This window comes from Rhinopithecus roxellana, chromosome 8 (genome assembly GCF_007565055.1).
Source record: "Rhinopithecus roxellana isolate Shanxi Qingling chromosome 8, ASM756505v1, whole genome shotgun sequence".
NCBI classification, from domain to species: Eukaryota; Metazoa; Chordata; class Mammalia; order Primates; family Cercopithecidae; genus Rhinopithecus; species Rhinopithecus roxellana.
Window position 1 is genome coordinate 58,051,072 of NC_044556.1, and position 144,179 is coordinate 58,195,250.

General features: G+C 37.6%; 5 protein-coding genes across 5 annotated transcripts in view; 4 read left to right on the forward strand and 1 right to left on the reverse strand.

The window, feature by feature from the left end:
• The first annotated feature begins 2,832 nt into the window (after positions 1 to 2,832).
• On the forward strand, positions 2,833 to 79,888 carry SPTA1 (spectrin alpha, erythrocytic 1). The gene is given in 53 exon segments (XM_010356736.2): positions 2,833 to 2,944; positions 4,098 to 4,337; positions 5,959 to 6,084; positions 7,787 to 7,927; positions 8,726 to 8,872; positions 10,926 to 11,059; positions 11,628 to 11,772; positions 13,166 to 13,320; positions 14,787 to 14,922; positions 15,024 to 15,125; positions 17,225 to 17,362; positions 17,966 to 18,076; positions 19,630 to 19,707; positions 19,853 to 20,008; positions 21,342 to 21,546; positions 22,914 to 23,095; positions 24,415 to 24,658; positions 25,966 to 26,088; positions 29,375 to 29,592; positions 30,466 to 30,558; positions 32,386 to 32,523; positions 33,711 to 33,862; positions 34,481 to 34,667; positions 35,763 to 35,864; positions 37,283 to 37,374; positions 38,597 to 38,741; positions 39,525 to 39,706; positions 41,644 to 41,743; positions 41,853 to 42,050; positions 42,839 to 42,982; positions 43,820 to 43,923; positions 44,261 to 44,423; positions 44,678 to 44,809; positions 45,332 to 45,469; positions 45,653 to 45,757; positions 47,088 to 47,296; positions 48,435 to 48,555; positions 49,163 to 49,284; positions 50,516 to 50,648; positions 61,107 to 61,205; positions 61,921 to 62,089; positions 63,045 to 63,121; positions 67,788 to 67,997; positions 70,360 to 70,656; positions 71,484 to 71,596; positions 72,768 to 72,785; positions 73,236 to 73,287; positions 75,685 to 75,872; positions 76,817 to 76,870; positions 77,258 to 77,404; positions 78,154 to 78,298; positions 79,729 to 79,791; positions 79,793 to 79,888. Coding segments are annotated over 53 exon segments (7,293 nt in total). The 5' UTR covers positions 2,833 to 2,920.
• A 3,836-nt stretch (positions 79,889 to 83,724) lies between these two features.
• On the reverse strand, positions 83,725 to 84,666 carry LOC104657024 (olfactory receptor 10Z1). Its single transcript, XM_010356735.1, has one exon. It carries the CDS (start codon positions 84,664 to 84,666, stop codon positions 83,725 to 83,727), a length of 942 nt encoding a protein of 313 aa, XP_010355037.1.
• Positions 84,667 to 109,590: 24,924 nt separating this feature from the next.
• LOC115898993 (olfactory receptor 10X1) lies at positions 109,591 to 115,866 on the forward strand. The gene is given in 3 exon segments (XM_030934928.1): positions 109,591 to 109,663; positions 111,876 to 111,976; positions 114,832 to 115,866. Coding segments are annotated over 3 exon segments (1,209 nt in total).
• Positions 115,867 to 131,746: 15,880 nt separating this feature from the next.
• LOC104657387 (olfactory receptor 6P1) lies at positions 131,747 to 132,700 on the forward strand. The gene has a single exon (XM_010357170.2). The coding sequence runs from the start codon at positions 131,747 to 131,749 to the stop codon at positions 132,698 to 132,700; it is 954 nt and encodes a 317-aa protein (XP_010355472.2).
• A 10,418-nt stretch (positions 132,701 to 143,118) lies between these two features.
• The window catches only part of LOC115899258 (ADP/ATP translocase 2), a 1,224-nt gene continuing 163 nt past the window's right edge, over positions 143,119 to 144,179 (forward strand). Inside the window, exon 1 of the mRNA XM_030936995.1 lies at positions 143,119 to 144,179. This exon is cut by the window's right edge and continues 163 nt beyond it. Coding sequence (XP_030792855.1) covers positions 143,195 to 144,091 — 897 coding nt within the window. The 5' untranslated portion in view covers positions 143,119 to 143,194 and the 3' untranslated portion in view covers positions 144,092 to 144,179.

Here is a 144,179-nt window from a genome sequence, read left to right on the forward strand (position 1 = left end):
AGAAGATGTTTAGTTTCATGTAGCCCAATTTGTCTATTTTTGCTTTTGTTGCCTTTGTTTCTGGTACCATATCCAAGAAGTTACTGGCAAGACCAAACAGATTACTTTGCTCTCGTGCCTGAGCAGAGGCTGAGGCAAGATGTTCAGTGCTGATTAAACTACTATGCAAAGTACAAACCCTCCCTGAGGTGATAACCATGGCCAGATACAACAGCCCTCCAAATTATCCCCACCCTTTTAAAATTGTGTAAAATACTAAATATATAATTCTCATTATATATGATAAAAGTCATGAAGCTTTTTCCTTGTGTTTTTTTCCAGCAGTTTTACAGTTTCAGGTTGTAAATTAAGTCTTTAATCCCATTTGAATTGATTTTTGTACGTAGCTTAAAGGGTCCAATTTCTTTTTTTTATGTGAATATGCAATTTTTGCAACACATATGTTGAAAAGACATTTTTATTTCCTTATGATCAGTTCTGCTGAGTGGGCCACGCTATTTCTTTTATAAAAAAATAAACTTTATAGAATTAGTAAGCATTTTTATTTCCTTTTTATTATTATGATTATATTTTAGTTCTGGGACACATATGCAGAACGTGCAGGTTTGTTACATAGATATACACACGCCATGGTGATTTGTTGCACCCATCAACCCGTCATCTACATTAGGTATTTCATCTAATACTATCCCTCCCCTAGCCCACCCCCACCCCCCAAGAGGCTTCAGTGTGTGATATTCCCCTCCCTCTGTCCATGTGTGCTCATTGTTCAACTCCCACTTATGAGTGAGAACATGTGGTATTTGGTTTTCTGTCCTTATGATAGTTTGCTGAGAATGATGGTTTCCAGCTTCATCCATATCCCTGCAAAGGATGTAAACTCTCCTTTTTTATGGCTGCATAGTATTCCATGGTGTATATGTGCCAAATTATCTTAATCCACTCTATCATTGATAGGTGCTTGGGTTGGTTGCAAAGGGCTAATATCCAGAATCTACAAGGAAATTAAACAAATTTACAAGAAAAAAACACAAACGACCCCATCAAAAAGTGAGCAAAGGATATGAATAGACATTTCTCAAAAGAAGACATTTATGCAGCCAGCAAACATATGAAAAAAGCTCATCATCACTGGTCGTTAGAGAAATGCAAATCAAAACTACAACGAGATACCATCTCATGCCAGTTAGAATGGCAATCATTAAAAAGTCAGGAAACAACAGATGCTGGAGACAATGTGGAGAAATAGGAATGCCTTTACATTGTTGGTGGGAGTGTAAGTTAGTTCAACCATTGTGGAAGACAGTGTGGCAATTCCTCAAAGATCTAGAACCAGAAATACCATTTGACCCAGCAATCCCATTACTGGGTATATACCCAAAGGATTATAAATCATTCTACTATAAAGACACATGCACACGTATGTTTATTACAGCACTGTTCACAATGGGCCATACTATTTCTTTGGTCACAAGGTTATCACATATTTGGCATTCTTGGTAAGGTGATTCTGGAACAGGGAAACAGAATAAATAATGTTGATGGATGAAGAGAAGATTGACTAAAAAAATGAGGAGCAGAGTGCCATGATAGTCATATTGATATGGATTTGACTATTTAAATACTTTCAAACCAAATAACCACAGAATGAAACTTTGTTTTTTAGGGACTATTTTCCCATATAAAAATGGGTATGACAATACCTGCATCATAAAATTTTTAATGATTAGAAATTAATGTAAATTGATCATGTTAATATGTAAATATTTCATAGATGTTGGCTCTTTTCTCTTAAAGATAAAATAATTTCCTCTCTTTATCCCAACTTCAGGCAAATGTTCCTCAGTGCATGTGTTATAGTGCAGTCTCTAAAATTATGTTCCTGCTTTTACTACTAAATTTGACTTGAATATAATGAAACTATATGGAAAAGTAAAGTAATCCAGACTTTCAAGAGGAGAATGTAAAGGACTCTCAGTTTTTCTATGTGAGATCCAAGAACAGGGGAAACCACAAATGTAGAATCAAAATCTTCTCTTGTGGATCATGGAAGTTAGATTATTCAAGTTGTATTTACACTGGAATGAAGTTTGGCATGGATAGCCCCACTGGCTTGTAGAGAGGTCTAAGAGCACCCCACTATTTTCTTTTTCCTTGTTTGTTTCACTGTTGTAAATTAGTCTAAAATAACTATGCCTATGGAAAAATGTCTGCCTCGTTTTGTTCTCCATTAAAATTAGTACGTAAAATAGGATGATTTGTACCATATATATTAGAAGTCAGCCATATTTTCAACTTTTTTGTGACATTGTCAGTTTTCAAATAAGGCATCCTAACTTTTGTTTTACAAAATATTAATGAACACATCGTATAACTTTTTTTGTTCCTTCCATTTAAATGATTAAGGGTACAACTAAATCAGATTTTTAAATACCAAGTTGATGAGGTTAGGAATAAAATCTTATTTTGTGAAAGACTCTATAGAAAAAGCCAGGATAATTCATTGACCTAAGGTTGTCAAAAATCTGCAGTTGAGTTGGATGAAGTTGTTGAACTGTATTTCCAGCAATATACGGGGTTTTTCCCCTAAGTTTTCATCCAAAAACCTTACTTTCATTTTTTAAGTCTTATTGAGTAACTTTGAGAGCCAGAGCCTCCCAAAACTGCTGAGTCACCCAGTATCTGTAAAAGTTAGCAGTTGCCTCAGCTGCATATGTCTTCGAAAGATAATGTTGATTGTATGTGGCTCGTGGGATTCTAGGACCAAGCAAGAGGTGTTCCCCCCGCCCCCCACATACTTAACGTTTCTGTATTTCTATTTGAATTCAACCAGACAGTTCCATTTGAATTATTTCTCTCATTCTCTCTCTCTCTCTCTCTGACACATTTTATCGTGCCAGGTTCTAAACCTTTTGATAAAATGGAGCAATTTCCAAAGGAAACCGTGAGTACATATTTCTCTTCCATGCAATTAGTCACTAATATTATTAGGAAAGGTGTCTCCTTTAAACTTTCTATGCTGTCTTTTCCAAGAACATTAATCATTACTTTTGCTTTTAACAAGTAGATAATTTTAATTTTAACTATTTTTTGTGAACAATAACCTTGAGCTTATGTCTGTGCAGCACCAAGACCCAGTAATGACTTAAGTCTGTTCCCATAGAGAATAAGTAGGAAACTTGAAGCAAAATAACACCCGGTAACAATGTGAGTCTCCATGGAATGATCTAATTCTATAGCCATGCCAGTAATGGCAATTCGCAGAGTAGCAATTAGGAGGAATAACGGGAGATTAAAATTCAAACTCTACATTAAACATTTTGGCTGAGGTAAGCTAGGGAAAATGGTATCCATATCCAGATGAATGAAGGTGAACCCTATGGTGATTTTGCTGGATATTGTCACAAACAGATTGGCTCCCTCTCTGGGAAAAGGATACTTATATATTATTTTAGTTTTTTATTTTAGAGTAAAAGGTTGTATATTTCAAAAATCAATTGCAGACATGCTAATAATTTGAAATTTGTGATAATTGGGTAGAAGATGGCTGAAATTTTGATTTACAGTGTTTGTGAGTAAAGCAAGTAAAGAGTAAACAATATATGAGCTTTATTTTTAAGTATGAAGAAAACATTTTCAAACTGTTGCATATATCATTAACTAAATTAATTGCAAGTCATTCTTAATTATTTACTAAATTAAGTTAAAAATAATAAGCATTTCTCAACATCTTTTTAACCCTTGAAAGCAATAACATTATATTTCTTTTTATCTATCTGAAATTCTGTGATTTTGCTAATTTAAACTTGCTCCATGATCAGTTCAATTTAATTCTATCTATAGAACTTAAATGCTAGCACAAATTTATGTAAGAAATGGGGAGAATCTTCTGGATAATCAAGAATTTTTAACCTAAACAGTAGCTATATCTGGCTAAAAGTTACGTAAATATACTACAGCTCTTCTAGCACCAGTCCCTACAGACTTCAGGATATCTGGATGTAGGTCCAACATGAGAAATGCCTTGGCACATATAAGCGGGGCAACACGTTAAATATTTGAGAACTGGCAATTAACAGAATCTTTTTAACTTGCAGGTTGTGGAGAGCAGTGGGCCAAAGGTTTTGGAAACAGCAGAAGAGATCCAGGAGAGGCGTCAGGAAGTGTTGACTCGGTATCAAAGGTTCAAGGAGCGGGTCGCTGAGAGGGGTCAGAAGCTTGAGGATTCCTATCACTTACAAGTTTTCAAGCGAGATGCTGATGATCTGGGGAAGTGGATCATGGAGAAAGTCAAAATTTTAGATGATGAGAGCTATGGAGACCCAACTAATATACAGGTCACTCACTCCTCTTGATTGCCCCAGAGCAGACCCTAAGATCTCTAGAGAAGGAAATAGGTTTTTCTTTATGTTAATGTTAATGGGTATGTGTGGGTACAATTAGATTCCATTTAGAAACAAAAATAAGTCAGTGGAGTGGGAAGTTAACGAATTGAATTAAGAGAAAATCTAAAAGTGCATTTTCCCTTATGAAGTTGGAGAGGTGAGACAGAGAAAATAAGAATCAAACAAAAAGCGGCAGTTTTTCAGTTATTGAAAGCACAGAACAGTTTCTTACAATGAACTTCCATTCAGAATATACATTTTTTAAATCATTAACCAAGGATATTGTTTATTGATAAGGGCATAGGATACTTTACATATTTTCATGGTGAAGCATTCATCAATGCCAAAAGTAAAAAATTACATCATTTTTTTATTCAGATCCAGCACAAACATTATGGTAATGTAAGTGTGTATCTGGTTAACTGTAGCAGAAGTGATGTAACAGAAAAATTAGGCTATCTGTTAGACACAGTAATTCTGCCTCTAAATAGTCTATGTCTTCAACTTCATAAACATCGGGTGTTATTTGCAAAGGAGATTTATTCTATATAGAATTTGATGGTTATAATACTCATCCAAAATTGATCTACAGGCAAAACAGCAACTGCTAATTCAAGAAATTTCTGACAAACCATGTGATTTTTTATAATTTGGGACGTTAAGAAGGGAAATATGGTGAAGAGTCATCAGTGCTTCTGAAGCAACTGTTCTCCACTCTTCTCAGAAAGACAAGAGTTGGCCAGGTTAACTAAAATCTAATTTAGTTACCCTGGTTAACTCAATTGCTATTCATGGCTCCTAAATATTTCCTAAAATGTTATTCATGGGTCTCAAGTTCTAATGACAGGTTTCAGTAGAAGTTTGGTGAAAGCTCCTACCCGTTTCTGATCACCTAAAATTATAGCATGTGGTACCTGTTCTCCACTCCTCTCAGAAAGATGAGTTAACCAGAGTTCCCCCCCCACCCCCAATTGCTATTCGTGGTTCTTAACTTCAAACGAGAGGTTTCAGTAGAAGAAATTTGGTGAAAGCGCCTACCCCTTTCTGTTCACCTAAAATTATAGCATGTGACATTGTCATAATCAAAAACAATTGATTTTGGACAGGAAACACCTAGAACAAGAGCAAAATAATGTGCTATATTGAATGGATCAATTTATAGATTACAAGAACAGGCACAGCATGCAAAAAAAAAAAAAAAAAACTCTCGATTTTTTTTAAAAAAAAACATTATTATAACTACCATCTTTCTCGTTGTGCTCTACTTCGAAAAAAAATCAGTTATTCCTCTTTCCTGATGAGGAAGGACACTGTGTGTAACACTCTTTTATTCCTATGGCAGTCTATTGAGCCTTTAAAATAAGGCTCAGCATAGGTCATAAGGCTCAACATAGCTCAGGATAGTATTTACTGAAAACTTCTTAAAGACAGTGGGGACAGGAAAACACTCTTTATGGCCTCTAACTGAGTCTGGGACCCTTTGAGAACCTGTGTTCAGTGGCTATATATAGAGTGAACATTTCCCGTGAAGACTGTGCTTCATTAGCCAAAAACTCTGATTTCTAAACTTTAGGGGAAATATCAGAAGCATCAATCCTTTGAAGCAGAGGTGCAAACAAAATCAAGAGTCATGTCTGAACTGGAAAAAACAAGGGAAGAACGATTTACTATGGGTCATTCTGCCCATGAAGAAACGAAGGTATATGTATGGGCCCTTGAAGAAGTTTCCAATTAGTGATTATGTTATCAGGGTTTTAATTGATTATATGAGATACAAACCTTGATGTGACTGGCTTGAACCCAGGACTCCTGCCTCTTATCTTCCCTTGAGGTTGAGGCAGAAAAAATGATGGGATATCTTTGTGTTTCTTGGGGTGAAGAGAGCTGTGATATGAAAGCTGTCATTAAAGGGCATAAAATTACTCCTATAACATTGCAGGATAATTTGGCTCAAGATCAAGCCCGCTTAAACCTATTCCACATTGCCCAGATCAATTAGTTTCTTCCAATGTTCTTTCTAATTATTTCTTCTAACCTCAATGTCCTTGTCTCTTAACTTCTCCAAACAAGGAATACTCTCTCATTTGAATGTTTTCCAAAATATTTTTCCTTTGGCTATGGTGCCTCTTTCTTTTCATACCCCATACCCTGTGACTACTATTGCATCTCTCCAAACTGTCCCTTCTTATTACTTCTAAAAACTCCTAAAATGTCATGTATTCAGAAAATTTCCTCTGAACATCTAGAACTGAAGATCATCACTATTTCAATAAGCATTCACACTCTGTAACCTATTATTAATGTAACAGCTATTTTTGGACTTAATCTATGAACTCTTCCAAATGTTGGTGCTAATATCGTCAATTCAGTTTTTTTTGTGTGTGAGTGAACATTTTACTGTTTATGTATTTTTTAAATTGCGAAAACAAATTTGCATTATATATCTTAAAATTGGGTGTGACTTTCCTATATATAGCATAACAATTCTAGCCCATTCTATCATCAAAATATGGTCAAGGAACACAGATTTTAGCCAGAGTAGAATCTTATTTTAAAGAAGAACCCATAAAAGGAAAATTTCAAAAGTTGTTTATTTGTATATAGTAGAACTAACTTGTGTATTATGCACAGTTTTGCATGTAACCAGCATCTACATTAGTTAAAATATTTGAGAAATGTTTGAAACATCTTCATTTTTGTCAGAATCACTGGGGCTATAGCAAATGGTACCATTGTAGGGTTTAAAGACATATGTGGTCCACATGCTACCCAGAGCAATGGAGTAGTTGAAAAATATAAGATTCTTGAAGATATGACATAGGCAGCAATTTCAGTTATATAAGACAGCTAATACATAAAGTTCTGAGTTAATCTGGCATTCAAAGACCTCTGTAGAGTCTCAAACTGTATAGTCCCAAAACACTCTTACTGCTTTGGTGCCAATGATTTCCTTATAACTTATAAAAATTATCTCTCTCACACTTTCTGGCAGACAATTCATGCTAAGCTTCTCCTATGCCTTTGCCATTGCTGTGGCTCTTCTTAGAACATGCTATGCTTATTATTGACCTGTCGAAAATCTTTCTGCTCCACAAGGCTCAGTTCAAATGATCACTTTTCCATGCTTTCTTCCTCCTTCCCATCTTATTGTTTGTAATTATTCCATCCTTTAAAATTGCAAAGCATTTTTACAAAATGTTCTTATGTAAGATCACATTTGGCTTGGCTTATTAGCTATTTCCATATATCTATCCTATTTCCTCTTTTAAATATATGTTGAGCAACTAATGCATGAATAACTGAGAGAATAATTTTTATCCAGTCTCTTTCTGCACAAGTCTCTGAGTGTTTCCCTGCTCACAGTGTCTGTGGCTGAGTGGTTCTGCCCCTCTTTACTACAGGCCCATATAGAGGAACTACGCCGCCTGTGGGACCTGCTGTTAGAGCTGACGCTGGAGAAGGGTGCCCTGTTGCTGCGGGCCCTGAAGTTCCAGCAGTACATACAGGAGTGTGCTGACATCTTAGAGTGGATTGGAGACAAGGTATAGAGCTTAAAACACCAATCATATAGGGCCTCCCACTCCTCTATCCCAGGTACCCCATAGCACATTACCACAGACTACTCACAAGGAAGTCAGGATGTCTGTTCCTGGCCTTTGTTCTTTGGAACAAGAGGAAATTGAGGCCAAAATTTAGGGGTATCTGGAGGTTAACATTGTGTGGAAGTAAGCCTGAACATATGGATCTGAATATGAAAAAGGCAAGACTTACACAAAGACCATACAATGAAAGATAATGAAGCTCATCCCTTTTCCACTTCCATGATTTTTAACTACTTCTCCTATATTTCTGCTCTGACTCTGGGGTCTGGCCTAGAGTATTGACAACTCTTTCTCTAATCCTTTGTGTCTCAGTGCCTGGAATGATGGATGGTTTCATTTTTCTGAATACTTAAGGAATAATTTAATAGTTAGGACTAAAGATTTAGATAAGCAAATCCTAACAAAATATTTTCGCAGATACTGAGTATGTTGAATTGAGTAGAAACAGGATGCATTTATCCCTCATGTTTCTAAACACAAAAGGATACTTTCAGGGTCTCTTGCCAATAATGCCACAAACTCGCTAAAGAACTGCCCGAAAGAGCACTTTCCCTTGTGCCAAGGTGCTACCTTAACACATACACTTCTGCTGCTGGCCTTTCCCAGGAGAGCTTCTCCCAGTCTCCCCCAGTATCTCCATTTGAGTTATCCTGGGAATGCAAGCAGGGGTTTTGAGTTTTTTACCTACAGAAACTCCTAAATGTTTGCTGGCAACTCAGTAAACGTATGTGTCTACAGGAGGCTATAGTGACATCAGTGGAGCTAGGTGAAGACTGGGAGCGCACAGAAGTTCTGCAAAAGAAATTTGAAGACTTCCAAGTGGACCTGGTAGCTAAAGAAGGGAGAGTTGATGACGTGAACCAATATGCCAATGAGTGTGCCGAGGTGAGGTGGGAGAAAAATATTCACTCCATGGAAAGGGTTCTGATCCTTAAGAATAACTTCTGGACATCAGTAGATGGGATATGGGCGAGATGGGGCATTGTGAGAAAACAGAGACTGGCATGTCCCTGGAGTAACATACTCTGAGCAGTTTCCTCTCCCCTCTGGACCCACCCCTTAGAAGTCTATTGAAATGGAAGCTTGAGAGAGAAAGTTAGAGTGTGTTTTTGTGTGTTTGGAGGAATTAAATACACAACGGGCAGCAAAGCTATTGCCATTTAAATAGCTCCTGTACCATGCAGTACACTGATTATTCATGTTAATGGGGCACTGTTTCTTCATGAAAAAAGCACAAAAATAAAGTAGCAGAGCATATAAAATAATGTTGAGCTATCATTATTTATACATATATGTACAAATGTAATATCATTATGCAAGATTATTTGGGAGAATTGAGGAAGGAAAGGAAGCAGTTTTACTTTTATTTACTTAAGAAAATACTTGAGTTTGTGATGTGTGTGTGTGTATATATATATATATAAGTTTACATGTATATGTAAGTATATATATGTAAAATAAATAAACTCTAACTGTTGTCTACATTTTGCTTTTCCATTTATAGTTTCATTATGATTGCAGCTCTATGGTGAGAATGATTGTCCTGACTTAATAAAAAGAAGACTTTAGAATGAATGAGTACTGGAGTAGGAAAAATAACCTATATTTTCCTATTTTTCTTTCAGGCCGTATTTCCAGTAGTTTCTAAATTTTCTACCTCCATCACTTTTCTCTTGCTGTGGAAGTTTTTCATTTCTCTATTACTGTCTAACTAATCAAGAAACTTAACATCTTACTTGTTCATGACTCTGTGAGTCAGATGATTGAGCTGCTCTGCTGGGCTGTTTTCCTGATCTTACCTGGCATTTTTATGTGTCTGAAGTTATTGGGGGGCTCAGCTGGGGTGAAGGATCTAAAGTGGCCTCAATCCCATGTCTGGGGCCCTGCTGAGGATGATTTGGGAGGATTGTGGAGATCTCTGGGTGACCTCTCATCATGCAGTAGACCATGCTTCTTATATACCAGTGTTACAAGAGTGTGAGAATAGAAAATGAAAGTTTTCTTGAGGCCTAGGTGCTGGAAGTCATAGAAAGTTACTTCTCTATCAGTAAGCAAGTTAAAGAGCATCCAAGATCCAAGACTTGAGGAAGCATACTCGACCTTTTGAAGGGATGAACAGCAAAACAGCATGCCATTTTTTCCAATCTATCACAGAAGGAATAAATCCAGCACAGCTAGATTATATTCTGTGCTCTTGAGTGGGGTCTACACTGCTGTAATAGAAAGAACCATGTACTTGAGAAGGAGAATGTGGAAAATTCTGTCTGGAGAGACTTGGGAATGGGAATGAAAATGGAGAGAAACAGGGAAAAAAAGAGCAAGGAGACTTAAGAATACGGGAATGCCTCAAAATTACAAAGTATCAAAACAGACTGATGCTTCTAGCTTAATCTAGTACTCACAGATCTCACTACTTTGGATGGCTTGCAAAAATGCCTGAAATTTTCTGCAAAATCATACGTGAAAGCATGGATCTATAATTCTGGGAAGAGAAAAATAGCTTTTATTGGATTCTCAAAGGTGTGAGGACCACAAAAAAGTTAAGACCCACAGTACTAGTCTTTGAGAAAATAAAGTCATATTTCATAAAAAGGAATTTCCTGTTCTTTTCCTTGGTTTCCAGGATCTTAGGGAGATTTCAAGCATTGACAAGGTGGAGCTCTCAAAATAACATCAGGGCTGGGCAACCTGTGCTAACAGGCTAGTACACTGCTGTGGGCACAGAGGCAACATCTGGCAGGTTGTTTTTCTGGGTTTTGGTGATATACATCAAGTTGGAGCGAGGGAGCAGGGCTATGATGAAGTTCAGTGCCTAGCTACAATGGTCAGTTTTCACTTCTGAAAAAGCACGAACCAGCGTAAAATGAAAAGTGTTTGAATAATTTTTTAAAATATAATCTCTTCTCTGTATAACTCCGGTGTTGTTTTCCTTTAACAGGAAAAGCATCCTGAACTACCCTTAATTCAGTCTAAGCAAGATGAGGTGAAAGCTGCCTGGGAGCGCCTTCGTGGTCTGGCTCTCCAGAGACAGAAAGCTCTGTCCAGTGCTGCAGACTTACAGCGATTCAAAAGGTATGGATCTGGCCACTGCTTTATAGAAAACTTTGAAGTGCTTTATAAAAACTGTGTCATTTGTATTAGGCTCTTTCTACTTCTGCTAGCAATTAGTGGTGTCAACACTTCAAACAAAAGCGGATCATGTACTTGCCTTTGAGACAGCAAAGGAGAGGGTAAAGAAATCTGTGACCCACTCTACGGCCAAGGATGTAGAGACTGGAGATCAAAATAACTAAAAAAGTAGCACTGGTGATTTAGGAATGGAAGCCCTGCAGAAGGAAGGGAAACCGGTTAATAATTAAATGGAAAGTGGAGTTAGGAAGAAGAAAAGCATTCCTAAAGAGCTGACCCAGATATGGAGCATATCTCTAGAGGCTCAGCTGTCAAGAAGCCCAAGACCTTAACATCTCAATAGAAATAACCATTAAGCAAGAACATTTTATATTACTTTTTGCTAATACATAGGAAGAAAGGGTAATTGCTCCTAGGTCAACTAGGATGGTCCTTGCTGTGAGTTCTGTTGGACCGTTGCCCTGCAATGCCTGCTATCTTCTTTGGTTGAAGCTCTTGTTAATGTCTGTAGGGATATGACTGACGCCATCCAGTGGATCAAGGAGAAGGAACCTGTACTCACCTCTGAGGACTATGGCAAAGACCTTGTTGCCTCTGAAGGACTGTTTCACAGTCACAAGGGACTTGAGAGAAATCTTGCAGTCATGAGTGACAAGGTAAGGTGCTGTTAGAGAAATGGCTAGCCCCTTGAGCTGGAAGAGGCAATTGTTATCTTGCCTATTGCCATGCCTCCAGAGGGCACAGTAAGTTCACTGTTTTCAATGAAGAAGAAATTGCGTGCACTTGGATATGCTTCTTCATTCTAGTTCATAACTCGTACATGGATACTAGATATAGCTTATTTTCATTTGAATTATTTTTATTTAAATATACATATATGTTTTATATTCTCTTGTGTTTTCCTAACTTATTTCACAATTTAAAACCAAATATATATATACCTCCAAGGTTGATTCCTAATCTCACCGAGTAAAATACACCGTGGTCAAACTCTACCCTTTCATCTAACCACACTTTGTTCTGTTGCAGCTGAATCCTGATTCTTTTTATACTCAGCAGATCTGAAAACATTTTCTTCCCCTTTTAAAATAAACTTCAAGACACTTAATGCTAAACCTACTTTTAGGTTTCCTTTTAAAACCTGGAAAACCTCAGGTATACTAGAAATTAGAACAAGCCTATTTTCTTAAATGATTTCCATCCTTTACTTCTTCCCCTCACAAATGTAGCCAGAATGTAAACCAATTGCTACTGAGAGAGCACAGGGGAGTCAACCTCCAGAAAGATCCACATTTGCTGTAATTTAATTTTAAGCCTATCCCTGTGCCCAGTTTCTGCAGACTTCCACCATTCTACTTTCTCTTTCATTCTTCCACTTTGTTGTTGTTATTTTTGGTCTTTTCCCCTAATAATGAATAATAAAACCCATAATTTGACAAATAGTAGTATTGAAATTCCAATCCCTAGACATCATCTGATTATAGTTGAGTATAATGAAAGGGCTAATAACATGTGAAAAGCCACCCACACCCACATTTTGCCCTAGTAACCCTGCTCCTCAGAAGTTGTCCTGAAAATGATCCAGCAATTACTGAAATTTTCTTGACCTTCTGGACAGAAATATCTTTCTGCCTCCACAGTAATATTTAGGGAAATGGTATAGAGGAGTGGGAAAGGAAAAACTTAGCTTGGAAGCTTGCTCCTGACATTTTCTAGCTGAATGATCTTAAGCAAATAAAATACTTTATCTCTCAGTTTTCACAAAAACGAAAAATAAAAATAAGAATAATTGCTACTTCATGGTATTATTAAATGAATAATATAAAATGAGAACATTCATGTAAAGTACTTAGCATAATGAAAGATTGAAAAGTACTTAGTGAATCGTAATTATCGATATAGTACATTAGTATATTAATAGAAATCTATTTGTATGTCTATTGCTAAGTTATTATTATTCATATGATTTTTTATACCTCTCCCACAAAGCTTTGCCAAGGGGAGTCAAAGTACTAGGATTTCCTACTAGGTTTCTTTTTCATCCCAAAGGTGAAGGAGTTATGTGCGAAAGCAGAGAAGCTGACACTTTCCCATCCTTCAGATGCACCTCAGATCCAGGAGATGAGAGAAGATCTGGTCGCCAACTGGGAGCACATTCGTGCCCTGGCCACCAGCAGATATGAAAAACTGCAGGCAACTTATTGGTGGGAAATCCCTCCCCTTTATTGCTTTACCTATCTCTACAGGGCCCAGATGTAATCACAAGAGCAGAAATAAGAGTAAAGGGGTTCAAATAGCGAGAGAATCAGCTCTCCTGCCTACTCAGTAGAGAAAAAAGATTTAAGTTGCCAGAGGAAGTCCTTTGTGACTGATAAAATATAGTAGTACCCCCTTATCTGTGGTTTCAGTTACCACCAGTCAACCACAGTTTGAAAATGTTAAATGGAAAATTCCAGTAATAAATAACTTAAAAGTTTTAAATGGCTTATTATTCTAAGAGGCATGATAAAATTTCTGGCTGGTCCACTTTGTCCCACTGGAAGATGAATCATTCCTGTGTCCAGCATATCCGTGCTGTATATCTACTCACTCGTTAGTCACTTAGTAGCAGTCTAAGTTATGGATTGACTGTCCTAGTATCACAGTGCTTATGTTTAAGTAATTCTTATTTTATTTAATTGTTCTATTTTTATCATTAGTTATTGTTGTTAATCTCTTGCTGTACCTAATTTATAAATCAAACTCTATTATAGGCATATAGGTATAAGAAAAAACGTAGTGTATATAGTGTTTGGTACTATCTGCAGTTTCTGGCACCTGCTAGGCATATTGAAATGTATCTCTCACAAATAAAGGGAGACTACTGTCATCAGCATCCCACCTCCACTCATCTGCAAATTTCCATCTTCCCCTGCTTGTATTATTGTGGGATGCTATGAAGTGGCTCAAAAAGCTGGAAAAGCAACTGAAGAAACATTTCAAAATTCTGGCTCTAGATAGGGAACTGAAAGACATGCAATACAAGCTGAAGAACATCAAAATAACTTCAGTATTATTTTCTGAATGTTGATTACAAGCTTACAAAAACCCCTAATAACCAGGCATCATTTCAGTATTAATTCTTATGGTTAATCCTTAAATAATCAGAGGACAGTGCTTCTCATATGGTTATGATTTCAAAACAAATGATGAGCATTTAACTTTTTAAAATAAGTAACTGTTTTACAGCTCTTGTTTCTTATTAACAGGGTTAAAGATGGGCTAGATGCACGAGGAATCCTAACGCTAATTCTAGTTCCTCCTTCCCACAAGAGGCTTCTTATTTATACAACAACATGTATTGTTTATTGGCTACATTGTGAGCACCTTCCTCCATTTTAAGTACCTCTAGGGTAGGTGTGACCTTGAGGTGGTGGAGGTGTGATGCTCATGGGTCACATCCCACAGTGACACACCTACCCTAGAAACATACAACCTGGGGTGAAGGACTTACAACCTGCACCACTAATCTCTGACTGAAAATAACAGGAAATATATCAGGAAAAAGGGAACCTAGGATTAGAGTAAGGAGCATCTCATATATCGTACCTCACCCCAAACCTAACTCTTTGTTCAATGTCCTTTCATATTTGGTTTCTCCTTCCTGTCTTTTACCTCACTTTTCCAACAGGTACCATCGATTCTCATCTGACTTTGATGAACTCTCAGGCTGGATGAAGGAAAAGACTGCTGCGATCAATGCTGATGAGCTACCAACAGATGTGGCTGGTGGGGAAGTTCTGCTGGACAGGCATCAGCAGCATAAGGTAGAGAAGAAAGGCTCTCCAGTAGGAGGAGGGGGCAGGCTGAATGCCAGAAATGCCAGGTTTCTTGCTGCGTTTTGAGACATTTTGTTTTGTGGCCACAGCATGAGATTGACTCTTACGATGACCGATTTCAATCTGCTGATGAGACTGGTCAAGACCTCCTGGATGCCAATCATGAAGCCTCCGATGAAGTTCGGGAAAAGGTAATCTAGTTTAATAGAGTTTCTCAAGTTCCAATTATATATGTAGTCATTACATAATCTCACAATAATATGATAATCTCTGAATGGGAAAAGGATAGAAGACATTTAAATGTGTTAATAACATGAATCAAACTTTTACACTGTTTCCTTTCATACACAATTGTCACTTATTATCCATGGGGCATTGGTTCCAGGACCTCCCTCAGGTGCCAAAATCTGCAGATGCTCAAGAAATGGCATAATATTTGCATACAATGCATGTACATTCTCCTATACAGTTTAAATTATCTTCAGATTACTTGTAATACTTCATACAATGTAAATGCTATGTAAATAATTGTTATACTGTATTGTTTAGGGAAAAAGCAAAAAGTCTGCACATGTTTAGTACAGATGGAATTTTTAGAAAATATTTTATATCCATGGTTGGTTAAATCTACAGGTGTGGAACCTACAGATATAGAGAGTTAACTCTACTGTTTTGCTAAATTTAGTCACTTGAAATTTTCAAGACACGATGTGTGCTTCCTCATCTCTGAGCCTTTATTTCATCAACCCTCTGACTTCTACCTAATTTGAAACCTTCATTGCATTTTGCCTCCTGACATATGCCCGGTTTCATGACCTTCCCATGCTCATCGCTGGACTGTAAACTCCAGGAGGGCTGCACCTTATTCATCTCTGAGTCCCCCACAGTGCCTAGTACAGTGTCTGACATGGCTGACATCTGTGTTTGTACTTCTTTCCCCTATACAATCTCAAATTAAGCTGACATTCCTGCATCTGTGACTTTCAAATTTACATTAAATAACAGGACAATCTTAAACAGCCAGAATTCCACTGAATGAAGAAATCAGTTTTACCATCATCCTAACCTCCTGCATCACAGGGCTTCACCTCTGCACCTTGACCCAGAGAGATTTTGCACCAGTGGCAGAGTCTAGGCATACCTTGGAATGGTAGTTACAGTAAGATCTGCATGCGTCTTTGCATCTCACTAGATGCCAAGCACAGCGTCTAGCGCTGGGCAGTGGATGAGGTTGAGATAACCAAGTTTTGAATTCTCCCAGAGCTCTGTGGGGAGATTATAATATAGTTTTGTTTTGTTTTGTTTCATTTTTTAAACAAGACTCTGTCAAAGAAAGAGCAGAACTCAAAGTCCTTAAAAACCTAACAGTTATCCTGCAATCTGATAATTTATTCTGCTTTTTTGTTGTTGACAGAGTATCAGTCTGTCACACAGGCTGGGGTGCAGTGGCCAATCTCAGCTCACTGCAGCCTCTGCCTCCCGAGTTCCAGTGATTCTCCTGCCTCAGCCTCCTGAGTAGCTGGGACTAGAGGTGCGCACCACCACATCCGGCTAATTTTTGTATTTTTATTTTATTTTACTTTTTTCTTTTTGTAGCAACTGGGTTTTACCATGTTGGCCAGGCTGGTTTTCAACTCCTGACCTCAAGTGATCCACCCACCTTGGCCTCCCAAAGTGCTGGTATTACAGGCATGAGTCACAGCACCTGGCCCTATTCTGCTTTTTTGATGGAGATAATACAGCTGCAGGTGTAATAAGCTGGAAATTCTTGGGCATATGCTTGACCAGAAACAAAGGCTTTTTCGTGTGTTTGAGAATATCTCTTCTCTCCCTAATGGTTTTTATTTGTTTTGGGAATAAAATACAAACGTCTCAGTGTGATGTTTTATGTGCTCTATGAACTTGGATTTCATCGACTGTCTACACTTTTTTAGACACTGCACTTTTCTCTAGCTCACATTACATTATCTAACAATTATTTGCAGTTCATTTGCTTATGGCGTTAAGTCCTGATACCCATTCCCTACCTTTTAAATCTTCTACTTCCTGGCTCTCTTAATTAGAATTAGTCTTTTTCATTTCCTTATACATATAATGTTTTACCTCTTTTATGGAATTTATCCCATTTTTCCTATAGTACAATCATTTGCTTAAATGTTGGAATCTTAAAAACCCATTTCCTGTTTATTTTTGTATCCTTCAAATGGCTTTGCATTTATTATATGCTCAATAAATATATAATAAAATAAATAAGTTATCTTCCATATACATTATCTTCTTCTTTCCAAAGATGAAAATACTTGCCAGCAACCAGGCTGCCCTGCTGAAACTGTGGGACGAGCGTCATCGTCAGTATGAGCAGTGCTTGGACTTCCATCTCTTCTACCGAGACAGTGAGCAAGTGGACAGTTGGATGAGTCGACAAGAGGTAACGGGAGGGGTCCATACCATCTCTAGAAGTCATTTCTCTCACCCTTCATTTGCCACCATGACTGCTGTGAGTTCTCTCACAACCACTCCTGTGAGTCAAAGCTTGTCTTGGGAACTACAGGGTGATCCACAAGAAAAAGAAAAGATGGGCCCTTTCTATAAGGCTCCTACAATTCCCTTATCAACAAAAGCATATATACTTAAATATGTAGCAGAGAGACTTTAACTACAGTTGAAATAAGGCAAAATAAATATCAAATTGGTAAAGAGTCAAGAAGAGAAAACTGATGAGTCAGGCAGGGTACATCAGAGCGGAGGTGAGTAGGCCACTTGAGGCAGTTTTGAGAGCTCAGAATAATGTCTAGACTGGTTGGGGAATTCCATGTGGACAGACCCAGAAACATAGGTGAGAAAATTGTATGAGTATCAGCAAGGAGGCCTGGAGCTCCTGCTGTTTAAAGTTAATCTCTACCCATTATCATAATGTGTGCTGATTCCCACCTTGTTCCCTCCTGCCTTAGTCCTTGTCTCAGAGATATGCCAAGAGGAATGTTTCTTACCATTCAGGCACAGCTTAGGTGTGTCTTTCTGTCTTCTACAGGCCTTCCTGGAAAATGAGGATCTGGGAAACTCACTGGGCAGTGCAGAAGCCCTTCTTCAGAAGCATAATGACTTTGAGGAAGCCTTTACTGCCCAGGAAGAGAAGATCACAGTAAGAAATGGCCGCTAGTTTGGGCATTGGCTCCCTATTTGTATACATAATTTTACACAATATCTGTCCCTAGACTGCACTGGTCCTGTTAACTACCAGATATAGTCTGAGGATTATCCATAATCAATTTGCATCTCTTCTTTTGTTGTCGGTGTGTTTATTTGTGTGTTTTTCAAACTCTTTAATTTTATGAACATAAAATGTTTATATAGTGAGAAAGCAAAAACTTAATACTAATCTTTAGAAAAAAAGTGAAAATAGCCAGAAAAATACTCATACTAATTTTTGTCACACAATTCTTATTCTACAAAGCATATTTGGAAAGTTTTTCGAGATGGTAGGCCACTTTTTTTTTTCTGATGAAGTGTATGATTTTGTTTTATATTTTCTGCAGTGTAAATAAAAATTATTGAATTCTTATTAAATATAGAATCATTACTCAGAAATTTTAATTTTTTTGTTTCTTCCCCTCTAGCAATACCTTAATATAATTTTCTCTTCCTTAGTAACATCTAGATATCTAAGTACTATCTACTCTTTTCCTTTACAGCATATTTTTCCTTTATAGTATATCTTTATCGCTCTGTTTTTCATCAAATGCGACTACAGAGATTTCCTGTGAGCCTTAAGTAACAATGTTCCAGAAAGCTGGTGAATGTAAAGGCAGGACTCAGAGAAGTGAAAGGAAGACTTCATGGGTCCAATACATTGTATGTCTCTGACTGTTCCTAGGATGATGCTGACTTTAACACCACCCTTGCCACATACACATACATACCACTACCTCCACCAGCAGCAACAGCAACAACAAAAATAACAAGCAAATTCCTAGTCTTCTCTGTTAATCTTAAATCAATATGGTGAAGAGGTGGAAGTCCAATTAATATCAAGTCCCTCATTAATTGATACGTGTGTCCTTTCTGTTGATTCTCATTTGTCAAAGCTAACAGTGTAAAATAATTTATTGTTTATAAAGTATTATCATTTATTTTAGATCATTTTCCGATTCCAATCAATTAATTCTGAGCTCTAGTAATTTGGGAGATTTCTGGTTAAACAAGGGTAAAAACTTACCTCTACAATTTCTGACTCTTCTCCCATGTAACTGGAGATAGAGATAGAGATATAGCTAGAGTTAGAGATAGAAAGAGATAGAGATAGAGGTGGAGATGAGACAGAAATAGAGATATATTTGAGAGATGAATACATGGACAGATAGATGGATGGACAGACTGGCTATGGACATGGCTGTATCATTGGTAGTGCTTCCTCTTGAAGACAAGAATAAATCAATCATAGCAACATCTGCATTCATTTACTGTAACCTGTATTTAAAAAATAGTGTGGCACAGAGAATGTAATTGACATGCCCTGAGGTATATATTTTGAAATGCAATTTATAACAGAAACCTGAATGAGGACTTACATCTGCTGGCCTTCAAACTTCTCCTCCCACATTGCTATGCTACATCTTTAAACAGCTACCCAAACTGTGGCCACTTACTCAGTGGTCACTGAGGGCATAGCATTCATTTTTATTTTTTTTTTTTCAGACCGTAGACAAGACTGCAACCAAATTGATTGATGATGACCATTATGATTCAAAGAACATCGCTGCTATCCGTGACGGGGTATGTCAAAGGGCCTAGAGCTTCTGTGTGCCTACGCACCAGAATCAGGAAGAGTGTTGGTGGGCATGGTGACCAGGGTGGTCAGCAGATCTCATGTGTCCATATTTGGTTTTGCTGACAGTAAGTTTACTCATGGTTTTTGCAGTTGTTAGCCCGGCGGGATACCCTACGTGAAAGGGCTGCCACTAGACGTAGATTGCTGAAGGATTCATTGCTTCTGCAAAAACTGTATCAGGACTCAGATGACCTAAAGAACTGGATCAACAAGAAGAAAAAGTTGGCAGATGATGAAGATTACAAGGTAGGCAGAGTTTTCAGGAGCTGGATGTACTTATTAGGAGTTCGTTTCATTGGAAGTACAGTCTTAGAGTAAAATGAACTTTAGCATTCAGCTGGTGATCCTCATTTTATAGATGACAAAACAGAGGCTCAGAAAAGGGTAATGACTCCCTGAAGGCTATTTTATACAATTAAATATCAAGGATCTAGATTTTGGTTTTCTTGTACTCTGATGTTCTTCACCTCTTTCCTTTGGCACAATTTCTGGTGATGCTTAGCCAAATGGGGGAAGGTTGGGATGTTCCTTATTGAGCTGCTTGTTGCCCCTTTCTCACCTTTTCTGCTCCCCTCTGCATCCCTACAGTAGGAAAATATTGTGTCTAATCCCACCAATACATTTAAAGTTTGTGAAAACTACTAGGGACTCAAAAGTAACCTAAATATTTGGTATAATATAAACTCATAAAATTTTGTAGCTGAAGGAGAAAGCCCCTTATTTTATAGATAAAGAAACCAGGATCTAAGTTGGGAAGTAAGTTACCCAAAGTTATCCAGTTATTTAGAAGGTGGTTTAACAAAAAGTTAGAAGCATGAACTCTGGACCAGTAAACCTGGGCTTGAATTTTTGCTTTAGTTTATGGAAATTCCTGAATTATCTCTGAGCCATTGATTCCTCTTCCTTATGGTTATACTAACACATATTTTGCACTCAAAAATGTTACATAATATAAACTATTATGTACACACATGTATATTTACAAACCTTTACATTTACCATCAGGGCGAGAATTAGGCTTTTGATTTCTAGGGCAGTATCTATTGAAAGCATTTATTTTCCTGATATTATTTAGTCTTAAATGTATACTTCTGATCCTTTTGTTCTTTTATCTTGATAGAGCTATGAACATCTTATCCTTGCATTTCATTTTATGAAGCTTGTTAGTAAGTGTTTGCATTCACTAGATGAGTTGTGGCTCCAGTATATGTTTAATAAACAGATCTCTGTATGGGTCAAATGGATGGAAGGTTCATGTATGAGGTGAAGAATGGAAGATAATTTTCACCTTTCATGATAACTCTGATTGTTAGTGTTTGAATGGGGTGTTGTATTCAAAATGATCTTCAAGCCATATCTAAGTCCAGGAAAAAAATTGCCAGATTAGTTTGTCATGTCTGCCACATGTAGAAAGAGGGATTGGTTGCATGAGTTTCTCAAACGTTGGACTAGGAAAGTTCTCCCTTTTATCTTCTTGTTAGCATCGTTAGATTTATAGTGAGAAGTAACCTCTTATTCTCAAAATTTCTGTCCCTCATTCTTCAAGTAATGGTTCTTTTTTTGTTTCATCTTATCTCAGGACACACAGAACTTGAAGAGCAGGGTTCAAAAGCAACAAGTCTTTACAGAGGAATTGGCAGTTAATGAGATCCTGCTGGAAAACATACAGAAAACTGGCCAAGAGATGATTGATAGTGGTCACTACGCCTCTGACAATGTGACCACTCGTCTGAGTGAAGTTGCCAGCCTCTGGGAGGAGTTGCTGGAGGCTACAAAACAGAAAGGTAAAAAGCAGAGGTTTTGGTGAAAGGTCATTTTCTAAATTCTGAAATCTACTGCATTCATCTTTACCACTGTAAATTTATCTGGTGACCTCTATGAGAAGGTATACTACTCATTTGCTTCCATGTGTCTTTCTTTTATTGGTAAAATTTTAAAAATCCAACCTGAATTTATAACACTGTATATTAACACAATTTTATGTTTTTTTCAAGTGTGTGGGGTTTAGAAAAAATTTTTTTGGTAGAGGCAGGTGAGTTGAAATTACTTTTGTTTTCCTCACTTTTTTCCTACTTTGTTGTTTTTCTTTCCCTTGAACAAGTATTTTTGAACCATGAGTTTTACATATTTTGGTTCTGTAATCTAGCCAAGATATTATGACCCAGGTTATTACATTAGACATTAAAAGATCGTTGATGTCACATGTGATTTTCCTACATTTTATTCTTTTAGTGCCTGATGACTTGCTGATCTTTTTAAACCTATTTGAAAGTGTTTAGGTTCTGCTATAAGCTCTTAAAACAATCCTACATGTCTTCTTGGAGAGTCTTCACTTACATTTTACCCCTTACTTTGGAAAATTAATCAATTTTTAGTAATTAACACAAATAATGAGTTTTCTATTAGTGTGCCCTTTGTTATAAACATCATCTATAAACATAACTTTTCCTTTATTACATAATAAATATGTCATAGTAATTTTTTTTGGATGCCATCCTTATTTTTGGTTTAGAAAGACAAAATCAAACTTGCCTATGACAATATATCACTGCTACTCTTCACCATCGGGAGATACGGCAATTGCTTTGCAGAAATAATGCAAATAATTGCAATAAGATCATAGTACAGAATCGATCTGAGCAGAGTGCAAATAAAGACATTTTCTGGAAGATAAAATAGTGGGGAACAATTGGTAATGAAAGACAGGCACTAAAGGGGGAAAGTAAAGTTCAGTGAAATAATTTTGTAAAAAGAAGCTTACCAATTTAAAACTGAACCAAACCCTTATGCTTCTCCTAGAAAATAGAGTGTTTGGATTTGAATTTCCTTGAAAAGGAAGTCTGGATAGAGAGTAAAAATCACATAAGGAAACACCTAAGATGGTTAAAATCTGACACAGCAAAACTATACCTTATCAGGCAATATAACTTCTTATTTATTTTTCTTTTGAGAACATTACTATATTCAGAAACAAATATTATCAGAATTCTACAAGTTTAAGATGACTTTTTGTGAGCCATGTGAGACAGTTATATTTTCCTCTTTGCAATATTAAAATATTATATTGATCCTTTAATTGGAGGAAGGTATATTATAGTGTAAGAGGAATAGTTATAGTACCTAATGTCTTCTACCTGATGTCTTCTCCCAGTGACCCAGTTGGATGAGGCCAACCAGCAGTTGCAATTTGAAAATAATGCAGAAGATTTGCAGCGCTGGCTGGAGGATGTAGAGTGGCAAGTCACCTCTGAGGATTATGGGAAAGGCCTGGCCGACGTGCAGAATCGACTCAGGAAACATGGCCTCCTGGAGTCGGCTGTGGCTGCTCGTCAGGTTTGTTGTTAGCTCTTTGGTCAGCCATAAGCAATGGGTGTATATGCTCTGAGCACACTCATTATTAAGTAATAAGTAATTATTATTATTCAGAGAGCAAAAGAGCAAAGAACCCAAGGTAAAAATTCAAAATTTTTAGTAAACCAACTGCCTTTTCCCCAAAGCTCCTCCAGTCTAGCCAGGGGTGCTGGGTGCTCCGTGTCTTTGGTTAGAACCTCATGGTTGATGTAAGGCTTTATTGACTTTTCTAAACATAAACTCTTCTCTCAATTGAGAAATCTGGGTTGCGTATACATTCTTGTGGCTTACTAGTTATGTGATTTCTGATAGGTCATTTCACTTTTTGCATCTCAGTATCCTCACTATCCTCACCTATAAAATAAGGTTTAGGATAAAGTTGTCTTTTCCTGTCCGGGTATTCTGTGATTCAAAGCTTAAAAATATTTTAGATCCTACTTTTTTTTTTTAAATAAGGAAAATTGGAACCCATAGAAGTGAAGCGACTTTCCCAATGTTACAGCAAAAATTAACAACAGAATCAGGACTATGAACTTGCATATGTGCCACTCTTATACCCAATGAACAAACGAGAAAAACAAGCAAATAAATATCCTGGTACTGTGTCTGCCAGGCCACGTATAGTTTACCTCACTAATAAAAATGTAATGTACCTATTGTATCTATTTCACCATATAGGTATACAACTAAAATTTTATTTCTGGGAAGAGACTTCAAAATCCTGTTTCTGTATCCCTCCTTTCTCAGATATGGCTCAAACGAGGACAACTAGCTGGTGGCAAGGCAATCCGTTAAATTTATCTTTCTGAACTTCTGAGAATTTTTTATAATATCACATTTCATCTCATAGGTAATCTTTCTGCTATGCAACAAACTTAAGTCTGAGAAATTTCCATTTATTTGCAGTTATAGATCATTTTAAAGAGAGAGAAAGAATACAGAAGGTGAACTGAGATAGAAAAACACTTCCAGCTTTTTTCCTTGGGGCCCAGTTTATCAATACTCTTAAACACTCAAACTCTGCAGTTCTAATTTTTCTAATTTCCTTGAAGCATTCTATAAAGATTTTGAAGTTTCTAAAATATGTTTTGAGAACTACTTTCCTATGAATAGCCCTCACCTGATGTGGTGGTCCTCAATGTAGCAACCCCTCCAACTCCATTTCACTGATTTAATTAGAGATCAGAACACAGTGCCTATGGGAACTGATTTTCCAATGTCCCCGTTTCCACCATGACAACCTCCTATCACTTCCTACTAAATGATGGGATTTCTTGGGATTCATTCTATTTCTCCCTTAGGATCAGGTGAATACCCTTACAGAACTGGCTGCATATTTTGAAAAAATAGGCCATCCTGATTCTAAGGACATAAAGGCAAGGCAAGAGTCCTTGGTATGCCAATTTGAAGCTCTGAAAGAGCCACTGGCCACCCGAAAGAAGAAGCTCTTAGACCTCCTCCATCTGCAGCTGATTTGTAGAGACACAGAGGATGAGGAGGCCTGGATCCAGGAGACTGAACCCTCAGCTACTTCCACCTACCTTGGTTAGTACAGCCTGAGCAGGCTTAGCCATTAGGAAAGGACCACGGTCTATAGATTGAGAGATCTGAGGTACAGTAGTTGGAGCCTAAAAAACTTGCTCTTAGCTGTTTCTTCTCACACTCATGAAAATTTGTCCAGTCCTTCATAAAAAGATTTTTTAAAATTATATTAAAAAATACACCTCCTAAAACTAGACATGAGCAAAGCCATGAATTTAGGGCCCCTGGGAAGAGCCAGAGTGCTCAGCATTTTGTTGCTTGCTCTAAAACTGTGAAGGTCTTTGAACAGTCATGGTTAATGTCTGAGATACTAAGTGTTTGTGTTTAGGTTGTAGTTGGCCCCTTCTTATAAATTGTATGAGCTTTTTATTCTGACAATAGCAGAATAAAAATAACAAAATTTTAAAAAGTAGCAAATAAAGCACATATTGTCCTTTCTTTCAGAAGCTGCTAGTTCACCAGTATCAAAGCCAGTACACTTGTAATGAGGCACAGAAAAATGTGTGGGCAAATACAGTGCAACTTAGTATGAATATTTTGGAAACATCTATGAAAGGCTAGACAACGAGGATAATGAAAGGGTTAGTCTGGGAAAACTTCTTGGAAGAAAAAAGCCTGAGGCTTATTGGAAAGGCATAGAAAGTTTCTTGAGAGTATATTTTGAATGGGAAGTAGTAAGAAAGAAAGTTTAGAGGAGAAAGAGACAAAGCATGGTTAGGATACAGGGAGGATAAAGCAGACAGCAGGATTTTGGGATCTTAGAAGATGAAGGAAATTCATAGTAAGTAGTATTTATTGTTTGCTTGTTAATGCTATGCAATCAATGAGGCACTTTTTGTAAGTTATTTCTAGTGATTAAAAATAGATCTTCAAACCAGTTACACTGTGCCTTTTTCATGATGAGAAAACTTACGCATAGAAGATTTAAAAACTTTCTGATGTCCATAGAAATTAGCAAGTAGAAGTTCCTTCCTTGTACATCACAATGTGCTGAAAGACAATTGCGTGCATAATATTGGACATTTGAACTAAGAAGTTACTTGCCTTCCTACCTATCTTTCAACAAAAATAGTGATGTTTTCATTATCTGTGATATAATAGTGAATTGAAGTTTATTAATAAAAAGAGGTTAGGGTAAGAACAAAGATAAGTGGAGTGAATTCAGACAGATGATAAAAATTTAAAGAATCTTACTCAATGGTTAGAACTTCAAACGGAAGAACTGTGGGTCCAAGAGTTCTAAAAGAGTGAGGTATGCTACTTCCACACACCAGGATAATCCCAAACTTTGAAATTCCTTTCTTCTGCAGGAAAGGACTTGATTGCTTCCAAAAAGCTTCTGAATAGGCACAAAGTCATCCTGGAGAACATTGCCAGCCATGAACCACGCATTCAAGTGATAACAGAAAGGGGAAACAAAATGGTAGAGGAAGGTATGTATGATTGAGATTCAGTTGGCCAAAACATCACCAGACCAGACCTCTGGGAAGAAGTTTGTACTCTCTTAGGGTTTCAAGGGAATTTAAAAATATCTGACCCATTCTCCCATTTAATTCTCTTTTGGCATTTCTGACAAATGGGCATATGGTTTTGTTTGTATATTTCAATAACAGGAATATTCTAATCCTGTGAACCACTATTTGTTTGTAAAACAAAAATTATTAAAGTAAAATGTCTTTACCCTAATCATTAATAGACTTCTCTGTAGAAGTTCCAGAATTCAGAATCTAATTTACAAAGCACTGTGAATTAAATCAGGTCTCTTTTCCATATAGGAGCTTCCAGATCTGTGAAGGCAGATCTTAGTTATGCAGTGCTGACCTATTTTTATAGTAAACTGTTCCATTTCTTTAGTTTCTCACTTCATATAGTTTCAATGCCTCTGTTCATTCTTTTCATTCAATTCAGAAATTCCTGGTGCTTAAGTATGATGTTCAGTTCTGAACCTCATAAGCCAGATATGGTATAAGCAATGCAGATTACGTTGGGATTTTCCCTCTGTTGATTGAAGAATCAACTGATGCCAATCAATATCTAGTTTTCAAAAGTCTAGGTTAAAATTCAGTTTGCTGAGCAAAACTTCAGATCCCAACTGAGTGATTCAAACCAACAAATTTTTGCTTGGAATATCTGTGTTACTATAGAAATTCGCCTGTTTTTTAAATCTTCAACTATACTTGTGGATTTTGTTTTCTTCTCTTTTTGGTTCTATCAGGTTTTGTTTCATATATTTTGAAGCTCTGTTATTACATGCATATACATTTAGGATTGTTATATCTTTTCAATGAAGTTAAATCTTCACATTATGAAATATCAATCTTTATCCATGGTGAAATTCTTTGTTCTGAAGCCTACCTACTGTGACTTTAATGAAAGCCACATACGCTATCTTTTGATAAGTTTTTGCATGGTGCATATTTCTCCATCTTTTTGCTTGTACTCTGTTTCTTATATTTAAAGTGGGATTCTTACAAATAGCATATAATCAGGCCTTGTTTTTATTCTATTCAATCTGGTAATTTTTCTTTTTTAATTGTGATATTTAGACAGTTTACACTTAGTGCAATTATCAGTATGGTTTATTTTAAATCTGGCATGTTGCTATATTTTTTTTCTTTTTATCTATCACTGTATGTCTCCTTTAGATCAATTTTGTATTTATTGTGATTCCATCTTATCTTCAGATTGGCCTATTAGCTACAATTGCTGTTTTGTGTTTGTGTGTGTATGTTTTTATAGTGCAGCGATTTTGCCATTGTGATTTGGAGTCCTTTTGGGGTCTCTGACACACTTTTAGTGGGTTCACAAAGTTAATATATTTTCATAATAGTGCTAAGACTATTATTTCCTTTTACAGACTTATCCTTTTATAAGCATAGAATGGAGTTTTCCAGAGCCTACAGATGGGTGATGATGTCACTCTTCTGTCTAATGAAGTATATACTTCTACATTCTTTTTTTTCAAAGCTTCTTGTTTTGATTTCTGATATGGGAACTATTAATGAGTCTAACTAAATAAGCAAAAGACTTTTTGCATCCTTAATAATTTTTAAAATTGTAAAGGGCTCCCAAAAGCACAAATTTGAGAGCCACTATTCCAGGAATTAAAATATAGATTTTTAATCTATCATAGTCTAATTTCAAATAATATTATGCATTTCATGTTTAATATAAGATTCTTAAATGGATACTTTCCTTTATTTTCACCCTTGTGCTATTGGTGTCACATATTTTTACACGTTATAAACTCTATAATTCAATGTCATTATTTTTGCTTTGATAGTCAACTGGTTTTGAATGAGATTATTAAATGAGAAAAACTCACCCTCATATTTCCCATTTCCAGTGTTCTTTATTTCTTTATTTAGGTTAATATTTTCATTTGTATTATTTTTCTTCTACTTGAAGAACTTCCTCTAACATTCCTTATACTGCAGGTCTTCTATCCATAAATTCTCTAGACTTCTGTTCATCTAAAAGTCTTTATTCTACCTTCCTTTTTGAAATATATTTTCACTACATATAAAATTCTCAGTTGACAATTTCTTTCTTCCAGTATTTTAAAGACGTGCTGCCTTGTCTTCTGACTTTGCAAGCTTCTGATAAGATGTCTGCTGTCATCATGATCTTTGCTCCTCTGTATGTAATATGTCTTTTTTCCCCCCTCTACCTGTTTTAAAGCTTTTCTCTTTATCATTGGTATTAAATAATTTGATTATGTGATTATTCGATAGGGTTTTCCTTGTTTCTTCAGCTCAGTGATTGTTGAGCTTCTTGGATCTGTTTTGTTATGGTACTCCTGCGGCAGCCTTTATTCAGGGACTGATTTAGAGATGAGCATAATATTGATATGTTACTCTTCTGAGGACCCTATATCATGTATTACAATATTTTTTCCACTTTGATAGGTGGTAATGTTAACTATTTTCATTCTTAATTGAGGCCTAGAAGTTATTTGGCCACTGCTTTTAAGTCACTCTTTTCTCACCGTCCAGGATTTCCTTATACATATGTGCGTGTGAGTAATCAGACAAATACTCTAGGGAACTTCTCTGATAAGTTCTATCTGTCTGTAACACCCTTCTCTTTAACACTCAACCTCACAAATTCTAGTTCTCTTGTCTTTCCCAAACGTTGATCTCTGTGGCCTCAATTCAGTGTGACTGGTGGTTCTATTTGGTTTAGCTCCCCAGGCCTAAAGCCCAGAAACCTCCCAAGGCATAAGCTTGGCAATTATAGAACATATCTCATTTATTTCCCTTCTCTCAGGAATCACAGTCCTCTATCCATTATCTGAAAATCATTTTATCTTACAGCTTTTCCTGTTTTCTAGTTGTTTAGGGTGGAAGAACAATTCTCATAATAATAACTCCTTTATGGAAAGAAATGGAAATCAGCTGATTTTTCTGCTTCATCTAAAGAAGGCATGATTTTGAAACTCTGAGCATCACCCATACATTAGTATTCTGTTTTCAAGTCTGTATTTGTCAGACAATACCAACCCATTCACCACCAGATGCATATCTCCCATTAGTAACTTCTGTTACTTAATCTCACTCAGAATATTTCAATTCCCAGGTAACTCGAGAAAAATATAATGTTGACTACATAAGGTACCATTTTTATCACTTCCTTTCTCTTTTCCAAGGTACCAAAAGAATTAGAGAATGGTAAACACTCCTGAGGATCATACTCACCTTTTCTATAACTACTCCATAGGACACTTTGCTGCAGAAGATGTGGCCTCTAGGGTCAAGAGTTTGAATCAGAATATGGAGTCTCTCCGTGCTCGAGCTGCTAGGCGACAAAATGATCTTGAAGCCAATGTCCAGTTCCAGCAGTACCTGGCTGACCTGCATGAAGCAGAAACATGGATCAGAGAGAAGGAGCCTATCGTAGACAATACTAACTATGGGGCTGATGAAGAAGCGGCTGGGGTAAGGTGGGGGTGGGTTTAACATTGTGAATCCTCAACAAATGCAACCAAATTGTCAATTTAGAGTTTGCTTAGGTTGTGGGACAGCTACAGATTCTGCCAGATTATTTGGGGTTTCCAGAGTGATCGCCTTTGGCCTTCATCTGCTGAGACTCCCTCAGATTTGACAGGAATCACCAAAGATATGCTACATTTTTCTCATCTCACAGAGATTCATACATTCTTTAGAGATTATCTAAATCAAAAAAGTGTGATCAGAGTCATAGTCAGAATCCCATCCTAAACTTTCTAGAGGAACCTTGAGCATTTATAGATTAATCATGGTTTTAAGACATAGACACCTTAATTACTTTATTAAAATAAATTTGGACAGATACATTGAGATATACTGGGGCAAGAAGAACCTCAAAGGTTATAATCACACTTTTTATCCATTTATTTGTTTTGCTCATTGTCTTATAGGAAGCTGGGATACTATTTCACAAACTTTTGGCACTAGAAGTAATTGGTATGCACATTTTAAGTTACGCTCATCTTTATCTTGTAAAGTAACAATATCAACAGCATCCTTTTTCAGCTATAAAAATACTTGATTGATACTTGTCAATTCAGCTTTAAAAATACTTGTCTTGATAAAAATACTTTTGCAAGTTTGAGTTAATTTTGATTTTAGTAAACATATTGAAATTACAATTTATTTATTAACTCCTATTTCCTTAATGCTTGCAAATTTAGGGTTAAAAATGACTTTATAATAGATGGAAAGTAGCTTTTACCAGGATTTAAGACGAAAAGCATAACCCAAAATAATAGTAGTTGAAATAATAGTGTTCCTCCTGTATTCATTCTGATGATCTTCCATCAATGAATCCAGGCTCTCCTAAAGAAGCATGAGGCCTTTCTATTGGATCTCAATTCATTTGGAGACAGTATGAAAGCTCTACAGAATCAGGCAGATGCCTGCCAGGTAAGACTAACTCAGTGATGACAGGAATCACACTTCCAACCACAGAGAAAAAGAAATTGTCTTTATTGCTGATTTTTTACTTTCTACAACCCAAAAACAATGACAAAGAAAACATTAAGTTCTATGACTCTGGTATGCAGGAACTGTAGCATCTACAATTTAATCCAAAGGAGACTTCATCCAAAAGAACTTTTTGATAAATGATATCATGTCTTCACTGATGTATTTTTGGCTTTCCTCTTTCCTTCCTTTTATATTTCTACCCTCTTTCTTTCTTACTTTTCTTCATTTATATCTCTCCTTCTTACCTTTCTTCTTTATTCCCTTCTTTTGTTTCTTAATTTTTAATGCCAAACCGTATTAAATGTCTATTATATGCAAGTATGAATAAAACATCCTGATTTGCAGGAAAATTACAGCCTATTAGGAGGCCAGACATTTAACAGTAAGTGCATATAACGGATGTATGAACAGGACAAAAAGTCTCAAAGAAAGGACTCTTGTGTTCTCTTGAAATAACAGTACTGGAAAATAGGAAAATGTTCATAACTGAGGGAAACCACCTGATCTGAATTATTAAGGAAAAACAGATGGGTGGTTTACTGTGCAGAGAAAGAGGATAAGAGGTTTTCTAGTCAACCATGACAGCAAATGTACTGAGGCACAAAATAATCAAGTTTTGTGGAAAATGCAGTTGGTTAAGAACGTGAGAATGGAAGATGCAATTGGTTGAGAATATGAAATGGCTCAGGTACAAGGTAAAATGGGGTGTCATGAAGATTCATTGAACTGGAATCAAATTAATGTTGTAACAATGTCTCCTGTAGGTAGTGGTAGAAAAAAAAAAAGACACACTTCTTACCTTCAAGGAATTCTTTCTAATGAGAGGTTGTTAACCCACACATTCAGAGTAAACAAAAGACATAGGCTCAGTCTGTCAAATCAGTGTATATTTACACACCTCCTATGCTGTGCCTTCACCAGGCTCTGCACAGTGGGTGCCTAAACAAAAACAGATGGATTTATACATTGTGTGGTATGAGGAAACACGTCACCTAAAGGAGATGAAATCAGAGGGCTCTGTCGGCGGAGGTGCATATTCAACTCCAACTTGAGGAAGGGGTGGGTCATTCCTTAGGAAGAGGGTTTATGTTTTGCTTGATTTCTCAGAGACATGAAATTGGCAGAAAGTAAAAGTCAGAGAAAATTCTACCTTAGAATGCAGACTGCTTACTAAACAGAGACACAGCATATTTTTAATGATCTCAGTTAATGTTCTCAATTTTTAAAGTTCTGTGGCCTTCCCTGTGGTATTGACCACTCATCTCTCAAACAGAAGGTCCAGAGCTCTTGACATAGTAACTTAAAGGCCAGAAGAAACGGGAAGAATTGTCAGTGGAGGCACAGGGAAAGGTGTAGCTCCTTTCCCTGTAGGGGAAAGACAGATAACGGGTCTCTCACTTCCTCAAATAATTTTCTGAAAAGTTCATGTGTATAATCCTTTTGGGCCTTCTTAAGGGAGTATACTTCTTAAAATGTATTCCTCCCATTTTAAGTACTGTTGGCTTAGAGCATTTAATATGTTTCTGACAAATCATGTATTTGCTTCCTTGCTTTGGGTTTATAGTTCCCAACCTGTCTGTCCCCTGACAAGTGTCAGAATGGAACAGTCTGAAGACCACATACGTTAATCTCTGCAGCCATGTAAGAGGTTCCAGCCAGAGGCTCTTTTCTCCTGGGAAGCCCAAAGGACTGCTCACCCCTGGTAGGCTGTACAGGGAGATATTTCCAGTGTGTGACTGACACCTGCTTCCTGTTTTTGTTCAGCAACAACAGGCTGCACCAGTGGAGGGAGCTGCTGGAGAACAAAGGGTCATGGCTTTATATGACTTCCAGGCCCGCAGCCCCCGAGAGGTCACCATGAAGAAAGGTGATGTCTTAACGCTGCTCAGTTCCATCAATAAGGTGACTTTTCCTTCTAATGTTTCCATCAAAAAGTGGTTCTTTCAGAACCATCTCTCCCAATCTTGCCAGATATTCAAATTTTTACCATCCACTGTTTATTTTATTATTTTATTTCTTGAATAACTATAACTGATTAAGTAGTATTTTTCCTGTAGATATTTTGCAGGATCCTACACATTTCTTTTGGAATTAAAATCCCAGTGTGACAGTTAAAATCATAAAGAGTTGAAGTTATATAATCAGCCCAAAGATATAGAAAGTATGAGTGAAAATTCTGTAATATATTTAAAGGGCTAAGCTGTCCCTTTCTTTTTTCCTCTTTGCTTGTTCCTCTTCTGTGCCAGTATTTCTAGTGATAAAATAACAATGTCTGGGGTTAGATGGAGCCTACTGAAAGATGAGTCTTTTGTCAACTTGATTTTCTTTGGATCTTGTGCCTTGGAGAACAATAATAAAATACTGGTTGAGATTTTTAAATATATTTTTCATAAAAACTGAAGTAATTTTTTTATACTCTGATACCTAATTAACCTACAAAAATTCTTAAGAAGAAAAGAAAATAGTTTGGGTTATAGTTATTACAAAGACAAGTAAATTTTTGGAGCAGCAGATGTTTCCTTATCAAATAATGCGTGCTAGTCCCTTTTTTCTTTGTCTAGGCCTCTTCATTATTTTTTGACGAAATTAACCTCAGAGTTTTGGTAGATGTAGCAACAGTTCAAAAATAAAAAAATAAAATAACACTCAGGTATATGAATGTCAGAGCAATTCACATTTTTCAGACCTCTGCAAGAAGAATAGGGGAGAAGAAACTTTTGTGCAATATCCCCTTACACAGACGCTCCACTGCCAAGAAGTCCAGCTAGAACCTGGATCCATGTGTTTTTTGTAAATTCCTCATGAACAAAGTGCCCCATCATTAAAAGAGCTGTCCTGAGTGTTTGAAAACCTCTCCAAGTTAAGGGTCTAACATTATGTATCAAATTACTTGATTTCAGGGGCTTGTCTATGCAGTTCTTCATTTCATTTCTTGGTCATATATGAAAATTATGTGCTACCCATTAGACATGGTTAGCTTATCTTTGCTATTAACCTGTGCCTGGGCCAAGAGACTTAGTATTGAAGTCTCTCCCATTTGTTGCTTTTCCAATAATTAATGAAGGAGTGGGGATCTGCTCTCCCTTCAGGACTGGTGGAAGGTGGAAGCTGATGATCATCAGGGCTTTGTCCCAGCTGTCTATGTCAGAAGACTGGCCCACGATGAGTTCCCGATGCTCCCACAGCGGCGACAAGAAGAGCCAGGCAACATCGCCCAGCGCCAGGAGCAAATTGAGAACCTGTAAGTTCTGGAGCCTGGAGAACTGGAGTACTTGGCCAGACATTTTTGGCCAAAGACATTTCTTCTCATGACCCTGCATCTGTTAGATTCGAGATGCCACAGAAAATTCGAAGATTTTAAGAATTGAAAGTAAACCTAGAATCCTTTAAATGTTTCAGTTTCTTTTTGAGGAAAGGCCAGCCCAGAATCATTCTATCAATTTCCTGAGGTCAGACACTTCACAGAGCTCTTCTGATTCCCTGCTCCACATTCTTTCAAGGTTGTTAAACTCTCCTGACATCTACATGAACTTCGTTTACTACGCCAGGTTTTTCATATCCAATTGTCAGTTACCATGTAAAAATGTCACTTTTATGAAATGGGGAAGGAATGCTACCAGTCATACAATTGGGTCACTGGCATTTTTACTATTCTTAAATGCAATACTATGTGTTTATCTTTTTGTCCCCAAGGCTGTTTTCCTTCTATCTTTATTTCCTCCTCTCTTCTACTGTTCTTTTGCTTTTGATTTGTTTTCCCTTTCATTTTTGTTCCTTGTTTCTCTCTGTTTGTCACTCAGCCTCTACTCTTCAGTATTTTCTCCTTCTTTTATTCCACTTTTCCCACTTCTCCATCCAGATACCACTCCCTCCTGGATCGGGCAGAAGAACGCAGACGTCGTCTATTGCAACGTTACAATGAATTTTTATTGGCCTATGAGGCAGGAGACATGCTGGAATGGATTCAAGAGAAAAAGGCAGAAAACACTGGGGTGGAACTAGATGATGTTTGGGAGCTGCAGAAAAAGTTTGATGAGTTCCAAAAGGTGAGAAACAGGAACCTTCTCCAGACACCTTTTTGAAGGTAGACATCATTTCCTTTGATTCCACAGCTTATCCTACATGATCTTTTAATTTATTTCGTACTGGTTATGTATTCTCCCCAAAGCTATTGGCAGCTCTGTGGCTCAGATCTCCCTCTAGGTATTGTAGTTGTTAATAATTGGAAGGGAAATGCAGAGAAAACTAGTTACCCTAACTGCAGCCTTCAGTGCCTGCCACTCTAAAATCCTCCCTGGAATGCTGGTCTTCCTGAATTCTTCACAACTTGCCCTATACTATACTTTGTTTCCAATGCCCAGGTTGGGATAAGGTATTGTTGTACCATGTGTAAAGTTTAATTACGGGGCAGAGTTTGGGGTGGAAAAAGGAAGAACCTGACCTGACAAATGATTTCTAATTTTTTGCCTACCTAAAACCCTTTCAGCATTCTTTCTTCCATTTGGATATTGTTCCATTATCTTAACTAGCAGTGAGTGTACATTCCTTCTTTTCTTTCTTTTTCTTTTGATATCTTCCACATGGGATTTAACACATACACACACATGCACACACACAGACACACACACGGGACGAGGGAGGAGAGAGAGCACACACACACACACACACGGGGGGGGGGGAGAGAGAGAGAGAGAGAGAGAGAGAGAGAGAGAGAGAGAGAGCGCACTCCCTAGAGCTGTTTCTTGCAAATATCTCATAATACAGGCAGATAGTGACTCAGTTAAAGAAATTCTATAAAGCTGGAGTTTGTACTGGTAGAAAAGGATGTTACACAGCTTGGGTATCAATCCCTCTAATGGCATAACTTAACCCAGGGGAGATTTTAAGAAATCTATAAAAATGGCTATACTTCATACTGCAGATAAATAATAGTTTAACAAGTTTTGGATAGCCACTAGGTGTCAAGATCTTTAAGGATACTCTTCTCAGTGGCGGATTGGAGGAGAGGAGCTTGGTGTGTATTACAGGTGATGTTAGCAATGTTTTGCTATTTACCCAAGTAGGGGCAGAGATGGACAGGTAAGTATGGTAGATTCTTGATGAGGGGATTTATACTGCTTTGGATGAATTTTCCCATTCAGGATTTGAAGACCAATGAGCCTCGGCTAAGGGATATCAACAAGGTAGCTGATGATCTACTATTTGAAGGACTTCTCACACCAGAAGGAGCTCAAATCCGGCAGGTAACTAAGGCTCCCTCCATTCCTCCTCACTACCAGGTTGGGCTTTGGGAGTCCTCATTTCACTTCAGCATGGAACTTTATATTCTGCAGATCCACTAGATCATGCAGAAGGTAACAGCAGTATGGCATTGGCTGTAGGAAAGGCCAAAGACAATAGCCCAAAAAGTCCCTGTATTTTTGTTGTCTAAATTAACTTAATTGAAGCAGGCTCATTTGTTAACATATATTGAGTGTCCTCCATGCCTTCACATTTGTCATTTCATGGAGAGAGTGGGAAAGGAGACAAAAGTATTGGTAGCGTAAATTAAGATGTAGCTTTAAGAGGCAGTATTAGGAGGTTTAGGTAATATTACACTGGACATTAGTTAAATTAGGTTTACATCATAGCTCTATTCTTGTCTGACTCTGTCCTCAGACAAGTATCTTCATTTCTAAAAACCTCAGTTTCTATACCTGAAAAGCAAATATTGGATAGCACAATATCCAAATTATGATATCCAAACCTCCTTTTAATCTTCTGTACCAGGCTATATCAAATTAAACATAAAGTTTTTTTCTTACATGTCCACCCAATAATATAATTGAATTTGTATTGCAATTTTAGAATATGTACATTCGAACTGACCTAAAATTCTTAAATTACAACACGTACTCACCTCCGTTTCACTGTCACACACACAAGAGATACTCAATTACATGAATGCAAAGAAAATGCAGATAAAGAAGCTATGATAGTGGGAAGAGGTTGATTAAGAAGATTTACTGGAAGACACAGGTTCTGATCAATGTGCTGAAGAAGGAAAATATAGGTCAGTAGAGATAGAGGAGAGGCCATTCTTGACCTGATTCAAGTCTGGATCTGTGATTCTATAAAAGATCTAATGAACATTAATAAATGTTCAGTTAGTTCTCTGGATTGCCATAAGTCAGTGGGGATGAGTTTTCTGCCTGTTTTTATAGTGGTTGTTATGGGATATGAGGGAGAAGAAATACGAAGGGGAGCAATGTACTTACCCCCTATAGAAAGTAGGGCTTTAAGAGGCTACCTGGTTTATTCAATTCAGGATACAGATTTCTTTGTCTTAGAGAAATGTGATCACTTCTAACTACCAAGGCAACACTTTCCACTCATGTTTTTGGAGTTTATTGTGTTGTCTTTGTAACAGCAAGCACTGATTACTACTCCAGAGTTGATGGTTTCACCCTCTAACATCAGCTTCAGAAGAAATCACTTTCTCTGAGGCACTGGCAAAAATGAGACCCAAGCTCAAGCTGTCCAAGAAAGGAGCAAAGCTATGCAATTTCTGAAGAAAATAACATTAGAACAATTATGATTGAAATCTTGTCTTATCTTCAGACACCACTGAGCCATGTGAGTTAGTTCTCCGTCTCAAGTCTGATGTTTTTGCCTCTTTTAGGAACTGAATGCCCGCTGGGGTTCCTTGCAGAGGCTTGCAGATGAACAGCGGCAGCTGCTGGGCAGTGCCCATGCTGTTGAGGTGTTTCACAGGTAAGAATTTTAACTCTAAAAAGCAGTGCTGCTTTACAACCCACTCACAAAACTTCTAAGTCTATTACTATGGTGGAACCGTAGATATTAATATAATCTTTCTTCCTGAGATGGAGATAATGTGCCAGTAGAAAATTAGGCTTTTTAGTAGTATAATTCTCACTTCGCAAACGGGATACTCCCAGACAACCAACTTCAATTTTGTAATGCCTAGGCTTGGGCCTTGGAACACAATTAGTAGTCCGTATATGTTTCCATGAAAATGAATAAAACTTAGGCTGAGTGCAATGGCTCATAGCTGTAATCCCAGCACTTTGGGTGGCTGAGGCAGGAGGATTGCTTTAGGCTGAGAGTTGTAGACCAACCTGAGCAACAAAGCAAGACATTGTCTCTACAAAAAAATAAAAAATGAAAAATTAGCCCAGTGTGGTGCCACAGGCCTGCAGTCCCAGCTACTTGGGAGGTTGAGCTGGGAGGATCACTTGAGCCCAGGAGGCTGAGGCTGCAGTGAGCCTGGAACACACCATTGCACTCCAGACTATTGCAACAGAGTGAGATCCCTGTCTTTAAAATCAAAACAGAAAGAAAGAAACCTGAAGTTGAAACAAGAAGTTTAAGTAATTACATTTCTGAACTAGAAGCCAATAGTAGAGGACAACAGACATCACATTGACTTACAGCTCATTCAACATTTTTCTTATTTGATTTTCAAACTAAGAAACACAAAGGCACATACAAACAAGTAAACAAACAAACAAAACAGAAACCAAACACCTTCATTGTGTATAAATGTATTTTTGATGATGCAGGGAAGGAAAAACAGACTCAGACAGGTCTGTGTGTTCAGAACGCTTAAGATAGAAAGCTATGCAATATGATAGTTAAGCATGTGACTGCCGTCAGATGGCCTGGTTCAAGCTTAGGCTCCGCCATTCAGCAGTGATATAATCTTGAGAAAATACTTATCCTCTTTAGTCCTCAGTTTTCTGATCTATATAATGGGAATGGTAATAGTAACTATGCTTCTTGGAGTTGTGAAGATTAAACGAGCCTAAGTTTCTAGCACATAAAAAAGAATGATGATAATTGGTAGGGGTTGGGAGTAGGGGATGGGGCATGTGAGGGTGGTAAGTGGAAGTGATGATAACTTTCTTGTGAGCCCCACTAGCCTGCCTCTGGTACATATCCTTACTTTTGAACTCTCTACTCTCTTGTATACCAGAGAAGCAGATGACACAAAGGAGCAAATTGAGAAGAAGTTCCAGGCCCTCAGTGCTGCAGACCCTGGCTCAGATCTGTTCAGTGTTCAGGCTCTTCAGCGACGGCATGAGGGCTTTGAAAGGGACCTCGTACCCCTGGGAGATAAGGTGAGAGAGGTCCTTCAAAGCTTTTCCAACACTTTCCACTTTATATTTAGCCCTATACCGATGCCCTCTTCTTTGGTTCTCTTTCTCAGTCTCTTATTCTTATATTTCTCTTTGTTTCATATTTGTGTTTGTACACTGTCCCTAAGGCAAGACCATGAAAAGGGTATGCCCCATGACCATTAACATGGGGAAAAACTTGTTCAACTCTTGCTGTCTGAGTGAGCACCCTATATCCCCTTGCCTCTTTGGTAGGTTACAAGTGACCAGATCTTGGGTGAGCTAGGTAGAGGCAAGTAGCTCAGGAGAAATAGCAAACGTCCATATCCAGGATGATCAGGCCAATGCCTGAGCATGGTGCATGTTTTCCTTAGCAAGGAATTGAATGAGTTGTTTAATTCTGTTTCAACCCAAAAGTGTACTCTGAAGCTTGACAGATATACTCAGAGGCTTGGCATTATCATGCAGAGCAAAAAGAAGCTCCTCGCATGAAGAATCAAGACCCTTGGGTTTCCTAATTGAGGTTGCCACTAACCAGCAGAGTCACTTAACCACTCTTCCCCCACAACCCTCTTATTTTTAAAAAGAAGTATGGTAATGCTGATTGTAACTACCTTAGGGAGTTATGTGGACTAAAAGGTTGATATTATTTTATAAAGTATTAAGACATACTTGTACATCTCTGATGTCTATTTGAGAAGCTGAATACTGGGACCTAGGAGTCTCCTTTTGCTAAGATTCAGGTGTGTCTCTAGGCTGATTATCAGAGCTATTGTACCTCCCCAGGTGACCATATTGGGGGAGACAGCAGAGCGGCTCAGTGAGTCCCATCCAGATGCCACTGAGGACCTGCAGAGACAGAAAATGGAGTTGAATGAGGCCTGGGAAGACCTGCAGGGGCGCACAAAGGATCGTAAGGAGAGCCTAAATGAGGCCCAGAAATTCTACCTGTTCCTCAGCAAGGCCAGGTAGAGTGGGGTGGGTAATGTCCATGTCTGGCCTCTAAGTAGACTGTCTAGGAGTGGTCTGGGTGCAGATGCTGTTTACTGCTGAGTTTGGAGGGCACCACTACGTTCAAGTCTTACCTCTTGCAAGGTGTAAAAATTTCAGGTTTGAAACTTGAAGCAATAAAATACAAAGTTTGAAAGAATCTGAAGCCATCTAGGCCAATTCAGTAAGCTTCTGTAAATGTATACTGTATATAAAGTACTATGTTGTGGGGTTTTAGAGTTTTGTTCTACTGAGGAGAGAGTAGTATTCAGTCTTCTACTGTATTCAGTATTCTGTTGAATACAAATAACTATGATAGAACATAATGAAGCCCAAAACACACATTGTAACAAACAGCAGTGGGAATTCAGAGTTGGGTAGAAGAGATGATGCACTGCAGATAACATAACATTTTATTATACCTTATCAATCAAAATTTTAACAGAAGAGAAAACAAATCATGTAGACTGAATTGTGCAAACAAAGACATAATCATAAGAAAAGAAGAATAAGAATAAGAACATGTTTGGGTGGTAGGAGAAGTAGTAAGAGATAAACTTAAAACTACTGGGACCAAATTCCAGAGAATTGTGAATATCTTACTGAAGTGTAGACATTATCACAATCCAAAATTCACCTCACAAACATATAGTTTGTGGAACAGTTCCCACGTTCGGCTCCATCACATCAGTTCGCTGGGAGGAGCATTAGAGTTGAGGGTCCAGGAAGCTGTAGCTCTCAATGCAATGCTTTTCAAGAAAAAAGGAGGCAAATTTTGGCAAATGAATGTAGTTCCTCTTGGAAATCCCCTCCTCAGTTCAGCACTGGAAAGCTATAGTTTTTGACACAGTTTAAATACATAGCACTCACACCCATTCCAATGGTGCTTCCTTCCCTTTGTGAAGCTGTACTCCTCAGTATTTCAAAGTAGTGTTCCCAGCCCCTGAACAACATTAATATCTTATTTTACCCCATATGACACTTTTGCTTTCAGTTTTGTTTTTTAATTGCTATTAGTGCTTATGCTCAGTTTTTTGTTTTTGTTTTTGTTTTCCGTTCTTAACCTAAAGTGTGAATTCCTAGAAGGCACAGATACACCTTTCTCACAATGTTTGGTACTTACTAAGCACCCAATAAAACTTAGTTGCTTGAATAAATGAATTTACAAAAGAAGAGACCTCTCTTTTCCTAGAGCTAAGGGTTCCTATTGAGCAAACAAGAGTAATGACGTTCTTTATGAAATGCTTAATTTATCCATTATATATGCTTTAAAGTTAATGCATGGTTAAAATTTGCCTTTTAAGAAGATAGACCTTAGTTTTACTTGTCTAATTTCCTGACTACTAAAAGGGTAGGGAAATAGACCTTGATTTAATCAGCACTGTGGAGGCCTGTGTGTGTATGTGTATGTTGGCCAAAATATGTGCTAGATCTTCTTGAGAATAAAAGTAAGAGGAAAGACATAATTTCTTTCAGACTCTATAATAAGATGTATCTTCAAACCCTAGAAACCACTTAAAAGGAACAGTAACCAACAGAAGTAATGAAATATATAACAGTCCAGGATTCCAGAGGTCTGGGTTCTATTGAAGAGGTCTGCTTTTAGTTATATCACATGGGCAAATTAATTATCTTTTCTAAGCTGACTTCTTTATCTCCATAATGAAAACAAAAAATTCCCAGAATCTCTGCAGGATTACTGCAAGAATTGATAAAAGTAATAAAAGTGAAGAGGCTTTCAAATACAAGGGATTGTTATCATTAAGTGATACAATAAAAACAGCAAACCATATAAAGCCAGATAAAAAAATGTTATTCTGGAAATGTTTTCTGGAGAATGGAAAACTATAGGACAAACAGCACTGTAGCAAGTTGCAAGGTTTTCTTGTCGATTCCAATGTGTCTATTTATCTAGGGATCTGCAGAATTGGATCAGCAGCATTGGTGGCATGGTATCATCACAGGACCTGGCCGAAGACTTAACTGGCGTAGAGATCTTGCTGGAGAAACATCAGGTATAACTACAAAAGCCATAGCCACTGATCACTTCACCTGAAACCTCTACTAATTTTAAAATTTCCAACGGAGTTGGCCTCACTGATTTCTTCCCCCTTTTGCCCACAGGAGCACCGTGCTGACATGGAGGCAGAGGCTCCCACCTTCCAGGCCTTAGAGGACTTTGGTGCAGAACTTATAGACAGTGGGCACCGTGCTAGCCCTGAAATTGAAAAAAAGCTTCAAGCTGTCAGGCTAGAGAGAGATGATTTGGAGAAGGCTTGGGAACAACGCAAGAAGATCCTAGACCAGTGCCTGGAGTTGCAGGTACAGCAAATTTCCCAATTGTTAAGCGGGTTCAGTAGTCTTTTCTTCTATGCAATTTTATATGGTCATTACAGGCTCAGTTCACTAGACTTTCCACATTATAAACACAAAGGGAGCTCATCTCTTAAATACCTAGCATTGTACTATGCTTTCAGTACTGATCATTGTCATATTCTCCGCTCTTTTCTGTTAGAAGAGTCAAATAAAATGGTGATCAGTCCTGAACATGAGGTGAGTTGATTATCATTTGTTGATTGGTTGAAGAATTGGTTGTCTGATTTTTGTTGAGATTCTATCCTGTGGAGGCTCGGAGTGCCACAAAGATTAGTAAGATAGTTTCCCATTTCTTAAATAGTGAAATTAGACATATAGACAGATTTTACTAGTGCGGTGAGATGATTATTAATAAAACAAAATGTTTGAGTGCTTTGAGGCTAAAGAACAAGAAGTGATTAAAGCTTTTGGGGGAAATGAGCGGTTGTGTCACAGGCTACCCTGAAGGATAACATTTCACAGAGTCTTAAGGAAATGATCAGACAGTATTAACAAGGTTTAAGAACTAGGAAACAGCACCCCAGGAATTGGAGGTAGCTTATACATAAACATAAAGTGTATGTTTGGGAAAGAGGAAAAGTTCCAGTACAGCTAAGATTTGTCACATGAGTGTGTCTTGGAAGATGCTAAGTACTCCTTGCAAAACCCTTTGTGTCACAATCATGAAAGGTGTAACATCATTTCCTTCACACCACCTGGACGACACCATACCCCTCTCATTTAATTCCTCGTAGATGTTCCAAGGGAACTGTGATCAAGCTGAGAGCTGGATGGTGGCACGTGAGAATGCCCTGAGGTCAGATGACAAAGATTCCTTAAACAGTCTGGAGGCCTTGAAGAAGAAACAGGATGATTTGCACAAAGCAATCACTGCCCAGGTAATAATGACTAGTAAAGGAGTTAATATAATAATCCATAGTAGTAATAACAGAAATCCTATACATTTGTCTGGTTTTATAATTTACAAACATTTTGATTTGCATTTTTTTTTTTTTTGAGATGGAGTCTCATTCTGTCACCCAGGATGGAGTGCAGTGGTGTGATCTTGGCTGACTGCAACCTCTGCCTTCCAGGTTCAAGTGATTCTCCTGCCTCAGCCTCCTGAATAGCTGGGATTACAGACACCCACCACCATGCCCAGCTAATTTTTGTACTTTTAGCAGAGACAGGGTTTCACCAGTTAGCCAGGCTGGTCTCGAACTCCTGACGTCAAGTGATCTACACACCTCGGCCTCCCAAAGTGCTGAGATTACAGGTGTGAGCCACCATGCCCTGCCCTGATTCCTGTTTGCTTCTTACAGAAAAACTGAGGCAGGCAGGGCAGCCCGACACTTGACATTGTTTCACCCAAGTCACATGCAGCAAGTGGACTCTCTTACTTTAAATCCAGCATTCTAAACTCTGACTTTTAGGATTAAAAATGACTTTATATAGTATTTCAGCATCTCACTCAATACAGGATCCACCCTCTACAATGGTCATGAGAAGTGTCTGTTCTTTAGGGAACTCAGTACCACACAAGTAGAAACATTATTAGATGTTTCTCTGCCTGTTAAGTTGAAACCCACCTCCCTGTAAGGCATTTATTGTTTGACCCTGAGTATATCTTCTGAATCCACAAAGGATAATACCTTTATTCTTTTCTAGGAGGAAGTCTGGGATTGCACCAAGGGCCTAATCTCCAGGCATCTGGGCTCTTTCCTTTTCCTTTTTAGGAAGGGAAGATCACTGACCTAGAACATTTTGCTGAGCGCCTCATTGCTGATGAACACTATGCCAAAGAAGAGATTGCTACTCGGCTCCAACGTGTACTAGACAGGTCAGGCCTGAGTGATTGTTTTATGTACTACAGGAAGATGTAGCAAACTGACCTCTTTGCTAGCACTGAGATGGGGGAATGCTCTGACTTCCTGTCATTTCTAGGTGCCTAAAACTACCTTGACACCTATGCAGACTTTCTGACTTAGATTTATGGAATGAAATACATGAAAGATACCTTAGAAATTAACTGGCTTTACCACTGCATTATATCTGAAAATAATAAGACTGTGTGAGAAGAAAAGAGGCATGTTGGCAAATGGGAAGATTTATGGATATGGAATCAGAGCATGGGAAGGGTGGAGGAGGGCATAGAGTGATTTGGCTCCATCCTCTAGATGGAAGGCTCTCAAAGCACAACTGACTGCTGAGCAGACAAAGCTTGGAGACCAAGCCGACCTAAAACAATTCTACCGTGATCTTGAGGAGCTGGAAGAATGGATCAGTGAGATGCTGCCCACAGCCTGTGATGAATCCTACAAAGACCCCACTAACATTCAGGCAAGTTCAAAATAGGAATCTTGGAAAATTTCACCATTCTGAGCTTTTTGGTTGGATAGTCATCACCCTTTCTGACTGTTGAGGTTACCATGCCTGCTCTCAGAGACTTCAGAGTCTGATTTGGAGCAGGTTCCTCAGAAGTCACCATCACCTCAGTTGTGATAGAAATATTAGCCCTTCCTTTTAAATATAATTCACCTTATCTTGTCTCCATAAATAAAAATATAATATAATGTCTGTTCGTTTCCCTTCAGAGGAAATACCTGAAGCACCAGGCCTTTGCAAATGAAGTCTATGGCCGAGCTGACCAGGTGGATGCCACCGTCAACCTGGGGCGCTCCCTGATTGAGCGTAGCACGTGTGATTGCGATGAAGAGGCCATGAAGGTAAAGCTCAGGATGAGTTTTGAGCTACAAAGGCACATGAGAAGGAATCATTTACTCTTTCAATGTTCCATGAGTAGAGATACAAAATATGTTCTGTGACCATATCACGGAAAAACAATCTTCCCTCTGATTGTTGCACAAAGAAGGAGAAAAGGAGTGATGCCCAGACCTTGTCACTCCCATCATACTCAGTACCTGGAACTCTAAGAAAGCTCTAGGCTTAATTCCAAAGTCTTATCATGCTTGTTTTACATTTTCTATCCCTTCTGTCAATAGATTTTTGGCATTTGTGTGTCAGTCTCTTTACTCAACACAGGACCCTTTTTTCGAACTTTCTGTTTTGTCCAACAACTCCTATTGTTTTCCCAGATTAAGTATAACTGGTTTGAAATGTATGATATTCAAGTGTCAGCAAATTTTGGCTAGTTCCTGCCTTCACAACCTTCCTACATTATTCTCTCAAGTAGTCACAAGGCCCAGGATCCTAAAGATGGTAATGACTCCTCACTGTCCTTGGGTTAGGAGCAACTGGAACAGCTGAAGGAACATTGGAATTATCTGCTTGAGAAAACAAATGACAAAGGGCAGAAGCTCAATGAGGCCAGTCGTCAACAGAGGTTCAACACAAGCATCCAGGACTTTGAGTTCTGGCTCTCAGAGGTAATTGCACCTGGAAACAGTAGAGGCAAAAGAGTTTAACACGTACTTGTCAGACAAATGAATATCTACATGGGCAATTTCCTTGACCTTTCCTGGGAAAAGTTTGGAGACATAGCTGCTGATCTTATTTTCCTTAAAGGCAGTTTCACCTGGCAGCTTTATTGCTTATTTCTCTATTTCCAGGCAGAGACATTGCTGGCCATGAAAGATCAGGCCAGGGACTTGGCTTCAGCAGGAAACCTACTCAAGAAGCATCAGCTATTGGAGACAGAGATGTTGGCTCGAGAGGTAAGTAGTGCTGGCATACCATTCCTCTGGGCAGAATAGAAATATTTCTGGCTTTTCTCCCTCCCATCTTAGGAGACCATTTGAAAACACAGCCTTGAAAAATTGTTCTTAGTGTTCTCAACCAGCAGTCATTTTAACGAGGTAAAATTAATGGGCTGTGAAGCCATTAAAACTGTCACTGATAATCAATTATCACTAAACTATAGACTCTAAGATTCCAGAAAGCGGACCCTAAAAACTACCTTTTTTTATCTTTTACTGATGCATACATATAAGCCAATTATCTTTCCAGCTATATATTTGATCTGGTCTTCGAAAGAAAGTGGAAGTTTATAGAATTACAAACAAAAAATTAGACGGGGGCATGTGAAATGAAGTTGAACTACACATACACTCTGGAAATCCTGTCAAGGATTCCAGTTGCATCCTAACAGCAACCAAAAATTTGTCCTGAGAGCAGTGATAAAAATACTGACAGTTGTTAATTTTATACTAAAGAATTTTATAATTATCGGTTTTACTTGATAATACAGATACAGAAAAGCAAGGAGGTCAAAGGCCTTTGGACTTGGTGGTGTCTCCTATGACATCACTAGGGGGCTGGGTTAGAATAGGAGGAGACACAGAAGAGGTAGGTGTGTTCAATGGGCAGCTAAGAATGTTGCCCATAGAGTAGCTCCTGCTGAATATTGAATCGATCAATCTGTGGCTGCCAAAGTTGGTACTGTCAAATCAATCAATCTGTGGCTGTCAAAGTCAGCATAAGACAGTCTTGTATGGGAACAAATGATTGCCTGCCAAGATTTTCCTTTTTTTTTTTTTTTTTGGTACCAGTTCAAGCAATTCTCCTGCCTCAGCCTCCCGAGTAGCAGGGATTACAGGCATGCGCCAGCATGCTCAGCTAATTTTTGTATTTTTAGTAGGGACGGGGTTTCACCATGTTGGCCATGCTGGTCTTGAACTCCTGACCTCTTGATCCACCTGCCTTGGCCTCCCAAAGTGCTGGGATTACAGGCATGAGCCACCGCACACAGCCGATTTTCTTTTTTAGTTGGGGAGAGAAGGCAAATACTGAAAACATCAGAAGGACAAACAAGACACAGGCTAAATATACAGTTTGAGTAATGTAGTAATGCTAACTCTATTGCTCTCACATATGGCCCTTCTCCAACCTGAACATATGCTAACATGTATAACACATAATCAAATTCCATATCTTTAAAAGTTATCCATTTGGCCCAATCTTTGAGCCAGACCAGCTATTGTTAAATTGTAGGATCTGAGTAATGCCTGTACTATACTATTCACTGAGTATCCTGAGACTTTCTAGGATGCACTCAAGGACCTGAATACGTTGGCTGAAGATTTGCTCTCCAGTGGGACTTTCAACGTTGATCAGATTACGGAGAAAAAAGATAGTGTCAACAAGCGTTTCCTGAATGTCCAAGACTTGGCAGCTGCACACCATGAAAAACTGAAAGAGGCCTATGCCTTGTTCCAGTTCTTCCAGGATCTAGATGATGAGGAATCCTGGATAGAGTATGTGCCACCAGCTCAAAATGTGTGCATAATCCAAACAAGTAGATAATCCACCAAACTTGTTCCAATTTATGCTGAAATGAAATGTATAATTGTTTCTTGGAGATAGTATTACTTCATGTTTGCCTCAGTTTACAGTTAACATTGGTTTTATTTTTCCCAAATTCCCCTACTGGATGCAAGCCAGAGAATGACAGGTGTGGAGGAAGTGAGGAGCAGTTAACATACTTGACAGGAACAAAACTAAGAAGCCATCTGCATTTGCTCTGTAGTTCATAGAATGATGTACAATACTCACAGAGACACCTGGGCATTTACACAGCTGATCAGATCCTTGTCATTCTATATCCAGTATATCTTATATGATGCTGAGTTGGACACCCAAAAGAGAATATTACAAAGTATCTGCCATGATTTCATTACTCATCCTATTTTTGTCGTAAAATATGATGGGAAAATCTTAGCAAATCACAATATTTTGCCTACTTCCAATTTAACCTGCCTCATCATGCTTCTCTTCTACAAAGCTGCTAATTCTTATGAGTAATCAATAAATTAGAGGAAAGCACAGTGCATAGGGCAACAAACAACGTGTTTTCAAATCGTTTTTGGGTAAGACCATAAGATAGAATAATCTTGTCCATGTAGTCTTCGACTGTGCTTCATGATGACGCTCAAACATTTTATACTTGGAAGCATCCCAACTGCCATGACTCCTATGAAATCAGCTCTTTATACCATTCTAGCTGAATTTACTATTGACATTAATAAATGAAAATAACAAAATCCATGGAGGTCATTTATAACTTTCACATTTTTCTGAAATAGGAAACATTAATGTATATTCTTGAGCAAACAACAGAGGATACACAGGTGGACAGGCAAAGAGACTAATGGAAAGGTTATTACAGTTGTGCCTATGGTGGAGATCAGTATGTTACTTTAATTTGTATTGGCTAAGTCAGAAGTTTTGCTGCCAGCCTCTTCCACTAATTATATTTTCAGTCATTGGCAACAGGGTATTACAGAATTTACAACCACCCTCACCACCAGTCACACATACTCTTAGAAAGCTATTGCTGTAGGATGACCTTGGATGTCTAGACTCCAAACTTTCTGTTTTCTTCCTTGATTTTAGGGAGAAGTTGTTACGAGTGAGCTCCCAGGACTATGGGAGAGATCTTCAGGGTGTTCAGAACTTGCTGAAGAAGCACAGACGCCTAGAGGGGGAGCTGGTGGCACATGAGCCTGCCATCCAGGTAGAAATAGAATACCAGACCTGAAAATATAGAAATCATCTTATAGCAACCTGTCATGTTACAGATAAATAAGAGGGTGCTATAAAATGTGAAAGTAGGATGTCAAGGTCAGAGAGAATTAGTCAAAGAGTTTACAAATATTCTTTTCTCTTCCACATTTAGTCTTCTATAAGTAGAAGAGTTCTGAACAAGAACCCGTGCTCTTCCCTGGAAGGAGCACTTCTAACACTCCTGGGGAGTGATTGACAATTGGGAGCAGATTGGGACATCTGGGAAAACTATACTTGAGCCAACTGAGAAGAAGGCAACTCTGGGTCTGACTTGGCAGCAGGATCACTCTGTGACCATGAATAGACCAAAAAGCAGATTATGGAGAGTAGCCTAGTGCAAGTATTGATATATTTGCCAAAATACTTGGGAATGTTTAGCATAGTAAATCTTGTTGCAGTTTTCATCATTCTCCCTGGACTTTCAGGACCCTCACAAAGTCCCGTGGAGTTTATAAATAATCTGGAGGGTAGGATGGGCTAGATACTTTGATAAGGGACTATGGCTAAATGGGGAGAGATTGTGAGGTAATGGAACATGAATCGGAATTATTCTTCAGAATGTGCTGGATATGGCAGAGAAGCTGAAAGACAAGGCTGCTGTGGGGCAAGAGGAGATCCAGTTGCGGCTGGCTCAGTTTGTTGAACATTGGGAGAAACTCAAAGAGTTGGCCAAGGCCCGGTGAGTGGGATATAGAAGGCCCAATTCGCTTCCTGGATTTTGGATGTTAGGAGGATACTTACGTGCCTGCTCAGCATTGTCTGCTCTCCCCAACTACCCATCTATCTCCTTAAGTCCTTTCTCAAATGCCAAGTCTACCACAAAACTTTCCTCCATATACCCCAGGCAATATGATCACTGCCTCTGTTCTAAATCTACCTCTCCTTCTGCATTTACCTGCAGCCGTCTTTTACTATTGTTTTCCTACATGTGTTATCCTTCATATCAGGTTACTAGCCACACATCTGTTTTGCTTTATCTCCCAGTTTTCATATTATATGCAGCCCTTAGTAATGTAAGGATGAAGAATTATTTTCCCCTATAGCCATATAGCCAATTTGAACCACATACACAATGTATTAGTCCGTTCTCACATTGATGTAAAGAACTACCTGAGACTGGGCAATTTATGAAGAAAAGAGGTTTAATCCACTCACAGTTTCATAGACTGTACAGGAAGTATGATTGGGAGGCCTCAGGAAACTTACAGTCATGGCAGAAGGCAAAGTGGAAAGCAGCACATCCTACCAAGGCAGAGTAGGGAGCGTGCGTGGGCGCAGGGAGTGCTAAACACTTTTAAACCATCAGATCTTGCAAGAACTCACTCGCTATCATGAAAAATGCAAGGAAGAAATCTGCCCCCATGATCCAATCGCCTCCCACCAGGCCCCTCCACTGACACATAGGGATTACAGTTCAAGATGAGATTTGGGTGGTGAAACGGAGTCAAACCACATCACACATATAGCCAAGTATAACAATTTCTGTCTGTAATTCCATTTTTCCTGGGGGGCTAAAAGGGAGATTCTGGCACTTTGTGGTGCCTTCATCATATACGAAAGAAGGCAGTGCTCAGAGTAGAAAGAGACATTGTGTCACTGCTGATACTCTCCAACACTGAAGTCATCATTTCCCTTTTTTGGCTAGGGTGGGTTTCCTCCCTCCAACAAAGTTTCTTAGACAGTAGAAGGTGCCACAAAATGAACTTCTAGGAAAGGAGTCTCCTCCATTTCACAGCAGATCTTCACCACTGACTAGTAGGCACATATCATATTGTGTTGAGGCCCAGTTCAACTGTGGCTACCTTGTGAGAATAAGCTGGTCTGCCTGAATGAGATTGTGCCACCCCACTGTACTCCCACTGCTTACCAGTTTGTTCTTATCCTCACTGGGGCTTGTCACCTTGTTTTAGAGGACTTCAGTTGGAAGAATCCCTTGAATACTTGCAATTCATGCAGAATGCTGAGGAAGAGGAAGCTTGGATCAATGAAAAGAATGCTATGGCTGTCCGAGGAGATTCTGGAGATACATTAGCTGCTACTCAGGTGAGGAATGGGAAGAATGAATCAATTTTCTTCTCTTCAATTTGGTTATTTTCTTGGGTAGTCAGTGTTTTTGCCTGTAATATTAGGACATTTTTCTGGTGAAAGAAGATGAAGGAAATATGAATAATCCTGACAGTATTAAATATGAAAAATTAAAGTCCAAGCATGTAGGTGACTTGCCCAAGATTAAGGAATCAATCAGGTGTGAAGGCAGAACTCAAATCTTAGTTCCATAATCTATGATCTTCTATGAGTCAAAGAAATAATGGTTAAAGACCTTTCCTTACAAGTCAGATTCCTTGTAGATTATAGCTTTTGTAAGGATTCCCTTAAATTTTCATGTTAAATTGATTTGGAAAAATATCTTCTTATGTCTGGACATTGGCTGCAGTTTCAACAAAATATAATTTTAGGAAGAAGGTCTTACTGGACAAAATAGTTCCACAATTTATAGACATCCTTTTAAATGCAGGATTAGGTTTCCCTATAAAGAAATGAACAAGTAATCAGTGTGATCTCTTGTTAATGTAAATTTTGACAGCTTTTGAGAGTGATTACAAACAATAATGTATTAGGAGTTTGGAAACTATGCCTAGTAACCCTAAAAATTGGGAATTTACCAAGAACTCTTTGTAGAGATTAATTCACTTTAATGTGATGACATAAGGAAAGGCTTAGATTTGCAAAAGATAGCTTAAACCTATACAACATATAATTCAAATTATCAGCTCCTCTTATTTGTAAGTCTTTTGGATCATGTGTGTGCACCCCACTGCACATGTTCAAGCATTTTAAGGCTTCCTATCAAATGCTTTCAAAGGCTTCCCTTTCTTTAAAACAGAACTTTTTTTTGTTTGTTTCATTTTGTTTTGTTTTTGAGATGGAGTCTTGCTCTGTCTTCCAGCCTGGAGTGCAGTGGTGCAATCTCAGCTCACTGCAAGCTCTGCCTCCCAGGTTCACGCCATTCTCCTGCCTCAGCCTCCCAAGTAGCTGGGACTACAGGTGCCTGTCACCATGCCAGGCTAATTTTTTTTGTATTTTTATTAGAGAAGGGGTTTCACCATGTTATCCACGATGGTTTCGATCTCCTGACCTCATGATTCACCCACCTCGGCCTCCCAAAGTGCTGGGATTACAGGCATTAAAACAGAACTTTTTAGTTTGAGAATTATAGATTCACATGCAGTTATAAGAAATAATACCGACAGAATCTCGTGTCCTTTACCAAGTTTTCTCTAATGGAAACATCCAGAAAAGCAGTATATCATAAATGGGATATTGACATTATCAAGATTCAGTTAAGATTCAGAAGGCTACCATCATTTCTCCTTCACTGATGAAACTTAGTTTGGCTGGATATGAAATTCTGGGTTTAAAATTCTTTTCTTTAAGAACGTTGAATATTGGCCCCCACTCTCTTCTGGCTTGTAGAGTTTCTGCCGAGAGATCTGCTGTTAGTCTGATGGGCTTCCCTTTGTGGGTAACCCGACCTTTCTCTCTGGCTGCCCTTAAGATTTTTTCCTTCATTTCAACTTTGGTGAATCTGGCAATTATGTGTCTTGGAGTTGCTCTTCTGGAGGAGTATCTTTGTGGCGTTCTCTGTATTTCCTGAATTTGAATGTTGGCCTGCCCTACTAGGTTGGGGAAGTTCTCCTGGATGATATCCTGAAGAGTGTTTTCCAACTTGGTTCCATTTCCCCCCTCACTTTCAGGCGCCCCAATCAGACGTAGATTTGGTCTTTTTATGTAATCCCATACTTCTTGCAGGCTTTGTTCATTTCTTTTTCTTCTTTTTTCTTTTGGTTTCTCTTCTCACTTCATTTCATTCATTTGATCTTCAATCGCTGATACTCTTTCTTCCAGTTGATCGAGTCGGTTACTGAAGCTTGTGCATTTGTCACGTATTTCTCGTGTCATGGTTTTCATCTCTGTCATTTCGTTTATGATCTTCTCTGCATTAATTAGTCTAGCTGTCAATTCTTCCACTCTTTTTTCAAGATTTTTAGTTTCTTTGCGTTGGGTACGTAATTCCTCCTTTAGCTCTGATAAGTTTGATGGACTGAAGCCTTCTTCTCTCCTCTCGTCAAAGTCATTCTCTGACCAGCTTTGATCCGTTGCTGGCGATGGGCTGCGCTCCTTTGCAGGGGGAGATGCGCTCTTATTTTTTGAATTTCCAGCTTTTCTGCCCTGCTTCTTCCCCATCTTTGTGGTTTTATCTGTCTCTGGTCTTTGATGATGGTGACGTACTGATGGGGTTTTGGTATAGGTGTCCTTCCTGTTTGATAGTTTTCCTTCTGACAGTCAGAAGGACTGTCTGTTGGTCTGTTGGAGATTGCTTGAGGTCCACTCCAGACCCTGTTTGCCTGGGTATCAGCAGCAGAGGTTGCCGAAGATAGAATATTGCTGAACAGCGAGTGTACCTGTCTGATTCTTCCTTTGGAAGTTTCCTCTCAGGGGTGTACTCCACCCTGTGAGGTGTGGGGTGTCAGACTGCCCCTAGTGGGGAATTTCTCCCAGCTAGGCTACTCAGGGGTCAGGGACCCACCTGAGCAGGCAGTCTGTCCGTTCTCAGATCTCAACCTCCGAGTTGGGAGATCCACGGCTCTCCCCAAAGCTGTCAGACAGAGTCGTTCGCGTCTGCACTGGCCCCCGCTGTTTCCCCTGTTGGTCTTGAGCTGTGCGCTGTCCCCAGAGGTGGAGTCTACAGAGACAGTCAGGCTTCCTTGAGCTGCTGTGAGCCCCACCCAATTTCAGCTTCCCAGCGGCTTTGTTTACCTACTTAAGCCTCAGCAATGGCGGGCGCCCCTCCCCCAGCCTGGCTGCTGACTTGCCGATAGATCGCCGCAGACTGCTGTGTTAGCAGTGAGGGAGGCTCCGTGGGCGTGGGACCCTCCCGGCCAGGTGTGGGATATATTCTCCTGGTGTGCCTCTTTGCTTAAAGCGCCGTATTGGGGTGGGAGTTACCCGATTTTCCAGGTGTTGTGTGTCTCAGTTCCCCTGGCTAGGAAAAGGGATTCCCTTCCCCCTTGCACTTCCAGGTGAGGCGATGCCTCGCCCTGCTTCAGCTCTCGCTGGTCAGGCTGCAGCAGCTGACCAGCACCGATTGTCCGGCACTCCCTAGTGAGATGACCCCAGTACCTCAGTTGAAAATGCAGAAATCACCGGTCTTCTGTGTCGCTCGCGCTGGGAGTTGGAGACTGGAGCTGTTCCTATTCGGCCATCTTGCCTGAATCAGAAGGCTACCATCATTACAAGGATTGCTGATGTTGCTTTTTTACAGCCACCTCCTCTTTCTGCCTCTTTAAACTGTGGCAACCACGAGTCTGTTCTACATTTCTATAAGTTTCTCATTTCCATGCTGCTATACAAATGAACTCACATAGTATGATGTAACTTTTGAAGATCGACCTTTTCACTCAGCACCATACTCTGGTGATTAATTTTGGTTATTGTGTGTAACAATAGTTCATTCCTTCTTATTGCTGAGCAGTGTCATGGTAAATGTATATCACAGTTGAACCACTCACCTGGTGAGGGGTGTCTGGACTGTTTCTACTTTTTGATGACTATGAGAAAAGCCGCTATAAATATTCATGCACAAATTTTAATGCAAACATAAGTCTATTTCTCTGGGATAAATGTACAGAACCCCAATCACTGAACCATATGGTAACTGCCTATTTAGTTTTGGACCAAAAAAAAAAAAAGCCAAGTTGCTTTCCTGTTTGTATGGCTATAACATTTTACACTCTTAACAACAATGCATAAATGATGTAGTTTCTCTATATCTCTGCTCGCATTCTGTGTTGTCACTACTTTTATTTTAGCCATTCAAATAGATATATAATGATATTTCGTTGTAGTTTATATGTGCATTTCCTTAATGGATAATGATGTTTTACATGTTTGTCATGTGTTTATTTGAAATCTGTATATTTTCTTCAATGAAATGTCTCTTTGTCCACTTTCTAATTGAATTGTTAGTTTGTTCATTTTGATTTGCTTTATTGTGACAAGAACACTGAACATGAGATCTACTCTCTTAATACATTTATACTTGTATAACATATTATTGTTGACTGTAGGTACAATGTTGTAGGCTGTATAGAAACGTTCTCAAGTGTTTTCATCTTGCTTGACAATGTCAATATCCCGTTTATGGTGAAACCCTTTCTCTACTAAAAATATATTATGCCTTATGATTAGTAAAACTTCAATTTTTTTCTCAGCCTCTGGTAATTAACATTCCACTCTTTGATTTTATAAATTTGTCTACCTCATGTAGGTGGAATCATGTAGCACGTGTCTTTCTATAATTGGCTTATTTTGCTTAGCGTAATGTCCTCAAGGTTCATCTATGTTGTCATATATTGCATAACTTTCTTATTTTTTAAGACTAAACAGTATTTTGTTGTATGAATATGCCACATTTTTTTTCATCCATTCATCTGTTGATGGACATTTAGGTTGTGTCCATATCTTGGCTATTGTTAATAATGCTGCAGTGAACATAAGCATGCTAATATCTTATTGAAATCATTATTTCCTTGTCCTTTTGGATAAATATCCAGAAATAGAATTGCTGGACCATAGGTAGTTTTATTTTAAATGTTTTGAAGAATATTCATATTATTTTCCATAACAGCTGTGCCATTTTGCATTCCCACTAACATTGTGAAAGGGTTTCAACTTCTGCATATCCTCAGTAACACTGGTCTTTTATTTTTTTGTTAATAGCCATCCCGACAGGTGTGAACTGATATCTCATTGTGGTTTACTTTGCATTTTCCTAATAGTTAATAATGTGAAGCATCTTTTCATATACCTGAGGGGCATTTACATGCCTTTTTAGGGAAATTTCTATCAAACTTCTTAGCTCATTTTTATTATTTTTAAATTTATTTCTTTCAATAGTTTTTTTAGGTACAGGTGGTTTTGGTTATATGGATAAGTTCTTTAGTGGTGATATCTAAATTTCTGGTACACCTATCATTCAAGCAGTGTACACTATATCCAATATGTAGTCTTTTATCCCTGACCCATTTCCCACCCTTTCCCTAAATTCCTCTAAGTCCATTATATCATTTTAATGCCTTTTCATCCTCATAGCTTAGCTCCTATTTATAAGTGAGGACATAAGACATTTGCTTTTCCATTCCTGAGTTACTTCACTTAGAGTGGCCCCCCAACTCCATCCAGGTCACTGCAAACACCATTATTTTGCTTCGTTTCATGGCTGAGTACTATTCCATTATATATATATTACCACATTTTCTTTATCCATTCATTAATTGGGCAGTAAGTTGGTTGGTTATTTTTGTAATTGCGAATTGTACTGCTATAAACACAAGTATGCATGTGTCTTTTTCATAAATGACTTCTTTTCCTTTGGGTAGGTACCCAGCAGTGGGATTGCTTAATTGAATGGTAGTTCTACTTTTAGTTCTTTAAGGAATGTCCATACTGTTTTTTTATAGTGGTTATGCTAGCTTACATTTTCACCAGCAGTGTGAGAGTGTTCCCTGTTTACCACATCCACACCAGCATCTATTATTTTTTGACTTTTTATTATCGCCATTATTTCAGGAGTAAGGTGATATCCCATTGTGGTTTTAATTTGCATGTCTCTGATAATTAGTGATATTGAACATTTTTTTCATGTTTGTTTTTAGCCCAATTTTAAAATCAAGTTAGTAGGGATTTTTTTACTTTTATTTTTATTTTTTATTTACTTTTTAGTATTGAGTTATATTCATTCCTTATGTATTTTAGAGATTAGCCCCTTATTAGAAAAGTCATTTATAAGTATTAACTCTCATTCTGTGGGTTGCCTTTCCACTCTGTTGATTGTTTCCTTTGCTGTGCAGAAGTTTTAGCTTTATATACTCCCACTTGATTATTTTTTCTTTTTGTTGCCTGTGCTTTTAGTGTCATATCTATGTAATCATTGCCAACAGCAATATCGTGAAGATTTCACCCTATGTTTTCTTTCAGGAGTTCTACAGTTTCAAGACTTACATTTAAGTCTTTAAACAATTTTCAGTTGATTCCTGGTTATGGTATAAGGGTCTTATTTCATTATTCTGCAAATGAAAAGCAGTTTTCCCAGCACTGTTTGTTAAAGAAGCTGTCTATTCTCCATTGTATATTTTTAGCACCTTTATCAAAGACCAGTTAACTACATATACATGGGTTTATTTCTGGACTCTCTATTCTGTTTCATTCATCTATGTCTGTTTTTATACCAGTACCATACTCTTAATTATTGCAGCTTTTTAATGCATTTTAAAGTCAGGAAGTGTGATTCCTTCAGCTTTGTTCTTCTTTGTCAAGATTGATTTGACTATTTGTGGCCTTTTCTGATTCCATATAAATTTTACTGATTTTTCTATTTCTGTAAAAAATGTCATTGGGATTTTAATAGGGATTTCATTGACTTTGTACATCACTTTGGGTAGTATTCACATTTTTTAACAATATTAAATCTTCTAATCCATGAACACAGAAAGTTTTTCCATTTGTTTGTGGCTTCTTTAATTTCTTTTATCAATGTTTTATAGTTTTCAGTGTATGAGCTTTTCACCTCCTTGGTTACATTTATTTTTATATATTTTATTCTTTTTGATGTGATTGTAAAAGGAATTATTTTCTTAATTTCTTTTTCAGATAGTTTATTGTTTACAATTTCTAAACCGACTTTTATGTTTTGAGTTTTATTCTGTAACTTTGCTGATTTGTTTACTAGTTCTAACAGTTTTTTATGGAGTGTTCAGAGTTGTCTGTATTTAAGATGATGTAACTTGCAAACAAAGACAATTTTACTTCTTCCTTTCTTATTTAGATGCCTTTCACGAGGACTTCTAGTACTGTGTTGAATAGAAATAGTGAGAGTGAGCATCTTTGCCTTGTTCATAAACTTAAAGGAAAAGCTTTTAGTTTCACCATTAAATATGATTTTTTTTTTTTTTAGACAACAGACATTTATTATCTCATAGTTTCCCTAGGTCAGGAGTACAAAAACAGCTTAGCTAGTTACTATGTTTAGGGTTTCACGATGTTGCTATCATGGTGTTGATTGGGCTGCATTACAATCTGGGGTTTCAACTGAGGAAGAATCCATTTCCAAGCTGACTCAAATTGCTATCAGAATTTATTTTTGTGGCTGTGGTACTAGGGGCTTCAGGTTCTTGCTGGCTGTTGGCTGGAGGCTTCCCTGATATTCTAGAGCTCACAATTCCTAGAGGTGATCCATTATTTATTGAGACCTCTTGCAGTTTCTTGCCACATGAGCTTTCCCAGTGTGGCCATTTGCTTCATTAAGCCAGAAAGGAGAGCCACTAGAGTTAGTCTGGTAGCAAGATGAAGTCTTACGTGACATAACAAAGAATAACGTAACATAACATAACACAACGAGTGAAATCCCATCATATTTGTCATATTCTATTAGTTATAAATAAGTCACAGGTCCTGTCCACACTCCGGGGGAGGGTATTTTACAAGGACTGAACAGCAAGGAGTGGGTACCATGGGGGCTTCTCCAGTGTCTGTCTGTCACAAGACAGTTCCCAGAAACAATAGCACTGTACTTCCTCTATAATCCATTGGCTAGAGCTGAGCCATACATTGTTGGAAAATGTAGTCGTTCTTTCTGCATGGTTATGTGTCTGTTACAGATGCTTTTATTGTAGAGGAAGGGGAGACTAAATATTGAAAGACAACTAGCAGACTGCCTTTCAATCAGAGATCTTCCAAGCAGAAATTTTGTTTAACAATTAGGTGAGATGAACACAACAGCCTCTGGCAATCTCAGAGGTGGTCAAAAGATGTCCTATGATTATAGCTACTAAATTTATTACTATATTTAGTATTATTAATAGAATAGAAACTAAATTTCCTTAAAAAAGAGAAGGGTTTGAATAGAAAATTATGTTCATTTCATTTTTACACTAAAATGTCTTAGGTAACTCAATTATATCTTATAGTTAATACTTTTATTCTTATAAACATGACCAATCTGATAATCCCATATTTTAAAAAATATCACTTACCTACATATCTCTCTGCAAATTTCATAGCATTTTCTCACGTTTTATTCTCAATTCATTCCTCTGAAGTGTCCATTGTTCTCATTTACTAGGTGAGGTGAAGCAATCAGCCCAAAGTTAAGTAACTGGTAGTGGCATAACCAAAGCTGGGTCCCAGGTCATGCAACTCTACACAGATTCTACTAAAGTATACTGTCGAGAAATTGATTTCATTGAAGAACAAAAATATGAATATATTAAGCATTTGGACAAATATTTGATGTTGGTCACACTCCAGAAATGAGGCAATATCCAGATAATTGATGACTTTCCATTTTGTCTCTCTCTGTTTGCTGTGCTTAATGTAGTCCCAACCAAAAAAAAAAAAAAAACTGTTGCCCCCCTAGGATAGATAGGTATAAATAAAAAATAATTATATTACCACCCCAAATCCTTTAACCCAGTTTACATTTGTTTCCTTCTGCTGTAAGTACAAAGCTATTACAAGTTTTAGAACTCTAGAGCGTCTCTGCTAGCCTTAGCAGATTGTTGTAGGGCTCTACCCTGATCAACAATAGAATCTAAATTCATAATTTATATATAATAAAGTCTAAATGTGGGCTTTTCATACATGTGCTTTATCACTTTGGAGGAATATCCTTCTGTTCTTCGTTTGTTGATGGTTTTTATCATGGAAGAGTGCTGAATTCTGTCCATTTCCTTTCAGAATCTGTTGAGATGATTATTTGGTTCTATCTTTTATTGTGTCAATGTGTTGTATCACATTTATTGATCTGCATATGTTGGACCATCCTTGCATCCCAGGGATAAACTTTGCTTGTTTGTGGTATATAATCATTTTAATGTGCTGCTGGATTCAATATGCTAGTATGTTGTTGAGGAGTTTTGCATGTATATTCAATAAGGATATTAAGGATATTAGCTCCTCTATATATATTCAGATAGATAGATAGATAGATAGAGATATAGTTTGTCTCTCTTGATAGATAGACATATCTATCTATCTATCTATCGAGAGAATTATTGCCTGGCTTTGGTATCAGGGTAACACTGACTTTGTGAAGGTGTTTAGAAATGTTCCCTCCTCTTAAATTTTTGAGACAGTTTGAGAAGAATTGGTATTAATTATTTAAATATTTGATTTAATTCATCAGTGAAGCCATCTGGTCTTGGGATTTTCTTTGTTGAGAGGTTTATTTCTTATTCAGTCTCCATACTAGTTATAAGTCTGTTTGGACTTTCTTCATGATTTAGTCTTGGTAAGTTGTCTGTTTCTAGGGATTTATCTATTTTCTCTAGATATTCTAGTTTGTTGGCATATAATTGTTTGTAACCATTTGTCTTGATCTCTTTTATTTCTTTGACATCAGTTCTAATGTTTCTTCTTTTATTTTTGCATTTATTATTTGAAAATAGATGGTGAAGATGTTGAAGAGACTTTACTTCATGCAGTATATATATATATAAACATGATTCATTCAGGCATTCACTCATACAAAGTCAATCACCTTTCCAATATTCATTTACAGTTTCTTCAAAAACTGAAATGTAATACAGTCATAATATACAATGTAGTCCATCTTGCTTTACAATGAGTAACCATCTTATTTTAGTGCCTCAACACAATGAACTGAAAGTTCTTTTATTTTCAAGAGGGATTTTGAAAAAGTATAATATTCATAGAAATTCTGTTTCTTCCTTTAGCCTGAGTTACTATGTTGCACAGTAAAAAAAAAAAAAAAAAAAAAAATGGACAGAGTGCTGTTATGACAAGAAGGAGGTGAAGGCAGTAGTGGGAGCAGTGGTGGGTGGTCCTGGTGGTAGTGATTATGGATTTATTTAGATATTTCTCTGGAAAGTACAACAGAAGACAAAGTACCACTCTTCGTGCTTCAGCCACACTCCTCTTTTCATTCTGCCAGCTACACAGACATCATGTTTCCAGAAAGCAATCAGAGAACTTTTAGAGTAATAGTCAATGGAAGCTCCATGTTCCCCTTGACTTCTCTCTCGGATCAGGGATTAGTTTAGGATGTTCTTTCTATTAATTTTTTTTTCTGCTAGACACATTGTTTCACTGAATTAGATAAATCTCAATATGGAGGAATCTTTATATATGACCTCAGTCAAAACCCTTATTCCAAAATCAAAATAAGATTACAGTCACGTAAAAAATTAGAAAGAGTGTCACTTGTATATCTTTGACTCTTTTTTCAAGTAAGTTGCACTCATTGACAAGTGAGACTTTGAGAAAGCAATTGAGTATAGTTGTTCCAGAAAAAGTGGGCATTCACCTAGTCTGCCAATGTCATTGAATCAACCCTAGGGAATAGTATCACAGAGAGTCTGAATATGAGTGAAAATAGATTTTCCAGCTTTGGATATCTTGATTCTTACTGACTCATTTATGCAGAGCTTGCTAATGAAGCATGAAGCTTTGGAAAACGACTTTGCTGTCCATGAGACCCGAGTTCAAAATGTGTGTGCACAAGGAGAAGACATCCTAAATAAGGTGAGCTAGTTCAGGAATTCCAGCTCAAACTTCCATTCTCCAAAAGGGACTGGCCTAAATATAGAAATGCTAAGATTATATGCAGAAAGCAGTGATAAGATCATATGCAGAACTTTAACAATCTCTTCTAAACTGCCTTTTGTTGTGTCGTGGTTAGCAAATAATTATCTACTCAATTGCTGTAATTTTTTTTTCAAATTCTTATACATACATATTTCAGTTTTCCTTAAATCTTTTGTTGACATTTTGTTGTCCCATGCAGAACATGGTGTTTATAAAAGTCTTATCACTATCTTTGGCCATAGAATATTATAATAATTTGAAGAAATTGCTTTCTAAGCCTCGAGGAAAACAACACTGAGACCTCTTTTAAATTTGAGAATCGTTTCTTTGTTTAAATGTAGTTTTTAATAAATCTTCATTGATCTAACTGCTACAAAAAGACCATTAAACAGAGGTGACTCCCTACCTCCTAGAAACTTACACTAACTAAGAAGGTCACACTTACACAGACAAACATGAGAAGATCATCCAAATGTTGGAAATGGAAATGACCTTCTTGGACATGAATGAATAATAAAATAATTACACTAGACCAGAGAACTGTGGTTATATATTTGAAATGAGAGAGATGAGTGCTTTCTATTGGTACTAAAGGATTCACATTCCTAGCCCTGCACATTCATAAATATATTTGTCTCTCCCCTTCTCACAGGTGTTGCAGGACGAAAGTCAGAACAAAGAGATTTCTTCCAAGATGGAGGCTTTGAATGAAAAGACCCCTTCTCTGGCCAAGGCAATAGCTGCTTGGAAGTTGCAATTGAAAAATGATTATGACTTTCAGGAATTCAACTGGAAGGCTGATGTGGTAGAGGCTTGGATAGGTATGATGTGTCAGGTCCAGAGTCGTTGGGTTTGAGAATTCCTAATAAATCCCATGTGCAGAACGGTCTCTGGGACTTTTACCGTATGAAAGGAGGTGTTTCCATCACTACTCACTCCTATCCTTTCTGGACAGAATTACACTCACATTTGTGCACACACATACACACACACACACAAATTGAGAAAGAGATAGATATGATGATGCAGTAATTATGTACCATAATCCGGAGAACACGTTTTTGGGGAAAGGGAGATTTTGTGTGTGATATTCAGAAAGGGAAAGCCATAGCAAAATGTTCTAAGAAATAATCTAAAATGTTTGTTTGATTTACTTACAATTCATATCTAATCTATGATTTTTCTCTCTCTCTTGTTTTTCTGTGAAGTACTCAAAAGCTCTCATGACCCTAGCTCTGTTTCATTAAGTTTTATCCTGCCTAAGTAGAAAAACGATCCATTGGTCCCACTTCTCACATATTCCAATGAATCATCAACTTTGAGAGTCAAGAAGCTTTCTTTTTTTTTTTTTTTTTTTTTTTTTTTTTTTTTTTTTTTTTTTTTTTTTTTTTTTGAGATGGAGTCTTGCTCTGCCGCCCAGGCTGGAGTGCAGTGGCCGGCTCTCAGCTCACTGCAAGCTCCGCCTCCCGGGTTCACGCCATTCTCCTGTCTCAGCCTCCCGAGTAGCTGGGACTACAGGCGCCCGCCTCGTCGCCCGGCTAGTTTTTTGTATTTTTTAGTAGAGACGGGGTTTCACCGTATTAGCCAGGATGGTCTCGATCTCCTGACCTCGTGATCCACCCGTCTCGGCCTCCCAAAGTGCTGGGATTACAGGCTTGAGCCACCGCGCCCGGCCAAGAAGCTTTCTTGTTGTGTATTGTAAATATTCCTTTTCTGCTTACAAGGACTCAAACAAGACCAAATGTCTTTCTCTTATTAATTATTTTTGCCTTTTAGCTGATAAGGAAACAAGCCTAAAGACCAATGGTAATGGTGCAGACCTTGGTGACTTCCTCACTCTCCTGGCAAAACAGGTGAGACTGATAGATGTTAGGTAAGCCTAAGACCTGTTTCACACAGAAGCTCATCATCCATGATTATTTGTGAATTGTGGGATTTTATTGTCTGTAGCCTCTGTAAGATTTTCCCTTCTTAATATTTATAATTTCCTAATTATTATTTTTTCCCCTCTCTCTCATGAATCATGCTACTGGGTTTTCATCATTTTTGTTTTTTAGAGAACCAACATTCAGCTTTTTAATTTTTCTCTGGGTTTGTGTGTGTGTGTGTGTGTGTGTGTATTCTATTCCATTAAAAGCTTTTCATATTATTATCTTTTTTTACTTTATTTGGAATTACTTTAATGTTTTCTTTTAATTTCTTGAGATGTAAAATTAGATTATCAAAATTTTAGCCTTTCATCTTTTCTAACATATCAATTTTAAATATATGTTTTTCCCAAAGCAAAGTTTTAGTCACATTCTGCAAATTTTGTTATTTATTTAATCATTCAGTTAATTTTTTTGAAGTTTCTTATTTGGTTTATTCTATTATCTATTTATTATTTGGTAGTGTATTATTTAATTTCAAATATTTGGGACTTTTCTCTTTATATTTTTGACATTTATATCTAGTTTGATTCCACTGTATTTTAAAAATATATTCTATATTTTTCAGAAACTTGATTTATATCTAGTAACAGTCTATTTTGTTGTATATTGTACGTACGTTTGAAAGGAATGTGTATTTTGCAGTGGTTTATATTACCAACCAGATTTTCATTTTTATTCATGTTGTTTAAATACTTTATTATTTTTATAAATTTTGAGGATAGGCTAAAAGTTGTGTTGACATTTTGAAATGTGAAATCATCTTGACGAACTGATACTTTTAATTATAAAATCTTCCTCTTTATCTTGAATTACATTTCTTGATTTAAAGTCTACTTTTTCAGGTACCAGTATACTGCACCAACTTTTTTTTTTTTTTTTTTTTTTAGTGTCTGCAGAAATATTTATTTCCACATTTTAGGGCTTTTTAAAACATTTTTGTCTCCATATTTTGTATGTGTCTTTTGTAAATATTATATAGTTGGCTATTGCTTTACCTAATTTGATAATTTTATGGAAAAAGTGAGTCTGTTTACATTTAAAGTATTATAATTAACTCATGAACTTTGGTTTAAAGCTTTAACTAAACACCCTCTGCCATCCAACCCCCTACTTTTTAGTCAGGGATTGAAATGATCCAGGACACAGTTTCGGTCTCTTTGAAGACTCACTTTTTTTTTTCACTTTGCCCCTGTAGCCTTTCAGGCATTTCAGTGGAAGCCCTTTAACCAGGGCTGCTCCTGCCTGATGGGTCCTGAAGTAAGCCCTGTTTCACTACTGAAAATTCTAGTTAGGATTTTACAATTTTAGCTACCATTTCTGCTTGGCTTCTAGACTTGTGTCCTATACAGTTTTGGCATCTAAAATGCTTTGAGGGGAAAAGACAACAGAATGTTGACTACTTTTCTGCAGTTTCCTTATTATAGTCCCTCAAATTCTGGATGTCACAGCTCCTCATTATGCCAAGTTATGTCTCTTTAACGCCATGAGATTTTCAAATGCTCTGAGCAATGCTTAGCACTCCTCACCCTCTAATACTTCAATGTATAAGAACTTGTCCAGCTTATACTTTAAAAGGAAATGTAGAGAGACTTATTTTAACTTCAGTGATGTTCCCTTCTGTCTGGAATTTTAGTCCCTTGAGTTGTAGTTACCTATGTTTCATTCTGATTCATTTCAAGCAACTGATTTTTGTACCTTTATCTAGCCATTAATAAAGTTGCCCAATTAGACAAATACAAGCCACTGTATCAAAACTGAAAGGGAAACTTCCCGAATTTTGTGTGATTTTGATATGAATGTTTCTGCAAAAAATGTATTTGTATAATTGGCACATCTAGGAGGTCTTTTGTTAGTGTACTTCCAAGGTCCCTACTAGTGCACTGCTACTAATTAGAACAAAGAATATAATAAGTAATATAAGAAAGTTTCGGAAAGGTGTGTGCTGTAGGAAAGATTGTTTTCATTGTGAAAATTTAGAATGTCATATCATACTCCAGTATTTCCTTGTATTAATGTATCAGTCCATTCTCATGCTGCTGATGAAGAGGTACCCAAGACTGGGTAATTTATAAAGAATAGAGGTTTAATTGACTCACAGTTCAGAATGGCTGGAGAGGCCTCAGGAAAATTACAATCATGGCAGAAGGGGAAACAAACACTTCCTTCTTCACATGGTGGTAGGAAGGAGCAATGCCAACCCAAAGGTGGAAAAGCACATTATAAAACCATCAGATCTCTTGAGAACTCACTCTCTACCATAAGAAAAGCATGCGGGTAACTGCCCTCATGATTAAGTTATCTTCCACTGAGTTCCTCCCATGACATGTGGGGACTATGGGAACTACAATTCAAGATGAGATTTAGGTGGGGACACAGCCAAACCGTATCATTCCACCCCGGCCCCTCCCAAATCTCATGTCATCACATTTAAAAACACAATTAGACCATTCCAACAGTCTACCAAAGTCTTAACTCATTCCAGAATTAACTCAAAAGTATAAGTCCAAAGTCTCATCTGAAATAAGGTAAGTCCCTCTGTCCATGAGTCTGTAAAATCAAAAACAAGTTAGTTACTTCCTAAAAACAATGAGAGTACAGGCTTTGAGTAAATACACTAATTCCAAATGGGATAAATTGGCCATAACAAAGGGCTACAGGCCTCATACAAGTCTGAAATCCAGTAGGACAGTCATTAAACCTTAAAGTTCCAAAATGATCTCTTTTGATTCCATGTCCCACATCCAGGGCACACTGATGCAAAGGGTGGGCTCCCATGGCCTTGGGCAGCTCCACGCCTGTGGCTTTGCAGGGTACAGCCTCCCTCATAGGTACTTTCATGGGCTGGCATTGAGTGTGTACAGCTTTTCCAGGTCCATGTTGCAAGCTGTTGGTGGATCTACCATTTTGGAGTCCGGAAGACACTAGGCAGTACCCCAGTGAGGACTCTGTGTGGGGTGAGGGACCTCCAATCCCACTTTTCCCTTTTGTGCTGCCCTAGCAGAGGTTCTTCATGAGAACCCTGCCCCTGCAGCAGACTTCTGCCTGGACATGTAAGTGTTTCCATACATCCTCTGAAATCTACAAAGCTCCAAAACCTCAATTCTTGACTTCTGTGTACATGGAGGCTCAATGCCACATGGAAGCTGCCAAGGCTTGGGGCTTGCACCCTCTGAAGCCATGGTCTGAGTTGTACCTTGGCACCTTTTAGCTACGGCTAGAACAGCTGAATGCAGAGCACCAAATAACTAGGCTGCACAAATCAGGGAGCCCTGGGCCTGGCCCGGGAAATGATTTTTCCCTACTTAGCCTTCCAGCCTGTGATGGGAGGGGTTACCATGAAGGTCTCTGACGTGCCCTGAAGACATTCCTCCCCCCCCCCCCCCCCCCCCCCCCCCGCCACCCTTTGTCTTGATGATTAACATTCAGTTACTTGTTACCTATGCAAATCTCTGCAGCTGGCTCGAATTTCTCCCCAGTAAATGGGCTTTGCTTTTCTATTGCATCATCAGGCTGCAAAATTTCCAAACTTTTAGGTTCTGCTTCCTCTTGCATGCTTTGCTCTTAGAAATTTCTTCTGCCAGATATGCTAAATAATCTCTCTCAAGTTCAAAGTTCCACAGATCTCTAGGGCAGGGATCAAATGCTTCCAGTCTCTTTGCTAAAGCCTAGCAGGAAAGGCCTTTTTTCCAGTTCCCAACAAGTTCCTCATCTCCATCTGAGACCACCACAGCCTGAACTTCATCGTTCATATCACTATCAGCAATTTGGTCAAAGCCATTCAACAAGTCTCCAGGAAGTCCCAAATTTTCCCGCATCTTCCTATCTTCTGAGCCCTCCACATATCTAGGAAGTTCCAAACCTTCACACGTTTCTGTCTTTCTCTGAGCCGGCCAAACTCTTCCAACCTCTACCTGTTACCCAGTTCCAAAGTCACTTCCACATGTTCAGGTATCTTTACAGTAGCACCCCACTCTCTGCTGTACCAATGTACTGCATTAGTCTGTTCTCACACTGCTAATAAAGATATACCCAAGACTGGGTAATTTATAAAGAATAGAGGTTTAACTGACACATTTTATCATGGCTGGGGAGGCCTCAGGAAACTTATAATCATGACAGAGGGGGAAACAAACACATCCTTCTTCATAAGGCAGCGGAAAGAAGTGTTGAGCAAAAGGGGAAAAAAACCCTTATAAAACCATCAGATCATGTGAGAACTCACTCACTATCACAAGAACAGCATGAGAGTAACTGCCCGCATGATTCAATTACCTCCCACTGGCTCCCCCCCACGACATGTCGGGACTATGGGAACTACAATTCAAGATGAGATTTGGGTGGGGAAACAGTCAAACCAAACCATATCAATTAATTTTATATCTAGCATAAAATCTAACTGTAAAATATACATAAACTGGAGCTTTCAGCCCCAAATGTTTGCTTACATCTCTAAGTTATATTTCCTTTTTCTTAATCATCATCTTAATTCTTGCCTAACCTTATCTATGATTAAAATCTGGTGGAACCCAGATGTGAATGATCCTTACACCATTTTCCTGTTCATGGCCTCTCTCCTGATGTTTCTCAGGACACTCTGGATGCCAGTTTGCAGAGTTTCCAGCAAGAGAGACTTCCCGAGATCACTGACCTGAAGGACCAATTGATTGCTGCTCAACACAGCCAGTCTAAAGCCATTGAAGAGCGTTATGCCGCCCTGCTGAAGCGCTGGGAGCAGTTGCTGGAAGCCTCGGCAGTCCACAGACAGAAATTGCTGGAGAAACAGCTGCCTCTAGAGAAGGTTTAAAAAAATTATGAAGCATGATCAGTTCTCTGTTACCTGTATATTAGCTATGAAATTCAGAAATAGACATTGGAAACTCTGTTTGGATAATACATAAACCTTTTATTGCATTGAAAGATGTCAGGAAGACATTCTTACTGAGCAAAAAGTAGATTGAAAAGAAGCTTTAAAAAAATTTTTTTAGCATGACTGATTAGTTGCATCACTAACTTGAGATGGAAGCCAAGCAAATATAGTGGAAGAGGTAGATGGAACAAGAGGATGGGAGGGCTTTGTATAAGGTAGAATTAAAACTGTCAGGCAAAAGTCAAGTTTGTCCCTGTGCTTTTCCTAACCCAAATAAAAGGAGCACTGGACAAGTTGTCATAAAACATGTTCTCACCTTATATCAAGCTTTCCTAGGTTGAAGACCTTGTAAGAGTCACTTAATATCCCTAAACCTTGATATCCCCGTTTAGAAAATAGAGTAGTATCACCATTCTATTCTGCCTTTCTGTTATTACTATTAAAAAAGATAATGAATCAAAAGTGCAGTATAGACCCCTAAGTTCCATATAAATATGTAATCAAAATGTTCCTTCAAATGTTGGCTGCTAAGGCATTGGATATTGATCATAAAAATATCAATACTAGAAGGAGGCCAGGCATGGTGGCTCACACCTATAATCCCAGAACTTTGAGAGGCTGAGGAGAGCAGATCACGAGGTCAGGAGATTGAGATCATCCTGGCTAACACCATGAAACCCCGTCTCTACTAAAAATACAAAAAATTAGCCAGGCATGGTGGCAGGTGCCTGTAGTCCCAGCTACTCAGGAGGCTGAGGTAGGAGAATAGTGTGAACCCAGGAGATGGAGCTTGCAGTGAGCCCAGATTGCGGCCACTATACTCCAGCCTGGGCGACAGAGCAAGACTCCATCTGAAAAAATAAATAAATGAAAGGAAATCAGAATGGTCAGTGGAATTACTGAGCACTCCTAGACCCTAAGAATCATTATACTTGGTAGTGAATTAAGTCAAGGAGTTAAGAAATTTAGGAAATAACACAAGAGTAAAAGTCAAGTTAGATTCTTAGTTAATTTCTACACTTTTGAAAAACGCAGGCCTACATCAAATAAATCATCAAATAAATCTTAGGTGAAAAATTAAATCAATTAAGTGGGCAATTTTACACATATATGTGCATTCTGCATAGGAAGCTCCTTCACATTTTTAATCTTTTTAAAAAAATTTTTTCAAACTACAAGGAGTTTTATTTTCTGATTACAAAGTATTTATAAAGTATTCACTCAATCTATAATATTATGAAAATGATATGAAATACTTTATAGGTTTCTGTGTCCTTTCCGTGTAGAGGTCATGTTAATTTTCTCTGTATTGATCTATTTTGGCATATAGATTGCTGAAATGAGTACAGGATCAGATGTAATGGTTTAATAACTTTGAAATCCTCCCTCCATTTGGGCCAGTTTTCTTCTTTTTAATTCTTGTATTTGGGAAGGAAAAATTTATTTTCATGTTTGCTCAAGACAAACCTCTTTAGCAGTACAATCTGCTGACCCAAAATCTGTGATGTATTTGAAGTATAAAAGTATTTTTGATCACTTGCTGTTTGAAAAAAACATGCTTTTTCTGTCATTCAGTAATACAGAAAATTCGGAGCTATTCAGAGCATTTGGATAATGCCAGACAGTAATACAATGATGCATATATTTGTGCTAAGGATTCAGGTTAGAGGGTAGAAAATGAGTTCAAGCAGTGGTTTGAAAAGTTTCGGGCATGAAATGAGGCCTGAACAAGGTTTAAAAGGAAGGTAGGAGAATGACCTAGGCTTGTCAAAGAGAAGTCAGCTCAGTGTGGTCTATAGAAGCTTGTAGGATAAAAAGATAAAGTAGATAAAGGAGATAACAGATTTTCTTGATTTGTTTATTCAATCATTATTTCATCCATTCATTCAATGCCTTTTTTTTTTTTTTTTTTCTTTTCATGTTTACTTCCTGCCAGGCAGAACTGGAGCATAGACTTTAGAATAAGAAATCATATAATTGGAAACTACCTTTGCTACTTTTGGAATTTTACAACTGAAATAATTTCAGAAATCATTCGACCTCCCTCATTTGCAAATGATGGAAGATTTAAACAGTTTCACACAATGAGAAAACGCCAGAACCAAGGCTCGTTCTGCTAACTCACAGGTTCAACCATCAAAGTACACAGTCCCTATTGGTTTTAGCTCTGCCCTTTTAGATTGCTGGCCCTGCAGATATTTAAAGACAGGCATTATTTTTATCCTCAATCTTCTCTTCTGCTGAGAGGCTTTATCAGGAAAGATGGTAGTGTCTTTTTTTTTGCTCTCTGCAGGCTGAGGACCTGTTCATGGAATTTGCACATAAGGCTTCAGCTTTCAACAACTGGTGTGAAAAGGCAGAAGAAAACTTGTCAGAGCCTGTGCACTGTGTCTCCCTGAATGAAATTCGGCAGCTGCAGAAAGACCATGAGGACTTCTTAGCCTCCTTGGCTGGGGCTCAAGCAGACTTTAAATGTTTGCTGGAGATAGACCAGCAGATTAAGGCCTTAGGTGTGCCTTCTAGCCCTTATACCTGGTTAACAGTGGAGGTGCTGGAAAGGACCTGGAAACATCTATCTGACATCATTGAGGTAACCTGGAACACGCCAGAAACTTCCTTTGGCTACAGTGAACATAACCACTTTATTATCCAAGTAGAGACTTTTGAGATAGAAGGAGTACTATTAATAATTATACTGGGACAGCAAGCATGAAACATGACAGTCTAAGAAAAACTGGAAAATATGTTTACAGTAGGTATACCCCATGCCCCATAATTTGGTTTCCTGCTTCTGAGTGTTGAACAATGATTCTGAGAAGCAAACAGATGCCCCGAGACATGGTTCTAATGATGAGCTATGAAAAGTTCATGAGGCTTGTACATGTATTCAGAGTTGACATATCCCCCTCATTCAAGGCATTTTCTTTTTTAGATACACCTCCAAAAGTGCCTTGCTACATATGTATTTTTAACTTTTGTCTGTGTATAATAATGTTCATTACTAAAACTATGAAACATAAAATATATAATAGAAAACTAACCATAATGTCACCATTTTTAGATAGTAACTGTTGTTTCTAAGTGTAGCAAGCCCTTAAGGCTGCTTTTGTGTTCATTTAAATTAAATTTCCCCAAAAAAATTACAAAGAGGGGAGGTTTGCCTTTATTACTAGCATACTTATTACAGGACTTGGCCTTAGAGGAGCCTGCAAGTACTTTTGGGAAATACATGAGCTATCTTTACATTTTAGAGGTAACAGGTGGACTGCATAAAATATGAGCACACAGGCACATATCTCTGGAAGACATGTTAGATTTGAGAGAGGAAAGATATGCACCTGAGCCTACAAACCAATTCTCTTATGGCAAATAAAGGCCTTCAGTGTCAGTCACGTTGTCTGTGATTTGGGGTTTTAGGAACGGGAGCAGGAGCTGCAAAAGGAAGAGGCAAGACAGGTCAAGAACTTTGAGATGTGTCAGGAGTTTGAACAGAATGCCAGTGCCTTCCTTCAATGGATCCTAGAAACCAGGTGTGCTGTGCTACATCCCAAACCATGACCCTTACACCACCTCCATTTGCCTTAGGGATGAAATATGTGTTTGAAGGGAAGAGGAGAGACTCTGACAGCATGTATTCTGCCCTAAAATCACCATATCTTGCCTATGCTTTATATTTGGAGTTGACTGTTTTCTGAATCAATCCTTGGTAAAACAAGAAATGACAATTTCATCCTTCTGCTTATTTTGTACACTTCTGTATTCTCTCCTTGATACTCTCACCTTTCTTTCTGTTGCCTGTAATTTCAGTCCAAAATAATAACAATTTCTTATGTTTGCATGCCACACTGCACTTTACAGAGTACTTCCATATCCATTACCTCACCTAACTGTCAGAGCAACCTTGAAAAGCGTACAGAGCAGATCTTATTAGCTCTGTTTCCAAGTGTGGAAAGTTCAAGTAGATAAATTTACTTGCTCAAGGTCACATATGTATTTACTGGCACAACCAGAAGCAGAACCTTCTATGAATACCTCCTATGAAGCCATGCTGTTGTGTACCTACTAAAGTTCTAATGAGAATCAAGTGAGATAATTTATGTTAATTGTGCTTATTAGTAGCAAACTGTTCTGCACCTGAAGATAACGTACGTCACATCTTCTGGGGTAAATGATCTAGGAAAAGGAGACTTAGAAGATGTAATATGTTAGAATACATGGTCAAAATTGGTAGATGGTATGCAGTAGGTGGGTCAAAACTGTGGTCTTCTGAGAGTTAATGTGGTGGTTTAGACAATTCATGATATGCACTTTTCTACATACTCACTGACAACGACGAATGAACAAAAAGAAATCCTATACCATGTCTAAACCATCTGACAGAAGGCAGAGAAGACACAGAACACCCTTCTCTTACTCTTTTCTGGGTGACTTCATCACATCCTAGCTGTGTGTGTCCAATACCAAGCATATTCCTTGACATTGGTGCTCATTGTCCTGAAGCAAAGAGCTTTATGGGAGACTGTTCTTCTCAGAGTGGGAGAGGCCTTGGGAACCAGTGGGTGGACAGGTTCATGTTTTGTGGCAACAAAAGATTTAAAATGTTTCATAAATCTGAGGAAATGAGATAGTTAAAGTAATCCATTTTAACATATCATCTCCTTTTTCTCTCATGTGATTCCTGTTCCGGACCTCCATGTCCAGGGCTTACTTTCTGGATGGGTCAGTATTTTATGTTATCATCATGTTTGTTTTATTATATTATTCTGGAAGAATTCATTAAAAAGGACTTAGTGCTGAGGCATCTTCATTCCATTGTAATCTGGTAGTATGGAAATAAATATGTGGAGTGAGAAGGGAAAACTCATTATATTTCATTCTACCCTTATACTTCACTAGATGGAATCTTGCCTACATTGCTTAAGTGCATATTTAAGAAGAATAATTAAGAGGGGTACATGAAAGCCTTCTCCTAGTCAGAGAACAACTAGGGAACGTCTTCCCTTCTCATCAGTCTGGCAAGGTTGTGAAAATTTGGCTCTGTGAAACTTTGCTTCATGGAAGCCACATAACCTTGGAGAAGTTGAAACAGAGGAGCTTTGAGTTGGTATGCATGTATGAAATATTGACCTGTGATATGATACATATTGTTTTCCTTTGGTTCTTAACTAGATCATTGCTCAAGGAAACAGGAACTCTGGAATCCCAGCTGGAAGCAAATAAAGTAAGTATTGTTTTTCGTTAGCTGAAGATATTGTCAAAATTATAAAGAGTGTAAAAATAATCACTTAAGGGCAGCCCAGGAGATACTTTTAGGTATGTATCACCTGAAGTCCATTTTAACCATAGGCCACCACATCATGAATATAAACCTCAGTCTACTTAAATCTCTGAATTTCAATTTCTGCATCCACACAATAGAGTTAGTACCCATTGTAGACTCACTGTTTGCCCTGAAGAAATAATTTCATGGGAGACTCTGATCTGCCCAGAGTGGGAGAGGCTTTGGGAACAGTAACTGGGTGGGTTCATGTTTTGTGGCTACAAAGGATTTAGAACATAATGATGAAGTGAAGGAGCAAATGTAAAAGTGCCTAACACTGGCAAATTTCTGATATTATATGATGTAGTAAGATGATACAATTGAATCTAATCATCTCTTGACAATTGAGCGAAGTAATGGGTTAGAGCAGTATTTCTCAATTTTTTTTTTTACTATCATTCTTGCAGCAGAAAAAAAAACTAATTATATTTAATTATTTTTCTAACAAAAAAATGAAATACTAAAGAATACGATGTCAGGTAGTTTTGACCGTCATCTCACCTGAGTTAAAGTGAGTTTGTCGAGATATGATTGATAAAGAATTGCACCTTTAATGTGGACAGTTTGATGAGTTTAGACAATTGGATGAGTTTGTGCAAAATTATACCATCATGTATGTGACCCTTTGTAATCTGGTTTCTGCTTAATTGTTTTCCCTTTCACTTCCTGTTACCATCTTCCTACTTTATGCATTAGGTATTAGGAAAATATGTTTTTTCAAGTTCCTTTGCACACACACTTGCCTTTCCCTGAAACACTTAGGCTTTCCTTTGGTCACTTGATGAGTTCCTTCTTTTTTTTATCAAAAAGACAAGGAATAATGGATGCTGGTGAAGATGTAGAGAAAGTGGAAATAGTACAGCCACTACGGAAAACAGTATGGAAATTCCTCAAAAAATTAAAAAGAGAAAGACCATATGATTCAACAATACCATTATTGGGTATATATCTAAAAGAAGGGAAATTAATATATCAAAGAAATATCTGCACTCCCATGTTTATGACAGGAGATAACAGGGAGACTATTCACAATAGCCAAGATATGGAATCAACCTAACTGCCCATCAATGGATTAACTGATAAAGAAAACATGATATACACAATGGAATATTATTTGTCCATTAAAAAATGAAATTCTGATATTTTCAGTAACATGGAAGGAAATGAATGTCATTATATTAAGTGAAATAAGCCAAGCACAGTGAGACAAATATTGCATGTTCTCACTCATAAGTGGGAGCTAAATAAAATGGATCTCATGAAGAGGGTATATTGGAGGTTACTAGAGGATAGGAATGGTAGGGGGACATAGAGGAATGAAGAGAGGTTGATTATTGGGTATAAATATACAGTTTGATAGAAGAAATAAGACTAGTAATTGACAGATCAGTAGGGTGACCATAGTTTACAATAATATCTTGTATATTTTAAAATAGCTAGAAGAAAATAATTTGAATGTTTCTAGCATAAAGAAAAGACAAATGTTTAAGGTAATAGACATCCAACATATACTGATTTGAGCTTTACAAATTATATGAACGTATTAAATTGTCATGTATACTCTGAAATATGTACATCTATTATATATAATTCAAACTTAAAAAAAGATGTCAGGCAAATTTGACCTTTGAAGAGCTATAAGCTTTGTCATATCCCAGATTGTTTTCACTGCACTCCACAATCATCAGAACCAATTCACACTTGCACTCTGTGGGGAGCAATATTCCCTCATTGAGAAAGCATGGGCAAGATCCAGAAATTTGGCATATAACATGTCTGCATGGCAGGAGCAGCCCACGAACATCATTCCAAGTTGATGAAGGCAGCCCAGGAGTGAACACTGTGGAGCTTAAGTGAGTCTGAGAGCTCAGCCACAATCAGTGTTACAGATAAGTTCCAGTGCAGATCCCTGTGAGCCAGTGATAATGTATGGACTCTGGAAATTTTATTTTTCTTTATTGGCTCTCTTGATAGATGACAGATGATTGACAGATAAAGAGAGAGAGAGAGATGATAGAGTATATAGATACAGATGTATGTGTGTATATGTATAACTACTAACTCTTAGATTTATATATTACAGAATACCAGAATGACAAGTTTTATTCACTTAAACTTCCCATTATTTTATAAATGAGGGCTACAGAAGTGAAGTGGTTTTCCTGAGTAGTTCATTTTTTCACAGACAACAAGAAGATCCCTGAAAATAAAATCAGCCAGTTATCTCCTCTTTCACCTTTAGGTTTTGAGCTGGTAACCTGGACGACTGACTGTCTCTCTTCTCTGTCATTTTTCCAGAGAAAACAGAAGGAGATCCAGGCAATGAAGCGTCAACTAACCAAGATTGAGGACTTGGGGGACAACATGGAAGATGCTCTGATCCTTGATATCAAATACAGCACCATTGGATTGGCCCAGCAGTGGGACCAGCTGTACCAGTTTGGGTTGCGGATGCAACACAACCTGGAGCAACAGATCCAGGCCAAGTATTGAGGGAATGTGCCAGAGCAGGGAGGGGTGCAGGTGGTGTTAGGTGTTAGGACCTTAACTAAGGGCTAGAGTTTGGTGCACCAGATAAAAGAGTTGCTTCAGAGAACCAACGTTCTGGGTCTTTACTGCCCCACGGAATGACTATTTCTCTTTATACTGAAATCCATCATGAAATAAAAGACAGTGCTCTCTATCCACCTGAGCCTACTCATCACCCATTTGGACAACAACTGACTTTTATACCCAATTTCTCAGAGCTCTTTCACCATCTCTTAGGAAAGAGATCACCTAAGATCTCTTAGGAAACCATTCCCTTTCATAGAATTTTATCTAAAATGTAATGTCTAAAATAACAGAAACATTTAAAGCATGGCCAAATAGAGCAGAAGGGCAGAAACTCATTATTTTCTAGATAAATTTGTCATATCAAAGCAGCTACAGGTCTCAATAGCATTTTGGCAACATTTTTATCTAGATAAGGATTGGCAAACTTTTTCTGTAAATGGCCTGATAATAAATAATTTAGACTCTGTGAGGCTCATGTATTTTCTGCTGTAACTCCTTGACTCTGCTGTTACAGTGAAAAAAGCATCTATGATAAGTGAATGACCATGGCCATGTTCCAATAAAGCTTTGTATATGGACATTGAAATTTAAATTTTATGTAATTTTCATGTTTCAAAAAATTTTATTCTTTTGATTATCTTCAACCATACGACAATATAAAAACTACTCTTGGCTCCTGGACTGTACAAAAACAGGTGGCAGCCCAGATTTCACCCATGGACTATAGTTTGCCAACTCTTGAACTAGATGACTCAAATAGCAAATTGTCCATTAAAATTTCTCTCTCTTCCATGTGGCTTTTGTTCTTCTGCCCTGTGTTCCTGTGTTTTATATACAGAGTAAATACATGTTGTTTTTTTTTTTTCTCTTTCAGGGACACCAAAGGTGTGAGTGAAGAGACTCTGAAGGAGTTTAGCACAATCTATAAGTGAGTATAATTTCATAGTTAACTGCTTCTTTGTTTTTCAGACTATTTAGAATGAGTCTACAAATAATGTTTCTCTCACTCTATGAGGCTTGGTGGAATCTTAAATGAAGATCTAAATATGCTCATTTTCTCCAGTCATGGCTTTCTGTGAGATTTTCAGACTTCAAAAAATATGTTTCTTCATTCTCAATGTTTTATGCTTTTCTTTCTATCCATTAGGTTAAAAAAAATGTACAGGACACAGACAAGCTTTCTATTCAGTCCTCTGATAGCTTTATGACAGATTAATAAAGCTTCAGCTGACACAATAAGACATATTCCTTTCTATTCTCACTTGGTTTTTCTATTGAGCTTGGTAAAAAAAATTTTTCTCTTTTTATTCTTTAGACACTTTGATGAGAATTTGACAGGGCGCTTGACTCACAAAGAGTTCCGGTCCTGCCTGAGAGGGCTCAATTACTATTTGCCCATGGTGGAGGAGGATGAACATGAACCCAAGTTTGAGAAGTTCCTGGATGCTGTGGATCCAGGGAGGTAGGAACAAGACTAGGGGTCAGACCACAGCAGGGATGGGGGTTTGGAGGGAGAAGCACAGAGAGTAAAATGATCCATAAAACATGAAATTAACTCATCTGAAAATCAGAAGAAATAGGCAACCATAAATGAATTAGGCAGCTCTTGGTGCCCTTTCAAGATTAGTTCAGCAGTAAACTGTGCTAACTTTAACTCAAGAACTAGCTTTACAATTTCTCCAATTCATGATTTAGATTCAATCTATGAATTTCAGCTGCTTATAAGGATGAGACTAGAGAGAAGAATCCCTTCATGTATGTGAGATTTTAAGGAGACATAGATGATTCAGAGACCAACACATGGAGTTGGGGTTGTTATGTGCTTATGGGAGTGTGTTAGATCATCAAGAGATCAGGTTACTGTTAGGACTAATTCTTGCTAATACTAAAAACCAAAGAAGACCAGAAATTATTTGAGGTACCTGAGGGCTGGTGCTGATGGAAAATTTCAAAATTCACCGAGAATCAGGCTGAATGACCCATGTTGAAACAGAGTCTGGAGCTTAGTAAAAAGTGTATATTTGGCTGTAAAAGGGTGATGAAGGGGAGCCAAAATGGAGAGCATAACCCATCTCATCCCAGAAAGCTTAGCTGGAAGAGGCACTTGGAGAATCTGGCTTTCCTCTGTTTCCACAACACTGAGTAGGATATAAAAGGGGCCTTCCTTCTCTACCTTGAGAAGGCTCAGCTCCTGATCCATTTCTCCCACAGGAAGGGCTACGTCTCACTGGAGGACTATACGGCTTTCCTGATTGACAAGGAGTCAGAAAACATCAAGTCCAGTGATGAAATAGAGAATGCCTTCCAAGCCCTGGCGGAGGGCAAGTCATATATTACCAAAGAAGACATGAAGCAGGTCCGATTCTGGTTGCTTCCACTATTACGCTGTCATCCTAATTTGAATTTTGGTCATCTCAGACCCGGTGGCCTACTTTGAAAAAACCCACCCACTTTTATTTTTTTTTTTTTCAGACCTCCCCTTGCACAAGATGTCATTTGCTTTGGTCACCACTTCATTTTGTCTTGACCCAACTCAAAAACATACTGTGGTTCTCTATTGAATGTGAGAGTCCATTCAAAATCTGTAACTCGGTTTTCAAGGATATTTCTCTTTTTTTCTCATTAATTCAAAGAGCATTTATTGAATGCTTACTATGTTCCAGGCACAAGGAGAGCAAAGTTTAGTAAGACACAGTCCCTAGACTCAGGTGTGGTGGGGAAGACAGAACTTTACAAGTTAAAAACACAGTGACAGAAGCAAACACATCTGTCATGGGAACAAAGATGTGGGGGATTTCATTACAACCAGAAGTAATCTCTCTTCTCTCTGATTCCAAGAGCTTTCTTCATTCTTCTCCTTAAAATACTTGCATCAGGGAAGGTATCATCTATGATTAACACAGGGTGAGTGTTGAAGGACATGCAGGAACTCATCAAGTGACCAAAGGAAAGCTTAAGTGTTTCAGGCAAAGGCAAGTGTGTGTGCAAAGGAACTTGAAAAAACATATTTTCCTAATACCTAAAGTAGGAAGACGGTAACAGGAAGTGAAAGGGAAAACAAATTAAGCAGAAACCAGATTGCAAAGGGTCACATACATGATGGTATCATTTTGCACAAACTCATCCAATTGTCTAAACTCATCAAACTGTCCACATTAAAGGTGCAATTCTTTATCAATCATACCTCTACAAAGCTGTTACAAAAAGAAAATGATGTGGTCTTCCAGACAATATCTGGAACCCACCATCCACCCACCCACGTGCTAACTCATTGGAATCTTTAGGGATCCACTTGGTAGTCAAACAGCACAGCCAATAGAGGAACTCTTTGGCATAAGAGGATCATAGGTTCAAGTCCCAGCTCTGCCACTTTCTAGCAGTGTGACCACTGGTGAGTTATTCTACCTTCTTGAGTATTTTACCTTACTCATAAAACATGCTAGTCCCCACATCTCAAAGCAGCCAGGAGGATGAAATAGATCAAGTGGTCAACAAATGTTGTTAGGCATATAACTCCCTCTATTTAATAAAACAACTTTAGGGAATGAGATTTACAGAATGATCAAAGTGAGTAAGCTCTTTTTCAAGAAAGGGCTGAGATTAAAAGTTAAGTTACTCATTAGAAATTATACATTTATGAGAAAAAAAATTGTGTGTAATAGAAACAGGGCTTGCATCTTCCAGAGATGTTCCATCTCCTGCATTTAGGGCATAATATGGGAAGCCCCAAGGAACCAGCTATTTTGAATCCCTATAACTGTATTTTTCTCTTTTTATACTTTTCAGGCCCTTACCCCAGAGCAAGTGTCATTCTGTGCCACACATATGCAACAATATATGGACCCACGGGGTCGAAGCCATCTCTCTGGCTATGACTACGTTGGCTTCACCAATTCCTACTTTGGCAACTCAAAAGCAGCTCCTCATGGATCATAGAAAATCTTAGTGTTGTGAGAAATTTACTGGGGGGTGAAGAGTACAGGCAAATGTGGAAGATAAAGATGGCCTCATGTGTGTGTGCTTGTGTTTGTGTGCATATTGCATTTATTGCAGGATCTTAAAAAATCTCAAGGGTGGGAGATAGAAAGGTTAATAGAGTTGGAGGAGTGGAAGCTATTTTGTATGCAACTAGTCACTGCTGAGGGGTGTCAAAGTTTCTATTTTCATTTGTTCTGTTTTGCATGTCTTTATCATTATGCCTTTTCCTATTATAAAGTAATTCTTTTTAAAAATATTTTTGGGGCAAAGTTAAGTGAAATGTTGAGCTTCTATATTTCTGAGAACTGTACTCATATAAGAGTGGGCAGCTAATTTTACTGTAAAGAAGGGCCATGGTATAGTAAATAAATAAAATCCAAGGCAATTTGCAAACAATTTTCTTAAACTTTGGAGTGTGTTTAAATTTAAATTTGAAAATAAAGATATTTGATATTCTGGAGAAAATGAATATTTTAGTTTGTGCAATGAAACAACACACAGATCAGCATAACACCTGTTTTCTTCTTAACTTTTTTTTCCATGATTCAAAATTATGGTGGCTGTTCTCACTCTCAGAATGACAAAATTCCAGCAGAGCAGGGCTTTCTCTTGTCCTCCAAGCACCCGCATTTTCTCCTAAGTTTTAATGTAGTAAAAATAATACTTCCATATCCAATTGAAGTAACAGTTAATAGAATTATTTATAAAATTAAGAATTAGTTTAAAAAAAGAAGAGGTGATACTATCTTCATAAATTTTCAGGCCAAGTTTAGTCTGAACAGGTTTACATGCCAACATTCTGATTTGATTTATAAAAGGTAATGGTGTCATTAGCTGGTGAGAATTCTTAGATCACTTATTTGCTGTGTATAAAACTGCTAGCATTCTGAACAAATAGTCCCCACTTACCAATCCATTAATGTTGCCCCTTGATTACCATCTTAAGTGTCAGTCCCTTTCTCTGCATAGAAATGAATCTGTGCAGGACAAATCCTGTCATAAGAGCCTTTTTTAAACAAAAAAATCATTAAAGCTAAGAAGTTATTATTAATACTAACAACATACAGGTATTTTAGTGATTCTTTTCTTAAATTGTCAAATACTATGGAATATAACAAGCAGAAAGTATTTTCAAAATTAATGTTCACAAATGTCTAAATTGTCTAATTATGAGTTACCAAAAATAGTACAGTTGGAAAAGATATAGGCCATCAAAAATTAGCATTGTTTAATATCACACTTACCATGTATGGATAGTCTAAACCTATTTGTGCTGAAAATAATCACAAGCAAAAGTGGATGTGGTTCCATTCCCCCAATGCTAACCCTGCCAAAAAATTTTCAAGACCTAGATCAAATTATTAGTCATTTTAGTGGGTCAAATGTGTGTACCCGAAAGAAGAGTTTGCCCTTTTTAAGCACATAGTCACATACTTAATCAAGGGAGGAAATTTGAATCACCAAATGAGATTTTGAAGACTATTATGTTTTCCCTATCCCAGATCAATTGTTTCAAGGTAGAAACAAATAGAGATAGAGTCCAGAAACACCTATTTGGATTTTATACCCTTCCAGGTGATTTTATACCCTTCCATACTTAAGACTACTACATGTGGAAGTTAGACCATTAAGTATTACTTAGCAATACTTGAAACATCCTTACTTACTAACCTTTGGTCATATGCAGTTAGGCAATGTTATGCTGGGCAGACTGAATGAATTGGTGAAAATGAATTTGCTCACATGGCCTCAGTGCAATGAGAGATTACTTCTCCCTATATGGAGAACTCTAGAGTAGATGACCTTCTCCCTGATGAGGCCCTTTTGGCTATCTGACTAACTCATCTACTTGTCTTCATCCTGTTCTCTGAGATCTAGCTTCCTTCCTCTCAAATTCAGTTTTCATCAAATTCCAACTAGAGGATGTGTTTCTTTCCTGAGAGCATAGAAAAATATGGATTGCTGTCTGAAAAATATCTTCTCAGCCTAAGTTCTTTCCTCGTCTCTCAAGCCATGCCCCACTTCTATCTCACTGCCAAATCCTATGAATTCTACCTTCTCAAAATCTCATGTTTGTGATTTCCTTCAGTCTCTGAGTGTCACTATCCATATTCAAGCCTCTTTGCCTTTCTTTAAGCTGATATCCATGGATTTCTTGCTGATCTCTTTGCCTCTGGTTTCTCTCTGCTGAAATCTATCATCCCCTCTGCTGCTAGATTAATCTTCCTAAATCCCTTCCCAGATCCACTCTCTGTTCAACGTTTTATTGCGCCTTATCTCCTATAGAGAAAAGGACCATGTCTGAAGCAAGGTATTCAAATTCTTTCAACAAGTAAGTCTTGACTCAAACTAACTTCTCAGCATCATTTGTGAGTTGTTTCCAGCCTGTCTGAATAACTCACACACTCTGAAACAGGCCTATATTGTCTTACCATCAAGCCGTTGGCTTTTATGTTCTCTCTTCCGATAATGTACTTTCCCCCCAGTCAGTGCATTTAAAGCTCATCCATCCTTTAGGAACATGTTCAAATACTATTTATGACATGAAGTCTTCTCTGATCCTCTACCTAGAGTAAACTCTACCTGAACTAAAAGACAGTATCTTTTTCCTTCACACATTTTAATAATAGCAACTGGAATTTATTGGAAGATCACTATGATCCAAGGGTTGTGCTAAATTCTTTGTATGCATGATCCTGTTTAGCCACCAACACAAAACTGAAGTTATAACCATTTTAAAGATAAGAACTCTGAAGCTGAAAAATGTTAAATGACTTACCTAGAGTCACACAGCTAGTAAGTTGAAGAGTTTGGAATCAAACTCCTGCTTGACGGTCTTGTGAATTCATTACACTTTCTCTAATCATGTCTGCCACTATATATAACCATATTATATGTGGAAAGTGAAACAGGCAGAATAGATAGTTCTGCAATAGATTCAAAAGAACAGTATCCAGTTTGGTGAGTGACCCAAATGAGAAGCGTCTTTAACATGCAAGATTCTGAAGCTATCAGAGAGCATTAACAATTATCAAAAAAAAAAGGAAGTAAATATATTTTCTGAAATAGAATCCACCCATCTTGGAAAATCAATTAAAACAAAAAGGGCAAAGTAATAGAGTCAGAGATAGGGAGGACAACTATATAAAAAGATGATTCCACGTTTTTGCTACTGTCAATAGCACAATGATGAACCTATAAGCACATGTGCCCCACTGTATATGAAATAAAAGTTGGAATTAAAAAAATAGTAAAAGCATAAAAAGATGAAAGACACCCAGTGGGAGTAAAAATGACCCACCAGTTCATTTAACAAAGCTTTAAACTAACTGTCAAGCTGATATTCACCAGGTTTCCAATCTTGGAAGAACATTACAGGTCAAAAAGTCTAATTATGTAATGATTTTAGAAATCTCTACAGTATCCCTGATAGGCTCCTACCAGCCCTGCCTTGAACTTGAACACTCCAAACTTTTGTTCAGCTTAATTAAAAAATTCTTGATTATCTTAATTAAATTTTTAAATTCTTAATGGGTTTCAGTAACTAGGGGTGGCATCTAGGAGGCTGAAAGTTAAAATTCAGATTTTGGGCTCATTTTGAGTTGTGCACAGTAAACAGAGCAGGAAGCACCGCCTTTACATTTCCAAGCAGTGGGGGGGAAGGGCAAGAGGCAGGATAAGGCTTTTCCAGATGATTGGGGGTAGGACAGCTTTGGCCTGAGGCCTTGAATACCTGGTCCTTTGGCTTGGGTTCTTGGTCTATGCCCAGCCTACACAGAAGAAAGTGTCCTATTGGTGTAACCTTCATCTTTTACCCAGCAATCTCCCTCTGAAAGCATTCCTCAGAGCAGTCTGTACAGTCCTATTCCTTAGACTATAAACAATGGGGTTAAGGAGTGGGGTCACTACAGTATAGGTCATGGCAATAAGCTGATCTCTCTCAAGAGAGTAGCTGGCTTTGGGCCTCAAGTACATGAAGGAGGCACAGCCGTAGTGAATAATGACCACTGTGAGGTGCGAGGCACAAATGGAGAAGGCCTTCTTCTGCCCCCCAGCAGAGGGGATCTTCAGTATTGCTGCCAAGATGTAGGCGTAGGAGATGGTGATGAAGAAGAAGGAGACCAAGAGGACCAGAAGACTGAGGACAAGGATCCCCAGCTCACTCAGGCCTGTATCCCCACAGGCTAAGCTCAGCACTGGCGGCATGTCACAAAAAAAGTGCTGGATTTCATGGGAGCTGCAGAATGAGAGGTGGAAAATAACTAGTGTCATTCCCAGTCCAAAGAGGTATCCAATCAGGAAGGAAGTAACAACCAGCTGGGCACAGAGGGTAGGATTCATGCGGCTGGCATAGTGCAGTGGGGCACAGATGGCCACATATCTGTCAAAGCCCATGGCAGCCAGAAGGAAGCAGTTAGTACAGGCCCATGAGGCAGAAAAGAACAACTGCGCAGCACAGCCCACATAGGAGATAGCCTGGTATCCCATAGCCAGGCCAAAGAGCATCCTAGGGATGATGCCCAAAGTGTAGCAGGTCTCGGAGAAGGATAGGAAGACAAGGAAGAGGTACATGGGGGTGTGCAGATGGCTATCCAGCCAAATGGCTATGATAATGAAGACATTGCTGGTCAGAGTGACGAAATACAGAGAGAGGAACAAGGCAAAGAGAAGGTGTTGCAACTCCCCAGAATCAGAGAAGCCCAGGAAGACAAAATCCCTCCAGGAGGTTATATTGGTTTGCCCCATTCTGAGAGATATATCCCTGATAGATTTGATGATTTCTTCCACCTTGCTAGTAGGTACCTGGCTTCTTTAAAAGGTGGATGATATGGATTCTTTTTCTCTTGTTCCTGTTGTAACTTAAAAAGGAAGCTCTGATTTAGACTCTACTCAAACTTCAAAAAAGTGTTCGTTAGGCACAAATGTATGGGTCCATTCTCACATGACTGTATGTACATGTACATATACACAGATACACAATCACAGACATTCATATGCACATACTTGTACACAAACATACATATGACTACATACATGCAGGTGTATATATGCTTTATAGCATTTACACATAATTATGCATATTTTACACATTCAAAACTATAAATTATACATTTGATATTAATGGCCATATCCACAAATATATCAGGCATGCACATACATTACAAATACATATGTATTTAGAGTGTGCAAATTCATAGATACACACATCACATGTAAAGATATACACACCACATATACATTTATATTGTCTTTATACATACATTGTCATGTGAAAATACACATATGGACACACCCATATTGCTTGTTAGAACTTTGTGGGGAGGTGGGGAGACTTGATCTTGATGGATTTTGTTTTATAGATCAGGCACAAAGACTAAGAGAGGTGAAGTGACTTTCTTGAAGTCACACAGAACCAGGATTAGAAAACAGGTATGGTGAGTCTTAACCTATCCTTATTTTCCCCATGCAATGATGACTCTCTTTAGAGACTATGGAACACACACTAATATGAACATAAAATAAGAAATAGCTTGTTCAACAATCATCTATACAACCCCTCTTCCAAGCCATTTTACCCTTTCCAAATTCCTTGGGCAGAGTAGGGCAGGCTCCTTTTACCTGTGAATCTATGTTGAGCACTGAAGAAAAAGCCAGGACTCGAGGCAGGTTGTGCAGCAGGCATCTCTCAGCCCAAAATCAGGTACTGCTGCCTCCAAAAACTCTACTCTAAACCAAAGCATAAGTCAAGGGAGGATTCTCCCCTTGCCTGAACAGGCTCACACTGACCTGAAGAGGCTCACAAAGCAAGTCCTGCCTTTTAGTTCCCATGCACTAGACTGCCTCCCAGGAGGCTAGCCCACAGGAGAAAGACCTGAGATGCATTTTGGAATCTCCTATTCTGAGCAGTGTGATGTCTCCAAATGATACCAAGAAACCTTCTTCCACACCCCTAGTTCCAGGTGGTAAATAATATCTTCTTCCATCCAAACAGCTTCTTTCTCGGAGGACTCCCTAGTCCCAGTGGGTGCTGTCTCAGGAAGCACATCTAATTGTGTTTTTGTGTCATTAGTTGGGAATATCCTTTTGGGGAAAGCAGAAAGGGGAATGTGAACAAGAGATACTAGGATCATGATTTAAATAATAAACATGGTACTATGTGCTAAATATTACATTTTTTTCACAAGATAAATCTCTTTTAAAATTTACAGCAGCCCAGTGAGATAGTGTTAATAGTTACACTTTATAGAAGTATAACTGAGCTTAATAGACTTTAAATAACTGGTCCAAAATTATAGAACTAAGGACTTATGCTTATAAATTTATACCATAAGATGTATAATTTAAAAATGAAACAAGAATTCAGCTGTTCCCCACTGTTGTCTCAAGAACTTGATATAACTACTTTGGATATGTGTCTGGTTTTGAAGTCATTCTGAAGAAAATTCTGATCTCTTTCAGGGTCAATCTATTCCCGCATCCTCATTTGTCTATTCCATTTTTTTCTCAGATGCATCATTTTAAAAGCCACTTAACCTTATTTTCATCCTCTTCCTTTGTTTCAACTATGCTGCAATATCTGCATCCAGACATGTGATATATGTGATATAATCTGATATAATCTTCATAATCTGAAGGTGATATTTCTACCTTCAGATTGTTCTGAAACCTTAAAATGTCCCAAAAGTCTACCTACAACTAGGTTAATCTGACTTGTCACTCTTAAAATGCATGTTTCTCTGGTATACTAATGGTGTAACTAGTTGTGCCTTCAACATACATCTTCACTCATTGACTGATTTAATAGAAACAACAATGGTAATTGGCAACATGTATTCATCACCAGATATCGACTAATTTCATTATATAAATTTAATAAAATATATAAGTATTATTATTATTCCTATTTTTCCGATAAGAAAACTGAGGCATGAAAAATATTGAATAACTTACCAAAGATAACACAGCCAGTTGGTGATGCAGCGACAAGTAGACTTAAGAAGCCTTTCTTTTGTTTACCATACTATTCCCAGGATCCTGCTGTGGGGTTAGGAAGATCCAAAAGATGAGTTAGATGTTGGAATAAAATAACAATTGATTTTATAACTATTTTTCTTGCAATGTTGTTTTAGTTGTTGGTCTAGGAATTACAGCATGTATTTTTAACATAATCTACTTAACATTGAATTATTTCCAGTTAAATGTAGAAAATTTGCAATGTTTTAGTCCCAATTGTGTAAACTTACTGACACGTTGTCGTAATTTTTGAGCAGGCATATGCTATCATAAAGATATTAAGAGAAAATTACGTTTGTGCGTAATCTTTTATATTTAACCAATGTTTATCATTTTCAGTGCTCTTCATTCTTTCTCGTATAATCAGATTTTAAGTTCCTTCACCCTTAAGGATTCATCTTAGTATTTCTTATGGTGTAGCTTTGCTAGCAATATATTATCTACATTTTTATTTATTTGAAAATATCTTCACTTTTTCTTTATTTGTAAAATGTACTTTTGCTGGATATGAAATTACTGGTCATCGGGGTTTTTTTCTTTCGTCTTTCTATGCCATTTTCAATGTCTCTGTCTTCAAAAGTTTCTGTTGAGAATGCTATCATTAACTGTATCATTTTTCCACTCTTATGTAATGTGTCATTTTTCTCTTTTTGCTTTAATATTTTCTCTTTACGAAATTTAACTAAAATGTACTTGAATGTACCTTATGTAAGAGAATGCTTCTCTTACTTGTGGCTTATTGAATACCTTGAACTAGTATATTAATATTTTCCACCAAATTTGGGAAGTTTTCTGCTATTATTTCTTCAATATTTTTCTTTATCTTTTTCTTTTTTGTTTGTACAAATGTATAGGGTACATGAGATATTTTGTTACATGTATATAATGGATAGTAATCAAGTCAGGGTATTCAGAGCTTCTGTCACCCAAGCACAATACATTTTTGTTAAGCATAGTCACCCTATTCTGATATCAAACATTGAATTTACTCCATCTCACTGTGTATTTGTACTGGGTGATGGTTATTATTGTGTCAACTTGATTGGATTGAAAGACGCAAAGTGTTGTTCCTGGGTGTCTCTGTGAGGGAGTTGCCAAAGGAGATTAACGTTTGAGTCAGTGGACTAGAAGAGGCCGACCCACCCTCCATGTGGATGGGCACAATCTAATCAGATGCCAGTGTAGCTAGGATAAAAGGCAGAGGGGTGTGGAAGAATAGACTGGCTGTCTTCTGGCCTCCATCGTTCTCCTGTGCTGGATGCTTTCTGACCTCGAACATCGCGCTCCAAGTTCTCCAACTTTTGGATTCCTGGGCCTGCACCATTAGTTTGCCAGGGGCTCTCAGGCCTTCAGCCACAGACCGAAAGCTGCACTGTTAGCTTCCCTACTTTTGAGGTTTTGGGACTCGGACTGGCTTCCTTGCTCCTCAGCTTGCAGATGACCTATTGTGGGTCTCCACCTTGTGATTGTTTGAGTCAATACTTCTTAATAAACTCCCTTTCATATATACATCTATTCGTCCTGTACCCCTAGAAAACCCTGACTAATGCTATTTAACAAAATTATCTTCATGCAATCTTCCTCCTGACCCTTCCCAGTATTTTTAATTTATCTTTCCAGTATCTACTTCCATGGGATCAAATTTTTTTAGCTCCCACATAGAAGTGAGAACATGCAGTATTTACTTTTTGTGTGTCTGGTTTATTTTACTTAATAATCACCTTCAGTTCCATCCATGTCGTAATTTCATCCATTTATGCCTGAATATTGTTTCAGTATGTATATCTATTGCATTTTTGTTTTTTATGCATTCATCCATCTATGCACACTTAGCTTGATTGCATATCTTTGCTATTGTAAAGAGTACTACAATAAACATGTGAGTGTAGTAGTTATCCCTTTGATATATCCATTTCTTTTCCTTTATATAGATATCTAGTAGTGAGATCGCTGGATAAAATAGCTGAGAACTCTCCATACTGTTTTCATAGTGACTGTACTTGTTTACATTCCCACTAGCAAATATGTGAAAATTTCTCCATATCCTCACCAGCATGTTGTTTTTAATGACAGCTGTTCTGACTGAGGTAAGATGATAGCTCATTGTGGTTTTGATTTGCATTTGTCTGATGATTTTTCATGTTGACCATTTTTTCATATACTTGTTAGCCATTTGAATACCTTCTTTTGAAAAATGTTTATTAATGTTCTTTGCCCACTTTTTAATGGGATTATTTGGGGTTTTTTTCCTGCTGAGTTGAGTTGCTTGTATATTCTGGATATAATTTCCCTGCAAGATAAATAGTGTGGAAATATGTTCTCCCATTCAAAAGATTGCTCTCTGGTTTGTTGATTGTTTCCTTTACTATGCAGAAGCTTTTTAGTTTAATGTGGTCCCTTTTTTGTTGTTGTTGTTGTCGCCTGTTCTTCTGATGTCCTAGTCATAAATTATTTGCCTAAACCAATGTCCAGGAAATGTTTCTCTAGGTTTTGTTCTAATGTCTTATCATTTAAGGTCTTATGTTTAAGTCATTAATCAATTTTGAGTTTATGATGGGAAATAGGGGTCTAATTTCATTCTTCTGCATGTGGCTATCCAATTTTTCCAGCACCATAAATTGAAGCACATGTCCTGTCTTCAAGGTAAGTTCTCATTGGCTTTGTTGAAGATCAGTTGGCTCTAAGAATGTGACTTTCTTTCTGGACTTTCTATTCTATTCCATGGGTTTTTTGTGTCTATTTTTTTTTTTACCAACAGCATGCTGTATTGGGTACTATATCCTTGTAATACATTTTGAAGTCAGGTAATGTGATGCCTCCAGCTTTGTTCTTTTTGCCCTGAATTGCATTAGCTATTCAGGCTTGTTTGAGGCTTTATACAAATTTTAGAATTTTTTTTTCTTGTTCTGTGCTATTATTTCTTACCATCCATGAGCACAGGATGTTTTGCCATTTGTTTGTGTCATCTTCAATTTCTTTCATCAATGTCATATAGTTTTCCTTGTGGAGACTTTTACCTCCTTGGTTATATTTATTCCTCTGTATTTTTTGGAGGGGGGTAGGTATTATAAAGGTTATTGCCTTTTGATTTCTGTATCAGCTAGATAATTATTGATATATAGAAATGCTACTGAATTTTGTACATTGATTTTGTATCTTGCAACTTTACTGAATTCAAATCCAGTAATTTTTGGTGGAGTCTTTGGATTTTGCTATATATAAGATTATATTAACAGCAGAGAGGGACATTGACTTCCTCTTTTCCAATTTGGATGCCTTGGTTTCTTTCTATTTCCTGATTTCTCTGGCTGAAACTTCCAGTGTCATGTTGAACAGTTTTGGGGAAAGTGGGCATCCTTGTTTCATATCTTAGAACAAAGGCTTTCACATTTTCTTCATTCATATGATGTTTGCTGTGGGTTTATCATATGTAACGTTTATTATTTTGAGATATGTTGCTCCTATGCCTAGCTTGTTAAAAGTTTTTATCATAAAGCAATGTTGAATTTTAGCAAATGCTTTTTCTACATTTATTGAGATGATCATAGGGTTTTTATGCTTCATTCCATTAATGTGAAGTATCATGTTTATTGATTTGCATATAATGAACCATCCTTGGATGCCCGGTATAAATACCAGTTGATCATCGTATACACATTTCTTATGAGCTCCAAGATTCCATTTGCTAGTATTTTCTTGAGGATTTATGCATTTGTGTTCATCAGGGTATTGGCATGTGACGTGCTGTTGTTGTTGTTGTGTCCTTACCTGGTTTAATATCAAGGTGATGCTGATCTCACAGATGAGTTAGAAAAAAATTTCTTACTCTTTAATTTTTTAGAATAGTTTCAGAAGAATTGGCATTAGTTCTTTGTACATTTAGTAGAATATACCTGCGAATATATGTGCTCCTGGGCTTTTCTTTGTTGTGAGACCTTTTATAACCGATTCAACTTCCCTACTTGATATTGGACTGTTCAGGTTTTCTATTTCTTCCTGACTCAACCTTAGGAGGTTGTATATTTCCAGGAATTTATCCATTTCCTTTAGGTTTTCCAGTTTGTCAGCATATGTGTCAGCATAGTGTGTGATGATCTTTTGAATTTCTGTCTTACCAGTTGAAATGTCTTCTTTTTAATGTCCAATTTTGTTTGAGTTTTCTCTTTTCTTTTCTTCATTAGTTGAGCTAGTGGTTTATCAATATTTTTTGTCTCTATAGAAAACTTTTCATTTTGTTGACCCTTGTAATTTTTTAGTCTCTATTTCATTTACTTTTGCTCTGATCATTATTCCTTCATTTATTCTGCTAAATTTAAGTTTGATTTGTTCTTGCTTTTCAAATTCCTTAAGGTGCATTGTTAGATTGTTAATTTATCATTCAATTTTTTTGATGTAGGCATTTATTGCTATAAAATTCCTTCTTAGCATTACTTTTGCTGTATCCCACTGGTTTTGGTGTGTTGTGCTTCCATTTTCATTTGTTTCATGATTTTTAAAAAAATTCTTCTTAAGTTTTTGCTTAAGGCCAGTTTTTTTCTAAGCAGCATATAGTTTGATCATGTTTTTAAATTCATTCACCCATTCTATATTTTTAAGTAGAAAATTCAACCCATTTACATTCAAGGTTATTAGTAATTGTGAGGCTGTCATATCATTGGTTGTTTTCTGTTTGTTTTCTATATTCTTTGTTGCTTTCTTTTTCCTATATTGACTACCATTGTGATTTGGTGGATTTCTGTAGTGGTATCATTTGAGTCTTTTCTCTTTATCTTTTGTGTGATTGCTTTACTAGTGAGTTTTATGCCTTCATGTGTTTCCATGATGTTGTCCTTTTGCTTCCAGATTTAGGACTTCCTTGAGCATTTCTTTTAGGGTCAGTTCAATGTAATGATTTTCCTCAGCATTTGCTTATCTGGGAAAGACTTTATTTCATCTCCATTTATGAAAGATAATTTTGCTTGACATAGTATTATTTGTTGTTAACTTTTTTTTTCCTTTCCACATTTTGAAAATATCCTATTCTTTTCTCACCTATAAGGTGTCTACTGAGAAATCTACTCTTTATCTAATAGATTTTCCTTTATAGATTGCTAGAGCCCTTTCTCTTCCAATTTTTAGGGTTCACCTTTTTTCTTTGACTTTAGAAAATATGACTATAATGTGTCATGGGGAAGCACTTTTCTCACTATATCTTGCTAGGAATCACTGAGCCTCTTGATTCTGAATGTCTACATATCTTGCTAAAGCAGGAAATATTTTATCTATCATTTGTAAAAATAGGTTTTTGAATTATTTTATTGCCTCTTTGCCTTTGAAAACACCGATAATTTGAATATTTGATTGCTTTATATTATCTCAAATGTTACAAAGACTTTGCTCATTTTTTAAATTATTTCTTTATTTTTGTGTGGCTGGATTATTTTTAAAAGACCTGTCTTCAAGTTCTGAGGTTCTTTCTTCTGCTTGATCTAGTCTGTTGTAGACACTTTCAAATGTATTTTGTATTTCCTTCAATGAATTCTTCAGTTCTGGAGTTTCTATTTGGTTTATTTTTAAACAACCTATTTCTTATTTACATCCTTTATTGTTTTTGTAGCTTTTTATTTTGTTGTTCACAATTTTCTTGGTCTCACTGAGCTTTTCGAAAATAAATATTTTTAATTTTTTTCCTTGAATTTTGAATTTTTAAAAATTTAGGGTCTATTGCTGGAAATTTAACATGTTTCTTTAGAAGTGTTGTATTTCCTTACTTTTTCATTTTTTTTTGTGTTACATTTATATTTGCTCACCTGATATAACCATCACTTCTTTCAATTTTTGAATTTACTTTTGTAGGGGAGTACTTTTTCCTGAAGATGTATCTATGGTGTTAGCTGGGTAGGGCACTTTGGCTTTGAATCTAGGTGTTTGCATTAGTGTAGTTTTTGTATGATTTCTTTGCCTACAAATAGTGTTAGTGGCATCTGTGATTTCCTTGGTGGATTAAGGTGTGGTTATTAATGGAGGCTGTGGTAAATGGTGCTGCAGTCCAAGATGCCAGTTGGGCTGGTTGTCAGGCCCCAGTGGTGGCAGCTGTGGGCTGAGAGTGCCTATCTTTATGCACAGGGTGATATATACTGACACCTGTGTTAGCAGTTACTGGCAAACCAATTCTTTGGCCTCCAGGTGACTTCTTTGTATTCAGTAGTGGCAGTAGCAGACTAGGTGAGTGGTGAGGTTCTCAGGACACGGGGAAGCTGGTGGTGTGAGTGATGGCAATAGCTGTGGTTTGATGATTCTCTGGATCCTGTATGGTGTGTGTTGATGTTGGCACTGAATGTGATGGGCTTGATGGGCCAGTCTTCAGGCCTTCAGGTAGGTGCCATCTGAGGTGGGGATATGGTTTGGCTGTGTCCCCATCAAAATCTCATCTTGAGCGGTAGCTCTCATAATCCACATGTGTCATGGGAGGGACCCAGCAGGAGGTAATTGAATCATGGAGACAGTTTATTCTCATGCTGTTTTCATGATAGTGAATAAGTCTCATGAGAACTAATGGTTTTTTATAAAGGGCAGTTCCCCTGCACATGTTTTCTTGCCTGTTGCAGTGTAAGATGTGACTGTGCTCCTCCTTCACCTTCTGCCATGATTGTGAGTCCTCCTCAGCCATGTGGAACTGTGAGTTCGTTAAACTGTTTTCTTTGTGAATTACCCAGACTTGGGTATTTCTTCATAGCAGTATGAAAATGGACTAATACAGGTGGTAACAGCTAGAAGTTTATACCAAAACTTGAGTACCCAGGAGTGCTCAGGTGTCCAACATGGTGGATTGGATTGGGTAATTTCCAGGACTTCAGGGGATGTGCTCTCGTGGTGGGGGGCAAAACCATGCTTGGTTGCCCAGTGCTCCAGCCCCACCAATGACGAGAGCAGGCACTAGCCTGCTGGGAGGGGAAATCATCAGGCCCCAGGCAGAGTGTTCAGTGAGGGGTAGTACCATCCATGTTGAGGCCTTGCCAATGGAGAGAGTTGGATCATCCTCAGTGACCACTGCCAAGGCCAGCAAAGGGTGTCCCTCTCATTCCCCTGTCTCAACAGGGCTTGCTTCTCAAGTTCAGTGGTGATAGCCCATGACTAGCTCACACTCCTGCTCCTGCTGCAGGAGCCCCAACCAGCTAGTGACCAAGTTTCAGTGGCAACTTGTGCCCCACTCAGATTCCCATCTCTGTTCTGGTAGCACTTGCTTCCTGGCACTGGCAGCTGTAGCGCACACCTTGCTTACTTCTTAGCTCCAGCGTTGGGAGTACCCCCAGTTCATTATTCCATTCCAGAAGTGATAGCTTGAATTTCTGTAACACCTCAGTTCTAGCATTTCTGGGCCCCAGGAAAGCATGGGATCTGCAAAGATTAGTTTTGAAGCTGGCATTTTGCTGTAGCCAATTATGTCTCAGACAGGGTGTGGGACACATCATGAGTTCTCCTTCTGGAGCAGTTCCATCCCACAGTCTCCCAGCAGCTCCCTATGTTCATTTTAGGAGTTGGGAGGATCAAGGGATTCTCTTGAGGCCAGGTTTGTATGATTCCATTGTACAAATGTGGACTGCTAGAAGTCTCTCACTTACTCTTTGCCCATGATGGGAAGTCACTCCTGGCTCCCAGTTGATCTTGGCCAGGGACACTGCCACTCTCCCTTCTCTTTCTCTACTTTTGATGTTTCCTGTTGCTTCCCTGTTAAATTCCAGTGTTCCTTCTTGGATAATGTACGTGCAGTGTGATTGTCTATATGCTATTTTGGTTCTTCTAAATGAAGGATACAGGTATGAAATTCTTCTAATTGGCCATCTTGAAGTCTTTTTTCTTTTTATCTTTTTCTGAGATTTCAATTACATATATGTTGGATCATTTAATATTGTCTCACAAGTCTGAAAGAGGCTGGGCATGGTGGCTCACACCTGTAATTCCAGCAATTTGGGAAGCTGAGGTAGGAGAATGCTTGATTCCAGAAATTTGAGACCAGCCTTGACAACATAGTGAGACTGTGTCTCTACAAATAATCAAAAAATTAGCCGGGCATGATGGTACATGCCTGTAGCCCCAGCTACTTGGAAGGCTTAGGCAAGAGGATTGCTTGAGCCCAGAAGGTCAAAGATGCAATGAGCTATGATCACACTTTGTCCTGGGTAACAGAGTGAGACCCTGTAAAAAAAAAAAAAAAAAAGTCTTATTTGTTTATTTATATTTTCTCTTCTGTATTTTTTCAGATCAGATAATTGCTATTGAAATTGCTTCAGATTCACTTATTCCTTTTTCTTCTCCAATTTGTTGTTGAGGCCATTTCATACACTTTGCAGTTCAACCATTGTTGGACTTTTACGCTCCAGATATCCAAATGGTTTCTTTTTATAATTTTCTTTTTATAATTTGATACTATCTACATGTTTACTCTTTATTGGTATATTTTCCTTTTATTCTTTGATCATATTTCTAAAAAACCTGAATGTGAATACTGCAAAATCCAAATTGTGAGTTCACTTGAAATCAATTTCTATAGGCTATATTTTTTCTTGTGTATAAATAGTTTACACAATCTTTGTATTAGTAAATATTTTCGGTTGAAAACTGAACATTTTAGAAAGAAATTGTAGTGATTCTAAAATCTGATTTTTGGGGAGTTATTCTTTTTGTGTGTCTAATAGGCAGTTAATTTTTCTGGAGCAATGCAAAATGTTTATCACCAACTGCTTGCAGCAGTTTATGTATTTTTTTATGTTGTTTGGCTTCAAGATGCTGCTTTATTTCTTTTATCTTTCTTTTCTAGTCTGGCCTCATGATTATCTCCACTGAATGTATAGTTTAGCTGTCTGCATATAGTTTAGCTGGCAGTAAATATTTGTACAGAATTTATCCTCAGATCGTGAGATTTTCTCTCTACATTTTCCTAGTTCTGTAGTTCCTTTAACACTTCTGAATTCTGCTGTCTAACAACTTAAGCCAATATGGTGTTCACTTGCAGTCTTCAAATGTCAATAGTACAAAAGGAATACACTCAGGCAGTGCTTATAAACTATCAAACTCACAAATATTACCAAGAGTCATTCAGTCTTTCAAGAGTATATTCCTAGACCACAGTGCAATCAAACTAGAACTCAGGACTAAGAAACTCAATCAAAATCGCTCAACTACATGGAAACTGAACAACCTGCTCTTGAATGACTACTGGGTACATAACGAAATGAAGGCAGAAATAAAGATGTTCTTTGAAACCAATGAGAACAAAGATACAACATACCAGAATCTCTGGGACACATTTAAAGCAGTGTGTAGAGGGAAATTTATAGCACTAAATGCCCACAAGAGAAAGCTGGAAAGATTTAAAATTGACACTCTAACATCACAATTAAAAGAGCTGGAGAAGCAAGAGCAAACACATTCAAAAGCTAGCAGAAGGCAAGAAATAACTAAGATCAGAGCAGAACTGAAGGAGATAGAGACACAAAAAACCCTCCAAAAAATCAGGAGTTGGTTTTTTGAAACGATCAACAAAATTGACAGACCGCTAGCAAGACTAATAAAAAAGAAAAGAGAGAAGAATCAAATAGACGCAATAAAAAATGATAAAGGGGATATCACCACGGACCCCACAGAAATAGAAACTACCATCAGAGAATACTATAAACACCTCTATGCAAATCAACTAGAAAATCTAGAAGAAATGGATAATTTCCTGGACACTTACACTCTTCCAAGACTAAACCAGGAAGAAGTTGAATCCCTGAATAGACCAATAGCAGGCTCTGAAATTGAGGCAATAATTAATAGCCTACCAACCAAAAAAAGTCCAGACCAGATGGATTCACAGCTGAATTCTACCAGAGGTACAAAGAGGAGCTGGTACCATTCCTTCTGAAACTATTCCAATCAATTGAAAAAGAGGGAATCCTCCCTAACTCATTTTATGAGGCCAACATCATCCTGATACCAAAGCCTGGCAGAGACACAACAAAAAAAGAGAATTTTAGACCAATATCCCTGATGAACATCGATGCAAAAATCCTCAATAAAATACTGGCAAACCGGATTCAGCAGCACATCAAAAAGCTTATCCACCATGATCAAGTGGGCTTCATCCCCAGGATGCAAGGCTGGTTCAACATTCGCAAATCAATAAACGTAATCCAGCATATAAACAGAACCAAAGACAAGAACCACATGATTATGTCAATAGATGCAGAAAAGGCTTTTGACAAAATTCAACAGCCCTTCATGCTAAAAACGCTCAATAAATTTGGTATTGATGGAACGTACCTCAAAATAATAAGAGCTATTTATGACAAACCCACAGCCAATATTATACTGAATGGGCAAAAACTGGAAAAATTCCCTTTGAAACCTGGCACAAGACAGGGATGCCCTCTCTCACCACTCCTTTTCAACACAGTCTTGGAAGTTCTGGCTAGGGCAATCAGGCAAGAGAAAGAAATCAAGGGTATCCAGTTAGGAAAAGAAGAAGTCAAATTGTCCCTGTTTGCAGATGACATGATTGTATATTTAGAAAACCCCATTGTCTCAGCCCAAAATCTCCTTAAGCTGATAAGCAACTTCAGCAAAGTCTCAGGATACAAAATCAATGTGCAAAAATCACAAGCATTCTTATACACCAGTAACAGACAAACAGAGAGCCAAATCATGAATGAACTTCCATTCACAATTGCTTCAAAGAGAATAAAATACCTAGGAATCCAACTTACAAGGGATGTAAAAGACCTCTTCAAGGAGAACTACAAACCACTGCTCAGTGAAATAAAGGAGGACACTAACAAATGGAAGAACATACCATGCTCATGGATAGGAAGAATCAATATTATGAAAATGGCCATACTGCCCAAGGTTATTTATAGATTCAATGCCATCCCCATCAAGCTACCAATGAGTTTCTTCACAGAACTGGAAAAATGGCTTTAAAGTTCATATGGAACCAAAAAAGAGCCCGCATTGCCAAGACAATCCTAAGTCAAAAGAACAAAGCTGGAGGCATCACGCTACCTGACTTCAAACTATACTACAAGGCCACAGTAACCAAAACAGCATGGTACTGGTACCACAACAGAGATATAGACCAATGGAACAGAACAGAGTCCTCAGAAATAATACCACACATCTACAGCCATCTGATCTTTGACAAACCTGAGAGAAACAAGAAATGGGGAAAGGACTCCCTATTTAATAAATGGTGCTGGGAAAATTGGCTAGCCATAAGTAGAAAGCTGAAACTGGATCCTTTCCTTACTCCTTATACGAAAATTAATTCAAGATGGATTAGAGACTGAAATGTTAGACCTAATACCATAAAAACCTTAGAAGAAAACCTAGGTAGTACCATTCAGGACATAGGCATGGGAAAGGACTTCATGTCTAAAACACCAAAAGCAACGGCAGCAAAAGCCAAAATTGACAAATTGGATCTAATTAAACTAAAGAGCTTCTGCACAGCAAAAGAAACTACCATCAGAGTGAACAGGCAACCTACAGAGTGGGAGAAAATTTTTGCAATCTACTTATCTGACAAAGGGCTAATATCCAGAATCTACAAAGAACTCAAACAAATTTACAAGAAAAAAACAAACAACCCCATCAACAAATGGGCAAAGGATATGAACAGACATTTCTCAAAAGAAGACATTCATACAGCCAACAGACACATGAAAAAATGCTCATCATCACTCGCCATCAGAGAAATGCAAATCAAAACCACAGTGAGATACCATCTCACACCAGTTAGAATGGCAATCATTAAAAAGTCAGGAAACAGCAGGTGCTGGAGAGGATGTGGAGAAATAGGAACACTTTTACACTGTTGTTGGGATTGTAAACTAGTTCAACCATTATGGAAAACAGTACGGCGATTCCTCAAGGAGCTAGAACTAGATGTACCATATGACCCAGCCATCCCACTACTGGGTATATACCCAAAGGATTATAAATCATGCTGCTATAAAGACACATGCACACGTATGTTTATTGCGGCACTATTCACAATAGCAAAGACTTGGAATCAACCCAAATATCCATCTGTGACAGACTGGATTAAGAAAATGTGGCACATATACACCATGGAATACTATGCAGCCATAAAAAAGGATGAGTTTGCATCCTTTGTAGGGACATGGATGCAGCTGGAAACCATCATTCTTAGCAAACTATCACAAGAACAGATAACCAAACACCGCATGTTCTCACTCATAGGTGGGAACTGAACAATGAGATCACTTGGACTCAGGAAGGGGATTATCACACACCGGGGCCTATCATGGGGAGGGGGGAGGGGGGAGGGATTGCATTGGGAGTTATACCTGATATAAATGATGAATTGAGGGGTGCTGACAAGTTGATGGGTGCAGCACACCAACATGGCACAAGTATACATATGTAACAAACCTGCACGTTATGCACATGTACCCTAGAACTTAAAGTATAAAAAAAAAAAAAAAAAAAGAGTATATTCCTTTTTCCTTGTGTATGTATTTTATCTTCCACTGAGCTCCCCATGATAAGTCAGGGCTTTTGCAGAGATAATAGTCAGATTTTGTATTTTAACTCTTCTGTAGCTCTCATTTACAAAATTTCCCTTCTAAATTTCCAATTTTGTGTCTACTTTAAACTCTATAATCTGCCCTCTAGGGTTTGGGTTGGGTATGCTGAAGACTATTCCTAAACAATAAAGCTTCAAACCCACAGTTCTTACTTATAAGATAAAATAACAACATTTTAATATTAACTGCTTCTCAAGTTCCTGACGGCTTTTGTTTTTTTCTAATGACTTCAAATCATTGTTTCTAATGCTTTTGTCCATGTTTCATAATTTTTACCTATGGGAGGAATAACTGGACCTTTTCACTCCATTCTTACTATCTCTATTTTATTTCATATACAACATCCCTAATTCCCATGTTTATTGCTCAATATCCTTTTCTCTCAACCCATGTCCCAATCTAGAATGACCACCTAATATTAACTGGCCAATCTGAGTACACAAGTCTCTGGATGAAGTAATTGGTACAAATGATGGGCAAATGAAGAAAGTCAGGCTAATATCTGTCTCTCTCTCTCTCTCTCTCTTTTTGTTTTTTACATAGTTTATGGCCAAAAAGTAATACACAAGTTCAATAAGGAAACATTTAGACATGAATGATAATAAAAACAGAAATTGTTTTGTTTGTGAAATGCACCTAAAAATTGCTTAAGGGAAAATTTACGGTTTAATTTTTTTATTTCAACTTTTATTTTAGATACAGGGAGTACATGTGCAGATTTGTTACATGGGTGTATTGCACCCAGGTAGTGAGCATAGTACCCAATAAGTAGTTTTTCAACCCATGCTGCCATCATTTCCTTCCTTCTCTAATAGTCCACAGAATCTATTGTTCCCATGTTTATGTCCATGTGTACTCAATGTTTAGCTCCACTTATAAGTGAGAACATGCAGTATTTGGCTTTCTGTTCCTGCATTAATTCACTTAGGGCTATGGCCTCTAGATCCATCCATGCTTCTGCAAAGGACATAATTTTGTTCTTTTTTATGACTGCTTGGTATTGCATAGTATATATGTAGCACGGTTTCTTTAACCAATCATTCATTGATGGGAACTTAGGTTAATTCCATGTCTTTGCTATTGTGAATAGCATGGTGACGAACATATGAGTGTGTGTGTCTTTTGGTATAATGATCTATTTTCCTTTGGGTATATATCCAGTAATAGGATTGCTGAGTTGAATGATAGCTCTGTTTTAAGTTCTTTGAAAAATCTCTAAACTGTTTTCCATAGTGGCTGAACTAATTTACGTTCCAACCAACAGTATATAAACATTCCCTATTCTTCTGAGCCTCACCAGCATCTGTTGATTTTTTGAATTTTTAATAATAGCCACTCTGACTTTTGGGAGATGGTATCTCATTATGGTTTTGATTTGCATTTCTTGGATGATTAGTGATGCTGAGCATTTTTTCATATGTTTATTGGCAAATCGTATGTCTTCTTTTGAGAAGTATCTGTTCATGTTCTTTGCTCATTTTTAATGCAATCATATGTTTTCTGCTTGTTGACTTGTTTAAGTTCCTTATAGACTTTTGGATAGTAGGCCTTTGTCTGATGCATAGTTTGTGAATATTATCTCCCATGCAGTAGGTTTCAGTAGGTTATTTGTCTACTCTATTTAGAGGTTTTTTTAATTTTATTTTTATTTTTAGTTGTGCAGAAACTCTAGTTTAATTAGGCCCATTTGTCCATTTTTGTTTTCATTTAAATTGCTTTTGGTGACTTAGCCAAAAATTATTTGCAAAGGCCAATATCATGAGGATTACTTCCTAGATTTTTTTTTTTTTTTGCTAGGATTTTTATAGTTTGGGTATTACCTTTAAATCCTTAATTCATCTTGAGTTGATTTTTATATGTGGTGAAAGGTAAGAGTCTAGTTTCAATCTTGTGCATATGGCTAGCTAGTTATCCCAGCACCCTTTGTTTAATAGGGAGTCTTTTCCCCGTTGCTTATTTTTATTAGTGTTGTCAAAGATCAGATGGTTGTAGGTGTGAGGCTTTATTTCTGAGTTTTTTTTTTTTTTTTTTTTTTTTTTTTTTTTTTTTTTCTGTTCCATTGATCTATGTGTTTGTTTTTGTACCAGCACTATGCTTCTTTGGTTACTAGATTTTTATGGTCTTATAGTATAGTTTGAGGTTGGGTGTTGTAATGACTCCAGCTTTGTCTTTTTACTTCAAATTGCTTTGGCTATTTGTGATCTTTTTTTGGTTCCACATGAATTTTAGAATACTTTTTTTCTAATTCTGTGAAGAATGATGTGGTAGTTTGGTAGGAATAGCACTAAAATTGTTTATCTGTCTAGTAGCCTTTTGGTGGAGTCTTTAGGGTTTTCTAGATATAGAATCATATTGTCAGTAAAGAGAGATGGTTTTAAATTCTGATATTAGTAAAGAAGATAGTAACAAAATCATAATCCATGCTTAAAATTAAGAATGTAAAAGAAAAAGTAAATTTAACCCAAAAATAAAGAGAAGGACGCAAATAATAAGGACATGAAAAGTAAAAATGTAAAAAGAGGAAAAAGAAAATCAACAATATCACAATTTGAATCTTTGCAGTTCTTACAGAAATTGATAAATTCCTAAGAAGACTGATCAGGAATAAAAAGAAAGAAATTACAAAAGCAGAGATGAAAGAGAGAATATTAATTCAGGTCCTACAAATATTGGGAGCAAGTTACTATCAATAAATGAGAAAACTTAGATTTTAACAAATTCTCTTAAAACCACAGCCTACCAAAAATAAAAATTATGTTTAAACAATTGATTTTAAACTATAAAACTTCCCAGGATGAAAACTCTAGTTCAAGGTTGTTTTATTACTTAAAAGATAAAACAAGCTTACACAAATTCTTTCAGGAAATAAAGATGTTGGAGAATCATTAACATCTCGTTTTATGAAACCAGAATAGCACTAAAACTGAAACCCAAGAAGTATATTAGCAGAAAACAAAATTAGAGACCACTATAATGTATTAAAATACTTTCAAAAATGTTTCTAACAAAATAATAGAAAACATATTACATCAGTGTATATGAAGGACAGTATTCCATGTCAAAGGGGATTTATGCTAAGAGTACAAGACTGATTTATTTTTTGAAAATACATTAACATAATTCACAACACTAACAGACAAAAGGTGAAACATTAATCTATTCACCTCAATACTTGTGAAAAAAATGTATTTGTAAAAATCAATATTTATTCTTGGTAAATGCTTTGTTTCTATGAAAAACATAAAGCTAACATCATACTTAATTGCAAAATATTGAACTCCTCCTCCTAAGATGTCCACTCTTTTCAACTATGTACAACACCTTATTAAAAGCCCAAACCAGTGTGCTAATGCAAGAAAAGATATAAAAGGTACATTTATTTGGAGAGAATAATTAAACTTTCTTCATTTGCAGATGATGTGACTGAATACCTAGAAAATATTGCTACATCTGCAAAAATAGCTACTAGAACTAATAAGCTCATTTAGCAAGATCTCAAGTTATGATAGATTGATAGGTAAATAAATAGATGACAGATCAAATTAATTTTTTATATTAGTAACAGAAATAAGAAATGAAATTTTAAAGTGTCAATTTTAGTAGCATCAAAAATATAAGACAGCTAGAATTAAATTTAACAAAAATGATGAAGTATCCTACACTTAAAACTATAAAATTAATGGGCAAAAATTAAGTTAAACCCAAATATGAATGACTTCATTATCGTAGGGTAGGAAAAGATTTTTTAGCCAGAACGTAAAACACATAGACTTAGAAAATTAACAAATGCAATATTAATTTGTTTAAAAACTCGATATTGTAAACATATGAATACCCCAAACTTATCCATATATTTGATGCCTTCTTAATCAAAATTCCAACAAGCTTTGCTATAGAAATTCATAGACTAATTCTAAACTCATACATATATTCCAATTTAACTTCCACAAAGGTGCCTGTGTGATGAAATGAAGAAAGGAAAATCTTTCCAACAGATGGTACTAAAATAACTGCGTTTTGGTATAAGAAAAACAAAACCCCTAATTCCTCTTTTGTTTTATGTACACAAATTATACAAAATGGAGCACAGGCCTAAATGAAGAAACAAAAATATAGAGCGGCTACAATACGACATAGGGGAATATCTTCATTATCGTAGGGTAGGAAAAGATTTTTTAGCCAGAACATAAAACATAGACTTAGAAAATTAACAAATGAAACTATGAAAATTAAAAACTGCTTATCAAGGAGCAGAAAGGCAGAGGAAATTATATAACTACTTTATAAGAAATACCCATTTCTATTTAGCTAAACATAGATGAGTATATATATTTCCACAGAGTTGTAGAAATAAGTTTTAGTGTTTAATTCATAATAATGAAAAACTAGAAATAGCCCAATGTTCATAAGCAAGTGAATAAATAGGTTGTGGAATATTCATACAATGAAATAATATCTAGCAATTAAAAGGAATCAATATGCAACAGCACGGATAAATCTGAAAAACATGTTGAGTGAAAGAAGAGAGAAGCAACAGAGTACATATACAGTATGATTCCATGTATGAGTTTACAGAACAAGAAAATGTTAAAATGGTTGCAGAAATCAGCTCAGTGATTGTCTCTGGCATTTTGATTAGAAAGAAATATGAGGAACCTCTCTGGAGTAATAAAAATGTTCTGGATCTTGAATTCAGATCTGATTTCCTATGCACATGTGTTTGTCAGCACTCACTCTACATTCGTGATCTGTGCATCCTACTGTATTAAATAATATCTCAGTTTTAAAATATATTGTCTTATTGATGTGAATTGCAGATATAGAAGCTTGACAAGGTCTTCTTGGAAAATGATTCTTTTTTTAAAATTTTAATTTAGTTTACTTCAATCATTACATTTTTCATAATTATAAGACAATAACAAAACCAGGAAATTGATATTGGAATATGTGTGTATATTTTTATGTTATTTTATGGCATGTGTAGGTTTATTTAACCATCACCAAAATCAAGATGTATTCCATCTCTCCTGTGCTACTTTTTTATAGTCACACTCACCACCTACCCTCACCATTAATAACCTCTGACAAACACTAATTTGTTTTTGCTCTTTATAATTGCTATTTTCAGAATTTTATATAAATAGAATCATAAAGTATGTGACCTTTTACAATTTTTTTCCCTCAACATAATACACTTGAGACTCATCTAAATCAATATCAATAGTTCATTCACTTTTAATGCTGAGAAATATGCCATGATATGGATATACCACAGTTTGTTTTACGTACATCTATTGAGGGACATCTTTTAATCTCCAGTTTTGGGCTATTACAAATAAAGCTGTTCTTAACATTTCAACACAGGGTTTTGTATAGATGTAAATTTTTATCTCCTTGAGGGAAAAGCCCAAAGTAATTATAAGGTGGTATGGTAAGTATATGTTTTGTTTAAAAAGGAACTGACAAACTATTTTTCCAAAGTAGCTGCACCATTTTGCATTCTCACCAGCAGTTTACGAGAGATCCTGTGTCTTCACAGCCTTGTCAGCATGTGGTATTATCGCTATTTTCTTTTTTTAGGTTTTTTGTTGTTGTTTGTTTACAGTCCAACTTTTATTTTAGGTTCAAGGGGGTATATGTGCAAGTTTTTTACATGAGTAAATTGGGTTTCACAGGGGTTTGATGTACAGATGATTTTGTTACCAGGTAATCAGCATAAGGCCTGATAATTTTCCAATCCTCACCCTCCTGCCACCTTAGGTCCTGGTGTCTATTTTTTCCTTCTTTGTGTCTATATGTATTCAATGTTTAGCTCCCACTTACAAATGAGAACATTCAGTATTTGGTTTTCTGTTACTATGTTAATTCGCTTAGAATAATGGCCTACAGCTTCATCTATGTTGCTACAAAGGACATGATCTCATTCTTTTTTAAGGCTGTGTAGTATTCCATGGTGTACACGTACCACATTTTCCTTATCCACTTTACCATTGATGAACATCTGGATTGACTCCATGTCTTTCATATTGTGAATAGTACTGTGATGAACATACATATAAATATGCTTGTGTCTTTATAGTAGAATTATTTAAATTCTTTGGGTATATACCCAGTAATGGTATTGCTGGGTCAAATTTCTGCCTCTAGGTCTTTGAGAAATCTCCAGGCTACTTCCCACAGTGACTGAACTAATTTACATTACCACCAGCAGTGTCTAAGCATTCCCTTTTCTCCACAACTTTGCAAACATCTGTTATTTTTTGGCTTTTTAATAGCCAGGAAAACAATTTCCATTGAAGAGAGAATCAATAAATATTTGCAGTTTAGAGAAAATATACATTGTAAAATTACTTTGGTTTATGATGCTTTTTAAAATGAAATGTGATGTTCACTTTTGGATGAGTCAACTCTCTGTTTTATGACTGTCATAAACCTAACTCTTATTTCCATTAAAAGTAAATATGTGAATTTGTGTTTAAGTTAAACAAAATACTATATATGTCAGTTCCTAAAAAAGACATATGTTCTTTGAGACAAGCAAACTGCATTATAACTATGCCTCAATTGTGTCTTACTTATGAGTTGGTATTTTTTTTTTTTTTGATGCTAAAAGCTTGAAGTGAGATGATTGTCAGAGTTAGACCGTTTGTATCTGATATTCAGACAATTAAATGATATTAAGCTGGAGCTGTTGGCTAAACTGATAATTTAGTTTTCCGTTAAGGTCTCACGCTTTAATGGAATACTGAAAACACATATCACTCATCAACTGCCAAAAATGTTCACTTCTTTGCTAAACATGTTTTTCCCTGTAGATAAAATATCACTTTTGCTTGCTAATTTCAAGATATTTTTGTCTTTAGTCTTTTGGAAGTTCGACTATGATGTGTCTTGGTATAGAATTATTTGATTTTATCCTGTTTAGTATTTGCTCAACAACAACAAAAGAAAATGGAAAGAAAAAGTAAGTGGAAACTTTCTTGGTTTTTAGCATGATGAGCTGTTTTCTATTGGAACCTGGGTATTTGAGTTATTTTGTTATGACACTTTGGATCTTATTTAAACCTTCTGGGTTTTTGTTGTTGTTGTTGTTTTGGAGACAGAGTCTCGCTCACTCTCCCAGGTTGGAGTGCAGTGGCATGATCTCAGCTCACTGCAACCTCCGCCTCCCAGGTTCACACCATTCTCCTATCTCAGCCTCCGGAGTACCAGGGACTACAGGCGCCCACCACTATGCCCGGCTATGGTTTTTTTTTTTTTTTTTTTTTTTTTTTTGTATTTTCAGTAGAGATAGGGTTTCACCATGTTAGCCAGGATGGTCTCGATCTCCTGACCTCGTGATCCGACCATCTCGGCCTCCCAAAGTGCTGGGATTACAGGTGTGAGCCACCATGCCTGGCCTAAACCTTCTGTTTTACCTTGCTTCTTTTAACACTGCTCCAACAGCAGAAAGTGGGAGTGCTGACATTTACTACTAGATTAGGCTAGAAGTCCAGATTCCCCATTCAGCCTCTGTTGACTTCAGAAAAGGGAATACTCTTAAGGAGAGAATCCTCCTTACTGCTGGGCTGGGTGGGATTTCCAGCTCCCCACTCTCTTTTGCTTACCCTACCTTGACCATTCTGAACGGGTGCCCCTTTAGGGCTCCCTTAGCCTCCACTGACATCACTGAGGATTATGTTGGGAATGGGTATTTGGTGTCATAAGAATTGACACTGAGACAAAGGATCTCTCAGCAAGGCTAATTTACTTTCTGCGGAAAGGGTGTCACTTGCTAGCAGTCTTGCCATGAGAGCACACACGAGCAAAGGAGGCAGGGTAATTTATAACCTGATGCATCCATCCTATGGCTGTGTCCAGTTTCCATCGGCTGGAACAGGACCTCACATTCTATGCTTGTCCCAATTGGCTAGCAACTTAAAACTTTCCAAAAGAGGTGAAAGCAGAGGAGAACAAAGGAATAGAGGAAGTAACTTGTGGAATGCTGAGAAAAGCAAAAACACCTCCAAATAAGGAAGAGGAACAGGCTATGACCTAATGCTTGCTTGGACCTGTTTAGACATACCAGAGCAGATATCTTAGGCTAAAATGTAGGAGCTAAAAACACAAAGTATATTGATTTCTTTATTATGGCTAGCAGATATTTAAGAGTATTAGCACAGATATTTGAGTAAATTTTGCTTCTCAGAGAGGTTACTATTTATTCTCAATTTGACTGGGAGGAAAGTCCCTTTGAAGAGGAACCTCTACTTCACTTTTATTACCTCTGGGAAGTGGTGAAAGTCCTGACTCTGCAGTAGGTGTCTTCGACACCACAAAGTGCTTTGCTTCTTCCAAGTAAGAGTGGAAATCCCAGGTTCCTACATGGTCTCCACAAACACCTCCATGGGAGATAGGGTGAATAGAAGAGTATAAATAGCTAAAGCATATTGTAGGCTAAAAGGATTTCACCAAAATATCTATGAACCAAGGTGATTGAAATAAACAGTATTTTCATTTCTCCCAAACTTCTGGACATAAAACATTAAACAAAGTGTTCAGAAGAAACAGCTGAACAATCATACTTAACAATCATTTGATAATAACTGGAAAACTTATGATGAATTACTCAGAAACTGAAAGAAAATTGAATGTTAATGAAAAACAGTGAACACCTTTCTTTACAAGTTAAGTAGAGTCCTTATTATTTTGGGAACATAGAAAAAGGAACTGATAAAATTATCCTCCATTTAAATTACTGAATTGAACTTTAAGTGATAGATCATTAATCTATGAATGGTATATAACTTGGATGGAATTCAGAGAATCGAGTAGCATTACTATTAAAAAATAAATTCATTAAAACTCCTTTAATGATTTTCTTCATGTTACCATAAATAAGAATTTCCAGTGTTTCTGTCTGTAAAAACAAAACATTTTGCAATAAAATGGATTCTGATCTGTTTTGTTTTTATAAAAATAAATACTTATCATGGATATATAAAGTAATTTTAAAACAGTGTTTTTATTCGGGGATAATTTTACTTTAAAATTTTAACTATCACACTTAATAACATTTTCTCTTTTATATAATGTATAATAAAAACTTATTTTGCAATCAACCACCAAGCATTTTGTTATAGAGAAGTACAAGGCAATCAACCAAAGATGTATGCATGTATATATATATATGTGTGTGTGTGTGTGTGTGTGTGTGTGTATGTGTGTGTGTATTAGAAATGTTCAAAACTATAAGTAAATGTTCAAAAGTATAAGTAAAGGCATAAGGCAGTCAACAAAAGATGTATACACATAAATATATAGAGCGAGGGTATGTGTGTGTGTATTAGAAATTTTCAAAAAGAAAAATAAGATATATATTAATGGAAGATGTAAAACAATAAATTACTGTTGCATTTAAATTGTGTTGAATACATTTTTTTTTAATGAGCTAGCAGGACTATGTTAAAACAGTAATATATATAATATATGATAGTTATTTATCTCCATATGTAAATAAATATTTAGCAGTCCCCAATATAAAGGGAACTTCCCAAGGAGATCTGAAACAATCTGAGATATTACTTATTATATTTTTCATTTCTGTAATCCCATTTTTTTATCGCTTTTATAATTTTTATTGTTTTCATATTTTTCAAGGAAATTTGTAATTACTTATTGAATCAATCTTATGGAGGCTACTTTAAAATCACTTTCAATTCTACTATCTGGTTCACTTGGTACTGGCATCAATTGGTTGTCTTTTCTCACTTAATTGAGATTGTATTGGTTCTTGGTATCAGGGATGATTTTCAGTTGAATCTTGGCACGTTTAATATTATGGTAAGGTCTCCATATTTAGACTTAGTGTGTGGGTTCTGGAAACCATCCCGGGCCTTGTTGACACAGACTCTGGAGTCAAAGAGCTCACCACCTATCAACACTGGGCCAAGAGACAAGTTGAGCTTCCCAAGTTTTTCTGGCAATGATCATCCTGCTACTACATCCTGTCTCACATCAACTTGTGTGAGACAGAGGATAGATTGCTCTTCTAGGCACTGCTGGCCATGCATCTATGGGCAGATGAGGTCTAAATGGCTGGTGCAAGATGGAGATTGAATTAGGATTCAAGCTTTCTTGGTATTGCAGCTACAAACAGATTAGAGCTCTCATTGCCATTGGTGATGAGTCTCCCTATGAAGCCTCTGTTGGGCTTCCTTTTTCTTTTCCTTTGACCAAAGACAATGGATTTTACCTTTCCTTTATTTGTTTTTGTCTATGCCTGTTGCCAGTTCAAGGTTTTAAGCTGTAGGGCTTTCCACATCCCAGTCCGGGATTTATGAGAGATAAAATAAATCCTAGGAAGCTTACTGTGGTGTTGTTCTTCAAGTCCTGAGGTATGTGGTCAGTCCACCTTCTCTTTCTTTTTCACCTTTTAGAGTCATTTTGTGATTGTCTATTGAATCCTTTCCAGATTATTTGGTTGTATTTAGAGAAGAAGGACAGAAAAATAGTGAATATACATCATCTTGTCTGGGAACCTGAATAGATTAAACTTTTCAAGAGACTGAAAAATTATTTTTCAAAATTTCAGACTATTTTATCACTTACACATCTCTAAGAATAGTGTATGAGTTATAGTTCTTTCAAATCCTCACCAGTACTGGTATGGTCAATCTTTTTTTCTTAATTTTAAATATTTGAACACTTATGTGGTAGAATCATATTGTGTTTTTAATTTGTATTATCTAATAAATGATAAGGCTGAGTATCTTTTCAAGTACTTATTTCCCATCTAATTATATCTTTGTACTGAACTGCCACAAGATAGTACAACCTATAGTACAATGGAAACGGGAATTTCAACTCTTTTATTTCTTATTTTATTTATTTTTAGAGATGGGATCTCACTATGTTATCCAGGCTTGTCTCAAACTCCTGGCCTAAGGCAATCCTCCCCGCCTTAGCCTCCTGAGTCACTGGGATTACAGGCATGAGCAAACACCACTGACTTGTTGCTTATTTTTAGAAGTCTTTCCTAACACCCCTACTCTATACATCTTTCTGACATCCTGGTCCAGTTGTTTTTATCTTACCTCATCTAATCATTGTTGTAGTTCTCAGTTTACTACAGTGTTGCTTACTACAATACACTTTTCATGGGCACAATCTTCTTTCCTCCAAAGGAGTATAAACCTCTTGTAAGAAGATATCATTTCTTGTATTTTTCTGAGTTCTCCTGCAATGCTTGGAGCAGTCTTTTATACACTGTAGATCTTTCTTAAGTACCCAGAAAGGGAGTCAATGATTAAAGGGAAATAGTATATTTGTGGTGAGTGGTGTCAATGAAATCCAGAGCTATGCAGTAGTTAAGATAGCAAAATGTATTTTATTCAGGAGCTATTGCAATAGAGAAAAACAGATGTTCATTTAACACTGGGCTCAATTTTGAATACAGTGTGGAGAAGCGGAGATCCATAGCCAAAGGATGGGTAGTGGAGTCAGTGAATATGACTCCACATCAGGAGTAAGGAGGAATTCTCACTGAACTAATCTAACAGAACACTTGCTGAAGACAGGCCAGGATGATTATATATTACCCAGAGGTTGGTGGAGGATGAGGAATTTTATTAGATATTGAGGGTGACTGAATATCAATGGTAAGGGATTCTCTCCAACCTGACTTAGCAAGGTTCTTGCTACAATTAGGTGGTACAGACTCAACAAGGATGGACAATCTGAAGTCCAGTTGAGAAGAGAGCTTAGAGGAGTGTGACTAAACTCTGGTCTAGGTGAGCATTTTTGTCAGCAAGAGAATGAATTGAATAAGCATTAGGGTTGCAAATTTTATTCACCCTTCCTGCCAAAAACAAAACATAAAGTAGCAGAAAGCATTGTTTATGGGCAGGATATAAACTCTGCAAGTTTAAAATCTCCAGAGACTCCCAGAAGAGTTTTACAAGTCACATGTTACACAAAGCACTATAACTAATGAGAACAAATTACAAAATTGGGTGAGGAAGTTACCTGCTTTCTCGGATGAAAGAGAGAGGAATCCCTTAGGATCTCCTAATCAAAACCAAACCTCTAGAGCTCAGGAATCTCAAGCACTTATAATAATCAAACTATACCTCTAAATCCATAGAAAGGAAGGTTCTAAACCACTGTAATTTAGTGGGCAGTGGGGGCTGATCACATCAAGTATGGCCTAACCTCACAACTCCTGTCACAGAACTCTAGAGCCATGGAATATTACAGCTTGCATGAACTCAGGACCTTTTTTCTTACTTCCCATCTGGGGAAACTCAAATTCAGAAGATGCAGCAGCTTTCACAATGTCACTAAGCTAGCACCAATGTTTTTCATATTAAATCAATCTCTGTCTCTTTCGAGCGGTGAAAAAAGTATGCTTCCAGCGATATTGTGAAGATTATCTTTTGGAAGAATATAATCGTGACAGTGAATTGGCTTTGGAGCCCGATAAAATTAACGAGGTAGGAAACTATTCTAGATGGTTTTACTTTCTTCTCCTCATAACTAATTGTCACTACAAAAAGAAAGGGTCATTGGGATAAAATTACATATCTTTTCCATATCACCAGTTCTCTTTGGAAAGTGTGTGTGCATATGTGTATGTGTATACACACATATATATGTGTGTCATACATATGTCATATATATGTCATATGTGTGTCATATGTGTATATATATACCACCACATATATGTATATAACATATATATATATGTGTCAGTGGATTCATAACTCAAATTTGACACAGGTGGATTTAGGGACAACTTCAGAGATAGATGAGGTAGGGTGGGACATAATATCCTCAAAACACATACACACACACACACACACACACACACACACACACAATCTTGCACACATTTGGAATATACCAGAAGTAGAGATTCTGACATTTATACTCTACTGCTGATGATTCACCAAGGAAATATTTAGCACACAGTCAAGTAAGGACTAGATAAGGAAAGACCTATTTTGGAATTCGTATGGGTGATTATTTGCATTTTCAAAATGCTTATGAATTTAATGGTGACTTTAAAAACAGCACCTCCTCCAACCCCTTTGCTGCCTCCTAGTCCCTGTCTCAAATCCCAGGGCTGTGTTGGAAGAGGTAGAACACGTGTAAAATCAGACTGTTTTTTTCTGGTAGTATGTTAGAAAAAGCTTGGGTTTTGTACCAAGGACATCAAGTACTAAAATAACTTATTGCTATGCTAATCTGTTTTATATTTTCCCTTTGCTATATTTAATCCTTTAGTTCTAGAATCCACATAATTTCCTTTCTTACAGAGTTAGGGTGAAGGGTCAAGAGTGCTTTGGAGCCTTGGTGTGTGAAGCGCTCTACTGACAGGAGGAATTACAGTGACTTAGGAATAAGTAGAAGGAATCTATTGAAGCCTAATACTTCTGGAAGGAAAAAGATGCCTCTGAAATAGTTGAAAATGTAGCAGAATGCTGATCATAGAGAAAAGTGGAACAATCATCTACAAGTAGATTTGGAAACCAAAGATACTCATACTCAATGTGGTTACTAAAGAGGCTCACACCAAAAGGCCTCAAGAGGAAGCCCCGGGTTTTAATAGAAATGGTCCTCTATAATGTTCCCTTAGGTAAGAGAACAGAAATATGGTCTTCTTATTGGGAAATGACTGCTCACTAGGAAGAGTAGATACAGTGAGTGGAAGGGAAACGGAATGGAGAAACAGTTGATAGGAGATAAGAAAAGATTAAGTCATGTGATTCTTGTATGACTGTCAGAGAGTAAGAATCTTGTAAGGTCTAAGAAGACAAAGCACCAAAGGCGCCTTTAAAGTAGAGTCTAGAGGGTTGTGGATTATTTCAGGAGCCACTTATAATTCAGACCATTTTTCTACTGTGTCTTCTGACTCTCAGTGATAAGTTAGACTCTTCCATGAGAATGCTTAATCTTAGCCTAAACAAAACCTAATTAGAGTGGAAAGTCTGTTAACCTCCATGCTCAAAAATCAAATGCTATGCAGTGCTGAATAACAAAGGAAAACAAAACTCATTTATATACTAACCACTTTTTTGATGATTAACTCATCCATCTAACATTCGCCAGGAATTATTACCTCCTTAAAGTGCTCTATGTTATTACTCTGAAAAATACAAAAATATAAGACTTATAGTCCCTTTCTTGAAGCACTAAGCATTGATAAATGAAAAGAATATACAGTTCAAGTCAAAACTCTTTGCATCTAGTCTCAAATATGCCACTTCCGAGACACAATTTTATTTCTAAAATAAGTAGTCACATTTGTCCTACCCATTTCACAGCTGTCCCATGCACTTTATATTTATGCTGTGAAGAGTAAAATCAATAAACACTTGAAATAGTTTGGAAAAATATAAACCTCATAAATGCTAGTTATTAAATATGTTGACATATGGGGCAGAGAAAACTAGCTCAATATACTACAGGGTTGAAACAATGTGTTAAATATAAGGACAAACAACATGCTATAGAAATCAGAGGAGTATGAGATTAAATCAGATGTCGCATTATTGAGAAATTTATACAATTATTAAATGCCACTTATTTTCTTTGAATGCTGAGCTTGGAATTAACAAAATAGACACAATCTCAATTGCCACCTGCACTACGCTTGTGTAGTCTGCTTATCAAAACCATCCACATATTTAATTAATTACTCTTAATCCTAAGGGTCCTAGGTTTCCCTATCTTTCTTCTTTCCCTCTTCTCAGAGTAAAAATAATGACACTTTTTTTTTTTTTTTTTTTTTTTTTTTTTTTTTTTTTTTTTTTTTTTTTTACTTTCCTTTAAAATTCTAGGACCTAAATACATTCTCCAAGAAGGGTTAATGACTTTGGGTTTCTCCAACATTGCAAGTCATTGTCCAAGTTTTGTCCTAAAATTACTTGGAAACCAATTCTTGATATTTACACAGTAAATATTTATAGAGCATACAATGTGTGGAAGTTTCTGTGTTGGACCCTGACTCTGTCTATTATCCACCTAAAAGTTTTCTCTGTGTTCAGAAGCTCATCCAAATAAAGCTCACCTAATGCATCTGAACCTCCTTTATCTGAGCATCAACTGGAGTGTTTCCTCCCATATTATATCACCTGCTCATAAAATCCTTTTAAGAATAGGCCAGAGCAAGCCTTCTTGTCATATACATAGTGATGTCATATACTAAGTCATCACTAATTAGCTGCTGAATAAAGGAAGCAATGAATGGATGAAAAATGAGAAAAACACATTACCTACATATAAATAGTTTTGCTAAACTACATGAAAAAGCACTGGTAATTGTAATTCTGATGATTTATTTTAGTCATCACAATTTTCATTTGATGGTATCATTCAAAAGTTAAATGTTTATTGTTGTTTCTTTCAAATTTCAGACATTCAAACGATGAAGATCAACCAGACAGTACTGAAGGAATTCATTCTTGTTGGCTTTTCTGTGTACCCACATGTACAGACATTTCTTTTTGTGGTCTTCTTTTGTCTCTACCTTCTCACCCTTGCAGGTAATCTGACCATCATGGGCCTAACCTGGGTGGACAGGTCCCTCCACACCCCTATGTATCTCTTTCTTTGTTAACTCTCCTTCTCTGAGACCTGCTACACACTGGCCATCGTCCCAAAGATGTTGAAAGATCTACTGGCCAAGGACAGAAGCATTTCAGTTATAGGTTCTAGCTTACAGATGTGCTTCTTCTTGGGACTTGGTGGTACACACTGTATCATCCTCACTTTGATGGGGTATGACCGCTTCCTGGCCATCTGTAACCCTCTAAAATATCCACTGCTTATGACCAACATTGTATGTGGACAACTTGTGGCCTCTGCTTGGACTGCAGTCTTCTTTATCTCTCTTACAGAGACTGCACTGATATTCAGGGGCTCTTTCTGCAGACCTAACCTTGTCAAACACTTCTTCTGCCACATGCAGGCAGTTATTAGGCTGTCCTGTATAGATAGTAATCTCACAGAATTCATTGTAACACTGATCTCAGTGTCCGGCTTGCTGGGTACCTTTTTGCTCATCATCCTGACTTATGTCTTCATTATTTCTGCTGTCCTCAGGATTCCTTCAGCTGAGGGCAAGCAGAAGGCCTTCTCCACCTGTGCCTCCCATCTCACAGTGGTTATAATCCACTTTGGTTTTGCATCTATTGTTTATTTGAAGCCAGAAGCCTCAGGAGATGACACACTCATAGCAGTCCCTTATACTGTCATTACCCCCTTCCTCAGCCCCATCATATTCAGCCTGAGGAATAAGGACATGAGAAATGCTTTTAGAAGAATGATGGGAAACACAACTGCCTTGAAAAATAATCTTAAGTTGTTGCTGCTTGTTTGAAGAATGACTCAATGTCCCCAGAATTCAATAGGGGCATTTATCCTGTGACCTCTGGAGAAACCTATACCATTTGCCTTGTTCCAGAGGTTGGGATATAAGAAGCAAGTGACTCAGATTGGGAATTATGTCAACACAGGCATCTACTTAGCTTGTTAGAAAAGCTGTCCAACCCTTCTATTATCCAGTGTCAGAAGAAGAATGTCCCTGCAGATATAAGATTCTGATAATCAACTTCCAGGTGTCCTGCACTATTCATGAATTGAGTAAAAAGCGTGGAAGGAAAAAATAGCATATAAAACCACTGCACTGAGAGATGTTTTAAATATCTAAAGATGTCAACCATGGCTCAGGCTTGTAAAACAGCAAATAAAACCATTGCACTGAGAGACGTTTTAAATATCTAAATATGTCAACCGTGGCTCAGGCTTGTAATCCCACCACTTTGGGAGGTCGAAGTGAGCAGATCACTTGAGGCCAGGAGTTTGAGACAAGCCTGGCCAACATGGTAAAACCCCACCTCTACTAAAAATACAAAAATTAGCTGGACATGGTGGTGGGTGTCCGTAATCCCAGCTACTCGGGAGGCTGAGGCAGGAGAATAGTTTGAACCCAAGAGGCAGAGTGAGCAGAGACCATGCCGTTACAATCCAGCCTGGGTGACAAGAGCAAAATTCCGTCTCAAAAAATAATAACAACAATAATAATAACAATAAAAGATGTAAAAGTTAAGGATTTTTTTTTAGGCAAATGCTATGAAGCACTGAAATGCACCTCCCATGAGACAAATCATTTCTGATAAGAGATGTAAGAGTATTGATCTAATTTTGAGTTCTGTTACTTATGGGAATGTTATGAAATAAATGAAATGATGGATAAATTTATTATGCACAGTAACTGATTAAATTTATCCCTGACCATGACACTCTTTCTTTGGGATTATTTTCATGACACAGGTGCAGACAAAAATCTCTGCTACCTTCAATCTGTAGCCATTACTTAGTGGCAAGTATTTTCTTTTACTTTGGTTCCACTCCTGACAATTGGTTATTCAATCTAGGGAAGCTAAAAGTCTCAAAAATAAATACTATTTACTCCCTTATTATGGATGCAGAGGATGTTACGTCAAGTCTAGACTCAAGACCCTGAACCTAAATTTGGACCAATTAGCCTGCTTGTGCCTGATATAGTGACTGTGGTGGGGATTGCTAGTTGCCAGAAATAAGTAAGTAAGTGGAAGCTGAAAATACCCATAGACTCATGCCCATATGGGCACTTGCTTTATGACAAGTAAAGCATTTCCGTACAGTGAGAAAATGATAGACTTTCAATATAACTGGTGCTAGGAAAATAGCATATCCATATGAAAAAAACAAAATCTGAAAAAAAAATCAATTTCAGGAAATCAAAAACTAAATTTGAAAAGTGAAGAAATAAAACTTTTAAAAAGTAATTAAGAAGATATCTTCACCAACTTGGGATACAAAATACTGTTAAACTGTATGTAAAATTTTTGACTAAAGTGAAAAGGCCGATTAAATCAAAATTGAGACATTTTATTCATCAAAAAGACACTATTGAGAGAGTGGAAAAGAAAGCCAAATCATATAGCTATAAAGAAATTTCAGAGTGATAAGTATGAAATTTAGGATCATAATTACTTTTAGAAGGAGGGTCTGTGATTGGGCAGGACGAGGGTCACATGAAAAACTCCTGGGCCAGGCGTGTTGGCTCACACCTGTAATCCCAGCACTTTGGGAGGCTGAGGCAGGCAGATCACCTGAGGTCAGGAGCTCGAGATCAGCCTGGCCAACATGGCAAAACCCAGCCTCTACTAAAAATACAAAAATCGGACAGGTGTGGTGGAGTGCGCCTGTAATCCCAGCTACTAGGGAGGCTGAGGCAGAAGAATCGCTTAAACCAGGGAGGCGGAAGTTGCGGTGAGACAAGATCGCACCACTGCACTACAGCCTGGGCAACAGAGGAAAAACTCCTGATGGGTGAAGTTCTTTTCCTTGGTCTAGGTAGTACTTGCAAAGGGTTTTGCTCGTGAAAGATTCACTAAGCTATGTATTTGTTTAGATAATTTTCTGTGTTTACATTTTATTTTATAATGTAAGGATTAAACAAAGCAAAGCGAAGAAAGAGAAAAAAATCTGTAACAACTGGCAAAGGCCCTCATTTGGTATATACAGTCACGCGTCACTTAACAATGAGGATGTATTCTGAGAAATGTGTCACTTTGTGATTTTGTCAATGTGTAAACATCACAGAATGTACTTACACAAACCTACAATGCACATAGACTGTATGATATAGCCTAATGTTCCTAGGCTACAAATGTGTACAGTATGTTACTGTACTGAATACTGTAGGCAATTCTAACAGTAGTGTTTATGTATCTAAACATATCTAAGCATAGAAAAGGTACAATAGAAATACGGTTTTATCCTCTTGTGAAACCATCATTGTCTTTGTGGTCTGTCATTGACCAAAACATTATTGTGTGGCATATGGCTGTATAAACAATTTCTAAAAGAAATAAAATTCTCAAAAAATAAATTAAAAGACAATAGAAAAATTTCTAAGAGATGCAAATAGATCTTGTATAAAAGAGAATATCCAAATGTTCAATAAATACCTTAAAAGGTGCTTGGTCTCACTAGTAAGCATGAAAATGAACATTAAAACCCCAATAATAATTTTAAAAACCCCAATGAGGTACTACTACATACTCACTCGAATGGCTAAAATTAAAAGGCTAGATTAGAAATACCATTTGACCCAGCTATCCCATTACTGAGGATACACCCAAAGGATTACAAGTCATGCTGCTATAAAGACACATGCACACGTATGTTTATTGCGGCACTATTCACAATAGCAAAGACTTGGAATCAACCCAAATGTCCATCAGTGACAGACTGGATTAAGAAAATGTGGCACATATACACCATGGAATACTATGCAGCCATAAAAAGGAATGAGTTTGTGTCCTTTGTAGGGACATGGATGCAGCTGGAAACCATCATTCTCAGCAAACTATTGCAAGAACAGAAAACCAAACACCGCATGTTCTCACTCATAGGTGGGAATTGAACAATGAGATCACTTGGACGCAGGAAGGGGAACATCACACACTGGGTCCTATTATGGGGAGGGGGGGAGGGATAGCATTAGGAGCTATACCTAATGTAAATGACGAGTTAGTGGGTGCAGCACACCAACGTGGCACATGTATACATATGTAAAATACCTGCACGTTGTGCACATGTACCCTAGAACTTAAAGTATTAAAAACAAAACAAAACAAAACACCAATGAGGTACTACCACATACTCACTTGAATGGCTAAAATTAAAAGGCTAGATTAACGAGCGTCAAAAAAGAAACATGAAGCAACAGCAACAAGAACCCTTCAATGCCTTTTTTTTTTTTTTTTTTAAGATGAGTCTTGCTCTGTCACCCAGGCTGGAATGCAATGGTGTGATCTCGGCTGACTGCAACCTCCACCTCCCAGGTTCAGACGATTCTCCTGCCTCAGCCTCCCAAGTAACTGGGATTACAGGTGCCTGCCACCACACTTAGCTACTTTTGTATATTTAGTAGAGACAGGGTTTCACCATGTTGGCCAGGCTGATCTCAAACTACTGATCTCAGATAATCCACCCACCATGGCCTCCCAAAGCGCTGGGATTACAGGCATGAGCCAACAGTGCTCTTAATAAGAGTGTATACTTGTTCAGTCATTTTAGAAAGCAGTCTAGTATTATAAACTTGTTTTGGAGATTCTCATACCCTGTGGTTAAACTTTTCTACTCTTATGTGTATGCCCTAAAGAATAGTCGGCACATGTGTATCATAAGACATACATAGATGTCCTTAGACACAATATTTGCAAAATGGCAAAAGCTAAAAATCAATCAGCTAATATACTACAGAATAGATAGAAAAATTATGACATATTCATGTATGTATCAGCATGTAGTAATAAAAATAAATAAACTATAGCTATATACTTCAGCATACATGTGAAACTCTTTTTTTCCTCTTTATATCACATCTTTCTTCTATAATCTAAGATATCATTATAATTCAAGACTTTGTCTCTGACCCAATTTCTCATTAGGGTTTTCTAAATTTTTATACCCAAGAAATTTCCTTAATGGGAAGAAATTAAAATATTCTCTCCTGTCAATAAGCAATATAGTAAGACATTAATGAAGAATCAAAATAGGAGATAATTTACTTCTGTTCTGCATTAAATGTAGATTGCTTTTTGTGAAAAAATGTCCATTTGTCTCTTCTGTATGTATGAAAAAGTCATTCTGTTGAAGACACTATACTAACCATGAGGAAAACAAAAACACACAAGATATATTTTTTTCTCTCAAAAAACTTACATTCTGCTAGTGTGAAGGCTAAGAAATTATGATGTAATATGAGTTAAGGGTTATACAGATTTATGGCAGCACTCAGGAGATACAGTACCCACATAAGATCACTATAGAATTTACCCATATTGTTGGCCAACATCCCCAGAATAGACTGTTCTACCTGAATATCACTTAATACGTCTTCTAAACAGGAAAAGAAAGAGCCAGGAGGAACCCTCTTTGGGTAATAACAAATCGCAAACACTGACCTCAGTAATCATTCCTTCAAAGAAGCCTGAATTTTATTGAATTACTCAGTAGAGAAATTTATACTCTAAGGCATTTTGGAAACAATGGAGAAGTCAGCAGGTAATTATTAGATTAAAAGCTGGATGTAGTCAGGATAGGGGACAACATAAGCTCTGCCAAAATTATTGTCACCCCAGGGTGACTAGGCATATGTGTGTCTTCTGAAAAGCAACATCAAAGACTTAACACAGCAGAAGTATAGGGGAGGATAGACTTTACAAAAATAATCCAGCCAGTCACTGAACAAGTAAGCAAGCAAATAATGAAAACAAGACCTAGTGGGGAGAGAGGGGAGAAAGACTAATAACCAGAGTTTCTAAAATATATTATACAAAATTCCAGTTTCCCATATAAACTATAAACTATGCAAAGAAAGAGAAAAATATGACCTATACTTAAAAAAAAAAAAAGAAAGAAAACCAGACAACAAAAACTGTGAGAATGTGACTAGATGCCATATCTAAAAGATGGACTTCAAAGTAACCATTGTAAATATATTTAAAGATCTAAAGAAAATCATGATTAAAGAAGTAAAGGAAGATATATGATAATATCACATCAAATACAGAATACCAACAGAGAGACAGAAATTATAAATAAAAACCAAATTAAAACTCTGGAATTGAAAGTATAACCACAGAAAAGTTTACAAGAGCACTCGACAATAAATTTGAACTAACAGGAAAAGAAAATGATGAACTTGAAGTTAGAGTGATAAAGATTATGCAGCTCAAAGGAAAACGAGGGAAAAAAAAATAATGAAAAAAATAGAGCCTTAGAGAAATCTGGGACACAATTAAACACACCAAAACTGGTGTAATGGGAGTACCAGGAAGAAAGAGCAAAGAGAAAGGATAAGAAAAAAAATATTTGAAGAAATACTGGCAGAATACTTTCCAAATTTTTTGAAAAACATAAAGCCACACATCTAGGAAGCTCAACAAATTTCACATAGGATAAATGCAAAGAGGTACACAAAAAGACACATCATAGCAAAAACGCTGAAAGTCAAAAATGGTGAGGAAATTTTGAAAAGCATCAAATGAAAAATGGCCCATTATTTACAAGTCAGCCTCAATTTAACAGCTGACTTTTTAGCAGAAACAACGAAGACTAAAAAGCAGTGGGATAACATACTCAGTGTTCAAAAAACAAAACAAAACTTGTCAACTAAGAATTCAATCTCAAGGATTTTAAAATTTTCTTCATTTAAAATAATCAAAAACTGGAGTCCAGGAGTGGTGACTCAAGCCTGTAATCCTAGCACTTTGGGAGGTCTAGGGAGGCAGATAACCTGAGGTCAAACGTTCGAGACCAGACTGACCAACATGGTGAAACACTGTCTCTATTAAAAATACAAAATTAGCCAGGCATGGTGGCACACACCTGTAATCCCAGCTACTTGGGAGTCTGAGGCAGGAGAATCACTTGAACCCAAGAGGCAGAGGTTGCAGTGATCCAGGATCATACCATTGCACACCAACCTGGGCAACAAGAGTGAAACTGTGACACACACACACACACACACACACACACACACACAATTGGAAACCACCAAAATTTTCTTCAAGAAGAAACTACTTAAACTGTAGTATATCTATGTCTTGAAATATTACTCAACAATGAAAAGGGATAAACTGTTGATAGAAACACACAATCTAAATCAATCTCTAGACAATTACGCCAAATGAAAAATATCACTAAAGGTACATACTATAAATAAATATAAGTAAGAACCAAATGAAAACTCTAGAGTTGAAAGTATAATCACTGAAGAGAAAAATTCACAAGAGCACTAAAAATATATATGTATGTACCTTTATAAATGTATACATGTATATTTATAAATCCATACAGCTATGTGTATACATATATATTTATAAATGCTATATTTATAAATGCATAAATATTTACATTTCAGTTTAATTTTTGTATTTGTCACATACTAGGTTTGTGATTCTGTCATATATATACACACACAGAGATGTGTGTGTGTGTGTGTGTATAGCATACTTCAAATGAAGCAATTATCAAAATTGAAAATAGATTAATGGTTGCCAAGCTGCTAAGGGTTAAGAATGTGACTGACACACAATATCACCCCTTACCACAAAATCTTCCTTCAGCTTAATCTCTCCCACTCTAGGTTCCCATGTCACCACTAATCCTGCTTGAAGCAGCCCTGAGAAACGTCGCCCATTGTCTCTCCATACCACCCTCCAAAAAAATTCTCACTGCCCCAACACTTCAACACTATTTTGTTTTATTTTTCTTATTAAGAAGGCAGGAATGTCAGGCCTCTGAGCCCAAGCCAAGCCATCGCATCCCCTGTGACTTGCCCATATATGCCCAGATGTCCTGAAGTACCTGAAGAATCACAAAAGAAGTGCAAAAGCCATGCTTCGCCTTAACTGATGACATTCCACCACAAAAGAAATGAAAATGGCCGGTCCTTGCCTTAAGCGATGACATTATCTTGTGAAATTCCTTTTCCTGGCTCATCCTGGCTCAAAAACTCCCCCACTGAGCACCTTGTGACCCCCACTCCTGCCGGCCAGAGAACAACCCCCCTTTGACTGTAATTTTCCTTTACCTACCCAAATCCTATAAAACGGCCCCTCCCTTATCTCCCTTTGCTGGCTCTCTTTTTGGACTCAGCCTGCCTGCACCCAGGTGATTAAAAAGCTTTATTGCTCATAAAAAAAAAAAAAAAAAAAAAAAAAGAATGTGGGTGAGAGAAAAGTGAATGTGCCTATAAAAGAGCAACAAGAGGGATTCATGTGGTGACTGACATGTTCCGTACCTTCACTGTAATAATGTCAACATCCTAGCTGTCACAGCATAGTATAGTTTTGTAAGATATTACTCTTGAGGATAATTGGGTAAAGGATACATGAGATCTTTCTGTATTATTTCTCATAATTGCATATGAATCTACAGTCATCTAAAAATAAACTTGGAATCAATATGATCTGAGTTTAATTTCTGTCTCTGCCACATACTGTGCGATTCTGTGATAATCACTTACCTTTTTAAAGCATCATTTTTACCTCTTTAACAGGATCATAATTTCTTCAATCTGAAACCGCCAGTGATAATATATATTCTTGCTACGAGTTTAGTAATAGAATCCTCTGGAATTTTAGCTGAGTACACAGATGGCCAGTTAGTTACTACATTTATTAGCTTTCTCTGTGGCCAGGTTTGACGATTAAGTGACCAAGTTTTTAATCAATGAGATATAAGTGGAAATGATGGGTGAAGCTTCTATACCTCTCTCTGAAGATCAGTTTCTCTCTTTCTGCTTTCCTGATGGAAAGGACATGGAAAAACAGAATAGTGCCTTGGACTTCCAATAGAAGCCTTCTATTGAGTCTGGGAGGACCAACCATCTGCCTGTGCTTTTTACAATCTTGTGAAGTCAAGCTGTTCCACAGGCCCTGCCAACTGTGGACCACTCACCACTGTAGGGCTATATGAAAGAGAAATAAATTCTGTCTGATTTAAGCAGTTGTATTTTTGTACCAATTTAAACTTGGTAGTTTAGATTACAGCTACATTGTATTGCTAAGATAATTAAATAAAGTATGTATAAAGGTTTTAGCAAAATGTCCAGTATATACTACATAGTGATTGTTCAGTAAATAGCAATTGTGTATTTTCTGCACCAATAGGAAAAAGTATAAAAACAGCTTCCTCTTTTTAATTTTAATACTTTTTTCTTATTATATCACCACCCTCACCTTCCTGAAATTGTCTAGCCCCTTAACCTCCAGAAAACACTGTACTCTTACAATTCCTGTATTGGACAATTTTTGGTCTTTTTCCTTCTTTGGTCTGCATTTCTCGAGCATTTCCTTTCCATTTTTCTCTTTCTTTTTGTTCCCAGCTCTGTTCCTCTGGTTACATTTTATCAAGTGTGATTTTATGTATTTATTAATGCTGACTCCCAAGTTTATAAACTGAAGGCAGACTTAAGATCCAAGCCAATATTTCTGATTTATTGCTGCATATATCTGCCTTTTCCTTGAACTTAATATGTCAAGACTGACTTCAGCCCTGGCTTTCTCATGTTGTTCTGTCTTCTGTGTTTTCTGAAAGTTACCATCTCCTTACCACTTTGAGCTAAAATCTCAGCAATAACTGCATTTCTCCAACTCCTTATAGCATCATTTAATCTTTCGCAAAGTACTTACTTACAGTTCTATCGTTCTGCAGTAACAACAAATTGCCATTATTGCCAAGAGAAGAGAGCCATCATTTTTACTGCAGGCACTTCCTCTCCAATATTGCATCCTAAACAGGTCGTCTGGGCTCTGCTTGAACACTTTCAGTGATAGGTTGCTTAGCGCACACCCTACGAGGTACCCTACTTCATTTGTGACAGTTCAGTAGACCAAGAAGCAAAGAAGCAACATGGGTATGAATGACAGTCAGGAAAACCAGTGTGGAAAGAGAAAGAAAACCCCATTATTTTCAGAAACAGACGCAGATTTGAGGCAGGAATCAGGAATTCACAAGCACTCCTCTACACATCTTCCCACTAATTATCCTGAGATCTTCCCCGTGCACCAAGTTTTATTTACAAAGGGTTGTAAAGAAGGGCAAGCAGCATACAGGGTTTCCTTATGGAGCTTGTAGACTTACGGAAGAGAGATAAAGCATCTCTCCCTCATATATAAACACGAACAAGTGATAAGAGGCAATGGTGAACAGAGTTTAACAAATAAACATCTTCTCAAAAAATATAATAGTCTAAATAACCTATCAGAATTAATTTGCCCATAACTCTAACTTTATTGTTTTATTTCCTCAAAAGAATTTTAGTCCTGAATTATCAATATATCTAGGCGCCTCTTAGGCACTTCTGAAAATAGAGTTTGCAGAAGCACTACATAGATGACACTCAGGAAATGAACCCAAGGACTTTACTCCACTTCAGTGCACACCCATGTCCCTCTGGACAATGCTTTTTCGTTGTATCACCTATGCCCTAGAACAAATGGTCCCTGAGGCGACTTGGACACAGTCTTGTTGGGGATAGGTAGGTCACCATGACAATGTGTACTAAGGGGCTATGTCCCTGATGAGAATGCAATAAGGGAAATGTAATAAGGGCTGGCTACTGCTGCCTCTGCTTGCTTCAGGGCTCCATCTGCAAAACCTCAGCCCTGCCATGCCACAAACGACTTAGAGACCAGCGTGAAATATCAACTTTATTGAATAGTTTCTAGGGCAAACCATACCTGCCCAGAGACAAAAGTTAGTCAGCCTATTGACAAATATCAAAAGGCAGGGTATGTGTGCGAATGTGGAAGACAGGCAAGCAAAGAAGTAGGTGTTCTTCTGTGACAAATTATGTCTTTATTCACGTTAGACACCCTCAAATCCTTCATCCATTCCCTACGATTTTCAGTTCCTCATAATCCTGAAAATCGCTTGAATTTCTCGAGGTATACAATGTGCTTAAAATTTGAAAAAGCTTAATCATTCGAACATCTCAGAGTGAGTACCCTGTCATTTTAATCTTTTATTCATATGTTTATGATTTTAAATATAGCACACGAGAAATGCATCCGAAATGTTCACAAGGGTGAAGGATTTTTTTTTTTTAAGTGGCAATGTGGTAAAATGTTAGAGATTTGTAAAGGCATTGGACAGGGTAGGAAAATATATGTGGGAAAGGGGAACCCAGAAAGAAGAAAGCCACGATAAGAGAGACAGAAGCCAATCTTGGTGTGTTTAGGGTGTAGCACTTCCCTTGCCCTAAGGCAAGACCCAAAGAAATAACTGTCATATTAAGTCTACATCTATGAATTCAAATGAGATTTAAAAAAATCTTTTGAATGAATTTGACTGCCATACACAGAGAAGACAGACAAACAAAAAAACAAACAAACAAAACCCTTTATTCTTATATAAATGAGTCCACCTGGCTATACCCATGGACATTTACTTATTTCCATGGAAGATGTGTAATATACAGGTTAAATTTCTCACCATACCTTCATAGGAAGATTATCTAGGTTTATTCCACTTCCACAATTTTCTAGATGTATGATCTTGAGAAAAAAAAATCACTCATCTTTCCGTGTCATTTACAAATAGAAACAATGGTGTTTAAACTCACTGGGCTGTGGTGAGAATTAAGTTAGCATATGAAAAATACTCACTACCCTTCACAGAGTAATCAATTATTATTATATATTCTTTATATGCCTTGTAGATACAGACAAAGACAGTAATTATAATAATTTCAGACAGTCCTCAGTTGTTAATTCACCAGTGTTTTGGTTGGCACATTAAGATTCTTCAATTCATGATGATAAATGAGGAATTCAAGGGAAACAAAGAAAAACAAAACAAGCAGTTTTCTCTGGGAGTGGGATATGCCTATGCACAGGGCTCTGCCCAGTGTGTCTCCAGATGAAGGCTTGTGTTGCTTCCCATAGAGCACCACTGAACACCAGGCCATCTACTACTAACATTCGCTTATGTAACATCTAGAAGGTAGAGGTTAAACGGGGATCCAGGCAAATGTGCTGATGTGAATAGCTAATTTGGAAGATCCAAGTGACATCTACATGGTTTCAGGCCCACAGAGCTATGGCATCACTAATGTGCTTTACAATAATAAATTGTGTCATATTATGGGCAAATAATTCTCAGCTAATTATCTCTTTTAATGTGATATAGTCTAATGAAGTAGGAATGACAAATGTTACCAGCAGTGGCAGCAGCAGAACTATTTTACAAATAATAAAACAGGTTCGATATTCCACCCCTGAAATGACATTCTACCTTTTAAGTTTCCAAGTTCTTAAAGTATTACCTTATTTATTTCTTAACTAATTTGATATATATACATCAGTTATGTATTATGGCCAAAGCAATGAACTTAACTAGAATACAGCAATGAGTGAGATCTCTGCTACCACGGAGGAAAAATCTGGGAAGATACATGGCTACTCCATAGATTTATTAATAGCGTCATGGTCATAATAGCAGCTGTGAGTGTGAGGGACCTTTTGGACAAAGTCGTTACAGAGACACTGTTGTTTATTAAGTTTATTCACGTGCAAAAGACGAGAGGTAAAATAACAGAGTGGTGTCTTGAAAAACTCTGATGTAACTGGAGGAATAAATAAGAGGAATGGAAAGCAGGAGTAAAGGGGAGGGTAATGTTGAAGGAGAGCATTCAAAGGCAAATAAAAGATAAATTGTACAACAGCATCAATATCATCTGGTCCTGAGAAGACCAACCCATAAAGAGCTGTTCTTGGTTCTGAGGGAAAATGCAATGGGAGAAATCTTCAAGGTGTGCCTCATTAATTATTACTTGGAATCTAAGTTGCCAAATGAGAAGGGTATATTTAAAGAAATCATCACTGTGTGACTGCTAACATTGCAGGCTAAGCTGTACCCTGCTGCCCTGATGGTAGAATCCTCCCTTGATATAAAAATTGTGCAGCACTAATAGAGGAAGAAGGGCTCCCAGACTGAGGATGGAGAAGACACACCTAGAAGTTAAAGCAAGTAAGAAACAAACCAAAAAAAGAACAAATACAAGAAGAGTTCAGTGGGCACAGTGCCGTGATACACTCAGAGCTACAGAAGAGATCTGAGGACTATGATTCAAAAGTAGTCTATCGAGGAGAGCATCTCTAAAAAGGGAGAGCAGACTGAGAGCAGGAAAAGAATAAAATAACAGACCATTTCTGGTGGACAATAGGGGCTGAAGTTGCCTTGGTTGGAGAAGAAAGTTCTTGGCAGTAGCAGGCCAGGTGAAATAGCAAAAAGAGTTCAGTTTTCAACAACTGAGCTTGAAACTCATGAAGATGATGACATAATACTACTGAGGAGAGGGCAAGAGGTAGGAGTATGGGCACCTTTGGGCACAAGGGGACCAACTTGCAGGCTTATCTTTGAATCAGCAGACAATCTAAGCCACAGTAGGCTACAGAGCAAGATTGGCTTCCAACAAACTTGTGAACAGTCAGTAAATTTCTAAGGCTGCTTCCCGTCCTTCACTCCATTTTCCAACAACTTCTCTCCCACATCCCTCAGGACTGACTCCAGTAAGTTGGAATTTCAACCAATTTTATGCAATGCAATAACTGAAAAAGAACCCTAGTTTTCCTTTAGTTCAATTATCTATATTATCAAGATATATTATGAATCTGAATGATGTAAATTCAAGACTATGCAAATCAAGACTGAAACTCACTCCAGTAATATTTATTGAGTGCCTACTATGTTTTGCTACTGCTCTGTTACACTGATAATAGAGGGGTGAAGACAAGTCCCTCTTCAGACGTTCTGTCATTGTTCAGTCTGTCTTAGCATCTCAATTCCCTTACCTTGTCTCTTGAGAGTTTCCAGCCATCATTTTCAAGTTTTTCCCATCCTCTGTTATTACCTACTCCTGAGGCATGCTGGGCTTCCTTCCTACCCTGTCCCTAACCTTACCACACATACCTTCCCTTTAAACTGTCACTCAGAAAAGTATCTGATGCACTGCTTCCAAACTGGACTTTTTGGATACTTGAGGGTACAAAAATAAAAATAAAAATCTTCCAATGTCCAGGCAGGAATAGTTCCAAAGGACTGATTCTCTCATCTTCAACTCCCTTAAGAGCTCTTAAAATTGATGTGCTAGATAAAGTGTCCTTTCCCACTTCTCTTTTCATATTTTTTAACAAGGAAAGGCATAGCAAAATCTTGCCATATGGAAGTGTCCAAGAGTGTAAGTTAGTGTCATGCCAAAGTCAGTGTCGAGAAAGTAAAGGGCTAATAACTGGGTATCAAATTCTTTTGCACGTCAGTGGTTAACAATCTATTGCTTTCAACACAGTTGAAATAGAAGCTGATCAAGTTGTCAGCTAATAGATGCATGAAAATAATTTTGATGATATGTTACTGAATATTTTCTGGCACACAACTAATAAAAAGTTCAAATAATCTAGTGTTATTTCTATAACAAAACAAACTTTCATTCATGTAGCTATGGTACCTCAATATCACTTATATGTGAACTAGTTATCTTAGTGTTTACACCTCCAAAATGAAAATTCAGAATAGAATCGATGCTGAAATCTTTCTCATTGTGGTAATAAGTCTTAGAATACACACAAACATTGGACAAAAGCATAACATACATTATTATGAGATAGTTTTCTAGTAAATTTAAACATTTTGTCCAATATATTTTTAGATGTTTTATATATTTATATTTATATTGCTTTAGGTAAATGTATGTTAATTATATAACAGCTAGAGAAAATCTTTTACAAAGCACTCAATAGTCTTAAAAGTACAGGAAACAAAAAACATGTAGGAAGATACAGAGAAATCAATAAAAACTTGCAATTATAAATATATTACAATACCATGAATTGTGACTTTGGTGAAATAAGTGATGTAAAATTTCCAGTTTTAAAAAGATATGCTCATTTGTGTACTTGTTTAAACAAGTATCAATGGATATCATTACCATAGCGCTGATATTTAGATTTCATTAGATTTCATTGAATATATAAAGAAGTAATCTGTTTCATTTAAAAGTTCAATTCTCATAATGCAGTAAAAAATTAGACTCCCTGTGGCCACATAAATGTCTGATAAAAAAATAGACGTTGTACCTGTAGTCCTAGCTACACAGGAGGCTGAAGTGAAAGGATTCTTTGAGCCCAGGAGTTGGAGTCCAGCCTGAAGAACACAGCAAGGACTCATCCTTAAAAAAAAAAAAAAAAAAAAAATTGATGTCAAGTTAAAACTATGTAAATTAGTATATCATTTTTTAAGTTTCTTAGAGGAAAATACTGTTTAAAGACAGGTACCTAAATCACACCAAAAATGGAAATGCTTAATGACATGTGACCCAATCTCAAGTCATACTTGTAATTTTATCAGGGTCTCCCTGGAGATGTCAGATCACTGGCAATGTTAATAGAGGACTGGAAAAGCATAGAAGAATGGTTGGGGAAATGACTTCCTCTTTCATTTTCCTGCCTTCCCAGTTGCATCAGTCTCCCATGGCTGCTGTAATAAACGGCCACGAATGTGGTGGGTTAAAACAACAGAGAGTTACTGTCTCACAATTCTGGAGGCCAGAAATCTGAAATCAGTATCACTTGGCTCAATTCAAGGCATAGGTAGAGCCGCACTCCCTCTTGAGGCTCTTGAGAAATTCTTCCTTGCATCTTTTAGCTTCTGATGGCTGTGGGCATTCATTCAGGATAAACATCTTGTGGCCAAATCATTGCAGTCTTCAAGGCCAGCATCCTTAAATCTCTCTCTGCCTCATCTTTACATTGCCTTCTCCTCTGTGCATCTGTTTCAAGTTTCACTCTGTCTCTGTCTTGTAAAGACCTTTTTCATTGTATTTAAGGCCCACCTAGAAAATCCAGGATAAGCCCTCCATCTCAAAGTCCTTAATTTAATCATATTTGCAAAATATTTACCATATGATGTATAGATTCCAGGAATTAAGACATGTACAACTTTCAGGAGGTCAATTTTTAACATATTATACCTCCTGGAAATAAGACGGTCTAATTCTAGCACTAAAAATGTATTCAAAAATAAATGTAAAGTGAATGGAAAAGTAACTATCCTCTGGAGCAGAGCTTCATAATCTCCTTTGTATTGAATTGTCTCTCCATTTGGAAATGAATATTTTTCAAACCAATCTGCATACTGTCATGTTGCCTTGCATTATAGTTCAAGCAATCTCCCTGAGTTATTGCTTCCTCTTAGTACAATTTATCTTGAGAGATAAGCTTGTAGGCTCCAACTTGAGGTCACACCTTCTTTTATTCACTCATTCAACAAATACTGAGTAAAGGTGCTGTGGGCTTAGGAGTTTATAGTTGTTTCTAAGGGATGTAAAGGAAGAGCACGTCCTGGACAAGAATCAAAATGCCAAGGCAGTTCTGAAATCACTCTGAAAGTATTTATCAAATACCCACTGTAGTTAAGATCACTAGGTAATTGAGTACTCAGGTCTGTTAACTTTTCTTATAAGGTGAGAGAAAAAACAGCAAAGTGAAGAGGAAAAATGATATAATAATTAATATACCACTAAACATCTTCAGTGGTTATAACCTGTGAGAGTATGTTGGCGGTTTGTTTCACCTATCTTTCAAACCTCTTGTTCTTCCTGTGATTTATTTTAGGCACTCAAGTGGACAGAGACCATGAGAAATTTGAGTGGAGTCCATGTCGAAGAGTTTGTCTTGGTGGGTTTCCCTACCACTCCTCCCCTCCAGCTGCTCCTCTTTGTCCTTTTCTTTGCAATTTACCTTCTGACATTGTTGGAGAATTCACTCATTGTCTTCACAATATGGCTCACTCCAAGCCTTCATCGCCCCATGTACTTTTTCCTTGGCCATCTCTCTTTCCTGGAGCTATGGTACATCAATGACACCATTCCTCGGCTCTTGGCAGCCTTTCTTACCCAGGATAGTAGAGTCTCCTATGTAAGTTGCATGACACAACTCTACTTCTTTATTGCCTTAGCCTGTACTGAATGTGTGCTGTTGGCAGTTATGGCCTATGACCGCTACCTGGCCATCTGTGGACCCCTCCGTTACCCTAGTCTCATGCCTTCCAGTCTGGCCACTCGCCTTGCTGCTGCCTCTTGGGGCAGTGGCTTCTTCAGCTCCATGATGAAGCTTCTTTTCGTTTCCCAATTGTCCTACTGTGGACCCAACATTATCAATCACTTTTTCTGTGATATTTCCCCACTACTCAACCTCACCTGCTCTGACAAGGAGCAAGCAGAGCTAGTAGACTACCTTCTGGCCCTGGTGATGATTCTACTCCCTCTGTTGGCTGTGGTTTCATCATACACTGCCATCATTGCAGCCATCCTGAGGATCCCTACTTCCAGGGGACGCCGCAAAGCCTTTTCCACTTGTGCCACTCATCTGGCAGCAGTTGTTATCTACTACTCCTCCACTCTCTTCACCTATGCACGGCCCCGGGCCATGTACACCTTCAACCACAACAAGATTATCTCTGTGCTCTACACTATAATTGTACCATCCCTCAACCCAGTCATATACTGCCTGAGGAACAAGGAGGTGAAGGATGCCTTCAGGAAGACAGTGATGGGCAGATGTCACTATCCTAGGGATGTTCCAGACTGATATACAACAGGTCCTGGGAGAGGCGAAAATAGCAGAATCTTAATAGGGCCTCCTCAAGGAATCAGAATGGGCTTAAAGGGAACATAAATATAATTTGCCAACATTTTCTCTAAATGTTGTCTGGGACCTTCTGATACAAATGAAAGTTTATGAATCATTTATTTTTTTACAGGGGTTTTCAAACTAAGGTTGGACTAGGTACATAAGAATCACCTGGAAATTTGTTAAAATAAAGATTCCTCCCAAAAAATATGTGGAGAGTCTTACTGAGTATGTTTGGAATGTTACCCTGCCATGAATAATTTTCAAAATTTCCTGGGAATTCCTATTTCATAGACAGTTTGGGATTCCCTAGCTTAGACCAAGCTCATTATTTTATAAGTGAGAAAATATAATATGAAAAAAAAAAGGAAATTATTGGTGGACGGCTCAAGAAAAAAATTTGGTAGACTTCAACATAACAATTTCAAAGATCCAGATTCTCAAATCCCACTTTCATAAGAAATTGCACAAGTATGTTATACCCCAAGACCTAATTTCATATCACCTTATCAATACGCTTTACCTCTACAAAACTCATGTTCATTGAAAGTCAAAGCAGAGAGAGATGCAGTGCTGATATTCAGCCATCTATTCATGACTCAATATGGCTAAATATCCTCTCCCTCTCTCTTCTTTGAATCTCCAGGGGATATAAAACTGGTTGACCTAACAAATATTGCCCAGGTAGTAGGTAAAATGTTCTACAAAGCTTATATACAAATCTTCTCCTTCACTATGGCCAGCACCTGTTTTAACTAATTAGTGCCAGGGCCATACCAGCTGTGAGATATTTTAAATTGTGTTCCAAGATGGCCGAATAGGAACAGCTCCAGTCTCCAACTCCCAGCACGAGCGACACAGAAGACCGGTGATTTCTGCATTTTCAACTGAGGTACTGGGGTCATCTCACTAGGGAGTGCCAGACAATTGGTGCTGGTCAGTTGCTGCAGCCCGACCAGTGAGAGCTGAAGCAGGGCGAGGCATCGCCTCACCCGGGAAGCACAAGGGGGAAGGGAATCCCTTTTCCTAGCCAGGGGAACTGAGACACACAACACCTGGAAAATCGGGTAACTCCCACCCCAATACTGTGCTTTAAGCAAATGGGTACACCAGGAGAATACATCCCACACCTGGCGAGGAGGGTCCCATGCCCACGGAGCCTCCCCCATTGCTAACACAGCAGTCTGCGATCTAACCGCAAGGCAGCAGCGAGGCTGGGGGAGGAGCACCCGCCATTGCTGAGGCTTACATAGGTAAACAAAGCCGCTGGGAAGCTCGAACTGGGTGGAGCTCACAGCAGCTGAAGGAAACCTGCCTGTCTCTGTAGACTCCACCTCTGGGGACAGGACACAGTTAACAACAACAACAACAAAAGTAGCAGAAACCTCTGCAGACGCAAATGACTTTGTCTGACAGCTTTGAAGAGAGCAGTGGATCTCCCAACATGGAGGTTGAGATCTGAGAAGGGACAGACTGCCTGCTCAAGTGGGTCCCTGACCCCTGAGTAGCCTAACTGGGAGACATCCCCCACTAGGGGCAGTCTGACACCCCACACCTCACAGGGTGGAGTACACCCCTGAGAGGAAGCTTCCAAAGTAAGAATCAGACAGATACACTTGCTGTTCAGCAATATTCTATCTTCTGCAACCTCTGCTGCTGATACCCAGGCAAACAGGGTCTGGAGTGGACCTCAAGCAATCTCCAACAGACCTACAGCTGAGGGTCCTGACTGTTAGAAGGAAAACTATCAAACAGGAAGGACACCTATACCAAAACCCCATCAGTATGTCACCATCATCAAAGACCAGAGGCAGATAAAACCACAAAGATGGGGAAAAAGCAGGGCAGAAAAGCTGGAAATTCAAAAAATAAGAGCACATCTCCCCCTGCAAAGGAGCGCAGCTCATCGCCAGCAATGGATCGAAGTTGGTCAGAGAATGACTTTGACGAGATGAGAGAAGAAGGCTTCAGTCCATCAAACTTATCAGAGCTAAAGGAGGAATTATGAACCCAGCACAAAGAAACTAAAAATCTTGAAAAAAGAGTGGAAGAATTGACAGCTACTGGGTAATGACTATTGGGTACCTAAGGAAAAGAAGGCAGAAATAAAGATGTTCTTTGAAACCAATGAGAACAAAGATACAACATACCAGAATCTCTGGGACACATTTAAAGCAGTGTGTAGAGGGTAATTTATAGCCCTAAATGCCCACAAGAGAGAGCAGGAAAGATCTAACATTGACACTCTAACATCACAATTAAAAGAACTAGAGAGGCAAGAACAAACACATTCAAAAGCTAGCAGAAGGCAAGAAATAACTAAGATCAGAGCAGAACTGAAGGAGATAGAGACACAAAAAACCCTCCAAAAAATCAATGAATCCAGGAGTTGGTTTTTTGAAATGATCAACAAAATTGATAGACCGCTAGCAAGACTAATAAAGAAGAAAAGAGAGAAGAATCAAATAGACGCAATAAAAAATGATAAAGGGGATATCACCATGGACCCCACAGAAATACAAACTACCATCAGAGAATACTATAAACACCTCTACGCAAATCAACTAGAAAATCTAGAAGAAATGGATAATTTCCTAGACACTTACACCCTTCCAAGACTAAACCAGGAAGAAGTTGAATCCCTGAATAGACCAATAGCAGGCTCTGAAATTGAGGCAATAATTAATAGCTTACCAACCAAAAAAAGTCCAGGACCAGATGGATTCACAGCTGAATTCTACCAGAGGTACAAGGAGGAGCTGGTACCATTCCTTCTGAAACTATTCCAATCAATAGAAAAAGAGGGAATCCTCCCTAACTAATTTTATGAGGCCAACATCCTCCTGATACCAAAGCCTGGCAGAGACACAACAAAACAAGAGAATTTTAGACTGATATCCCTGATGAACATAGATGCAAATAGATGCAGAAAAGGCTTTTGACAAATTTCAACAGCCCTTTGTGCTAAAAATGCTCAATAAATTTGGTATTGATGGAACGTACCTCAAAATAATAAGAGCTATTTATGACAAACCCACAGCTAATATCATACTGAATGGGCAAAAACTGGAAAAATTCCCTTTGAAAACTGGCACAAGACAGGGATGCCCTCTCTCACCACTCCTATTCAATATAGTGTTGGAAGTTCTGGCTAGAGTAATCAGGCAAGAGAAAGAAATCAAGGGCATTCAGTTAGGAAAAGAAGAAATCAAATTGTCCCTGTTTGCAGATGACATGATTGTATATTTAGAAAACCCCATCGTCTCAGCCCAAAATCTCCTTAAGCTGATAAGCAACTTCAGCAAAGTCTCAGGATACAAAATTAATGTGCAAAAATCACAAGCATTCTTATACACCAGTAACAGACAAACAGAGAGCCAAATCAGGAATGAACTTCCATTCACAATTGCTTCAAGGAGAATAAAATACCTAGGAATCCAACTTACAAGGGATGTCAAGGACCTCTTCAAGGAGAACTACAAACCACTGCTCAGTGAAATAAAAGAGGACACAAACAAATGGAAGAACATACCATGCTCATGGATAGGAAGAATCAATATTGTAAAAATGGCCATACTGCCCAAGGTTATTTATAGATTCAATGCCATCCCCATCAAGCTACCAATGAGTTTCTTCACAGAATTGGAAAAAACTGCTTTAAAGTTCATATGGAACCAAAAAAGAGCCCGCATTGCCAAGACAATCCTAAGTCAAAAGGACAAAGCTGGAGGCATCACGCTACTTGACTTCAAACTATACTACAAGGCTACAGTAACCAAAACAGCATGGTACTGGTACCAAAACAGAGCTATAGACCAATGGAACAGAACAGAGTCCTCAGAAATAATACCACACATCTACAGCCATCTGATCTTTGACAAACCTGAGAGAAACAAGAAATGGGGAAAGGATACCCTATTTTATAAATCATGCTGGGAAAATTGGCTAGCCATAAGTAGAAAGCTGAAACTGGATCCTTTCCTTACTCCTTATACGAAGATTAATGCAAGATGGATTAGAGACTTAAATGTTAGACTTAATACCATAAAAACCCTAGAAGAAAACCTAGGTAGTACCATTCAGGACATAGGCATGGGCAAGGACTTCATGTCTAAAACACCAAAAGCAATGGCAGCAAAAGCCAAAATTGACAAATGGGATCTAATTAAACTAAAGAGCTTCTGCACAGCAAAAGAAGCTACCATCAGAGTGAACAGGCAACCTACAGAATGGGAGAAAATTTTTGCAATCTACTCATCTGACAAAGGGCTAATATCCAGATTCTACAAAGAACTCAAACAAATATACAAGAAAAAAAAACAAACAACCCCATCAAAAAGTGGGCAAAGGATATGAACAGACATTTCTCAAAAGAAGACATTCATACAGCCAACAGACACATGAAAAAATGCTCATCATCACTCGCCATCAGAGAAATGCAAATCAAAACCACAATGAGATACCATCTCAAACCAGTTAAAATGGCAATCATTAAAAAGTCAGGAAACAACAGGTGCTGGAGAGGATGTGGAGAAATAGGAACACTTGTACACTGTTGGTGGGATTGTATACTAGTTCAACCATTATGGAAAAGAGTATGGCAATTCCTCAAGGATCTAGAACTAAATGTACCATATGACCCAGCCATCCCACTACTGGGTATATACCCAAAGGATTATAAATCATGCTGCTATAAAGACACATGCACACGTATGTTTATTGCGGCACTATTCACAATAGCAAAGACTTGGAACCAACCCAAATGTCCATCAATGATAGAGTGGATTAAGAAAACGTGGCACATATACACCATGGAATACTATGCAGCCATGAAAAGTGATGAGTCTGCGTCCTTTGTAGGCACATGGATGCAGCTGGAAACCATCATTCTTAGCAAACTATCACAAGAACAGAAAACCAAACACCACATGTTCTCACTCATAGGTGGGAACTGAGCAATGAGATCACTTGGACTCGGGAAGGGGAACATCGCACACTGGGGCCTATCATGGGGAGGGGGTAGGGGGGAGGGATTGCATTGGGTGTTATACCTGATATAAATGACGAATTGATGGGTGCTGATGAGTTGATGGGTGCAGCACACCAACATGGCACAAGTATACATATGTAACAAACCTGCACGTTATGCACATGTACCCTGGAACTTAAAGTATAATAAAAAAAAAAAGAAAAAAAAAAGAAAAATGCTATATGAACTTTTATATACTGTAACACTAAGAATAAAGACATATACATTTAAAAAAAAAAAAAAAATTGTGCTCCTAGTCAAAGGACTGTAAGAACAGAAAATGCCTCCAAAAGAAAGAAGATTGAAGAGCCATAGATAGGATGCAGATATCTCTATGGCAATTGGGATGTCTCAGGTTCATAGTCTGAATCATAAGTATTCTAGCAAGTTCCTTTGATTATTGAAAATTTACGGCCGGGCACGGTGGCTCAAGCCTGTAATCCCAGCACTTTGGGAGGCCGAGACGGGCGGATCTCGAGGTCAGGAGATCGAGACCATCCTGGCTAACACGGTGAAACCTCGTCTCTACTAAAAAATACAAAAAACTAGCCGGGCGAGGTGGCGGGCGCCTGTAGTCCCAGCTACTCGGGAGGCTGAGGCAGGAGAATGGCGTAAACCCGGGGGGCGGAGCTTGTAGTGAGCTGAGATCCGGCCACTGCACTCCAGCCCGGGCGACAGAGCGAGACTCCGTCTCAAAAAAAACAAACAAAAAAAAAAAAAAAAAAAAAAAAAAGAAAATTTACTTGAATTGCTCAGAGAAATTTTGCTTATCTTGAATCTAGGCTCATTTACCCAAATTTCTGCATATTGAACCAAATTCAATGATTATTTAGATGTGGGATATGTGACACAAAATAAAAATGCAATTGAACAAATTCCAATAAACAGAGATTGTTGATCAGTGCACATTTGCCTATTCTGAGACAGATTTTGAGGGAGAAAAAGACGTGTCCATCAATGCAAACTACTGTATAAACAATCATTTTAGACTTTCCAGTATTAAAAACAAAATAGCAATAACAGATCTGATAGTTAAAACACTTTAAGTTGTTTGATTTTCATAAAATTTCTAAATAGCCTTAGAAACATCTCTGAACATAGCTCAATTTACATTACGTTCTCCTCTCCTTCCACAGAATTATGAGAGACATGGAGTTCAGAATTCAGACCCTAGAAACAGCAAATTTCAATTTGATCCTGGCTTTACTAATAATAAGTTATGTGATCATAGGCAAGAAACTTTACATCTCTGCTCATAATTTCTCTTTGATAATAAAAATAATACCCTTTCCATCATATGGGTTTGTTGCGAATATTAAATAAATAATGCATATGTGGGCAAAGGGTTAGCTTTTTTTTCTCTTTGTGGATAAATTTGATCTTGGATTAATTTCTAGTTCTGCTTCCCTAGAAACCTAATAAACATTACTACACAACATTACTTATGGCACAAATTATCTCTGATCAGCAAATGACCCCTGAACTGGGAGGATGATTAATGTGTTATAGATATCTAGTGGGAAATAATAGCTTCAGGCTACTTTTGTAACTTGGCATGTCTTCAGCAGGGAATTCTAGAAGCTATGGATGCCTATGAAATTGTTACAAGTGATATAGGCGCTTACAGGGCTTGAGGATTCCAAGTTAAGGTGAACTCTGCACCCCTTGATGAAAATCTTATGTCCTCCCACCTGAGCTATGACTTTAAATGACAGAGTCTGTGCCTTCAACCGCTTTCAGGACTTCTTTCCCATAAGAGAAACTCCTAAAACTGCCCTTCTGGAATGTTGGATTTACTATCCTGTTTCCCTGAGTTAATTTTATGCCAGGTGAGGCCTTTGATAGTGTGTGAGTTTGTTTGCTGGAACCTAAGAAGACCTTCTGGCATGTAATACCGTTAATTCACAGTAAGCATTTAATAAATGCCAAGCTCCATCATTATTATCATTTTATCATTACAAATATCATGATATGCTTCTAAAGGATATGCCTGTTCCATTAACCACGTATTAAACTCACTCTTACTCAAACTGAGATTGGAGAATTGGCTTTCTCTAAGGTACATACAGAAAGGAAAGCTCCAAGCAACTTTGTAACTATGTGGAGTAGGTAACAAGTTGATCAGAAAGTTTGGCCTTCCCAATTGTACAATCTAATATCATGCCAAGATGTCATCAGATTGAGTGAGTGAAGTTCCTCCTTTAAAAAATGATTAAAACATGCTATTTCTATGACTCTCATCATGTCATAGTCATATTTTTTTCCCATTGGGAGATCACAGTGCTTTTGATTTGTTCTTCCTCTACTGTGAGAGATTCCCATGGTGTTGATGGGTAACTAGTTACTTCATAGATTTCTTCAAATATTCTATTTTACTCCAACAGTGGTGCTTTTAATATAAAACATGCTTTGCAAATGATTCTTATTTGCAACTCCGTTTCAATTAAGAAAATAAGTGGCTGTTTTTTAGTTGCCTGGCCAAAAGTGACCTCATTTTTCATTGCTATGATAACCTAAATTTTTGAAGCTGAAAACATGCCTGACCCAGGCAATAAACCTACATTTCTGCCATACAGTTGATATCTCAGCTTCTCTTGAAACTAAGACTGGCTATGTATCTAATATTTTCCCAATAAAACATAAATGAAGTTCTGCTGGAGAGGTTATCTTCTAGAGAGAAAGAGATGGCTGGTGCTGGTGCTAGCACTGCCCCTTTCCCTTTTCTGAACCTGGATTTGATGCCTGGAATTCCAACAGCCATCTAGAAGGTAATAAATATGGGAAGAAAGTTCAACACACTAAGGCTAGAGATGCAGAAATGTATACAAATCACAGGTGTCTAGTCGTATGGCTGAAAAATTGAACTAGGTTGGCGCAAAAGGTATTGTGGTTCTAGACTGAGAATTTTAAACCGTTATAATCAGGCTCAAGCACATCTTTATTAACCAAAATAGGAATCATTACAATCAACACATTGTTGCCAATGAGAAATAAGTTTGTTTATTCCTGGAGTGTAAAATCCCATGCTTTGGGGTTTGATGAACTCTTGGAAAGCATTTTGTGCATGCCGCTGGTTGTGGAAGTGCTTTTCCTGCAAAAAGTTGTCAAGATGCTTGAAGAAGTGATAGTTGTTTGGTGACAGGTCAGGTGAATGTGATGGATAAGCCAAAGTTTCATAGCCCAATTCATTCAACTTTTGAAGCACTGGTTGTGTGTCATGCAGTTGGATGTTCTGGAGAATTGTGCCCTTTCTGTTGACCAGTGCCGGCTAACAGTGTTGCAGTTTTTGTTGCCTCTCATCGGTTTGCTGATCATACTTCTCAGATGTAATGGTTTTGCTGGGATTCAGAAATCTGTGGTGGATCAGACCGGCAGCAGACCACCAAACAGTGACCATGAGCTTTTTGTGGTGCAAGTTTGGCTTTGAGAAGTGCTTTGGAGCTTCTTCTCCATCCCACCACTGAGCTGGTCATCACCAGTTGTTACATAAAATCCACTTTTCTTTGCAAGTCACAGTGCATTTGGCCCAGGAACTGCTAACAAATGTACAGTGCAGCAGTTGTTCAAGAAGCTTTGCAAAGGAGACGAGAGCTTTGAAGATGAGGAGCATAGTGGCTGGCCATCAGAAGTTGACAACAATAAATTGAGAGCAATCTTTGAAGCTGATCCTTTCACAACTACATGAGAAGTTGCCAAAGAACTCAACATCGACCATTCTGTGGTTGTTCGACATTTGAAGAAATTGGAAAGGTGAAAAAGCTCGATAAGTGAGTGCCCATAAGATGAGTGAAAATAAAAACAAATGGTCTTTTTGAAGTGTTGTCTCTTTTTGTTCTATGCAACAACAATGAACCATTTCTATCAGGTGTTATGGTTACTGTCTCTTTAATGTTGCAATTGAAAAGACTAGCCAGGGAAAAAGCAGGGTTTTTTTTTTTTCCCCCGACATGATATCTGCAATTCCAGTAACTACTACTGAGGCTGTTTTATTTTAGTTTGATGCACTTTGCTTTGTTTTATTTTACTTGATTTTGTTTTGTTATTTTTTAAGGTTCTTAATTTGTACTCAGTGCAGTCAGCTTTTCACCAGATAAAGGTAACAGAGAGGGAGCAGTAAAGTTGCATGCAGTGAAGTTTATCATGATTTTATTTTTCTATTATTTTATTGGCCATCTAATTTGTTTTTAAAAAAATTAGAGTGCATAGCAGTTGTATATATTTACGGGGCACATGACATGTTTTGACAGAGGCATGCAATATGAAAAAAGCACATGGGGTATCAGGATTTTTTGAATGAAATTAATCTTTTTAAAAATAGCAGCACTATTCATCCAATTGACTAAAATGGGCTTGAATTTAAAAAGAAAATAAAAATGTTGTGATCTTTATTTACAAGACACTTTATAGAAGGCACAAGACATGATCATCTGTTTCAAACTTTTTGTGACTTTAGAGAGTATATAGAAACTTTACAATTTTCAGAAAGAATTATAAAATACTAACACAAAAGAAAAATAGGTCCATAGTAAACTTTAACTTATTCATCTAAACATTACCCTATTTCTTCTCACCAAAGATAAATGAATAATCATTGTGAATATTTTCTCAGAGCCAAACTTCTGACAATATATAAGCATGTGCTTTTTGTCACTCAACTCGAAGATCTAGTCTACCTATTGTTTTTTAATATTAACTCTTAAAACTATTTTTTGACAGAAAATAATGACAAACTTAGATTTTTTTTCATTTTAAGCACTCATAGTTCTAACTACATATTTTTGTATTGAGAAATTATTATAAACCAAGAAAATACCAGGTTTTGTTTATATTTGTTACTCAGTTCACGATACTAGTTAGGAAGATTTTTTTTTAACTATCTAAGAGAGTAATCGTATTTTTTTCTACAAATCTCCCCACAATAGTACTTAATGAGCCAGGAGCTTCTGCAATTCCTTATTTTCCTCTCCACTGAAGTTACACATTTTTATTTATTTAAATAAAATGGGATTCAACTCATTTCCTCATTGAGCAGATATTTTAGGTGCCTACTATGTACCAGACATTGTAATGAAAAGCAATGACTTGGGAGAAGTCTCTTTTCTCAAGAATCCTTAGTCTAGTAATTTTAAAATAATTTTAAGAGTCTCAATCATTCTATATTTCACCAAATTTTACAAATTAAATAAACAGAAGTTATTTAAGAAGTAGCATACAGTGGGCTCTGCCTCTACTTTAACATGAAAACTGGAAAAATGAAACACTCTTGATGAAGAAGCCAGTTAACTCGTGAGTCACCTAGTCAGAAACAGCTTCATTGTTTCTTTCAAATATATTAAAAATTTCATGCCCCGCAGCGCCGGAGTCAAAGCCGGTTCCCGGCCTAGTCCCGTCCCGCAGCAGCCTGCCTCTTCTTTCCTTTCAACATGACAGATGCCGCTGTGTCCTTCGCCAAGGACTTCCTGGCAGGTGGAGTGGCCGCAGCCATCTCCAAGACGGCGGTAGCGCCCATCGAGCGGGTCAAGCTGCTGCTGCAGGTGCAGCATGCCAGCAAGCAGATCACTGCAGATAAGCAGTACAAAGGCATTATAGACTGCGTGGTCCGTATTCCCAAGGAGCAGGGAGTTCTGTCCTTCTGGCGCGGTAACCTGGCCAATGTCATCCGATACTTCCCCACCCAGGCTCTTAACTTCGCCTTCAAAGATAAATACAAGCAGATCTTCCTGGGTGGTGTGGACAAGAGGACCCAGTTTTGGCGCTACTTTGCAGGGAATCTGGCATCGGGTGGTGCCGCAGGGGCCACATCCCTGTGTTTTGTGTACCCTCTTGATTTTGCCCGTACCCGTCTAGCAGCTGATGTGGGTAAAGCTGGAGCTGAAAGGGAATTCCGAGGCCTCGGTGACTGCCTGGTTAAGATCTACAAATCTGATGGGATTAAGGGCCTGTACCAAGGCTTTAACGTGTCTGTGCAGGGTATTATCATCTACCGAGCCGCCTACTTCGGTATCTATGACACTGCAAAGGGTATGCTTCCGGATCCCAAGAACACTCACATCGTCATCAGCTGGATGATCGCACAGACTGTCACTGCTGTTGCTGGGTTGACTTCCTATCCATTTGACACTGTTCGCCGCCGCATGATGATGCAGTCAGGGCGCAAAGGAACTGACATCATGTACACAGGCACGCTTGACTGCTGGAGGAAGATAGCTCGTGATGAAGGAGGCAAAGCTTTTTTCAAGGGTGCATGGTCCAATGTTCTCAGAGGCATGGGTGGTGCTTTTGTGCTTGTCTTGTATGATGAAATCAAGAAGTACACATAAGTTATTTCCTAGGATTTTTTCCCCTGTGAACAGGCATGTTGTATTATATAACATATCTTGAGCATTCTTGACAGACTCCTGGCTGTCA

Coding starts and splice junctions, on each gene's coding strand:
- LOC104657024 (XM_010356735.1), bottom strand. CDS start 84,666: ATGGGGCAAACCAATATAACCTCCTGGAGGGATTTTGTCTTCCTGGGC.
- LOC104657387 (XM_010357170.2), top strand. CDS start 131,747: ATGAGAAATTTGAGTGGAGTCCATGTCGAAGAGTTTGTCTTGGTGGGT.